Genomic DNA, 141,754 nt, shown 5'->3' on the forward strand with positions numbered 1-141,754 from the left:
CGTCTATAAGCCCAAGAAAACTAGGGGTTGCCTGTAACTTCCAGAAGTTAGAAGAAGCAAAAAAGCCTTCTTCCCTAAAGGCTTCCAAGGGAGAATGGCCTTGCCAACTCCTCGATTTCAGACTTCCAGACTCCTAAACTGTAAGACAATACATTTTTGTTGTTTTAAGCCACGTAGTTTGCGGTACTTTGCAGAGGAGCCCTAGGAAACTAACACAGGGTGTAAACCAGCCCCGACTCCAAGAAACGCAGTATGGCAATATCCAAATGGAAAATACACATGCCCTTTGGTCCCTCCCTCTCGTGCAGGTATACCTATAGGTTCAATTCCACATGCAGGAACACGGCAGTATCGTTTGTAAGAGAAGACATTTGGAAACAGCCGACATGCTCATTGGTAGGGGACTTAGTTAATAAAGCGGGGCACATCTATGTTACAGGGACACCGGAACACCGTGTAAAAGAATGAGAAGATCCTTAAGTACTGATCTGGACTGATGTCCAAGTTATATTGTTAGATGGAAAGGTATAGGGTGCGGAATTCTATGAATACTTTCAAACCGTTTGTGGAAAAAGGAGAATATTGGTGGACGTGGCGTGTGCATGCGTGAAATCCCTGTTGACTGGTTGCCTCGGGGAGGAGACCGGGGACAGGGTGGTGGGGGTAGGACTGGAAGGGAGACCGGCACCGCGTAAGCTTCCACTCCCTTTCACTTTTCAACCACGTAGGACGTACTACACTTTATTTTTATTTATTTATTTTTTAATTTTTTTTTAACGTTTATTTATTTTTGAGACAGAGAGAGACAGAGCATGAACGGGGGAGGGGCAGAGAGGGAGGGAGACACAGAATCGGAAGCAGGCTCCAGGCTCTGAGCCATCAGCCCAGAGCCCGACGTGGGGCTCGAACTCACGGACCGCGAGATCGTGACCTGGCTGAAGTCGGACGCTTAACCGACTGCGCCACCCAGGCGCCCCGTGTACTACACTTTAAAACATGATTACCGGTAGGAGCGCCTGGGGGGCTCAGTCACTGTTTGTGGGTTCGAACCCCACAATGGGCTCTGCGCTGACAGTGTGGAGCCTGCTTGGGATTCTTTCTCTCCCTCTCTCTCTGCCCCTCCCCCGCTGGTGTGCACCTTCTCTCTTTCTCTCTCAAAATAAATACACTTTAAAAAAAAGCATGATTGGGGCGCCTGGGTGGCTCGGTCGGTTAAGCGTCCGACTTCGGCTCAGGTCATGATCTCACGGTCTGTGAGTTCGAGCCCCGCGTCGGGCTCTGTGCTGACGGCTCAGAGCCTGGAGCCTGTTTCCGATTCTGTGTCTCCCTCTCTCTCTGCCCCTCCCCTGTTCATGCTCTGTCTCTCTCTGTCTCAAAAATAAATAAACGTTAAAAAAAATTAAAAAATAAAAGCATGATTAATTATAAAATGTAAAAAAAAATATGCATAACGGATTATTGAAAGAATTAGAAAAATCACCCCCAGAGCACCACAGGAAGAATTTCTGCAGGCCAAACCCACTTATGAAAGTTCAAATTAGGGGTGAAACTTTAAAGTGAAAGAGGATATTTGCACGGTCTCTAGCTCCCTCCCCGCACAAGCACGTGTAATTTCTGTGGTGGCTTTAACCTGTCCTCCGATGTCCTCCTCTCCAGGCGGTGAAGCTTGGTTCCCCTCCCCTGGAGCGTGAGTTGCACTTTGCTACCCACAGATCGAATGTAGAAAGGGGAAAAATAAGAGACGTGACAGTGGAGAAATCTGTCAGGCACCACCTGAACCAAAGGATCAGGTTAGCATCCCTGGTAACACGTCTTGTGATAGCATGGCTCCCTGAAATGGTGTGATGGAGACAGGCACTTCACCCTTGGTGTTCTTCCTCCCCAACTTCCATAACTTCAACCTGACCTTGGGAAACCCAAACTGAAACGAAACATCTGGCCAGCACTCTTCGGAAGTGTCGAGGTCACAAAAGACAAAGAAAGACCAAGAGACTGTCGCTGATTGGAGGACAGTGAGGAGAGGCAGCTGAAGGGTATATAGGAACTCTCTGTATTGCCTTCGCCACTCTCCTATAGATCGGAAATTATTTTCAAGTAGAAATAATCATGATGGTAATGATTGTTCTTGTCAAGATGGAGTAACAGAGGGGGCGCCCGGGTTAAGTGGCAGACTTTGCTTCAGGGCCCGTGAGTTCGAGCCCCGAGTGGGGTCGGTGCTGACAGCTGGGGGCCTGGGGTCTGCTTCGGATTCTGTGTCTCCCTCTCTGCCCCTCCCCTGCTCATGCTAGGTCTCTGGCTCCTTCAAAAACAAATAAACATCAAAAAAAAGGAGTAACAGGAATTAGGTTCACCCTCCCATCTGAAAAAGACCAGGAAACGAGTGAGTGAGAAGAGCCCCCCCCCCCCCCCCGCCCCAGTTGCCCCAGGGCACTTCCCTGGGAGCTTCCAGGCTGTGGCGCGGATTTGAATCCTCTCAATAAATGAGGAGACAAGTAGACAGCAAATCAGTAATTTGGACAACACTGTCCCCCAGCTTGACCTAATTGACATGTAGAGGGTGCTCCCCCCACCCCAAGAGCCGAACACAACAGGGCCTTGGGCTTTGGTGGCTCCTGGAGACCCAAGGGGCGCTTGGGGTACAGAAGAGACACAGAGCACATAGCTGCCTCGGGCGCCCTCTGGTGTTCCTTCAAGGTGGTGGCGGCTCAGCAGGTTGACAGCTTCTCCCCTACATCCGAGGGAAGCCCCTCTTCCTTTAGCCCGCGTTCCCTGCTCTCTGAGGTGGGGAGACCTGAGCTGGAGAGGGACTGACGGGCTGGTGGGGGAGGTTCACCTTCTGCCTCACCCCCTTTTATTCCAGAGCCTGAGCACCCAACCCACATCACCCCAGGGGCTACCCTCCCTTCTGTTGAGTCCTGTATACCCTCCCCACCCCTATGGTCCCGGGGACAAGGTTACTTCTCAAGCCCAGTTCCAGGGGAGCTCCTCCACCTCACCCCCAACTGGATCTAAGAAGAGGTGATCTGAGGCCACTGTCTGGCCTCTGGGGGCGCTGTGCCAGGGCAGGGAGATGCCCCAGGGTGAGACAAACAAAGCGATATTGACAGAGATGGGGAAGGTATTCCTGGGAGGTGGAGGGAGAGAGCCAGCTGTGAGGCAGACTATCAGCGACATTCCTGCCCCAACTCTTTGTCCCAAATCTTATATTGAGGGCAGGCTGACAGGGGGACAGTCGGCCAGGGTTCAAGTCCCTGTGTCAGTCGAGGCAATTCCCTAACCCTTCTGAGTCTCAGTTTCTTTTCCTCTAAAATAGGGGACAACAAGGGATGGTGGGTTGAGCGTCCAGCTCTTGATTTTGGCTCAGATCATGATCTCAAGGTTCGTGAGTTTGGGCCCCAGTGGGGCTCTGTGCTGACAGCTCAGAGCCTGGAGCCTGCTTTGGATTCTGTGTCTCCCACTCTCTCTCTGCCCCTCCCTGCTCAGGCTCAAAAATAAATACACATTAAAAAAATTTTTTTAATTCTTTTTAAGGTTTATTTGTTATTGAGAGACAGAGAGAGACAGAGCATGAGCATGGGAGGGGCAGAGAGAGGGGGAGACACAGAATCCGAAGCAGGCTCCAGGCTCCGAGCTGTCAGCACAGAGCCTGACATGGGGCTCCAACTCACAAACCATGAGACCATGACCTGAGCTGAAGTCTGAGACTTAACTGACCTAGCCACCCAGGCGCCCCTAAAAAATTTTTTTTTTCAACGTTTATTTATTTTTGGGACAGAGAGAGACAGAGCATGAACGGGGGAGGGGCAGAGAGAGAGGGAGACACAGAATCGGAAACAGTCTCCAGGCTCCGAGCCATCAGCCCAGAGCCTGACGCGGGGCTCGAACCCATGGACTGCGAGATCGTGACCTGGCTGAAGTCAGACACGTAACTGACTGCGCCACCCAGGCGCCCCTAAAAATTTTTTTTTTAATGAGGACAAGAACACCAACCTCTTGAGATACTTGGAAGACCGAATGAGCCTAACACAGAGCTTGGCACGTAGGAGTGCCCGATAAATGTTAGCTATTGTTATGCCAGAGGAGAAATCTGAGGTCCAGATTAGCAGGCAATGTACAAGTTATAATCATGGATGACTCAGACGTGGTCCTGCCCTCCATCACAGTCTGGCGGAAAAGGACATCCCTGCAGACTGACGATGGCAGTAAAATAGAGGAAGGGCCGCAATTGAAGGCCCAGGTGAGGTCACATCACAGAGGACAGACGCGGGGAGATTTAGAGAGAAGCACGTACCGCACCAGTCCGTGCCATGCGGTGCAATTAGTATTTCACACAAACTCTTTTCGCCCTTGTGCCACCATAACGAGGTAACCACTATCTCCAACTCGTAGAAAAGGAACCTGAGCACAGTGCTTAGGCCTCTTGCCCAGGGCTACACAGGTGACATTGAACCCGAACGTCCAGGTTCAAAATGTTCCATAACTCTGGCATCTGTGGATGTAGAAATAACCCCAATGCCCCCCAGAGTGTACCAACTAATCAACCCGATAAAGGATGAGGTCATCTGCATAACCCCTCACCCAGGCCCACACAGACACAGGCAAGCATATGGGTGTTGGGTAGATATCCAGATATCACGTTTACCCAGGTAGACACATTAGTCTGTCCTGCCTGTGACAAGTGCCCAGGGAAGCCTCTGGAACCCCCCGCCCCCCAAGTATGGTGTACATTGTTGGGGAAAAACAATCTGCCCGAATGAATTCACAGACACACGCATCCATGCGCGAATTGGCCGACCCCTGCCCAAGCCCTTGAGTCAGCATGGTGCCTGTGTGGGCGTGTACTGCGACCCATTCGTGCGCACACCAGCCGGCGTGTAAATTATTATAATGGTGTGTTTGTGGGCGCATTGAGACCCTCAAGAGCGTATTTGCCCTGACTCGTATTGCCTTTCTTTAGCAGTTACGTTTATTGAGGATCTGCCGTGTGTAAGTAAAAATAAAGCTCAGAGGGGCGCCTGGGTGGCTCAGTCGGTTAAGCGTCTGACTTCGGCTCAGGTCATGATCTCGCGGTCCGTGAGTTCGAGCCCCGCGTCGGGCTCTGTGCTGATGGCTCAGAGCCTGGAGCCTGCTTCCGGTTCTGTGTCTCCCTCTCTCTCTGCCCCTCCCCCGTTCATGCTCTGTGGTTTGCCCAAGGTCACACGGCTAGTAAACGGCTGGGATTCAAACCCTGGTCCTGTAATACTGGGCAGCGGTGTCTGTGTCTCCACTGCCGAGCAGATGTGTTCAAAAGTGGGCAGCGCCGTGGTTGAATTTCCACATTGACATTCCCTGTGACCTCGGACACATCATGTCCTGTTACAGGCCACGTCTTCACGTGTCTAATCACAGGTGTGCTCCGTGGGCCCGCGTGGTGGGGGGGCCAAGTCTCAGCCTGGGTTGGCATCACCAGGGGCCGTGAGCTTCTTGTCGCAGCCTCACCAAACCTCAAAGCCCATGACTCAAAGCCAAGCCCCGGGCACCAGGCCATCAGGAGTCTGGTGTTGGAAGAACCGATAGGATTTGATAAGCATCTGGCCCAGGACATGCGGTCAAGGCAGGGAGAGGGAGGGAGGAAAACAGGATATTCACCAGATGTGTGTCCAGGCGGGGCCCACGGGCTGAGTTCGGCAGAGGAAGAGTTGCCAGGCCTCAGCATCTAATACCCACTCAGTGGAGACTTGTGTGAGGGAAGGGGAGAGGGCAGAGGGAGGGATCGGGGCTGCACCTTGCCTGATACTGGAGGCCCTGAGGGAGGCGGGGAGGGGGAGCAGGAAGGGTAATAAATAGAAGATGGAAAGAGGAAGGAAGCGAATGTATCTTCTCCACCGATCGTGAGTGCCCGCCCTGGGCTGGGGACTACGGATGCCGGGTGGACTGAGCCCTGCTGTTGCAAAGCTCAGAGCTCACATGACACCAGGCAGGCCAGGCAGCTGGGAGGGCCCAGCCAGTCTGGGCAGTCATCAGTGTGCCTGCAGGGAGAAGAGTGTGCAAGAGGGGTGTGTGTGTGTGTGTGTGTGTGTGTGTGTGCGCACGCACACACAAGCACCTGCACAGCCTGGTGTCTACATGTGTCCTGTGAGCATGAGCGTGGCCTCGTTTTTTCCCCTCCCCAGGCCTCCGCCTGACCCCGTCCTGCCCCTTCCAATCACAGGACAAAGGCTCCCCTCAACTCAGACCACGGAGCCCAGGGGTAAAGGTTTGCATTTATAGAATAAAAAATTCCCAGCAATTCTGAGCTTTTATTATGCTGAGCACTTTCATTCATTCATTCTAGACAATTATTCACTGAACACCCAGTAAGCACCCCCCCCCCCACTCTGTGCTGGATATAAGGATGCAACATTGTTGCTTTCTGGGTTCTTCCTTTCTGGTAGGAGCAGGAGGGACAGATGATACACAATTCACTACACACGTGAGGTCATCTCAAACTTTGGCAAGGGCTGTGAATAAATTAAGACAGGGTTGCGGAATAGAGACAGACCCCAGGGACTGGAGCAGACCGATGCTTCATGAGTGGTCAGGGAGGGCCTCTCTGAGGAGGTGACATTTGACCTGAGACCCAAAGGAGGAGGAGGAAGCGAGGAAGATGTGGAAAAGTTCCAGGCAGATGGAGCAGTAAGGATGAAAACCCTGAGGCAGGAAGAATTTGGTTTGTACAAACTAGAAAAAAGGGAGCGCAGGGTGCCTGGGTGGCTCCGTCGGTTAAGCGGCTGACTTCAGTTTAGGTCATGATCTCATGGTCTGTGGGTTCGAGCCCCGCGTCGGGCTCTGTGCTGACAGCTCAGTGTCTCCCTCTGTGCCTCCCTGTCTCTCTGTTCCTTCCCTCCTCGCACTCTGTCTGTCTGTCTCTCTCTCTCAAACATAAAGATTAAAACATTTTTTTAATTAAAAAAAAAAAGCAGAAGCAAGGGACCTGATGCTCAGAGAGGGCAGTTGACTGTCCCAACAGCATGGCTGGTTAGAGGCTAAGCGAGGATTCGAACTCAGGCCCGGCTAGGCTCCAGACCCAGGCATTTTTTTCCTTGACCGCAGGCTGCCACAGAGATATACCATCCGTGGAACATACACATCAATATACGCACACGGGCACTTACACACTACACGACTCTGCCTGCCTCCCCCCACGACGAGGGGGTGTGGGCTTGACCGTCACTAAGTGTCAGAGTAGCAGAAATAGCCTACGAGTCTATGGCTTTCTCCGTCTTGTGGGGCCAAGTAGAAGGACTAGATGTCACCTTAGCCCAGCATTCCAGAAGCTCTGGGCCAACAAAAGGTCAAATGACAGGAAGAAAGAAGAGGTTTCCTAAGGGAGGGGGCAGGACCCTTGGGGTGGCCTGTGGAGATACAGACACCCTGGACAGCCCACGAAGCACGTCTGGAGGGAGGGGGAGGAGAGAAGGGAGGAAGCAGAGGGAGTTGAAACTGTTCTTAGAAGCCTAGTCCCTGCCAGGCCCACACCTGGCCTCCTCTTACCTCTGCTGGGTCACCTCCCAAGATGGGGTGCTCAACGCCCAGCAAGGCAGGTGCCGGCCCTGAGAAGTTCTTCTTCCCCATCCGTCTTTGTGCCTGTAAAATGGGAAAAGATTCGTCCATCAGAACAAGAGAAACATACGGAAGCTGCGTGAAGACACTTTCGTTTTTCGGAATCAGATTAGTAAAGATCGAAAAACGTTGATAAGGCGCTGTGCTGTCGAAGTTGTGGGCAAACAAGCAGTCACACGCTCTGTTAGCAGGGGGTAGATTGGCACACTCTCGATGGATGATCACCCAGAAAGTTCCATTAAAAGTGCAAATGCCCAAACTTTAAAAAAAATTTTTTTTTAACGTTAACGTTTTATTTATTTTTGAGAGAGAGACAGAGTACGAGCGGGGGAGAGGCAGAGAGAGCAGGAGACAGAATCCACAAAGCAGGCTCCAGGCTCTGAGCTGTCAGCACAGAGCCTGATGCGGGGCTCGAACTCACAAACTGTGAGATCATGACCTGAGCCAAAGTCAGTCGGACGCTTAACCAACTGAGCCACCCAGGCGCCCCCAGGAAGGTTTTTCTGAACTGATGTGAAATAATCCCCAAGACAAATTGTCAAATAGGAAGAAAAAAAGCAATCTGAAGGAGCGAAGGTATGCTCCCATCTGTATTTAAAGGGGAAAATAGGGGCGCCTGGGTGGCTTGGTTGGTTAAGCGACTGACTTCGGCTCAGGTCATGATCTCACGGTCCGTGAGTTCGAGCCCCGCGTCGGGCTCTGTGCTGACAGCTCAGAGCCTGGAGCCTGTTTCCGATTCTGTGTCTCCCTCTCTCTCTGCCCCTCCCCCGTTCATGCTCTGTCTCTCTCTGTCCCAAAAATAAATAAACGTTAAAGAAAAAAAGTTTAAAAAAAAAATAAAGGGGAAATAGTCATCCCTTACGTCTTTAAGGAAACATGAGAAAATTGGTTGCCCCCAGAAAGAGGCGGTAGGCGGCTGGAGATAGGAATGGGAGGGAGACTTTTCAAGTATTACCCCTGGTACCTTTTGAGTTCTGAGCCAAAACAGAAATAAATACAAATATTTAAAAATCTATCCTCCTGGGGCACCTGGCTGGCTCAGTCGGTGGAGCCTGCGTGACCCTTGATCTTAGGGTTGTGAATTTCAGCCCCATGTTGGATGTAGAGATTACTTAAAAAAATAAATTAAATAAATCAAAATCGAAATCTATCCTCTCGCAAGTGCCACATTCCTACACGCTCCTTGCTCCCAGCTAACTTCTGTCCCCTTGGACGGAACACCCTGGAAGAGAAAAAAAGACAAGAGGCCTGAGTGTGAATCTCCGTTCCATCACAGACGCACAGTGCGTCCTGGAGCAAAATGCTTTCCCTCTCTGGTTCGTATTATACGGCACCCAGACCATGCCTCCGGCTCAGGCATTCTGTGTCCTCCTGCTGGACCCAGCACCTAGAAGATGAGCACCAGGTCTCCTTGCATCTTAAATCATCCAATCCACCTAAACGGAATACCTCCTATGTGCCAGATTCCGGGGTCCCCGTTTCTTGCCCTACAAGCCCCCAACTCCAGTGCCCGGGCATAGAAGTTGGTACCCCGTAGAAATTCAGGACAGGTTTCTTAGCTTCCAAGTGACGAATGGATATTGGGATAGATGCATGGTGCATAGCGGATAGTAGATGGCAGCTGAATAGATTCATGGCTGAGTTGCAAGTGGATGGATCTTCAAGACAATGGCCTTCACTTGATCCTACAGCCCTCCCCACAGCTACCATTCATTTTTTTTTAGCCCCCTTTTGGCAGCAAAGGTCTTTGAAAAAGTGTCTATCCTCTCACTGTCTCTAATTCCTCTTCTCTCTTCAATCCACCTCAATCATGTGGCTACCTGCCCACCCCATCCCACACCCGTTGAAACAGCAGTTGTCAAGGGTACCATGATTCAAAATTCAACACTCAATTCTCGGCCTTCATCTTCTCAACTGATCGACAGCTTTTTTTTTTTTTTAATTTTTTTTTTCAACGTTTATTTATTTTTGGGACAGAGAGAGACAGAGCATGAATGGGGGAGGGGCAGAGAGAGAGGGAGACACAGAATCGGAAACAGGCTCCAGGCTCTGAGCCGTCAGCCCAGAGCCCGACGCGGGGCTCGAACTCACGGACCGCGGGATCGTGACCTGGCTGAAGTCGGACGCTTAACCGACTGCGCCACCCAGGCGCCCCTGATCGACAGCTTTTGATAGTTGACCCCTCCCTGCTCCCCGATACACCTCTCTTCGCTTGGTGTCCGGAACGCCACAGTCTGATGGCTGTCCCCCTACTTCCCCGTTCGCTCTTTCCTGCCCGTGGCTCCAGATGTACATCGTCAGCCTAGTCCTCTCCCCTGAACTCCAGTGCACACATCCGATGGCCTGCCCAACATCTCCTTGAAGACGTTGGGACGACATCTCAGACTCAAACTCAAAGCTGACCTTCCGATCCACCACCTTGCCCCGTTCCTCGGATGGCAAATTCACACTTGCAGGTGTTCAGGCCCAGGAACCTCGGAGGCGCCCTTGATAACTCTCGTTTCCTCTCCATATCTGAGACATCAGCGACCCTGCTGTCCCCACCTTTTACATATATCCAGAGTCCAATCTCATCTCACCCCTGCTCTGCTCTGAGCCACCAGCGTTTCCCAACAGAATTATTGCAACATCCGCTCCTTTCTCCCCAGAGTCTTTTCGAAGGCCTTCAAAGCTCCAGATGGTCTAAATCTGTATTAGCGATGACGTCATCTACCACCACCTCCCCTCACCTGTTCCGCTCCAGCCACACTGACCCCCTTTGGCCTCAGCAAACCAGTCGAGCCTTCCCTTGAAAGCTTTGCAGAAGTGATTCCCTGGCCTGAACAACTTGTCCTCCAGATAGTCTCATGGCATCCAGGGGACCACCTTACTGATTAAGATCCTCAGGATCCTCTTTACCCACAATTCTCCCCTAGCACCTAGCACCTTCCAACATGCCCTATCATGTAAGCATTTATCGTGTTAATTATTCCTTGCACATTTTCTTTCTACTGGGAGATAAGCACCGTTTTTGTCTGTTATTTTCACTGAAATATCCCCAGCCTTTCGAACAGGGCCTGACATACAGGTGGGTATTCAATACATATTTGTTGAATGAATGAATGAATATATAAATGGTTTGATTGATGCTGGAAAGATATATAGCTGGTGGATGGATGAATGGATGGATGGATGGATGATGATCAAATGGAGGCTAGATGGAAGGATGGAATAATGGTAGGAGAAAGTTGAATGGATAGATGGTGAGGAATAGGTCATAAATAAATGGTAGATGGACGGTTGAGGGATGTATAGATAGGTGGAGGGATTTAATCCATTTCGCTACAATTTACTGAGCACTTACCAATATGCTGGTGAGCCCAACCAGCAGGTGCCTGCCCTAAAGGAGCTTACAGTTTCATGGGGGAGACAAACATATATATGTAAAATATATATGCAATGGTATCTAATTAATAGATTTAATATTAATATATAATGATTATATATAATTAAATACACGTGAAATTCCAAATTCTATTGTGTGTTATGAGGGGAATACAGGATGTTCTGAGAAAGAATGATGTGGATGAGGGATGGAAAAATGGGCGATAAATGGGTAGCTGGAGGTGGATAGGACTTAGACTGGGCTGCTTTGCCTCAGTGGTCCTGGCCGGCCACACGCACCATCCATCTCCAGACCCTGGGGTCTCCCCACACTTCACCTGCAGCTCTAATCTCGGAGAGCCTGTCCTCTCTCTCCCTGTACTGACACGGCACCTGTCCTAGCCCATCCCCTGTGGCCCTGCTTGACTCCACGTCTTGCCCCCACCCTGCTGAGTCACAGTCTTGGGCTACTCAGAGGACACCTCCATGGAGCTGTGGTTTGTGGTTCAATCCAGCCCTTTGGCCGTCCTCAACCTTGCAGGGGGGCCGGCGGGGGGGGGGGTGCGGGGAGGGGATGTGGCGGTGAGACTGCCAGAAAGGAGGCCAGCAAGTGCCAAGCTCTTTTTTTCTTTTAAGATTGTTTATTTATTTTGAGAGACAGAGTGAGAGTAGGGGAGGGGCAGTGAGAGAGGGGGAGACAGAGTGAATCCTGAGCAGGCTCCAGCCCAATGCGGGGCTCAAACGCATGAGCCGTGAGATCATGACCTGAGCCGAAACCAAGAGCGGGACGCCAACCAACTGAGCCCCCCAGGCACACAAGTGCCAAGCTCTTGACTTCTGGGCCTGAGCACCACTCTTGATTCTTAGACAGACCAGGCCTAGGGCTCCAGTTGGGGGTTTATCTGGGGGCACTGGAGTCAGGGGTAAAGGATTAGAGCTAAGTCTGCCTGGAGGATTGTAACTCAGTCACGAGCAGGAATTGCAATTTAGGTCAAGGGTCAGGATGGGAAAAAGTGGGTGCCTCTTCAGTGACCAAGTCAGTGCTTGGTTTGGGGCCAGGGTTAGGATTTAGCTATGGCTGTCAGCAGTGATGGGGGCTCAGTCTCCGTCCAAGTTTTTAGGTCAGAGTTCAGTAAGAGTGTAAAGTCTGGAACAGGGCTCAGTCTATGACCAGAGTCAAGGATCAGGGCTCAGTCAGTATCCAGGGCACTGGCCTAGTCTTGGCTTTCTCCAGGGACAAAGTGGATGGGTTGGCTCCGGACCAGTCTAAAGTGCCATCATCCAGGTAGATGAGTAGCACCTGCCCCGAACCCTGTCTTCCCTCCCATCACTCCATGCGGGCCAGGCCTGGCTCAGTGTCCCCACAAGGCCTAGTAGTCCTCATTCTGGCACCCAGGAGACCAGGGTTGGTGTAGGGGCTATGGGGCAGGGCTCTGTGCCCGACCTGGGAGGGCACCTTGCGCAAGGCTTTCTGATGCAACTGGTGGCTGGCTGAACACCTCAGTACCCCCTCCTGCTCCCCACCCCTCTCCTCAAGCTTTTCCCAGAAATGGAAGGGCTGGACAGTGGCCTGATTCAAACACACGATCCCTTTCCTTCCTGGCCCTGCCGGCTTCAGAGCCAGCAGGAAGCAGGCAGGGGGGAAGGAAGGCAGGGCAGGGATGGGATGACTCAGCAAAGCCTCCAGTATTGGGAGGATTCGGATCTGGGGCTCCCTCCTCCTCCCAGCGGGAAGGCAAAGAAGAGAATGAGGATCTCTGGAAGGTTCCAGAGCCCCACCTCCAATACACACAAAGCCGTAATTATGTGGCTGAGCCCGGAGAGGGACTGGAGGCTGCCTAAGGTCATCCAACCGGCAGCTGCAAGGTCAGAACTGCAACCCAGCTTTCCTCCTGCCGTCTCTGGCTCCTCCTATCACCAAGTGGGGGAGAGGACCCTTCACCCTTTGAGGGAGGCATGGGACCTCCCCAGGAACTTCTGACTGATCTGGTGGAGGCTCCTGAAACAGCCGACGGCGAGGGCTTTGGAACCATACAGACCTGGGCTCAAACCCCTCTGGCTTGCTGTGTGATCCGGGGCTGGTTACTTCTCCTCTCTGACACCTGGTTTTCTCACTTGTCAAAAGAGCATAAATTCGTCCTTAGCTCACCGGGTTGTGGTCCGGATTGTATGAGAAAGCAGACGAAGGGCACAGCCTTCGTGGAGGCCGGCCACATGGGGGATGCTCAGGAAATGTGTCCCTACCTCTCCCTTCACCCTCAGCTCTCCAAGGGTGTGTGTTGGGGGGGGGGGAGGGGTTAAGAGATGGCATCTTAGGCTTTGTGGAAACTACCACTTTGCGGTAAGTTAGCCACTTACCATCAAGTGCTTACCCTGTGCCAGGAACTCTTCTAAGCACCTTGTATTAACTCATTTAACCCTCCACTGAGTCCAGTAACAGTTCCCAGCTGCAAGATGCTGTTCAACACCCCTCTCAGGAGGATAGATGTCAATTCCATTTTATAGACGAGGGCTCTGGGTCTCAGTGGCTAAATGACTTGCCCAGGGTCATACGGGTAGGGAGAAGGCCAAGGAGAAGGCACAGAGCCGTAGACAAAGGACACCCGGGCTTTGAGCCAGACTGACTGGCTCCTAATCTCACTACCTCCGTAGACTAGTGATGTCACCTCTCCGAGCCCCGGTTTCCTCATCTGCCTCCAGGCATGAAAACAAGAACTGGGTGGGGAAGTTTCAGGGTGCAGTAAGATGATGGAAGGGGAGCATCCACACAGGGCCACGCTCCATCCAAGGGCAAAGAATCACACTCCCAAGCTCAGAGGACAGAGCCAGATGGCCCAGCAGGGCTCTGACTGTCAGTGGACCCCTGCTGGGCTGATGTTGTGCCCAGGCACCCATCTTCCAGCCTTTCCTGGGGTCCGGCCTGAGAGAGATTCAGATGATGAAGGATCTCTGCAAAGCCCCAGAGAAGAAGGAGGTGCCCAGTCGTCTCCTAAGGGCTCCCCCAGCAGAGCTGAGAGCTGCAACCCTTGAATCAGCCACCGTCGTTCCCAAATCCGTTGGCCCAGATCCGTTTACCCATTTGTATTATGGGTTCTGTAAGGTTTTTCTTGCAGTCAGCTCATTTTTAAAAACTTAGGGATGTATGGAAACCAATTTGGCAATAAGTTTCACGTGAAAAACTAAACTAAAAATAAATAAAATAAAAATGGAAAAAAATAAAATAAAAACTTAGGGAAATTTCTTTCAAATGGGAAATTTTAATCACTAACCTCAAATGGAAAGACGCTATCAGTTTCCATAAAGAGAAAGTGACCGTAAAACTGAATATAAGAACAAGCAAGAAGAAGATTCTTAGATTCTAGCTAAGTCCTGTCTCTTGCTGAAGGCTCTGGACAGAGCCTGCTCTCCTTTCCTTAACAAGTGAGGCGTCAAAGACATAGAAGCCGTTACATGAGACTTTCTCCCCAGTAATTGGAGGAACAGGAAGAAAATCAAAAGGAAATGCCTATATTGCGATAGTCAGTGTTATGTCACAGAGTCTTGAGACCCTAAAACCCCATTGGTGTACGTTTTATGTTTTGGAAAACACTGACCTGATCCAACTCTCTTTTCCTATTTCCCAGGGAAGAACAGTAAGACCGCCAAAGGGGATGTGATTTGCCCACCATCTCACGGGATCGGGGTCGGTGGCTTTAGCCAGACCTGGGATCCAGCCAGCGCTCTAAGGCATTTTTCCGCTTCTGTGGGAGGAACTTATCAAGATGGAAGATTTAAGGACGCCTGTGGTGGGATTTCAGGCATGTGGAGGGCACCAGCCAGCTGGGGTGGAAAGGAAGGAGGCCAGCAGCTGCTGTCATTGGCCCTTGGACCCCCACACCTCTTCTCCCTTGGAGCACAGCCTCTGTGTCCCTGCGCCCAGAGCTGAGGGCCAGCAGAATTACAGCAAATAGAAACGCAGCCTCCTTGGGGCGTCTGGGGGGCTCAGTAGGTTGACCATCCGACTCTTGGTTTCAGTTCAGGCCATGATCTCACTGTTGGTGGGATTGAATCCCGTGTCCAGCTCTGTGCTGACAGTGTGGAGCTTGCTTGGGATTCCCTCTCTCTCTCTCTCTCTCTCTCTGCTCCTCCTCAGCTGGTGATCTCTCTCTCCCTCTCAAAATAAATAACAATTAAAAAAACCTTAGAAAAGAAAGAAACACAACCAGCTGGGCTGAGAAACCAGGATAGCGGGATGTTCTAAGCCTGGAGAGAAGGAAATTCACGAAAGCCAAATTCTCTCTCTAGGAAAGTGCCCATGGTTTGCGTTTAACTGGGGAAGGGAGCCGGTCAGCATTTATTTTCTTTACATTTTAACAAATACTTAGACAGCATTTATATTCCAGACACTTCACAGGTATTAAGTCATGTGATTCTCATGACGAACCTATGAAGTAGGTGCTATTATTATCCCCATTTTGTGGATGAGGAACCTGAGGCACAGAGAGCTTAAGTCATTTACCTAAAATCTCATCACTTGGAAGTGGTGAGAGTTGAACCCGGGAAATGGGATCTGACTTGAGGGTGCCTTAGTGCATTTAATCCGGAGGACTACCATGCTAGGAAAGGTGTAATTAATCCCACTTTATAGGTGTGGAAACTGAGGCTCAAGGCTATTTGGCACCTATGCTGTAAACCCAACAGGTCTTAACTTCTTTGCTATTCTCCCTGGATCATGTACCAGGAGTTCTTGCTCTAGGGTGCTACTCAATATGGTAGCCATTTACTACACGAAGCTATTGAGCATTTAAAATATGGCTAAGAGGCTGAAAATTTGCACGTGATTTAACTTTAATTTTAAAGCAAGTAAAACATGTTGTTCCCTAAACACAATTTAATTGTCTTGGTAGAACAGCATTTTACTTTTTTTTTTTTAATTTATTTATTTTTGAGACAGGGAGAGACAGAGCATGAACAGGGGAGGGTCAGAGAGAGGGAGACACAGAATCGGAAACAGGCTCCAGGCTCTGAGCTGTCAGCCCAGAGCCTGACGCGGGGCTCGAACTCACGGACCGCGAGATCATGACCTGAGCCGAAGTCGGCCGCTTAACCGACTGAGCCACCCAGGCGCCCCACAGCATTTTACTTTAAGCCCTCACAATTTAGCTTCTGCTCCGATTTGTTTCCAAAGTATAAAACACTGGATATTGAAGACATTAGCGGGGGAAAAAAAATTTTAGAGTATATCATTAATAATTTCGTAATTATTTGTTGAGAAGATCACATGCTAGATATATTGGATAATTGAATATATTATTAATGTTAGTTTCACCTGTTTTTTTTTTTAAGATTTTTTTTTTTTAAGCAATCTCTACGCCCAACATGAGACTCGAACTTACAACCTTGAGATCAAGAGTCACAAATTCCACTGACTGAGCCATCCGGGTGCCCCTCACCTGTTTCTTTTTATTCTTCTTTAAATTAAAAAAAAATTATTTGAGAGAGAGAGAGAGAGAGAGAGCAGGAAGAGAGGGGCAGAGAAAGAGAGAATCTAAGGAAGGCTCCATTATCAGCTGAGGGAGCTGGAGGTGGGGCTCAAAGCAGGGCTCCTGCGGCAGGGGGAGGGGGGGCCCAATCCCTCCACCCCAGGGATCATGACCTGAGCCAAAATCAAGAGTCAGATGCTTAACAAACAGAACCACCCAGGTGCCCCTCTTTGTATTCTTTAATGCATGACTAGAAAATTTAATCCTACATTATGTGGCTTATATTTTATGTTCCATTGGTCTAGAAAACCAGGATTTGACACCCCCCCCCACCAAATGTGACAAGGCCCTCCTAAACCTGGGGAGTCATTCCCAGGGTGCAGTTCCAGAAGCCATATCCACTGGTCCAGGTGGAGGCTGCCGGGTGGCAAAGCTTGTAAAATGTCCCTGGATGGTATAAGCATTGGCATTAGCTGCCCCAGGTTCAAATTTCAAATCTTCATACCACAGGGTAGGTGCTTTTGGGTAAACCTCTCACCGTCATTCATCTGTAGAATAGAGGTCATAGTGTTCATCTCATGGTTCATTAGGTGCCTCGGGGTCTTTGCGGTTCCTTTTTCTATGTCCCCTCAGATCTTTGCATCCTCAGCCCGTCTCTTCCGTAGGATCTTAGTTTAAACATCACCTTCTTGATGAGCCTTAATGAAAATAGCCACCCCTCAGTCGTCTGTGCTCCAAGACAAATCTATCCTCTTTGTTTATTCAAGAAAACACATGACATTTATCCTGAATTTTAAATGATCTTGGTTATTGATTTTATTTTCTTGATCATGGTCTGTCTTTCCGCTGATTTATAAGAACTGTGAGGGCAGGGATGGGTCACTCTTCTCACTGCTGAGTCCCCAGCACTTAGAACAGGGTCTGACACAGCATGAGCGAAGTAAGGAATGTATGAGCAAACCCAGCAGAGAAAACAACCAATTCCACTTTTCTTTGTCCCTTACTGCTGAGGGATTTTCGACCTGAGTCTAGACTTCCCGGGGGGTAGAAAATGAGTTCACTAGTTCCTCCCTGGCAGGGGAGTCTCCAGGGTTAAATGAGATCCCAGAGTCCCCTGGTGTGCCCTGAAGTTCCTGAAACACAGGTGAGCTGGTCCCTGGGGTTCTGGAACCTGAGCAACAAAGGTAGCTTCACCCACCTTTCCAACGCCATCCAACCTCTTCCTGGAGAAGCTATTTTTTGACACTGGTGCGTTCAGAGACATCAAGACCTAAAAGGGATTTCCAAGAAAGGTACTGGATCCCTGGGGCTGCACGGGGATGCTTCACCAAATAGGAAGGGGCACCAGGGTCTCTCAGGCTTGGGGTGTCAGTCCTGTTATGGGTGACTTCCCCTCCCCGAGCCTCTATTCTATTTATTGAACACTTAGGCTGTGCCATCTAGTTCTAAGCATTTTGTCCAAGCGAAAGCCTTATGAAGTGAGTACTCCTATAAGCCCATTTTACAGAGGAGGAATTTTCGGCTCTAGCGGGGTTTTAAGTAACTTTCCTGAGGTTGCACAGTGCGTCGGCGCAAAGGTGGGGTGCGCTCTTAGGCAGGTTGGGTCTAGGGTGCTGGCTCTTAATCATTAGGCTGCGCTGCCTGTATCCAGTGGACGCTGTGACGCCTGCCCGACCCCAGGCCTCCCCGGGGGACCACATCGGTTCTTCTGAGCCCCGCGACTCAGATCCTAAAGTCTGAGGTCTTTGCAAAACTCCCGGGCTGCTTTCCCACGCCTGGGCCTCGGGCTGGGATGGGGCGAGCGGAGATTCCTGCCTGCCCAGAGTCTTCCTAAAGGTTAATAAAGCATTGGTAGGAAGGTACTTTATAAAACAGGAAAGCACCCGGGGAACTGTCACGGTTTGCTCTTTTTCTCCTCTGCATCCTGAGAAGGAAGGACGTTCTCCCCATTTCGCATATGGGGAGACTGAGGCTCAGAAAAGCAAAATGCTCTTTCCAAGGAAGGAGGGAGAGCCAGTGGCTGGTGTCTGCGCGGGGCAGGTGGAGGAGGGGGTGGAGCCGAGACACCCGTGGGGGGCGGGGCGCGCCGGGGCGGTGACCCCCCGCCTCCTTCCCCAGGGGGCGGAGCGCGCGGGATGTTGCAATCCCCGGCTGGAGCGCATCAGGCGACGGCGGATTAGCGCAGGTTTGCATCACCCGGGCCCGGGCCGGAGCCGGCTCTGGAGCCGGGAGACACTCGCAGCGGAAGCGGCGGCGGCTCCACACGTGTCCGGCTGCGGGGTCCGGGGTCCCGAGCGCAGCCGCGTCGCAGAGGGCCCCCGGCCACGTGGGAGTGCCCTGGAGACTCAGGATCCCGCCGCACGCCCGGGCAAGGTACCCTGCGGGGCCGGAGAGGGGTCGGGCCGGGGGTCGGGGGCGGACGGGTTGGAGGGTGCGGACCCGCGAAGGTAGAGCATATCCTGGGGGCGGAGGGAGCAGGGGACAGAGGTGCGGGCGTGTAGCCCCGGGAGGTGAGCGTGGGGCGGGGGAGGCGTGTGTGTGAGGGGCCCGCGGGGGAGGCTGGGGACCGCGTAGGGTCTGTGTCCCTCTGGGGTGTGTGTGCGGGATCCGCGTGGGCCTGCGGGTTGGAGCGGATGTGTCTCGGCGCACGGTCAGAGCCGCGAGAAGCCGGTGGCAGGTGTGGGCTGTGCTGGGGCCGGGCTCGGGTACCTTGGGGGCAGGTGCAGGGGGAGAGGGAGCGAGGATGCAGCGCGCGGGGTGCGGGACCCCCGGAGCGTGCGGGGCGTCGGCCGCAGGTATGCACCTGGCGCTGCGGCTGCGGGTTGCGGGCTGCACCGTGCGCGCTTGCGTTTTGTCCCTGCAGACTCTGGGGCGTGAGGAGCGAGGAGGGCCCCGGTCCGCCCCTTCTCACAGCCCTGGGGCCCAGCCTCCTTTCCTCGCCTCTCCCCCTCCCGCTGCTCGGTTTCCGCTGAAGCTTCTGCCTCGGGACACCCGCAGCCCGCCGCTTCCGCTCCCACGGGAGGAGCCCGGCGGCGGCAGGCGGGGCGGGGCCGTCTAGGGGGTGGGGCACGTGTCAGACCTTGCCTGTGACCTTACAGGTATCGGTCACTGGTGAGTGGGAGAGTTGGGAGGGCTCTGCGTGTGTATGCCTGCCCACTTGCCCAAGGACGACGAGGTGTGTGTCCCTTAATGATGTGTGTGCCCCTCTCTGCCCTGGATGTGGTGTCGCAGCTGGCCGGCTTGGACAAACTGTGTTTTTGAGGGGCGTGTGTACAGCTGTCTGCTCTGGGTTCTGTGAGTGTGTGTTTGGTATGACCTGCCCTTATTCCGCCAGAGGCGTCAGGGAACAGCAAGAGCTACGTGTTAGGGGCCGCCTCCATTGCCCAGGGCTACCCCTGCCAGGCCGGGTCTGGGCCAGGATTCCAACCTGGGAATGTCCGACTACAGCCACCCGCTGTTGCATTCTTACTACGTTGGGATTATGGCCTTGCACGCCATTTGAGGTCTCCCTGCCTCCCTCCCAAGGCAGCCCACCGCTCGCTCGGACTTGGGAGTAGGTGGTCCTCAGTCTGAGAACTGACTCTGAGTGATGTTTCCCCATTGATCCTGGCTCAGACCTTCGGGAAGGTCTTTACCGGGGCTGAAGTCGATCTCCCTCTAATGTCTTATACCTTGGCTCCGTGTCCCTCATCTGGAGCTGGAATGGGTAGGCAGATAGATCCAGGAGAGAACCTCCCTGCTCTCGCATGCCATTGCCCTCTCCTCCACCCACCACACAGTTATACAGCTGCGTCCCCCTCCCCCCGGAGGGGAGGGGTGGCTTCCTCCATAACTGAATGAATGAATCTTACCGCCTTTGAGAGACATCCCCTCCTTGCCTTACTTCTTACCTGATGGTGAAACTGCACTGTCTATTGTTGACTAACTCTGGACCTGTGATTCTGATAGCTTTGAGTCATCAGGCAATAGTAAAGTTCACATTTGAAAAAACAAAAAAAGAAATACACTCATTTTTGAAATACTCAAGCCATAAATGAGTGCAGGATCTTTATTTTAAAATACTGAACTTGAGGGGCGCCTGGGTGGCTCAGTCGGTGGAGCGTCCGACTTCGGCTCAGGTCATGATCTCGCGGTCCGTGAGTTCGAGCCCGGCGTCGGGCTCTGTGCTGACGGCTCAGAGCCTGGAGCCTGTTTCGGATTCTGTGTCTCCCTCTTTCTCTCGCCTCCCCGGCTCGTGCTCTGTCTCTCTCTTCTCAAAAATAATTATAAATAAATATTTATAATTTATAAATAAAAAAATGTTAAAGAATAAAATAAAAAAAATAATAAATGAATAAATAAAAATAAATAAAAATACTGAAATTGAAAATGCCCTTGCCTTTCTACCAAATCCCTTCCTGTCTTGGGCCTCCCAGGAGGCCAGGAGCTACTGTGGCCGGTTTAGTCTGGGTCCTTCCAAAACTTGTGCATTTACATACCGACCTAGAAGCAAGTATGGAGATATTTTTTTGATATGCTGGTGGCGTTTTTTACATGAATGATATCGTCTCAATCATCTCAGGGTATATCTGTCCTATAGCAGCTTGCTTTGCTTTGTGCACTGGACAACGTATCCATTCCAGAGCCTGCATTCATATGTACATTCATACCTTCCTCATTCATTCATCATCCCTCCCTCCCTGCCCCAGGTAACAGCTCCCTGCACTACACCACTCAGCAGATAGAGTGCAAAGTCTCTCTTCCTGTCACCGCCAAGGCCAATTCTCCACTTTGCTTTTTTTAAATTCCACTTAACCATTCACTCTGGAGGTTTTTCTAATCAGCACATAAGGAGTTTCTCTTTCTTTCTTTTCTTTAGGTTTATTTATTTTATTTTTGAGAAAGAGCGTGAGCACAAGTTGGGGAGGGGCAGAGAGAAAGAGAGAATCCCAAGCAGGCTCTGCACGGTCAGCGCGGAGCCTGATGCGGGGCTCGAACTCACAAACTATGAGATCATGACCTGAGCTGAAATCAAGAGTCGGACACTTAACCGACTGAGCCACCCAGGCACCTCTCTCTCTTCTTTCTTTCTTTCTTTCTTTCTTTCTTTCTTTCTTTCTTTCTTTCTTCCTTTTCTTCCTCTCTTTCTTTCCCTCTTCATTCCTTCCTTCCTTGCTCTTTCTTTCTTTCTTTCTTTCTTTCTTTCTTTCTTTCTTTCTTTCTTTCTTCCTTTTCTTCCTCTCTTTCTTTCCCTCTTCATTCCTTCCTTCCTTGCTCTTTCTTTCTTTCTTTCTTTCTTTCTTTCTTTCTTTCTTTCTTTCTTTTTCTTTCTTTCTTTCTTTTCTTCCTCCCTTCCTTCCTTCCTTCCTCTTTCTTTCTTTCTTTCTTTCTTTCTTTCTTTCTTTCTTTCTTTCTTTCTCTCAGTAAGCTTTTAAAATTTTAGGTCTTGAATTTACGACCCTGAGATCAAGAGTCACATGCAGGACACTTGGGTGGCTTGGTCGGTTAAGCGTCCGAATCTTGGATTTGGTTCAGGTCATGATCTCATGGTTTAGGAGATGGACCCCCATGTTGGCCTCTATACTGACAGCACGGAGCCTGCTTGAGAGTCTCTCTCTTTCTCTCTGCCTCTCTCTCTCTCTCTCTCAAAATAAAGAAATAAACTGAAAGAAAAAAAAAAGTCTCATGCTCTATTGACTGAGCCAGCCAGGTGCCCCTAAAGAGTTTTCTTAATCATAAATGGCTACAGTTTTTTCGTGTACGGATGACATAGAATTGATTTAACCAGTTCCCCAATAATGGACATTTAGTGGTTTCTATCACGTGGGTGCAGGATAACCGTGTACCGACATCATTATATCGGTGTGTACAGGGCTTGCTGGTCCCTTTCCGGGGCTGTATAATATTCCACCGTGTGGCTTGTATCATGACGTTTAACCAGCCCCATACTGCTGGACGCTTGGGGGTGTTTACTGCCTTTTGCTATTGGATGCAAGGCTCTGATGAACAGCCCTTGACATGTTTAATTTTTTGGTGGGCATTTTAATTGGAGGATAAATCCCCAGAAGCGGGACACACAGTCAAGGTTAAGGGCGTTTGTCACTTTGATGCACACTGCCAAGTCCTCCTCCATAAAGGCTAGGGAAGGGGGGGGGCCACCAAACAGCCTCACTTCAGTGCTTTTTCCCTTCTTCGCAGATGCGAGCCACCCCTCTGGCTGCTGCTGCGGGTGCCCCCTCCAGGAGGAAGCGGTGGGAGTTGGACAATGACCTAGACACCGAGTGTCCCATCCGGAAACAAGCGCGAATTGGGCCCCAGCCCAGGCTGCCCTCCTGCCCGCTGCCCCCGAGCCCACTTCCTGCTCCAGCCCATGCCTGTGCTGGGACCACTGCCTCCCGTCTTGGGCCCTATGTCCTCCTAGAGCCTGAGGAGGGTGGCCGGGCCTACTGGGCCCTGCACTGCCCCTCAGGCACCGAGTACACCTGCAAGGTATGTTCCCCCAGGGTCATTCTCCCTCAGCATCACAGGGGGCCTGGAAAGGGCCTTGGCTCTAGAGGATTGCCAGGGCTGAGGGGTCCTTATATTACTTTATTCCTGTGTTTGTTGGGGAAGCAGATAGTGAGCCTCCAGCTTTCCCCATCGCCTAGGCTTTTCTGGTCAGTGTGTAGAAGGATCATCGGCCTGTCTGTAGAGGATCACCTATTCATTCATTCAACAAACCTTCACTGAGCACCCTGCATGCCATGCACCCTGCTGTGGCTCTAACATAGACTGAGTCCTGCTCTCATCAAGCCGATGCTTAAGTGGAGGACATGGACAGTAAACAAGAGAATAAGTAAAATACGTACCAGGGGATCATAAGTGCTTTGGAGAGAAAGCTGGGAGCTGAAAGAGAGGGGGACAGGGATTATGGGGGAGCAGGTGATTTTAGTCCAGGAAGCCCTCTCCGAGGAGGTGACATTCAAGCAGTGACTTACGTGAATGGGGGGGCGGGGGCCAGCCCTGTGGGTCTCTAGGAAAGAGCATTCCAGCGGCACGACAGGCAAGTTCAAATGCGCAGAGGCAGGAATGTTTACCCTGACTTAAAAAAAAGTAGTCTCTGTTTTTTGAATTCTTTCTTCCGTGCCACCCAGCTGTTTGGTTTTCTTTTCTTTTCTTTTTTTTTTTTTAAACATATGCTTACTTTTTTTTTTTTCATGAATTAAATATGTATGCGCTTTATTTATTTTTATTTTCTGTGTGGGCATGGCCAAAATAACATGGGAAGGGTTTAAAGGCAGACAAAGTCAGTATACCAGCTCCGCCTCTGGTCAGCTGTATGGCTTCCGACAGGTGACCTTCCTTCTCTGAACATCAGTTTCACCGTCGGTAAAATGGAACACACCTTTCAGGGCTGTGGGGAGGTTTCCATCTGATGTCCGTAGAGCCCCGAGCACATTTTCCAACACCCTCACCACACTCACCACTGCCCCCTTCCCTCCCCTGCCCCACTCCAGCTGAACTGATCTTGGGCTGGTTTTTCTGAAGTGGCTCAAACACTTTCTTGCCTCAGGACCCTTGCACTGCCCATGTCCCCCACCTGGAAAGCTTATCCCGTGGGCATCTCTGAATCATTCAGGTCACTTCCCCAGAGTCCCTTTTAGACCACACCTTTCCGGGTAGGTGCCCCCTTCCAAAATATTCTCTCCTCCAGCATCTTTCTGGAGGATGCTCATGAGAATTTGTAAATATGTTGTCTGTTGGCTTGTTTCCTTGTCTCCTGTATTGGACCGTGGGCATCAGGAGGGCAGGGGCCACGGCCATCAGCCAGGTTGGATCCCCAAGGCCGGCACAGGCAGCCGCCAGTGTCTCCTTGTGGAGTGAATGAGAGGGCGGGCAGGCAGTGCATCCTAGGGAACGGTATAGCTATGAGCACGGGATGCTATGCGTAAAGTGACTCGTGGGCTATCTACTCTTCTGCATTTCCACGGCCTTGGGCTATTTCCGTTTGGGTTCCCTGTCATTTCCCAGTTGCCTGAAGTTTAAGGGCGTCTAAGGTAGCAGTTGAGGGCACAGACCGTGGAGCACGGATTCAGGTCTCAGGCCTGCCACCCGCTGGCTGTGCGGCCTCTCAGCTTCGTCCGGGTGGAGCGGCTTGCTGGAGCGCGTGGCACAGTGCCGAGCGCACAGTGCCTGAATGGTTGGCCGTGACTGCTTCCAAGGCCAGGCCGGGCTCCGCGGGGCGGCCCCCACCTGCGCTCACGCCCTGCCCCGCCCCGCCCACAGGTGTACCCGGCCCGCGAGGCCCAGGCGGTGCTGGAGCCCTACTCGCGGCTGCCCCCGCGGGGACACGTGGCGCGGCCGGCCGACGTCGTGGCGGGCCCCCACCACCTCTACACCTTTTTCCCACGGCCCCACGGGGACATGCACAGCCTGGTGCGCCGCCGCCGCCGCCTCCCCGAGCCCGAAGCCGCCGCACTCTTCCGCCAGATGGCCGCCGCCCTGGCGCACTGTCACCAGCACGGCCTGGTCCTGCGCGATCTCAAGCTGCGGCGCTTTGTCTTCACCAACGAGGAGAGGTGAGTGTGGGCACAGAGACCCTGCGCACAGACACGCCTGAGAGGTGAGCCATGCTGGGGAAACCGAGGCCCAGGAGGGTAAAGTAACTTACGCAAGGAATGGAGAAGCCTGGACCAGCACCTCCGCCCGGGTCCCAGGAAAAGGTTGACCCAGACCGAATGCGAAGCCCCTGAGGTGGAGCATTGCCTCTGTGACAGTCACAGTAGCCAACGGCGATGAGGAGCTTGGCTGCCCTGTCTGACTTGGCTGGGATCCTTACGAATAGGAGGCAGGGCTAGTATTGCTTCCTCTAGGTCAGGGGACAAAACAGGCCCAGAGAAGTCAAGTAAGGCCCAAGACCCCACAGCTAAATATATAGCAGAGCTGGGAACTGACCCCAGAGGTGACTCCAGAGAGGTCCTAATTCACCTTAAACTTGAGAGGCGGGAGTCTGGCTGGCCTTACCTGCTGACTCTGGGTGACCCGGAGTCTCTGGGCCTCAGTTTCCCCACTGGTAGGGGAAAGGGCCAGGTTGTCAAGATGCTTCCAGGATGTCAGGGCCACAGACAACAAGCCAAAACAGGCCCTGAAGCTCCTCACATGGGAACTATTTCTGTGACGCTGAGGATCAGTGATTTTTGGAGGGAGGGAACAGAAAGGGACCTGGCATTCTGTCCCCTCCCCTAGACTCCCCCGGGGGGTGTGCAGGACGTGTCAGGGAGCATGCCAAGCCAATCAGGTGCATGCAAACATCCATCAGGAGCATGAATTTCATTTCAAGATTTTTTTTGTGGGGGGGGAGTGGGGGGAAGGAGGGTGACCCCATCGTACCCTTTAAACTTTTTGAAATAGTTTTAGACTTGCAGAAAAGTTGCAAAAATAGTGCCAAGAGTTTTCATATTGTTTTCACCCAGTTTCCCCTAATATTAACTTCTCAACCACAGAACAGCCATCAAAACTAAGAAATTAACCTGGGTCTAGTACCTATTCACTGAACCACGGATTGATTTCAATTTCGCTAGTTTCCCACTAATACTCATTTCCTGTCTGGCATCCAGTCCAGAAGCCCAGCTTGCATTCAGTTGTCATACTCCTTAGTCTCCCCCAGTCTGAAACTGTTCCTCAGTCTTTCCTTGTCTTCCTTGACCTTGACACTTTACAAGAGTACCAGTCAGGGGGCTCCTGGGTGGCTCAGTCAGTTAAGTGCCCGACTTCCGCTCAGGTCATGATCTCGCGGTTCGTGAGTTCGAGCCCCGCGTCAGGCTCTGTGCTGACAGCTCAGAGCCTGGAGCCCGCTTCGGATTCTGTGTTTCCCTCCCTCTCTGTCCCTCCTGCGCTCATGCTCTGTCTCTCTCTCGCTCTCCTTCAAAAATAAATAAACATTAAAATAAATAAATAAATAAATAAATAAATAAATATTTAGAAGAGCCTTAAGGCCCCCACCCATCTCAGCCCCCTCTCCAAGGGACTACTGGGAAATGTGCTCCTCTCAGAGTCCTAGTTCGAACTGAATTGCTCTGTGGCCTTGAGAAATGACTAATGTCTCTGAGCCTGGGCTTCCTCATGTGTAAAATGAGGTCGGTCAACCAGCCTCACAGGACTGGCTCAATTCTTTTTTATTTTTATTTATTACTATTATTTTTTTAAATGTATTTATTTTGAGAGTGACAGCATGAGTGGGATAGGGGCAGGGAGGGAGAATCTCAAGCAGGCTCCATGCCATCAGCACAGAGCCCGACGCGGGGCTCAAACTCACGAACCATGAGCTCACAACCTGAACCGAGGTCAAGAGTCGGCCATTTAACCAACTGAGCCACCCGGGCGACCCAAGACTGGCTCAATTCTGCCAAATGCCAGCAGGCACTCAGGAAGTGGGTGCCATTAAGGGTGACGGCGTGGGGGCATGTGGGGGCACGGGGGGCCCAATAGGAGGTGACCCTTCTGTCTCTCCACCTGCCACAGGACTAAGCTGGTGCTGGAGAACCTGGAGGATGCCTGTGTGCTGAACGGGCCCGACGACTCCCTGTGGGACAAACACGCGTGCCCGGCCTACGTGGGACCTGAAATCCTCAGCTCCCGGGCATCCTACTCAGGCAAGGCGGCCGATGTGTGGAGCCTGGGCGTGGCGCTCTTCACCATGCTGGCTGGCCACTACCCCTTCCAAGACTCAGAGCCTGCCCTGCTCTTTGGCAAGATCCGCCGCGGTGCCTTTGCCCTGCCCGAGGGCCTCTCGGCTCCCGCTCGCTGCCTGGTCCGCTGTCTCCTTCGACGGGAGCCAGCCGAACGCCTCACGGCCACGGGCATCCTGCTGCATCCCTGGCTGCGGGAGAAGCCGATCCCCTCAGCTCCACCCCGATCCCACCTCTGGGAGGCCGATCAGGTGGTCCCTGAAGGGCCGGGGTTGGAGGAGGCCGAGGAAGAGGAGGGGGTAAGAGAAGCTGGTCTATATGGCTAGGTAGCCCTAGACTCGCAGCTGCAGCAGTGGAATTGAGTTTGGGGTATCTCCAAGCTCTCTCCTGCCTTTTTTTGTTTTTGCACTGAGCCAAACCTTAGTGCCTTCTAGAAGGGAGAAAGGACGCATGTGTGGAGTGTGCTGTATGCACACCTGTGTGGTTCCGCACACCTGTGCACACAGGCTTGCACATTTAACAAATCCTGGGAGCTCACTGCGCGCCGAGCCCTGTTCTCGGTGCTGGGAGCGCCGCAGTGAACAAAAGACGAAGCTCCTGCGGACGACACATCTCCAGCCCACGGTCAGTGTCCACACTGGGCCCTCTCAGCACAGGTGTCCGCATCCACTCGTGCTGGTGCCCAGGCACTTCCGACCTGGGACAGTGCCTCTCACAAATCCCTGTGCCAAACAAAGGCTGCTGGTCTCTCCCTTGCAACTCAGGACTCCAGAGCCCAGGCCGTGCTGGGAATTGGGCTCCCAGCCGCTCTCTTCTCCGAGCCAAGGACTGGGCTGGAGGAGCCCCGGTTCAGACTATGAGGCTGGTCCTCGCCTAACTCAAGGAGCGGTTTGGAGCGAGGGCCCGCGCCTGTCCACCTCTGGCCTGAGCACCAGAGTTGGGGGATGGAGGGGGCACGGTCGTCTCCCCCTGGCCTCCTGGAACGTCCCAAGCCCTGTTCTGGGTTTTGGATCCATACTATGGGTTTTGGATGCCAGAAGAATCTATTTTTACCTTGTGCCTAATAAAGGAGTGGTGAGATAGTTTAATTTCTCCGGGACATTCCTTCTAGCCTCTCATGGAATGGCGGCACCTGGGTGGTTCAGTTGGTGGAGCGTTGGGCTCTTAACGTCTCGGCTCAGGTCATGATCCAGCCCCGAGTACGTGAGTTCCAGTCGCGAGTCAGGCTCTGCACTGACGGTGGGGAGCCTGTTTGGGATTCTCTTTCTCTCTCTCTCTCTCTCTCTCCCTCTCCTCCTCTCTGCCCCTCCCCCACTCACTCGTGCACATACTCTCTCTCTCTCCCTGTCTCAAAATACATAAACTTCAGGGGCACCTGGGTGGCTCAGTCGGTGGAGCGTCCGACTTCAGCTCAGGTCATGATCTCACAGTCCGTGAGTTCGAGCCCCACGTCGGGCTCTGTGCTGACGGCTCAGAGCCTGGACCCTGTTTCAGATGCTGTGTCTCCCTCTCTCTCTGACCCTGCCCTGTTCATGCTCTGTCTCTCCCTGTCTCAAAAATAAATAAAACGTTAAAAAACAATTTTTAAAAATAAATAAATAAACTTCAAAAAATAAATAAAGGAAGGGAGCACCTGGGGGCTCAGTGGGTTAAGTGTCTCACTTCAGCTCAGGTCCCAATCTTCATGGTTCGTGAGTTCAAGCCCTGCGTTGGGCTCTGTGCTGACAGCTGAGAGCCTGCAGCCTGCTTCGGATTTTGTGTCTCCCTCTCTCTCTGCCCCTCCCCTGCTTATGCTCTGTCTTTCTATCTCTCTCTCAAAAATAAACACAAAAAAATAATAGAAATAAAAGAAGGAAATGTATTTCACACAAAGCGAGAAGTCAGGAGATGGGATGGGCTTCTGGGCTGGTTGATTCAGCTCTCAGAACTGTCAGCAAGGACTCTGGCTTTCCAGGCTCATTCCGTCTCTGCTCTGTTGTCCCTGGTGACTACTGGCACAATGGCCACAGCAAGTCCCAGGTATCACACAAGCGATCCACGACCAGAGGAGGCAGGAGGGTGGCACCGTAGTACCGAACAACTCAGTATTCTGGAGTCAGGTTCCCTGGAATTAAATCCTGGCTCCCGCGCTTGCTGCCTGTTTGACCCTCTGTTTCTTAACCACCCTATTCTATGCCTGAGATGATTCATCTCTGCAATGAGGGCAACAGTGCCTAACTCACGGGAGTTCAATGAGTTATTTCACGTAAAGCACTTAACCCCTCCATAAGAGTTAGCTGTTCCTATGAGCCCCACAGCTCTCTCTCCGGACGGGCAAAGTTTTCCCAGAAGCGTGCCTAACAGACTTTCCCACATAGCTCATTGGCCAGAGCTGGGTCACCTGCCCTTTCCTGACCAATCACCAGCAAGGGAAATGCAATCCCGCTAATAAACCACGCCAATCCCCCAGCTGTAGGTGGGTACAGCCTCCCCGAGGCTCACGCTACACGTGCGAGGGGAGATAGTGGGAGAAAGCACGAGCACTGAGGTCAATAGCCTGCTGGCTGCAGACATGTCATGAAAGCCATCCCGGGATCACCCGGCCACCAGTCCGCAAATGCAGAGATCGGTCAGGCCGATGGAGGCCGGAAGACTTGCTCAGCTGACCCACAGAATCATGAGTTAAAGTGATCGTTGATTTAAGCCTCTGAGTTTTGGGGTGTTTTGTTAGGCGGCGAAAGCTAACTGATAGACTGGGAGACGTCAGCCTCATCTGTGTGCAGCCAGCATTCCCCGGGGCAGGGCCCAGCTGTGTTTCGGGTCTCATGGGGCAGGCAGTCCCCCAAGCTTTCCTCTTTCCCCTCCCGGCTTACACCTAGAGACCCCCTTTAATTCTCAGGACGACCCTGTAAGGTAAATGCGCCGGTCACTTTACAGGTAAGAAAAATGTGGTTTAGAGAGCAGAAGACTCGTCCAAGACGACACAACAGACAAAAAGATTCACCTGGTTTTGCCGCGAAGCAGGAACTTTTCTTTCTTTTTTTTTTATTTTATTCTTTAATTTTTTTTTTTAACGTGTTATTTATTTTTGAGACAGAGAGAGACAGAGCATGAACGGGGGAGGGGCAGAGAGAGGGAGACACAGAATCTGGAACAGGCTCCAGGCTCTGAGCCATCAGCCCAGAGGCCGACACGGGGCTCGAACTCATGGACCTCGAGATCGTGACCTGAGCTGAAGTCGGCCGCTTAACCGACTGAGCCACCCGGGCGCCCCGAAGCAGGAACTTTTCGACAAGGCTGCTCAGTCAACGGACAGGTAAAAATGTAAAATCCACTCTCCCCGAGTAACGCACATGGCCGCGATTACAGAGCACTTCCACGTTCCATTTATACCCAGATAATGATCATCATAAAACTTTTACAGAATCAAACGTAGTGCAAGTATATTCTGAGTATATCGCGAGTGAGGGGCTCTAGGAAATCTAACTGGGGATTTTCTCTATAACTGGGGGCTAAATACAAACGACAGTATTGCGGCCTGCCCTACCATGTATTCGCTCGCTTAGCCCGCCATTCAACCACTCTTATGGATGGTGGCTTAGGCCGGGCATCATGCCAGATGGACTCAGTCTAATGGAGAAGCCAGCTGTGAAACAAGTAACCACACAAATAAAAAACTGCGGTTAGTGAGTTCTTTGTGGCTAAGGTAGGGCGGTGGGCGTCCCAGTCCTTCAAGGGCTCCCCTAGCTGCCCTGCCCCCTTACAATCATGTGACCAGTTCTGACCAATGGGAGGCTGTGCGTGCTTGGAAACGCCCACTGTGAGAGCGCTGAGAGCTGGTGAGCCTCCACCCCTCTTGTCCCTAACGCAGGCCACCTCGAGGCCCCGGTGCCCTTAGCTACAAGTTGGAGGAGGACCACCAGATCCACACTGGATTTTACTGAGCAACACACGAGGCTTCCTGTGTGAGATCTTGGTGATCTCGAGTTTGTCTGTTGGGCAGTTAGTGTTAATGACCGCGACTAAGGACAGTTTGCCCCAAGTGAAGGGAGGAAATTTCCCCCGCGCCCCCCCCCGCCCCACCCCATAACTAGGCTGTAGCAGGTCTTTGCTTCATTGCAAACCCCAAAACTTAATGGTCCCTGATTCTCTGGCTCAGCAGTTTGGGCTGGGCTCAGCTGGCTCACTCGCACTGTGGCAGGCTGTCAATGCTTTTAAAAAACAAACAAACATTTATTTTATTTTGAGAGAGAGAGAGAGCGCAGGGGAGGGGCAGAGAGAGAATCCCAAGCAGGCTCATGCTCAGCGCAGCCTGACATGGGGTTCGATCTCACAATGAGATCATCACCTGAGCCGAAATCAAGAGTCCAACACATAACCAACTGAGCCACCCAGGCGCCCCAGGCAGCTGCTGCTTAGAGGGGCGCCCAGGCTCACTCACAGCCCCGTTGTCTGTCAGTCAGCAGGCTGTAGGGACGCCCACCTGGGTGGGTCACCTCTGCTCCAGGAAGTCTCAGCCTCCAACAGGCTTAGCCCCAGGCCCCCTCCTGTCGTGCTCTTGGGTTTCAAAAAACAAGAGAGGGCAGGGGCCAAGGTGCTTGTGCTTGTGTCGCATCAGCAAATGTCCCATTGGCCAAAGCGTGCCCCGAAGCCAGATTTGGGAGGTGGGAAAATAGATTCTCCCTCTTGCTGGGAGTCCCTGAAAAGAATTTATGGCTATTGATTGATGGATTGATTTAAATACACAACACGGGATATACTTGATCAACTAACTAAGCCGATCGCCGTGTGCTTCAAACTGCCTCTGCAGGCTGTGTGTCCCTGGACAAATTGCTCCGTGTCTCTGGGCTCCAGCCTGTTCCCCTCCTCTCTGTGTGGCTAAGCCCTGCCCCTCCTTGGAGGCTGGACCGTCCTTGGAGCAGGACTGGCCCTGCCCTGCATCACTGACTCACGCAGAACAGTCTCAGAGGTGGTGGGTCAGTCGCCTGCATCGGTCCCCTGGGGTGCTTGTTTACAAGGCAGATCCCCAAACTCTCTCCTGACCTGTGAGTCAGACTGCCTCGGGTGTGCGCCTTAACAAGCTCCCCGGGGCGATGTGACTGAGCAGCCAATTTGGAGAACCTCTGTGTTTGGTGAAATCCTGAACTCCTTGGGGACTCAGAGCTCATTTCGGCTCCTCGCAGAGCTTGTTTGACCCCGGGCCCAGGTATAAAATGGGTCGAAGTCCCACCTGCCTGTGAGGCCAGTCGTCATAGCACTTAGCCCCACATGGCAGGACACTCTATGTCTGGGACTTTCATGAGGCCAGGGGCTATGTTTTGTTCACCGCAGTCTCCCCGGCTCCTAGAACAGTGCCTGGTGCACGGAGCTGCTCAATAAATGTTTGTTGAATGACTAAATGAAAGCGGTTGCTATATGCCCCGAACAAAGCAGGGCACTTGTTAGGGATGGTTAGTGTTTACTGAGGTCACATCACGTGTCAGGCATGGTTCTAAGCGCTTTACCCGCATTATCTCATTTGACATGTGATGGCTGGCCTCCAAGATGGCCTCCTATGATCCTTGACACATGGAATCCTTGCCTTTGTGTAGTGCCCTCCCATCCTGAGCCGGGTCGATAGGTGTAACAAATAGGATATTATGAAAATGAAGGAATGTGGCTTTTTTCTTTTTCTTTTTTTTTTTTTTTTGCTTCCCACAAGAAGTGTATTATGTCTTCAAGACACTACAATGTAGGCTCTTCTCCCAGAGAAGGATCTTTCCGGCCCAGGGAGCCATCACCCAGATGAGTGGCTCGTTTGTCATTCTCATAAGCAGCTGGATTCTTCCGCTTGGCTTTCACAAACTCCTGGGTCCCCCGTGTGTAGACAGGATAAAACACTACAAATGGCGGCACGACATCCAGGATGCATGCCCGAGTGTGGCACCGCATGCTGGGGATGGCCTTGCTGAAGTGGTGCGGGAAGGCGGTGCTCGCAGGGCAACAAGGCTGTAGGTGGTCACGTGCTGCACCCGTGTCAGATCCCGGAACTCGTGGCCCAGGGTTGCGGCAATGCCTCAGTCCCGCACAGGGGTCACTCTGCCCTCCCCGGTCGTGGGGACCACTGTCCGTCTGAAGGAGGGAGGCTGGGCCATAAAACATACCATGGCTCCTGCCTTGCTCTCCAGGATCATCTGCTCTTGGGAAAGCCAGCAGCCATGTTTCAAGGACACTCAAGTAGCCCTTCCGGGAGGTATAGGTGGCAAGGAATGTAGACATCCCGCAAAGCAGCGCCAACCAGGTATAGGAGTAGCTTTCTCGAAGGCTGATCTTCCACCCTGGTCAAGCCTTCAGATGACTGAAGCCTCAGCTAACATCTTCACTAAAACCGCTGAGACTTTGCACCAAAACCACCTAAGAAGCTCCTGAATTCTTAAACCCCGGAAACTGTGTGAGATCTACATGTTTGTTGTTGTTCTGAGCCCCTAAATTTTGGGGTAACTTGTTAGACATCAATAACCAGGAACTGAGACAGATCGTCAAAAGAGCCTTACGAAGGAGGGACCATCATGATCACCATTGTACAGAGGAGGAAGCTAAGGCCCAGAGAGGGGGGATCTTGTCCAGGGTCACGTACATCATGAACAGCGGGGCTGAACCCAGTTTTGAATGATCAAAGAGTCTCCCCACGGGGTTGAAGGATGTCCAAAGTGACTGCCAGCTCTGCCCTTGAAAGCCCAAGGGTAGGACAAGAACACCTGAAAGAAAATATCTGCCCTCAATACACATTTGTGCAGGTAACCTCAGGGCTGAAGGGACCACGACTGTCAAAAACCAGCAATGGTCACCAGAGGAAAACAAGGCAACAGAAGTGAAAATCAGCAGAAACAGACACTCAGAGTTCAGATGGCAATATTACCAGACACAGATCAGGGGCACCTGGGTGGCTCAGTTGGTTAAGCGAAATCAAGAGTCAGCCACTCAACCAAGTGAGGCACCCAGGCACCCCAGTAGTATATGCTTTAGAAAAAAAAAAAAAATGAAGCCAGGAAGGAGGATATAAAATGCTGGAAACGGGAATCTGGGTGGCTCAGTCGGTTAAGTGTCCAACTTCGACTCAGGTCACAATCTTGTGGCTGGTGGGTTCGAGCCCCACATTGGGCTCTGTGCTGACAACTCAGATTCGGATTCTGGAACCTGCTTCGGATTCTGTGTCTCCCTCTCTCTCTGCTCCTCCCCGCTCACACTCTGTCTATCTTTCTGTCTGTCTCTCTCAGGAAATAAACATTAAAAAAATTAAATGCTGGATGTATGTGGGTGTATGAAATTTCAGATAGAGTGAACAGGGAAGAGTTTTGGGTAACGACTAAACTAAAGGGAGAGAGCAAGCCATGACGATACTGGGGTTATGGCACATGCAAAAATCCCGAGGTGGAGTGTGTCTGCCTTATTCTAGGACCTAGGAGGCCAGTGGGTTTGAGTGGAGTGAGCCATGGGTTGAACATTCCTCCCGGAAGTGGAGTGGGGAATCCAGGAAGGGGAGCTCTGACAGATACCACTGCGGAGGTCTATTACGGGAAGAATTGTCAATTACATACCCCAACAGAATCCTCAACAGGAAAGACTCAACTACAAGCCCAACAGGGAAAAGATGTGCATTGGATCTCCTACAAGAAATTCACTACCTCTGTAACTCAGCCAATGAGAAAGTGTCATCACCCTGAACTCTTGCTTTTCTCCAATGGACTTTGGCTCAAAACATGCCTCCCAAATCCCTCCATCTCAGTAATGTTTCTATGCGTTGTTAGATTTGCCCATGGTTTTTCACAGCTTGAATGTCCCAAACTGCAACTCTTGGCTATTCCTGAATAACCACCCCCCCCCTTTTTTTTTTTTTTTGGAAAATAACTGGCTATTTTATTTTTTAGGCTTAAAGTAGTAAGAGGAGGGGAGGCAGTTTGCAGCTGTGGAGAGGATCTCGGTTTTTACTTTGCTATGAGAGTGTTGGGAAGAACCGGGAGTGTTTGGAGGAGTGACGCGGTTTGATTTACACTCTAGGGACTGTCTGGCAGCAGGCAGGGGCCCTGTTGGGGCCAAAAGGAGAAGCAAGGAGCCTAATGCGGATAGAGCCTCGGTTTGTGTTTCCGCAAACGGAGCTGAGGATGGGGCTGACCCTCCTGGGTGCCGGTGAGCATGCAGGGCTGAGCCCCGCCCCCATACCGTCCAATCCCCGCCCCCGGCGGCCACTGCCCCGCCCCTCCCCTCCAGACCCGCCCCCCGCCCCTTCCCGCGGCGGTGCGGGCGCTGCCTGCCGGGTGAGTGAGGGTCGGGGAGTCCCGGATCAGCCCAACGGGGGTCACCGCGGTCAAGGTCCTTGAGCACCACGGACCACCGCGACCCCGGCGCAGGGCGGGCGCCGCCGGGGACTGCGTAGGTGCCAGTCGCCGCCGGGTGTGCCGGGCGGTTGGGGGGGAGGGTGTCCGGATGTCCCGACAGTCTGCTGCCCCACTTCCGGGGCCTCCACTTTCACTTTCCCTTTCGCCGTAGCTGCTCCCCTCCCCTCCCGACTGTCTGGGGCCGCCCCGCAGGGGAGGGAGTGTGGCTGCAATCCCCGGCGCCAGGGGTGTTCCCAGAAGCGAGAAGTTGGGGGGAGGGCCCTCCCCAGGGACTAACAGCGCCCGGCTGTGCGGCGTCACCCTCATCCCTGCACCAGGTCTGTCCCGCTTCCTCTGTCGCCCATTGTGGGCTTGGCTCGGTGCCCTTTGCCCTTTCACCTCCCACGCAGGGTCCCAGCCCGTTCCTATACCCGGTCTCGGGTGCTTGTGATGTTACCCGATCCCATCCGGGGACACCAAGGCATAAAGAGGGTTCGGGCCGGGCCGGAGGCCACCGGCCGGGACTGAATTACTTGTGGTCATCCGCCCTCTCCCAGGTGACCCAGGGATAGCATTTCTCCGGAGCTGCTGCCCCCGCCTGGGGGCATGGGCGCAACCACGCCAGATGGACGAGAAGACCAAGAAAGGTGGGCACAGCCTGGAAGCGGCTGGGAAACTTCCTTTAGGCGGTGGGCCCCGGCAGGACCTGGCCTCCCCTGCCCTGAAGGGTGGGAAAGGTGGCTTTAACTGCACCCTCCCTCTATCCACCTGCCCCTCAGTTTCCTTCTTTGGGGCCTGGTTGCTTCTAGGGGCTAGTCCTTCAACTATGGCGTGTCCCTGAGGCCACCACGAGCCAGCACTGTGTTGTGATGGGGGTGGAGAGCTCCCAGAGAACACAGGAGATCTCTCAGGCTGGTGCAGGAGACAGATCTCAGTTGACCTAAATACCAGGGGTCCTTGCGCCCCCTCTTGCCCCCTCCACCCAGCATTGTAGAACATGTCAGGTCATGTCATCACCCTGCTCAAAACCCACCCCGTGTCCCTCTGTGTTCTTAGGCCAGAGCCCTCGGTTAGCCCACAGTTCCCTTCTGGCTTCACTGACCTCACAGTCTTACCCCGTTCACCCCCTTGGTCATTCTGATGGAGCCCCACTGGCTTCTTTCTGTTCCCATCCAATCATTTCTGGCTCAAGACCTTTGCCCTGACCTTTCTCTCCACCTGGAATACTCTTCCCTAACTGGATTTGGACACATCTAGCTTCTCCTGGTCTCAGCTTCAGTGTCCCCTCCTCCTAGAGGCCTTCCCTGATCTCCTTATGTTGTTTATTTCCTTGCCAGCGTGGATCACAACCTGAATTTTTTTCTGTTGTCTATCTCCTTGCTGGGCCGGGAGGTCCGTCAGCACAGGGACCCGTTTATCTTATTCACTGCCGAATCCCAGTTTCTGGGACAGTGGCTGGTACACAGTAGGAGCTCAGTAAATCCTTGTCACATAAATGAATGGAAGTTTGGGGGCCTGGGAGTCTGAAGGACAAATAGAACTACATGAACAGGGAGGGGGAATGGGGAGTATCAGAGAAAGGGACTTTTAAGCTGGGTGCTGAAGGATATGTAGGAGTTCACCAGGGAGACAGAGGAAGCAGTAGGTGCAAGGGACCACCACCTCCCTCTCCCCCAGCTCCTGGAAAATAAACCGTGTGCTAACCTGCTTCCATTGTACTGGATTTCAGCCGAGGAGATGGCCCTGAGACTCACCCGAGCAGTGGCAGGCGGGGATGAACACGTGGCAGTGCAGTGTGCCATCTGGCTGGCAGAGCAACGGGTGCCCCTGAGTGTGCAACTGAAGCCTGAGGTCTCCCCAACACAGGACATCAGGTGAGGAGGGCACGACTGGCCTAAGTCTTAGGGCTTCCTGGAACCCAGTGGGCCGCAGTATATTCTTGCCGGTTATTCTCCTTTTAAAAATTTTTTTAATGTTTATTCATCTTTGAGAGACAGAGCATGAGCGGGGGAGGGGCAGAGAGAGGGAGACACAGAATCTGAAACGGGCTCCAGGCTCCCAGCTGTCACCACAGAGCCCGACGCGGGGCTTGAACTCACGGACCACAAGATCATGACCTGAGCCGAAGTCGGACGCTCCACCGACTGAGCCACCCAGGTGCCCCTCTCGCCAGTTATTCTTAATGGCAGGTTCTGGTGTCAGGAGACCTAGCTTCAAACCCGAGCTCTGTCTGTCATCCACTGTGAGATCTATAGCAAGTCACTTCACCTCTCAGAATTTTCAGAGGTTTTTTGATTTTAAAAATGAGGCAATAATAGCCATCTCATAGGATTGTTAGAAGGTGTATTAGAATGTTAGTCCTCGGGGCGCCCGGGTGGCTCAGTCGGTTAAGTGTCCGACTTCGGCTCAGGTCACGATCTCCTGGTTTGCGAGTTCGAGCCCGGTGTTGGGTTCTGTGCTGACAGCTCAGAGCCTGGAGCCTGCTGGGTATTCTGTGTCTCCCTCTCTCTCTGCCCTTCCCCTGCTCGTGCTCTGTCTCTCTCTCTTTTTCCAAAAATAAGTAAACATTAAAAAAAAAAACAACACATATAGAATGTTAGTCCTCATATAACAGAAAAAACATAGTAACGGTGGCAGAAATAAATTTGATGGCAGGCAGTCTGTATGTGGGGGCTGTGCTTCCTGTAAGTCCCCGGAGACTCAGGCTTCTGTCTTGTTGCTCTGCCATTCATGGGCTCCATTCTGCGGTTCGCTTCATGGTCTAAAATGGCTGTTCCAGCTCCGGCCATCCCATCAGCGTTCTTGCCGGTAGGGAGGAAGGTGTGGTGTCTCCCAGCCAGATGGGGGCCCCCAAATGTGGGGCGACCCAATTGGGTAGAAGCTGGCTGTGCAGGCGCAGAACAAAAGAGATAGAACTGTATTGAAGACACCACCAGGGAGCGGTGGGCAGGACAGCAAGCAGGGACTGTCTGTGGGGGCTAGAGCTACAGGGGAGAATGAGAGAATATGGGGACGTTTGGAGTTTCCCCTTTTTTGGCCACTGTGCCTGGTGTGAGTGACCCCTTTGTCAGCGGGGGCTTAGGGATATTTCGAGGTGGGTCGCTTAATGAGCCTGTTTGCATTCAGCGCGGTGATGGCCGCTGTGGCCCCTTCTGTCTGTCTCACTCAAGTTGCCGTTCAAGCCTGTTGGCCAAAAGCGGCCTCTGCAGAAGGGAAGAGGGACCCCCGCTCCCACCCTTGAGGGCACAGCTCAGAGAGTTGCACACACTTCTTCCAATCAATTCCTGTGGACCAGAAGGTATTCTCACAGCCATGCTCGGCTTGAAGGGAGGCTGCGAAACACGACCAGGCATCCAACTAGAACTCAGGCTTTCTGTTAGCAAGTAGAGGCAAGGGAGAACGGAGGCTGGTCATCTTTCCCCAGGAGACTGAATTGCTCTCGGAATGCTTAGCACAATGCCTGGCACATGTCACTCACTCAGTGAATCATGGTGTTTATCTTCCCGCCCCCCCCCCACCCCTGCTTTTTCATTGCTGCCTAGTAACTTTCTATCGCCTTGTAAAGGACCCCGGTCCGTGCTTTTATTTGTAGTCTCTGCTCATCTCCCTCCCTTTCCCCAACCCCAGCCTTAGGCAGCCACGAATCTACTTTTATCTCCAGGGACTTGCCTCGTCTGGACATTTCGCAGAAATGGAATCATACCGCATGTGGCCTCTTGTGTCCGGCTCCTTTCACTTAGCCTCATGTTTTCTCGATTCATCCGTGTGGTGGCGCGTATCAGAACTTGATTCCTTTCTGTTGCTCGATGATAATCTATTGTACGAATATACCACATTTTCTCTGTTGATCATTTGATGGACATTTGGGGTTTTCCCGCTTGGGGGCTAACGTGAATAATGATGCTGTGAACATTCGTGCCCAATCTTCTTTTTGAGTTTTACCGAGCTGTAATGGACACAGGACATTGTATTAGTTTAAGGTGTTGTGATCTTGTGATTTATAATAAGGAATATTTTCTTGGTCTTTGTCCTTTCCTGGCACAGACCTCCTTGGAACTTCTTATGTTGTTCGAGTGGTAAAGGTGCCTTTTGTTGTGCAAATGAGGTGACTTTTGGAACCTCCCTAGATCACCTAAGGATGGGGGCCGCTGCTCACCAGAGAAACCAGCCAGTGTGATTAGAGGGTTGGAGTGTTCAGTCCCATCCCCCTGACCTCCTGGAAGGGGACGGGGACTGGAGGTAGAATCAGTCCCCAGTGGCAGTGGTCTCATCAGTCACGCCTATGTAATGAGATTTTCATAAAAACTGAAAACAGAGCTTCTGGGTTAGTGAACACGTGGAGATCTGGGGACGCTAGAGCACTCCAGAGGGCAGGGAAGCTACCACCCTTTCCCGGATGGTGTGCCTCGCACTGTGCATCTCTTCCAGATTCTTCCATCGGGCTGTCCCCGAATTGTGTCCTTCCATAACAAACCAGTGGTCTCGTAAGCAAAATGTTTGAGTTCCGTGAACTGCTCTAGCAGATTAATGGAATCCCAGGAGTGGGCTGTTGGAACTCCCGATTCTGTATCCGATGACTCAGTACCGGCTTACGACTGCCATTTGAGAGGGGGCGGTCTCGTAGGACTGAGCCCTCAAGCTGCGGACACTGCTGCTGTTTCTGGGTAGATCGGGTCAGAATTGAGTTGAAATGGAGGACGCCCTGCTGGTGCCTGAGAATTGCAGGAGCCTCCCTCTTCCCATCCACACGTTGGAAATCGAGTCTCGGAACCAGTTTAGATGCACGACATAATGACTTGGTACATGTATGTAATTGTGCAGTGATGAACACAGCAAGTTAACATCCATTGCCTCACATACTTACGTATTATTTTTTTAAGTATTCTCTATACCCCACATGGGGTTTGAACTCACCACCCTGGGATCGAGAGTCACATGCTTTACCAATGGAGCCGGCCAGCCGCCCTTATTATTATTTTTTTTTGCAATGAGAGCTTTTAGTGTTTATTGCCTGCAGTATTCAGATACATGAGGCAGAAATGTTAACGATAGTCACCATGCCTGTACATTACCTCCCTGTGACTTGCTTATTAACCTCAATACCATTATCACATCTAAAAAATTAAGAATAATCCCTTAAAATCCCCTAATACAGTTTATAGTATAATTTCCCTGATTATCTCATTGACAGTTTTTATAGTTGGGTTATTCCAATTAGGAGCCAGAGAAGATCTACACGGGTCCTTTCTTTCTTTTTTTTTTTTTTTAAACATTTATTTATTTTTGAGAGACAGAGCATGAGCAGGGGAGGGGGAGAGAGAGAGGGAGACACAGAATCCGCAGCGGGCTCCAGGCTCTGAGCTATTCGTTAGCACAGAGCCCAATGCGGGGCTCGAACTCATGAACTGCGAGACCATGACCTGAGCCGGAATTGGACGCTCAACCGACTGAGCCACCCAGGCGCCCCGACATGTATCCTTTCTTAATCTTGTCTTTTTAATTCCTCCTCTTTATTTTTATGCCATTAATTTAAGAACCTTGGTCTTGGACCTCCAGGATTCCCCCACATGCTGGATTTATTAACTGCCACCTCGGGGTGTCATTTAGTATCTCCAGTTTTTCTTGTGAACTTGTAGTTGGATCTAAAGGTTAGGTTAGTCCGGAGTCACTTTGTACATTTCCAGGAACTCGTCCTCATTTACTGATTATTTCTTGCTGTTCTTGTTCTGTGCTCTGATGTGTCTGTGTCCTTTGGGATCCAGTTCTGGTTTTTTATTTCGTAGCCCTTCCCTTTCGTGCTTTTGATCTTCCAGAGATGTTGAAGGGTCCTTCCTTGAGAAAGCTGGTGTTTCTCTGGAATAACACTGGGTTGAAGTCCTGCCTCTCACAGTCTCAGTGATACTTGGTAGCCTCAGAGTAACCTGTCCGTGCCTTGTGTTTTTATCTGTAAAACAGCAGTGACAACAGTATCTGCCTCCTGGGTTTGTGGAGAGGATTAAACGGGCTAAAACATACTAAGTGCTGGGGCGCCTGGGTGGCTCAGTCGGTTAAGCGTCCGACTTCGACTCAGGTCACGATCTCGCGGTTTGTGCGTTCAAGCCCCCCATCGGGTTCTGTGCTGACAGCTCAGAGCCCGGAGCCTGCTTCGGATTCTGTGTCTCCTCCTCTCTCTGCCCCTCCCCTGCTCATGCTCTGTCTCTCAATAATAAATAAATGTTTAAAAAAATTAAAAAAAAGAAACATATTAAGTGCTTTGAAGCATCGTGGCATATAGTAAATAACAACGATCGGTGGTTTGGCTAAAGAGCAAAGGAGGGAATGACAGGAGGCTGGAGAGTAGGAGGGGCCCGGATCATGGAGGCCCTCGTGTGCCGCAGTGAGTCCGGATTGGATTCTCAGAAGAGCGCGGAGCCACCGCAGGGGTTTAAGCAGCGGGTTCTGATTCAGGAGGAAGCACAGGGCTGCGGGAATCCAGGAAAGGCCCCCTAACCCAGACTGGGCGTCTGTGGGCGCGTGCGCGTGTATATGTACACGTGCAGCTGCGTGCACAAGCGTGCAGACAGGTACGTGCCAGCAGCTGGTGGCTGAGGTTGGACCTGTGACCTTCTCCGCAGGCTGTGGGTGAGTGTGGAGGATGCTCAGATGCACACAGTCACCATCTGGCTCACAGTGCGTCCGGACATGACAGTGGCTTCCCTCAAGGACATGGTGAGTTGGGGGGAGGGGGGGTGCAGGCGGAAGTGGAGGGGGTACACGAAAGGGAAACATCAGGGCAGACGCTTCCCATTTTACGTCCACTTCTCTTTACTCTGGTCCTCCCTTTCCCCTCTCCCTCTCTCCATGTCCCCGCCAGGTATTCCTGGACTACGGCTTTCCACCCGTCCTACAGCAGTGGGTCATTGGGCAGCGGCTGGCCCGGGACCAGGAAACCCTGCACTCCCATGGGGTGCGGCGGAATGGGGACAGCGCCTACCTCTACCTGCTGTCAGCCTGCAACACCTCACTTAACCCTCAGGAGCTGCAGCGGGAGAGGCAGTTGCGGATGCTGGAAGGTGAGACTCTGCCTCTGAGTGGCACGGGACTCATCTGAGGTCGCAGGGCAAGAGGGAGCAGAGTCCGTGGACTTTTGGTCAGGAACTCTCACCAGGAGGACCTTATCCATAGTGCACAAAGGACACCCCCCCCCGGAGGGAGCCATTTCTGGAGCCGGTGGTCTGGGGGAGAGGGGCTGAGTCCAGCCCCCGGCCCCAGCATTTATCAGCTGTGTGACCTTGGGCCAGTCCCTTCCTGTCTCCACTCCTCAGTTTCTAAATCTGTAAATTGGATACCATGATAATAATAGCATTTATTCTCAATTTTTAAAATTTTTATCTGGAAATAGTTCAGACAGACAGAAAAGTTGCAAAGTTGTACAAAGAATTGCATAACAAATTCCCAAGGACCTTTCGCGTGTATTCCCCCAAATATTAACATTTCACCACAACTGCTTTGCTTTATCATTCTCTATACACAACTGTTTTTATATGCATAAATACTTCTGTTTTCTGAACGGTTCTGAAGTGCAAACATGATGTATCCCTCTCCCCTAAAAATTTCAGTGTGCATTTTCTTTAAAATAGGGTCATTTTCTTACATTACCACATACAGCTACCAAATTTAGGAAACCAACAATGATAAAGTACTGTTATCTAATCCACACATGTTACCCAGATTTGACCAGTTGTCTCACTAATGTCCTTTATAGCAGGAGACCTGGCCATGGCGTCGTGTCTCCCAGGGTCTTTCAGTCTTTGGTGCCCTAGTCTTCCGGTGACTGTCCTGATACTTGAAGACTCCAGCCAGTTTTTTTGTTTTTGTTTTTCCCACTTTTCTGTCCGATGGCCCTTCATGAACGGTTGCAGATTCAGGATTTGGCAGGAGCAGGACAGAAGTGTTTGTCCCTCTAGGTGCATAACTTGAGCATAGGAGGCCTGTCTTTAGGCGGAGGGGTTTTAAGCCGGGAGCACGCGGGAGCATTCACGGGTGGAGGAGGGACTCTGACTTTGTGGGAGCCCGACACTCAGCCAGGTCTGGGCTCACCTGGGGAACCGAGCTGGAGACTCCCCCAGGGAGGAGGGAGAAGACGAAGGAGCGGAGCTGTGCGGGGCGCGCGGCTGACAGAAGGTGCGCCAAGTGGGATGCGTGGATCTGCCACCCCCTAAATCCTCCTCCCTAGATCTGGGCTTCAAGGACCTCACGCTTCAGCCCCGGGGCCCCCTGGAGCCAGCCCCCACCAAGCCCGGAGCCCCCCAGGAGCCGGGGCGGGGCCAGCCCGAAGCCGCGCCCGAACCCCCGCCGGTAAGCCGCCCCCACCTCCGCGCGCGACCTTGACCGCGCGCCCCGCCCCCGACTCCGCCTCCACGCTCCCGGACCCCTCCCCGCGCGGTGCTCAGCCCCACACCCTCCGACTCTGCCCCCAGGTGGGCTGGCAGTGCCCCGGCTGCACCTTCATTAACAAGCCCACGAGGCCTGGCTGCGAGATGTGCTGCCGGGCGCGGCCTGAGGCCTACCAGGTTCCCGCCTCGTACCAGCCGGACGAGGAGGAGAGAGCGCGCCTGGCGGGCGAGGAGGAGGCGCTGCGCCAGTACCAGCAGGTGGGCGCGGCGGCCTCGGACCAAACACCTGTGGACCGGGCGGGGAGGCGTACGGTGGGACGGGAGGCACCTCCGCATTGCCGCTCCAACCCCGTGGCTGCCTTGCCCCCTCCTGACCCCCCCGCTGCTGTTGACCCCGCACTTGACTGTGGCCCGCCCTCTCCTGGAGGTCTTAAGTGCTGAGACCCTGCTCCCAGGCTGTGATCACATGCCCCGCCCCCACTTCGGCTGTGGCTCCGCCCCTAGCTTTGACACACACCCACTGTGCACACGACTGCCCCAGGCTGTGACTCCCGCACCCTGTTTCCGACCACGCTCGTATCCACCTTCCCCTTATCCACCTGTGACAGTTACTGCTCCACTTAGACATGACCTCACCCTGGACCCTGCTACTCCCGACCCCCTCCCTCCCCGTTGGGGTTCACCCCTGACTTCCTAGGAGCCTGGACCGTGCCCTTCACTGCTCCCTGTAAGATTGGCCCCGCCCTCTGTCCTGCCCCTTCCGTAGTTATGCCCCCCCCCCCCCGATCCTGACACAAGCCCTGATTACACAGATGCCAGACCCTGAGTGTCCCCCATTCTGATTGGATGCCCCCCACCTGCTTTCTCCTCGGACCCAGTGCTGCCCTTGCCCCACCCCAGCCATGACCTCATTCGTGGTCTTACCTACAACCTTGGCCCAGACCCCGTCCTCTCTCCGGTCTTGCTTTGCTCTCTAGCTTTATCACCACCCCCATACCCCTGACCCACTCTGTGACCTTGACGGGCTCCGACTCCACCACCCCCCGCCCTGCTTCTGGGCGGGGATGTGAACCCTCTTAAGACCCCCAGACTACCCCCTCAGACTCCTTCCCTTCACTATTGCCATCACTCCCTCTCGTGGCTTGACCCCTGGTTGCAGCTCCAACCTGCCTCTGCCTGGCCCGCCTCCTGTCATTGGCTTCCCCGCCTCCCCTCCTGCCCTGGCCCCATCCTTCCCATCATCTCGTCTCCCGCCCACTGCCAGGCCACCTCCACCCCCACCCAGGGATCCTGACTCTCCCCCAGCTTTGCCCCGCCTCCGGGGTCTGACCTGGCCCCCTGGTCCTGCCCCCTTCCTGGTCTGACCCTCCCCCGAGACCCTGACCCGCCCCGCGGCCCCGCCCCGTGTGCCCAGCGGAAGCAGCAGCAGCAGGAGGGAAACTACCTGCAACACGTCCAGCTGGATCAGAGGAGCCTGGTGCTGAACACCGAGCCCACCGAGTGCCCCGTGTGCTACTTGGTGCTGGCGCCCGGCGATGCCGTGGTGCTGCGTGAGTGTCTGCACGCCTTCTGCAGGTGCGGCCCCCAACCCCACCCCCAGCAACGCAGCGTTTGTCGCAGCCGCCGATTACCGGAGGGCTGAGAGTGGGTGGGGCCTGTGCGCTTACATCTCATTGGACGCTCACAAAAACCTGCGAGGTAGGCGCTGTCTCCCCATTTTGCAGAGGGGGAATGTGAGGTTCGGAGGCCAGCCGCTTGCTCAAGGCCACACTGCTCAGGCATTCTGGTTCCAGAGCCTGCGCCCTTTGCCGCTCTTTGCGGCAGGCCCAGCTAAGGGCACTGAGGCCCTAGCGCCGGCAGACTGAGCCAGCCCCGCTCTCCGCCTGGCTGGTGGGCAGACCGTCCTCTGAGGCTCCGCCAGGCCACCGGTCCTGGGCTGTGCAGACCATGTCCGCCTTCACCACAGCGGACGTTCGCACGGCCCCTGGGTGCCAGGGACTGTGCCAGGCCTGGGGATCCAGGAGGGAACAAAGAAGCTCAGTTCCTGCCTCCTTGGAGCTTACGTTCCGGTGGAGAGAGTCTGATATTAATCGAATAATCGCTGATGGAATTGTAAATTGTGTCAAATGCTAAGCACCAGCGGATTGTGATTAGTGGATTCTGATCAAAGAACAGGGGCCCTGCTCCAGGAGCGGGTCAGGAGAGCCCCTAAGGGGGTAGCATTTGAGCAGAGACCCGAGGGTCTGCTGCAGCGGTGTGCCTGGCCTGTCTGTGGCCAAGCAGGCGTCAGTGTGGCTGGAGCAGAGATGGACCGAGAGATTAGTTAGAGAGGGCAAGTCCTCAGGGCTCTTGTGAGCCGTAGTGAGGCGAGCAGGTTTGTTCTGGGCGGATCCGGATGGGGGGCTGCTGGGGACTGTGAGGCCAGTGTGTTGGGAATGGTGTCGGAGGGCGAGGTGGGCCCAGGGAACCGGGGAAGGATGCTTCTGCTCTGCTCCAGGCAAGGAGTGATGGGGGCTTGGACCAGAGCAATGGGGGGGGGGGGTGGCTGTGGGGTGCACAGAAGTGGACGCTTTGGAGATGGGTGTATGGGAGGGATATGAAGGAAGAGGGGAATTGAAGAGAAGCCCACCTGGGGTCAGGCCTCACTACGTGAGGGGTGGAATCCAGGTGGATGGGGTTCAGATGACCCTAACCTCCCCCTCCCGCCCTTCACCCCCTCCAGGGAGTGTCTGCAGGGCACCATCCGCAACAGCCAGGAGGCCGAGGTCTCCTGCCCCTTCATTGACAACACGTACTCGTGCTCGGGCAAGCTGCTGGAGAGGGAGATCCGGGCGGTAAGGCCAGGGGCGGAGGGCGCACCCTGAGCTGGCAGGTGGGGATGGGGTTGGGGGCACCGGTCTCAGCACACATTTATCCGGAGCCTTCTGTGTGGGCTGCTGAGGGCCAAGCAGTGAACAGGACGGGACTTGGGGGAAGTAGGCGGTAAAGAAAGCACTCTTGGGAAGGAAAGACAGCAGAGCCCTTAAGAATGGGGAAATTCTGGGGCCATTGGCCTGGGTGACGTCCGGTCAGATCCTCACCCCGTGCCTTGGTTTTCTCATCTCAGCTAGGGTCGCAGTTATCCTCTTCGAAGGTTGCGAAGAATATAGTAGAGTGTGTGTGTAAAAGACTTCAGAGTAATGGGTGAGCCCTCGCATCCGTTTGCTTTTGCCGCCTGACAAGTTATCCCAGACGTAGTGTCTTCAAACAACCACTGTTTATTTAGTTCACGAATCTGCAAGTGAGTCATCGGGGTTGGACTTAGCCAGATGATTCTTCTAGCTCCAGCTGGGCCTGGCTGGTCCCAGGTGGGTTTAGCCGGTGGATCAGCTGTCACGGGCTGATTTATGATGGCCTTATTTGCAATGGCGGGGCGGCTGGGCCTGTTTCCGCTTTGCTCTGTCACCCACCGGCAGGCTGGTCAAGGCCTGCTCCCGGGCTGGTGGCCTCCAGGGTCCCGGAGCAGCCAGCAGGGAGCTCCAGTGCAAGAGTCCTTGCCACGCGTCTGCTCTTTTTGCTGCCATCCCAGTGAGCATGCTCGAGCCCATAGTCCCCGCGAGGGCACCATCCAAGGGTGTGGAGTCAGGGAGACATGAATAAATCGGGGCCCTTTCTCCAGCAATCCATTCCGGTGTTGCACACGTCTGCACGAGTGTGTTCGCTGTTACTATTATTATTATCATCAAGATCCCACCCTTCTTGGAGTCTCCATTTCCCCCCCTGGAAAATCGACTGCTGGGCCTGATTCGTGGTTTTTAAACTGCTCGGGACTGGCCTTCTCAGAATTGGGCATCTTGGGGTTCCCAGACCAAAACATGGAGGCAGGGTCAAAGTGGCTGAGGTCCAAATGGGAGACCCCCCTCCCCCCAACAGGCACATCCGCGAGACCTCTGTACCTCCTGCCTCTCCCTTAGGATCCTGCTTCCGAGAACGTCCCTGACTGCACCAAATATTTCCTGGAGCCCAAGGGGTCTACCTCTGCTCCAAAAGGGGAGGCAGAAAGGGTAGAACTTGGGGAACTTCTCCCCACATCCAAGAACAGCCTCGTTTTTATCTGTTGTCTGTGGGGCACCGGGGAAGGGCGGCTCTGGGTGGTTGCTGAGGCCTTCTCACTCGGGCCTGGAAAGGCCCCCAGACATAGAGTCCTTCCAGATGTCCCGGCACCCATCGTCATCATCCAGGGGTTTTTCCCTTGAGGTCCACCCCTGCCAAGGGCATTGTGATGGGGCCAGAGCTCCTTCCAGGGGGCCGCAGGGCCCCGTGCTTCCCCAGAGGCCTTGGGAGTTGACCCAAGACTCAGAATGCTCAGGTGTGGCAGAGGGAGAAAGGGGCAGAGATCAGCAGGGTGACGCAGTGGAGTTTATCTTTACAAAAAACGTGCCTAAACCACATAGAACCGGAACAGAAATCAACGAGAAAAGTCACCCACAACCCCCACATCTCAGAAAATCCCCGGATACATTTTTTCCGTTTCCCTTGGTGTCTGTGGGCAGACATGATTTTATTCCTTTTTAAATCAGCTTTACTAAGGTGAACTTTGCAGGCAATAAAAAGCACCCATTGTAAGCATGCAGTTGGGTGAATTTTGACAGACGTAACTCTCGTAATCAGCCCCCAATCAACATGGGGAATGTAGGCATGATTTTTACTTGTGACCAGCATAGATACACCTTTTGCTATGTTGCTATAGAACTTTTCTGAGGGTTATTATAAATCTCTATGGCATGTATCCTGCTTGTATCTCTTCTCTTAATAATTCCAGTTTCTCAATTTGTAACGAATGCTTCAAGAACTTTTTGAATGGTGTCTCTTCTTGTACATTCTTGGGGTGAACCTGTAGATGGGGAGTGAGTCCTAAAGGGTCAGAGAAGTTTTGTTGAAACATAATTGCCACACGGCTGTCTCCCAGTGTGATGTACCAGGATACTAGTTTAACCACATCTTCGCCAGCATTGCTGGTTATTATTTTTGTTTATTTTTCCTTTTTTTTTAAATTGTAGAATATACATAACAGAATTTCCCATTTTTACCATTTTTCTTTTCTTTTTTCCCCCCATTTTTACCATGGTAAGTGTACAGGTCTGTGGCATTAAGTACACTCACATTGTGCACCTATCACCACCGTCCATCTCCAGAACTTCTAATCCACTTTTTGAATGAGAGTTTTTATTTAAAAAAAAAATTTTTTTTTCTAATGCTTTTATTTTTGAGAGAGAAAGAGACAGAGTGCCAGCAGGGGAAGGGCAGAGAGAGAGAGAGGGAGACACAGAATCCGAAGCAGGCTCCAGGCTCTGAGCTGTCAGCACAGAGCCCGATGCAGGGCTCAAACCCACGAACCGTGAGATCATGACCCAAGCCAAAGTTGGATGTTTAACCAACTGAGCCACCCAGGCGCCCCTTGAATGGAGTTTTTAAACACTGAGCAGGGCTGGGTTGGACTTCATGGGTCGAGGGCTTCCTGGAGGATATTTGGTGGCTGGGCGGGCCCTCGTCAGCTGTTCTGAACCCCGAGCAAACAAGGTTGTGGCCTCTCGGCAGCTGCTGCCCCCCGAGGATTACCAGCGATTTCTGGACCTGGGCGTCTCCATCGCGGAAAACCGCAGTGCCTTCAGCTACCACTGCAAGACCCCGGACTGTAAGGGATGGTGCTTCTTTGAGGATGATGTCAACGAGTTTACCTGCCCAGTGTGCTTCCGCATCAACTGCCTGCTGTGTAAGGTGGGGACAGGGGCCCACGCTGTCCAGTCACCCTAGTCCTGCCCGGAGCTCACTGCACCTCGGTGCATGTTCTCCTGGCAAGGGAGCTGTGACCCCAGCCTGGTCGTTTCACCACGGACAGCCGCATGTCGGTGGTGGGGCCTGGTCTGGGCCCCAAACTGAGCCTGACCCTTGGACCGAGCCCTGGCTCTCGATGGAACCTCAGCCTAGCCTGAGCCTCGGCCCAAAACTGAGCCCTGACCCTGGCCTCCTAGTCACACACCAGCCCGCCCCTGGCCCCAGACTGATGCTCAACCCCTGTCCTGAATTGAGCCCGGACCCCAAACCCAGACTGAGTCTTGCCGGACCCTGACCTCAGGCCGCTCCCCGCCCTCATCGTCTCAGTGGTTGACCCCTAATGAGACTGGTCTCGAGACCAGACGAGACGATGCCCGTCTCTGGTCTCTCCAGACTGGTCTGGAGCCTTCTCACATTGAGCCCCTCGCCCGCCACAGGCCATCCACGAGCAGATGAACTGCAAGGAGTACCAGGACGACCTGGCCCTGCGGGCTCAGAACGATGTGGCCGCCAGGCAGACAACAGAGATGCTCAGGGTGAGGCAGGGTCAAGGCTGAGGCCTGGGGATTTGGGTTCTGGGAGGGTTCGGTCCGCAGGCTGGGGGCTTCTCAGTTCTCAGAAAGGGCTGGTCACGACGGCCATCCAGAAGCGGGACTGGTTAACAAGCGGTCACGGGGTGAGCAGCGGGGAGCGCGTCTACAAAAGGCGGAAGAGCGTAGGAGAGTGACCCCACACCCCCAGAGGGCCAGCCGGTTTGTCCCTGCGGTGGGCCAGGGGTCAGAGAGGGCTCCGGCCGGCAGCCGCCCCAGCCCGGCTGAAGGCTGGCACCTGCCGTGCCCCAGTCCATGCTGCAGCAGGGCGAGGCCATGCACTGCCCACAGTGCCGCATCGTGGTGCAGAAGAAGGACGGCTGTGACTGGATCCGCTGCACCGTCTGCCACACCGAAATCTGCTGGGTCACCAAGGGCCCACGCTGGGGGCCTGGGGTGAGTCTTGGGGGCGCGTGGGGGGAAGCAGAGGCTGGGGAGCATGACGGGGAGGTGCCCGTGGGCCTCCCCCCAGAGTGGGGAACAGCCCCTGGGCCAAATCCAACTCCCTGCCTGGATCCGTCCAGTGTGTAAAGTGAGGACTGTTTTTACGTTTTTTAAACGGTTGAAAAGTATCGAGAAAAGAAGTTGTTTGGTGTGACACGTGAAAATGATGCGAGACGCGAGTTTCACGTCCACAAGCAGCGTGTTCTGGGAGCACAGCCACGTGCATTCGCATTCGTTGTGTACCGTCCGTGGCCGCTTTTGCACTACAAAGGCCGAGACCCGATGGCCCCAGACACCTGATGGAAGCGGCACTTTGCAGAAAAAGTTTGCTGACCGCACCCTAGAGGGCAGTGAGTGAGGATTCAGTCTGGGCCCGGAGGCAGAGCGGGTCCCCGGCTCTGGTGCACGCCGGCTGTGTGGTTAGGCTGTTCTGAGCCTCAGTTTCTTCATCTGTGAAATGGAGATGATGGCAGGCGTCTTGCAGGCTTGTCCTCAAAACCAAATGAAAGCGTGCAAGGGAAGGGCTCCGCCAAAGGCAGCTGTGTTTATCAGGGCTGACTTCCTGGGGTCGGGGGCTCGTAGTTGTATCCGGGTGGACCCCGGGACGGACGGAGGCAGAGGGAGCGTCTCTCAAGCTGCCAATGTGCTGACCCACCCAGGATTTGCAGACAGCCATCACGTCCCTTGCCTGCTCTGGGTCTAGGGGAGCACAGACTGGGACCCTGTAATTAGGGGTGCTGCGGGAGCCCAGAAAGATCTTAACTGACTGCCTCCGCCAGGTAGCTGAGGCCAAGAAAGCCATTCGTGGCAGGCGGCCCTGCCCGAGCGAAGGGCCGGAGTGGGGGTGTGCAGGGCTTTGAGGGTGTGATGGAGCAGCGGGGCGGGCCGGGGGCGGGGCACTGTTTTCACTGCCATGACCTTCTCTCCTCCCCATCCTCTAGGGCCCAGGAGACACCAGTGGGGGCTGCCGTTGCCGGGTGAATGGGATTCCTTGCCACCCCAGCTGTCAGAACTGCCACTAGCTGAGGATGGTCCGGTCCCCATGCTGACCCAGCCCCCCATCCATCCCCATGCTGCTGTGGGACAGGGCTGGTGCTTTGGCTCTCATTTGTGGCCTGGGAGATGCCCGTTGTGCTTGGCTGAGACGGAGGCCTTGTGGAGACCAAGGCCCCTGAGCTACGTGGATGGCTTTGTTTGCAAGGGATGTTGCAGCCTGAGCTCCCAGTGCGTGTTGTCCCTGGCTGCATCTGCCCCAGTGCCTTTGCCCTCCCTCTGGGGCTTGCTGGCCAGACCTCTCAGCTCTTCTCTGTGGCTCTTTGGAACTCTGCCTGACCCAGACTTAAACACGGCCCTGGCCAGAGGTCTTGCAGGATGGAATCTCTGAGAGCCTCGTGTGAGTCCACACTCGCTTCCACCACCCTCGTCTGCTGAACACGTGTAGCCCACCGCTTCGCCAGCAGCGTTGCGGGGCCGGCTTTTCCCTGCATTTGCGGTCAGAGGCCTGGGGCCTCTTATAGAACTGCTGCTAGTCCTGTTCAGAGCCCCGAGAGAGACCTGGCGGTTTCTAAAGCACAGCCCATCAGGTTCATCGTCCACGGCTCCCTCTTTGCTGCTGTGTAAGCTAATTAAAATGGCTTTTCAGGAAGGGATGAGTATGATGTCGTGAGAGGGAGTGAAAGGGCGGTGGGCTGGGACCCTACGCGCAGGCGGGATCCCCAGCCATCTGGGAATTGCAGCGGGAAATTGATAGGTTGGCCTCTGTCAGTGGTGGAGTGAAGGCGTGATGGAGCATTGGGGTCCTCGCTCCGTCTAGGCGCCCCTGTGCCCACCTTGAGGGGCAGGATGCTCTTGGGCCAATCGCAGCTGGACAGGCAGTTTGCAGGGTGGCAAGGGTGCACAGAGCAGAGTCTGACTGCAGCCAAGCAGAGAGGGTCAGGAGTACAAACGGAGGGGTGCGGGGCTGGCCCAGGTTCTGGCCTCCAGCACCTTCCGTGCCAGCGGGTGAAGGATCCTAGATGGGCAGGCTGCACGTGCTCCCTACTGTGGGTCAAGTGCAGATGCCTCTACTCCCAAGGGGACAGCCCATTTCCGGGGGCCCTGACCACAGACAGCCCCGTGCCAGCTCACCAGGGCGGACTTGCAACCAAACCCCATGGGCTTTGGACTCGAGCCACCTGCCCGAGGAAGCAGCAGGAGGCCCCGTGGACTTGTGGGACAGCCTGTCTCTCCCAGAGCAGGGGAAGACGAGAGGAAGCCCGCTGCTAAGAGCAGCTGCTGCTGGTATGGGCAGGAAGCGGAGGATGGGCTTCACAGCCCCTGCCAGAGGCGACACATCTTCCTTGAGGGTCTGGGGCGGGCATCAAAGCCACTCGCTTAAAAGGCAGGAAGCTGGAGGCAAGCCCACAGGCCTGCTGGCTCACAAAGGCTGCTGGGCAGATCCCAGCACATGGAAGTCTGGAGAAAAGACTCCGAGCAACTGGAGGGCCTTTGTAAGGACAGGAATGAAGGCTGCAGGAGAAGGCGGGGCAGGGAAAGAAGATAAAGCCAGGCTGAGCCTCAGGCCCCATGGTCTCTTGGTCGGATTTGGCAAAAGCCTCCGGCCTGTTCTTCCCTGCAGGCACCGCCCGCTCCCTGGGTGAACTTGGGGGTCCTAGCTCCGGGCTGGCTAAAGGCGTTTATGGATCAATAAACGTTCACCCCCACCCACCGAATTAAAACACTCCCAGCGCCTCACAGTTCGTACATTTCCACAAAGCTCGTCTCATTAAACCGCCCATGTGGGATGGGACTATCCCTATTTTACTGTTCTTGACATTGAGTCTCAGGGACGGTGCAACTCAGAGCAGCTCACACTGCCAGGAAGTGACACACCAGCCATCATGCCACCATTAGCTCTCTCACACCCAGTCCCAGCTCCCTTCTCTGGGGCTCAGAGCTGTCCCTGGCCTGAACCCCAAGTCCCCTTCCACTGGCATGACCTACTTCATCTCTATAAAACCACCACACTTTTCCCCAGTAAGCTCTACACCCGATGTGGGGCTCCAACTCACGACCCCTGAGATCAAGAGACGCACGTCCTCCAGCGGAGTCAGCCAGGCACCCCCCACCCACACTTTAGTCGGCTGTTGTTTTTACACTATTTCCCCCTCTGCTCGCCTATCACGTGGCATTTTCTGACCGCTTCTCCAGTTCTCCAACACCAACTGGCCCAACAATACAACTCAATTCTGACACTACCTGGAGACCTCACAGGTTAACTCGGTCCCACTTCAGATGCAGCCGCACATGGGGCGCCCAGGCTGCCCACACTTCTCTCCGGTCAACCACAAACTCAAGGGTTTCTACAACACCCCCTCGGGTTCAATACTTTGCTAGAAGGGCTCACAGAACACTTTACTTACATTTACCGACTATAAAGGATACAACTCCCCAAACTAAAATGGAAGAGACGCAGGGGGCAAGGCTTAGGGGAGGGAGGTGCAGTGTCCCCAAACCCTCTGGGTGCATCGCCTCCTGGCACTGTGAGGTGTTCATCCAGAAGTTTTCCGAATCTCTGAATCTGGAGCTGGTATAGCCATGGCTCCCCAGCTACCCCCCCCTCCCCCCGCTGCCCCCCCCCCCCGCCCCCGCCAGTCCCCTCACCTCCTTGGAAGTCAGTGGGAAGGGTAAAAGTCCCACCCTCCAAACCTGTCCATTCTGGAAACTCTAGTGATCCCATCTCGTCACCTCATTAGCAGAAACTCACAGGGAATCAAACGGAATCACTGTGAACAAAAGACGCTCCTATCGGGAAATTCCAAGGCTTTTAGGGGACAAAACGCGGTTATTTCTTCTTATGCCACACATACGCTTCCTTCAATGTTGGAAGGACCAAAATTCTCCTCTTTATATTTAACCATCAACTCTGATGAAACGGACACCAAATCTGCCTCTCAAAACAAGTTGCTTGTTCAATGTAGCGGTCTGGTGCCTGAGCTCCCACAGGCGGGGCGGTTCCCAGCCAGCCCGTGCTCGTGCTCGGCATCGCGTCGGGTCAAGGGGCAGCTGGCCCGCGGTGGTGGGGCAAGGTCCAAGAGCTGAGCGGTGCCTGCTCCGTCTCGGGTGCCCCTCCCCTCTGGGCCAGGGAAACGCTAACGAGCATCCCAGACAACTCAGATGCTTCCTCCAGGATGGCCCCATCCTCAAGGTGGAGGCCACAGGCACCTAGCACTGCCCTGGGCCCCCACTACCCAACGGCTGGGAGTGTTGAGGATGTTGGAGGAGCTTGGCAAGAATAGCTCTCGATGGCTCCTCTGTGGCTGGAAATCACATGTGGAAATAAAGTTACATTCACATCACTCCGATGAAGGTCCCAAACCAAATGTCAGCCTTGCCTTTAGAGCCAAAGGCATCTCCAGAAATATGTGAATAGGCAAGACGACCCCAGACTAATACCCCACGTGGCCTGCGCTGCTCAGCGGTGACCAGTACCCCCAGGCAGCACCTGGTGTGCGGCTGAAAGAGAAACGGCGGCAGGTAATCCCCAAGCTCCCCAGGCAAGTCAAGGCCAACCAAGAGTCTGCAGACTACAGCGCAGTCCCAGGCCCGAGGTGGAAGAGGGGGGCGCCCCAAGGCCAGGTGCGTAAGGCCAGAGTCTACTCCCCACAAGTGGTATGCAGGACACCATGTCAGGAGACTGATTAGTAACCACGTATGGCTATTTATTTTATACAGGGCTCTGTACAAAATATTTACATGTATTCTTTACAGAACAGTAAACCACCTGAAGGTAAAGGATAATGCTTTCCTCTCATTGGCAGGGGGAACCCTGATGTCAGCAAAGCCACAAAACAAACGAACCCCCTCCTTAGGCCACGGCGGGAGCATATGACACTTGCTTCCTGGCATCTGAAGGCCGTGGCCCTGGGACCCTGATCACATGCCCTCCTTCCCTCTTCCCCATCAATTCCTTCCAGGCCCCAGTGCCGGGGCAGGAGGCGCCCGTGCTGCCATCTGTCCGTAAAGATGACAGGGGACAAACTTGCTGGGGGGAGAAGACTGGGACTATCTGTCACATCACCACCTCAGGGTCCTGGAAGAATTTCCTTGGTCTTCACGAATCCCCCGCTGTCTAGATTAACCCACCCACAGTACACTCACCCCAAGTGGGGCTCCTGCTACAGAGAATGACCCATCACTTTGACCTTCTGTTTTAAAGTGCTTAGTGTCACTTCACGTGACTTGGCGTAGACACCACTCCCCACTGCTCTGGGCCCGCTGGCTGCCTGGCACACTAAATGCCCTCCACTCTGTGGTCTGGGTACGCCAAGGGAGAGGACTTCTGGCATGTTCACGTTAAGAAAACACCTGCCAAGAGAACAGTGCCCCAGAGACCAGGGAAATGAAAGGACATTGCTGCTTCATACCATACGCCTCAACTCTTCAGAGCAGCAGAAGGCACTTTTGTTTTCAAGCCAGAGTTAATCTCAAAGAAACTTGGCTTCGCTTACGGGAAAAGCCGTCCAGGAAGGACCGAACGATCCATCTTGTCCCTTAAGTCCTGGAGGGTCCCCAAGAAGCTCAGGGCGGGAGCTGGCTGCTCTCGGCTTCCCCCAACCTCTGCAGGCTGCAGTGTGTCCCTTTCTGGTGGCTGACGAGTTTCCGGTGACATCTCCAACCAGGAAGGAGAGACCAGCAGTCGAGGGCATAAACTGAACCCCCCCAAAAGAAGCCAGCGTGGTGAGCGGGTGCCTACATGGGAGCAGGAAAGTGGTCTGAGGGAAACAGGAAGGAAGGAAAGCTGGGCACGTGGGCACTCCGGAGGAGCGGGGCTGTTAGCACACAGCAACTCGAGCTCAAGTGAGGTGTCAAATAACTGGGGAGAAAGGAAGTTCAGGGTCTTAGAAGCTCATCCTTCTGATGAGAACTATTTTTCCCATGAAGGAACTATCATTTTTAAAGTGAGGGCACCTTACACGTTGGGTATGTGTAATTCTAAAAACAGTAATAAAAGTGTCTTTTAAAAGCAACATCATGTGGCGTGTGCAAGAGAACAGACAGGAAAAAAAGAAACCAGGCAGGCAAAACCAGTTTGTATCTGGGCCCTACAACTTGACGTCCCTTCCTGTTCGACTGGAGATGCCCAAGTGCCTTCTAGGTTGAAAACAGGCAGGATTTACCTAGGAACCTAGTTCACGCCTGTCTGATCTCTGACCAGCTCCGCCAGCTAGCAGAGCCGTTCTTGAGAGGGGCCGGTCTTGGTCCCGGCCGGCAGCCTCTGTCCTCGCCTTTGCTCCAAGGTCCGACTTCCTCAGCAGTGGCTCCCTCCGTGTCTGACCGGCCGCCGCAGACAGAACCGGAGGAGCCGCGAGGCGGGCGCTCGGTGGCCCAGCTTATTTACCACTGGGCAGCCGAGAGGGTCCCCAGGCACCAGGCCCAGCGGGTTCCCACAGCCGTGGGCAGCTCAAGAAACCCAGTTCCTCCAACACGAGAGGTGGCAGCGGGGGGGGGGGGGGGGGGGTGGGAGGGGTGGGGGCGGACGCTAAGTAACCCCCCCCCCCGGAAGGAGAGGAGTCCGCAGCCAGGCCTCCAAGTGCCGGCGCCAGATGCCAGGCGGGCTCCCCTCTCGGCCTCTGAAGCAAAGGCAAACCACAGGCAGGGAGGGAGGGCCGGCAGGAAGAGAAAACCCTTGACAGAAACCCTTTTAATAAAGGAAATTCCACCCCCTCCCAATCCTTCCACGGAAGGGTGAGACCTTAATGTCACGGAAGAGGAAGCGTCCTCTCTGGCGTCTAGGGGAAGAGCTGCAGTTGAAACTTCGGGGCCCACTCCAGGGCGCTCTTCACTACGGCCAGGGCGGCCGCTCCGAGCGCCACCGTCAGCCCCATCACCGCCAGTTTCACAAAGTGGTTGGTCCTTGGTTTGGTCAGGACGTCTTTCGTTCGCTCCTCAGGCCGCAGAAGGCCCCGAAACCGCTGCCGCAGCACCGTGTCAGGCCTCTGCTGGGCCGACGCCAGCTCGAAGTCTTTGAAGGTAGAGGCTGCCGTCCTGCAGAGGGAAGGAGACGGAAAGAACGAGATGGCTCGAAAGAAGACAAGGAAAGAAAAACTGGATTATGAAAGAGGCTGAGGGCAGAGCCACCCACTGCTTCGAAGGCTCTTCTTGATAAAGACTCACGAAGACCAAAGTGGGGGTCCTGCTGGCGTAAGCTTAGATCTCTAGAAACACGGCCCAGCCCTGTCCCCAGCAGACACGGTCTTCACCGCTCCTGCTCACGTACGAACACCCCCGGTTCAACCGGAGCCTTGGCCTCACTCACTTCTCGGCCTGCTGCTGGGCAGCTGCATCCAGAGCCAGCTTGGACGGGGGAAACTGAACGAACAGGTCTCCGGCTCTACTGATCAGTGTCTCGTAGGGCAGGTCCTGAGGGATCTGGGACAACAGGTGGTGGACCGAGGCCATGTCGCAGTCGCAATCCAGGACCTCCTGCTCTCGATGCAACACGATCTGTGGGGAGCAAGGCCTTGCGTCAGAGACCAGAACATACGGGGCCTTCGCCACTGGCACATCATTCTCCTTAGCGATGAATTTAAATTGGTGACAGACTGGGCTGGCCCTGCACCTTCAACAAAGTCTCGTGTCCATCTAGGAAGCAATAACGCACGTATCTGAGTGCTTTTCCCGGTGAGCTCATCTTTCCTACAACTGGCAAACTCCCACCCCAGGATGTGGAAGGCTGACCAATAAAATGAGCGAGGTTCTTTCGGGGGGAAGAAGAGGAAAGGGGTATCGGGGAGATCCCTGGAGCTCTAACACGGAAGAAATGGATCAAAGCAGTAGAAAGAACAGGCTTGCTCCCCTCCCCAAAACAGCGAAGGGTTCCCATGTGCTCCCACTTCCACTCTGACCTCCACGATCCAGGCCCTCCTAACTGGAGCCCCCACCAAGCCACGTCAGTGTCCTCTCGTCATACTGCACCTCGCCTCTTCCGGAGTCTGGAGCTGCGGTCTATACCACTTCCGGAAGACGTCAACAGGAACACTGACCATCCCTAACGCACGCGAGCGTTTTAAAGGTTCAGAGGAGACATGCGGTCAACAGACTGGTTTCACTTGGTCCAACCAAGCATTTATCAAGCCTATTTTACACAGAACCTTCGTTTCCCATGACAGTCCCATTAACAATGCACGGAACGGTGTCCAGGGACGTCAATCTGGGAAATGCTGTTTTTCCCATCTTTCCCTCGTCACCAGGTCTCCCTTGAGGGAAAATGATCATGGATGGTGAACCTAGTTGCCGGCTCACGGCCTGTACTTACCACGGCTGCAAAGTAAATGGGCATCAGCGGGTGGCAGGCGAGGAAGAAGTCGTATAACCGCACAACATGCCTGAAGTCAGACAGGACATGCCCAAACCAGGTGATGAGCCAGCTGAGGGCAAAGATGGTTCCCACCTCGGCACTAGGGGCAAGGAAATCCAGATGTTAGGTTCCCTGCTGGGCTGTCCCTTCCCACTGTCGGGGGTGTCTTTGTCCTCCGCGCTTATGAGAAGAATTTGAGAAAGACACTCTCTGGAAAATTCAGCCACCGAGGAATTCAGCGTCTTCTCACAAAATACAAAGTCCTTAAAACATACCCACCATCATGACACTAATACTATGATAGGGTCCTGGTTGCCTTATCTCACTGGCTGTTTTCTTAATGGCCAAAAAATGTCATATACAGGAAGAAGTAGCTGTTTTCACAATGTACCATCATTTTCCTTCTGAGAAAGTCATATATCCGTCTGGGGGCACAGGCAATATACATATTCTCAGGCTTAAAGACATAATTGTATTAACTGTTCAGTTAAGAGATCACTGAAACACCTTAAGACACAGATACTATTTAAAAAAAAAAAAAGGGTGAGGTGCCGGTCAAAGACACATTGCCAATTACACAGAAGAGAAAAAAGTCCCGTGAGATTTGCAAAGAAATATTTCTTCTCCTTGGTATCTGGTGAGTAAAACAACCCACAGCTGACTTTGTCTTTCATGCCTGGGCATCCCACAGTAGTTATGTACTTCTCTGGTGGCAGTAACCTCAGAGTCTACCTCGGCACGCGGACCTCACCGACCTCTCCTCAGCAGATGTAAAGTCCTCAAGGGCCTGTGCTGTGACATCTCTTGTATCCCCACAGGAGCACGGTACCCCCCAAATGCTCCCAGATTGTACAGAACTGGATTATCCAGGTCGCTGGCAGACAGAAAGGACGACCTGGAAGAACTTAACGCTCATCAACATACGATGATGGGGACACCGAGCCAGACTCGCGGGGGAGACACACAGGCCAGGAGAAAGCCCAAGGGGTGTGTCTGTGCATGCACGGAGGGGCGTATATACCTCTGCATGAAGTCGTGAAGCTCTGGATTCACCTGGTCGATGATGGGCATCAGACAGTTTAATATGTGCTTGGTGTTGTCCATTGTGGGGTCCATGAAATCCCTAGAGGGAGACAATGCACTGAGCTCGGTCCGACCGGACACCCGGATCCGGGCTGAGGGGGCAGAACGGGGCTCCCACGCTGAAAACAATGAGCGGACACTAGGCCGAGGAGTTCTCCCCGGGGGCGTGGCGGGGGGGGCGGGGGGGCGGCTCGAGCAGCGATCGCCTTCCTCCTCTGTTCCTCTGGACCAGTACCTGAGGTGGTGGGTGGACAATTTTTCTACCAGAGACGTCGCCAGCCCCTCGCCGACCACCAGCAGAAACGTGACCACGATGTCATGGTAGCCCTGATAGTAGTGCAGCTGGGGGTTGCGCTCCAAGATGAGCAGGATGATGTCGATCAGCTCCTCCTGCAGCCCCTCCCTCTGTTCCTCTGGCATGCCTGCGGAGGGGGGAGGGGAGATGCACTTGAACACAGCAAGCAGCCTGGTAACCAGGAGGTTAGGACGGGCAGCAAAGGAGTTCCAAAGCGTTTAATTAAAAACAAAAACAAAAACAAAAAACCGAATTAGGAACAATTGGGCAACACGCTGGAATCCACACACCATCGATACCACCTGGCACACGGGAAAGAGCCAGAGAGCAGCCACCTCACGGCGGGCGAGCCCGCAGACGCCTTCCTAACCAGGTCCCCGCAGTGGACACTGCCAGGGGTGTGGCTATGTGACGGCACGAGCCTCCTGATGTGCGCGCCGAGAACACAGGATCGCTTCCGTGGAATTCCCATCGAGAGCGCATAAACCTGGGGTGCCCGGGGGCTCAGTCGACTGAGTGTCCGACCGGCTCGGGCCAGGATCTCAGGGCACGGGAGTTGGAGCCCCGCGTCGGGCCCTGCGCCGACAGCTCGGAGCCTGGAGCCGCCTTCGGATTCTGTGTCTCCCTCTCTGTCCACCCCTCCCCTCACTTGTGCTCTCTCTCAAAAATAAATAAACAACAACAAAAAAAGCACATAAATCTGAATCTAATCATAAGGAAATACTAGACAAGCCCAAACCAAGGGAAATTTTACAAAAATAACTGAGTCATAAAACACAAAGGAACTATTCCAGGTTAAAGAAGGCTAAAGAGAAACAATGACTAAATGGGAAATGAATGCATCTGTATCTCCTTTTCCTGTAAAGGACATTATTGCAGTAAACGGTGAGACCTGAATAAAATATACACGAGAAGCAGTATTTTTCAGTGTGTTACTGATTTTAATAAGTGCACTGTGATTATGTAAGGGCCTTGTTTTAGGAACCACACCTTGAAATATTTAGGGGTAAAGGGGCAGCAGGTCTGTAATTTATTCCTAAATAGTTCAGAAAAAAAAAGTGTGTGTGTGTGTGTGTGTGTGTGTGTAAGAAAGACACAAAGCCATATGAAAACAGATATAGTAAAATGCTAACATATAAGGAAATCTGGGTAAAAGTTATCTGAGGAATCATTTGTCTTCTTTTTGCAACTTTTCTATAGATATGAAACTACATACAAATAAAAAATTTAAGAATTGTGTGTTCCCCTTTAAGCCAACCTAAGCATCACAGGAATCTAACCTTTTTTCTTTTTAAAATTTTTTTTAATGTTTATTTATTTTTGAGACAGAGAGAGACAGAGCATGAATGGGGGAGGGGCAGAGAGAGAGAGGGAGACACAGAATCCGAAGCAGGCTCCAGGCTCCCAGCTGTCAGCACAGAGCCTGACACGGGGCTTGAACTCACAGACCATGAAATCATGACCTGAGCTGAAGTCAGACACTCAACCGACTGAACCACCCAGGCGCCCCTCCCCTTTTTTTTAAAGTTTATTTTTGAGAGAGAGAGAGAGAGAGAGAGAGAGAGAGAGAGAGAGCGCGCGCACGCGCGAACGCATGCATGTGAGGCAGGGAGAGTTAGAGAGAGAGGGAGAAAATCCCAAGCAGGCTCTGCACTGTCGGCACAGAGGCCGACACAGGGCTGGAACTCCTGAACCGTGAGATCATGACCTGAGCTGAAATCAAGAATCACAACACCTGACCAACTTAGCCACTCAGGCACTCCCCCAGGACTATATCTTGATCTAAGATATTCCAGAAACAGGGGCGCCTGCCTCAGGAGATAGTGCAGATAACGCAGCTGGTTCTGGCAGTGGTCAGTATGGCTCCTCTGCTCATGTGACTTTTATTTTTTTATTTTTCGGAAGTTTGTTTATTTATTTTGAGAGAGAGAGAGAGAGAGAGAGAGAGAGAGCTTGCATGAGTTGGGGAGGGGCAGAGAAGGAGGGGGGAGGAGAGAGAATCCCCAAGCAGGCTCCCTGCTGTTAGCTCAGAGTCTGAGTCGGGGCTCAAGAACCATGAGATTGTGACCACAGCCGAAACCAAGAGTCAGACCTTTAACCAACTGAGCCACCCAGGCGCCTCTCATGTGGCTTTTAGTATGAAAATGCCAAAAAAAGCGTCTGGGTAGCAGGGTCGGTTCAGCCTCCAATTTCAGCTCAGGTCATGATCTCGCGGTTCGTGATTTCGAGCCTTGCGTGGGGCTCTGTGCTAACAGCTCAGAGCCTGGAGCCTGCTTCTGGGTCTCCCTCTCTCTCTGGCCCTCCCCTGCTTGCTCTCTCTCTCAAAAATAAACATTAAAAAAAATAAAAAAAAGGAAAGAAAGAAAGAGAGAGAGAAAGGAAGAAAGAAGGAAACTGCCAAAACGTGGCCTTGTGAGCTGCTTTGGAGGAGTGGCCCCAGCACTGCTCTCCCACACCTTTAGCCCTTCCAGTTATGACAGACATTGAGAGAAAACAGTTCATGGAAGCGCCCAAACGACCCTGAACAAAGGGTTTAAGGTAAAAGCAAATTCATCTGTTGCTCGTGTTTGCACCACCTCTTCTCAAAGAGGCATACTGTAAAAGATAAGCCGAAAAGAAAATGGAGCAGACCAGCTACAGTGGTTAGGGAAAGTAATCAAGGCGGAGAGACTAACCTAAACTCTGAAGTTTCAGAGTAAGAGAGGTCGGCTAAGCTCAGAACAACACGGACGCGAGAAGAATATGAAAGCACGTGGAAAGGTCAGCCCGTACAAAGAGCCTCACGCACCATCGGTCCACAAACGGAAGAAGCAGAAAGGGTTCCAAGGAAAAGATTAGCTGGGGGGAAATGGGGCCTGGCCCGTGCGGTCTGATGTGGACTTGTAGCCCAGGGAAAGGGGACTGGGCCACGGGCACACATTCTTAAAAGCTACCGGCCACACAGGGATGGCGAGTGTCACTGTCTTGGAGCAACGCTGCAAGCGGCGAAGAAGGCGCTTTAATGGGCAAAGTCTGAGCCAGAGCACGGTTTTGGAAGAGGGAGGCAATGGGTTTAGAGGCTCGTCCCCTGCAGCCATTCGCCTTCCCCCCGGACCTACGCAAAGGCGAGGCTGCCAGAGGGAGAGGACGGGATCAGAAGCACGGGGTCTGTCGCCCAGCTTCCTCTGTTGCAAAGACAGAGACCAGAGCCGGCCACCGTTCTCCTTCTCCCCAGCGTGGGAAGCAGTTTCTCAAACAGCCCCTTTAACCACGCAGGGAATGGCCTCCCTTCCAGTCCAGGGACCCAACAGAGGCATGTGGGAGAAATCCCTACTTAGAAATCCAATCGGATGAAGGTATGCCTGGCTCTTGTTAGCGCCCACTGGTCAGCCAAGCTGCTCTTTAAAGCCAGACAATGGCTACAGCGGTCCCCACGGAGTCTCTCCCGTGGCTCTGAAGGGGGAAAAACCCCTAGGGTTTTCATCCACCACCTCTAGGCCAAGAGAAAGGACTTCTGGCTCAGACTTTGGCAGTGCGGGGTCTGAAGGTGACCCAGTCGTGAGTACAAGGTCCCCGACCGGGTCCCGCTGGGTGCAGTTGGGGCGGGAGCTCCTGGGGCGGCAAGACCGAGGGAGCACTTGCTTCTCACCGGGCGGGAAGCGCCGTAAGGACCGGCGGACGTCCAGCAGCACTTGCTGGTAGTCCTTGCTCACCTGCCGCAGGTCCTTCCCTGTGGGAGGAAAAGGAACGCGTTACCGCAGCAAAGTCTGAGAAGCCGGAGCGGGGACAAGAACATTCTGCTATGGCACCAAAGGCCGGGAGGGCACACGTAAGCTTTCTCCTCAAGAGGACATATGACACAAGAGACAACATGGGGAGAGGAACCCCCAGGTTAGCTCCAAACCCGCCGTTTCATTCAAGCTAAAGTGACTGTAAGCGGAGGGACGCGGACTGCCCAGGAGGCAACCCTGAGATAGAAGGAGCAGTGCACAAGGAGTCAGGAGGCCAGGGGCCTATTGGAGGCTGCTACCGTGTGTCACCAGGGGACGGCCCTGAACTTCAAGGTCCACGTCTGTAAAATGGGGATATTTCCTTCCACATGCACCTCTCAGGTCACTGCAAGGATCAGTTGAGATCGTGGATGGGGAAACCACAGACTGCTGGAGAAACTCAAACATCTGTACAGCCTAGGGAGCACTAAGCTGCTCAGAAAGGAGTATTAAGATAAACGCACACAAAGAAGTACCTCACCTCTCTTGACCCTGAAATTCTAGGACTGAGTGCAAACAGGAGCGGGTACTTGTGTTCAGCTGCCAATCCAACACTGAAAATACTGCGGCAGCCTCTAGCTGCTGTATATACGCAGCAAGCACACACTTTCCTCAACCGAACCGAGTGTTCTGTAACAAGTGCGCATTTCCATCACAACTACAACCGAAAGCTACCAAGGAGCAGGTGTAACACATCCCCACATACAGACTTCATCTTATAAAGCTCTGGGAAGTTTGCGATCTGAGAGAAGGACATCATCTCAGGAGTTAAGAGTGTGAATACGGTGATGCCTCTTCCTTCCAACCCACAGCTGACTGCTCCGAGGCAGCCGGTTTCAAAGAGACTAACAAGAGGCAACTTAACACCCACCCGGCTGCAGTGTGCACCGTGACACTGTGAGCTTTTGATCAGCAGAGGCTGTTTTAATCATCTCTAGTACCTGGCGCACAACAGGAGCACAAGGACCACCTGCCAAATGACTGGAAGAATCTCCAGCACCTGGACTTCTGCTATACACGGCAGGAAAGCCACCAGTGTTGAATGAATGAATGACAAAGGGGATTCTTTATTTCACAGTACTTTCTTCGTATGTTATGCTATATTCCAAGAAACTCCTTCGACTGCATGGGCCTTGCAAACTAGTTAAGGAACAGCTTTTCATACAGTTACAGAATTTGAGCTTTCAAAAGAATCTTAGTATTTCCCAACAAAAAAGTTTCGTTTGGCCTTGTTTTTCTTAAGGACCGGAGAAATATTCTCTCTCCCCATGGCCTAAAGTTTCTGAAAATGGAGTTCATTTGCACCAGAACCAGCTGGGGTGCTTGTTAAAATACAGATTCCTACAACCCACCTCTAAGTGAACACAGACCAGAATATAAACTCCCCCACTTAGCCGATAAAAGCTACCTATCAACCTCGTAAAAGCTCACTCCATTTTTGAAGAAAAGTCTTATCAGTTTGGCCTTATTTTCAGAGTGGGCCCAATTTTTAGAGTGGGCCCTAAAATGGTTCAGATTTACTCATCTACAACTGGTTTAAAATGAGCATTAAGAATGAAAGATCCTGAAATTCTTTTGTCCTCGCATCTTAGACAAGTTCCCCTCACAAACATTCCCCACCATTACCTGATATAGGAGGTGGGTCATTGGTATTGACATTGAGGAGCTTGGGCCACACTTTCTGCCTGATCTCATCAGTCAGGAGCCCTCCTTCACTGATAGCCATGCGTCTAAGGGCAGCCACATCAGTGGGATCACTGTTCAGAGCCTGGTAAATCTCTGCCACTTTCTTTTTCCTTTTGGCGGTGAAGTCTGCAAAACAAAGGGGAAAAAGGCATTAGGCACGTATTCAGCATGTGTACATTTTCTGCGCAGGGCTCAATCTCCTTATTTGATTTGGGGTACAGGTAGATATTCTTAAAGTCCACCTACAAACATGTAATTAGCACATAATGTGCAAAACACTAAGGAGATATACCATATAAGTAACAAGCAAGGAATTACAATTACAGTAAGTGCTCATTAAACTCAGGCACATCTAACATTTACTGTTAATGTTTTAGGCTAAGATAGAATAGGATAGTATAGTATAAGATAGGATAGGATAGGACAGAATAGAATACAATGCTTGTTCTTTCTTAATCCCAAACTTCACAGAACATATATATCTCTTTATATAATAATTTTTCCTGTTTATATGCATATTGCCAAAATTCAATACTGCATTTTAAAATAAAACCACGAGACAAAAATTTTCCGGTTACATGCTAATACAACTGGTAACATTTCAGAATTACACAGAGACATTTTCTTTCTTTCTTTTTTTCCCCTAAGTTTATTTAAGAGACAGAGAGAGCGAGTAGGGAATGGGCAGAGACAGGGGAAAGAGAGTGCCCCCAAGCATGTTCCACACTGTCAGCGCAGAGCCCGATGTAGGGCTCGAACTCACGAACCATGAGATCATGACCTGAGCTGAAACCAAGAGTCCAATGCTCAACCAATGGAGCCATGCAGGCGCCCCTTTCTTTTTTTTTTAAGCTCCACACTCAATATGGGGCTTGAACTCATGACCCCGAATTCAAGAGTTGCACAGTTTATTAACTGAGCCAGACAGGAGACCCTACATATTTTCAAAAACAGATCAAAGGGTATACTTGGGTCTCCAGCGTGGCTGGTGATAAGACAGGCATGATAGTTGCACACAAAGCAACTGTTTCCTGATGACCATATTAAGTAAGGGTGATGTTCTAAGCATCTTACATCCCTATGTGATAGTTTATTTATACACTGGCATTTTACTGTGTTTAAATTCCTTTTTAGGAAATTGGCTGAGATTTGTGGTTGATGTGTATCATATTATAATTTTTCTATTGAAAATTATGTGGAGGGACACCTGGGTGGCTTAGTGGAAGCATCCGACTTGGGCTCAGGTCATGATCTCACGGTTCATGAGTTCAAGCCCCATGCTGGGCTCTCTGCTGTCAGCACAGAACCCACTTCATATCCTCTGTCTTTCTCTGCTCCTCCCCTGCTGGTGTGTTCTATCTCAACAATAAATACATCAACTTAAAAATAAATAAATAAATAAATAAATAAATAAATAAGCCATCTCCTTAAAAGAAAAAAAAAAAAGGAAAAGAAAATAACGCAGAAAACATGCTTTCACAATTTAATGTGGAATGCCTAACTTTCGGAACTGCGAACTGCAAACGCAAGTTAAACAAGTCAATACCAAAGAGATGTTACAAAGCAGTGTACCATAACTGCCCCAAAAAAGGGATGTGCGGACACCAAGAGCTCAAAGAGACCGTTGTAGGTCAGGCTAACTTGAGAAGGCATTACCGGAGAGTGCAATTTCAAAAGGAAGGGGAGCATTTCAAGAGGCAGGGGGCAGGGTAGAGAGAAGAAAGGCCGAGAGATAAGAAACACAAGTCCCTTCCATCTAACGTAAATCGACTCCTTAAAAAATGTTTACGTAGCAAATACGAGGTGCAAGACACTACACTTAATGTAAGTGGAAGGTAACACTGGAAGGAAGTTTGGGCTTTAGAGAAGATGAACGCTGGAAGTCGGTTAGGCTTTAGAAGGGCCACAAAGCCGCTCTCTCTCCACTATAAACATTAAAATAAAAAAAAAAAGGGGGGGGATGCCTGGGTGGCTTAGTCGGTTAGGCATCCAACTTCGGCTCAGGTCATGATCTCACAGCTCATGAGTTCGAGCCCTGTGTCAGGCTCTGTGCTGACCGCAGGAGCCTGGAGTCTGCTTTGGATTCTGTCTCCCTCTCTCTCTAGCCCTCCTGGCTTGCGGCTTGCGTGCTCTCTCTAATATAAACATTTAAATAAAATAAAAATTAAAACAAAAAAAAGAAGAGCCACAAAGCAACTTTCCTGAGTAGTAGTTTATTCTGAGACAACAGTCCACAAACTGTTTCCAGGACAAAGATGCACATTATTAACACCAATGAAAGGTGGTCCTGGTTACCTACCTACCACAGTTGTGACACACTAACCACATAAACAGGTATCACTGTACTGCGGTCACATGCAACCGGAGGTGCAGCTACAAATGCAACACAGGTGACTCTTCACCCGGGGGAACCTGTCCTCCTGGCTAGACTGTTATTTTCACCTAGTAGGATGACCGTCTGCTCCTGTTTGTCTGAGACATTCTTGGTTTGCGCCTAGAGTCCCAGTATAATCATCCACGTAAATCCCTCCTGCCAGCTGCACTCTCAGAAACGTCCCAGTTTGGATGCTCAGTTAAATGGTTACTCTACCTAGAAATCATGAAAAAACAAGTCCCAATGCCCTCTGTTAGCAGAGCACCTAGCTAGTCAGATGTTTGTTTATAAGGTGCTTCAAGTTCTTGGCTTGAGTGTGTGTCCGTCCGTCCTTCCCTCCTTCCTTCCTCCCTTCTGTCTCCCCAGCCACTCATTAGTCTATCCATCCATGTATCAGTCCATCACCTAATGAGCATCTACTGGTAGTTAAGCACCACACTGGGATAAAAAGATGAATATGACCCCTCAGCCTTTGAGAGGCTCACGTTGGGGAGGAACACAATTATGATAGAACAGAATCATGACGAATTATGAAAATCCAGAGGAAAGAATGCCTACTCCTGGGGCAATCAGGAAAGGCTTCAATGAAAATATATTCTGCCACCTTCTTAAAGCAAATTTTGCACATGGAAGACTGTGCTGGAGAGCATTCCAGGCAGAGGAAAGAGTACGTGCAAAGACCTTATCACATGAAAGAAACACCATGTCCAGAAAACACAGAAAGAGTCTGTGAGGCTCAAGTGTTAGGTAAAGAGAGAAAACAGAACCTGGGAGGACTGCAGGAAATGTGGGTCATAAATGAGTCTGGGTTTTATCCTGCACTCAAGAGGAAGACAAGGAAGGAATTTTAAACTACGGGTCAAAGGGCCATCCTTTGGAGGAGAAGACATGTAGACATGTGGAAGAATAGAAGACTTTTTTTTTTTTTTAAGTTTATGTATTTATTTTGAGAGAGAGAGAGAGAGAGGCTGAACACACAAGCAGGGGAGGGGCAGAGAGAGGGGGAAGAGAGAATCCCAAGCAGGCTCTGCACCACCAGTACAGTGTCCAATTGGGGCTCAGACCCATGAGCTGTGAGATCATGACCTGAGCCGAAGTCAAGAGCCAGACGCTTAACTGACTGAGCCACCCAGGAGCCCCAAGACTGTTTTTTTTAATGTTTATTTATTAAAAAAATTTTAAAAATATTTATTTATTTATTATTATTTTTTAATTTTTTTAACATTTATTTATTTTTGAGACAGAGAGAGAGCATGAACAGGGGAGGGTCAGAGAAAGAGGGAGACACAGAATCTGAAACAGGCTCCAGGCTCCGAGCTGCCAGCACAGAGCCTGATGCGGGGCTCGAACCCACGGACTGTGAGATCATGACCTGAGCTGAAGTCAGCACTTAGCCGACTGAGCCACCCAGGCGCCCCTAAATATTTATTTTTGAGAGAGAGACAGAGACAGAATGTGAGCAGGGGAGGGGCAGAGGGAGAGAGAGAGACACACACACAGAAATCTGAAGCAGGCTTCAGGTTCCCAGATGTCAGCACGGAGCCCGACATGGGGTTCGAACTCACAAACTGTGATCACGACCTAAGCCGAAACCAGATGCTTAACCGACTGAGACACCCAGGTGCCCCGAAAAGAAGACTTTTTATATAACAACATAGGCTGAGACGAAATATGGCAGGGATTGGATTAAGTTGTGGCAGAGAAAGAAAAAGCAGCAGATATTTCATACACATATATATATATATACATATATATATATATATATTCCCCCCCCCCCCAATTTAGAGTGCCCTTGTACTTTCTACACATCACAAACTAAGAACACTTAGAATGATAACACTGAATACTGCTTGAGGTAAGCTGACATTTAGAAATCTTGTTAACCTACTTGTTAAGAGTGTGGAAAGATTTCCTCAATTTGTTTAGATATCTATCCATATCACCCCTCTTCCCAAGTAAGCTGCTTGGCAATCTGAGGGAAAGGAAAACTGTTGCTAGTAACTTGGGGGAAATAACACTGTCTGCAATCAGCCAGATTCCCATTATGCTTTGGCAAATAATCTGCCAGAACTTTAACTAATTCGGAACCACAGCTCCAACACTTATCTCTCCTAACACTCTACTCTGATTTTGTTTTTAATCCTGCATTTCAAAATGCACTCCTGTCTTCTCGGTTTTTGGCACTCTGTGGGGACCCAACAAATATGTGCAGAATAAAATAAATAATTTAGCTCAGCCACTGCTCCTCTGGAAAAACTGGCCTACAGCAAATGACATTCTTTTCCCCCATGCTCCTGTTATGAACGGGCTCACTGCACAACTCTACATAGGTTTCTAGACTCTTTGGCCTTTTTCTAAAGTTACTGGTACTTCCCAGAGTAGGATACTGCTCCAATGTGGACTTTAGCTGCTGTCTGTTCAGGGTCCAATATCAAAGGCACGCCTGTGTGTGCCACTCCCCTCCTTCAACAAATATTTACTGCACCTAATATATAGGCTCTCGTTGTGATGTAAAAAAGGAGAAAAGAGAAAACTCAAGTGAATTGCAGATGGAGAAAGCACAGAGTGATAAGGTCAACTGCTAAGCTACACAACAAGGAAGAAAAGGTTAGTGGTGTCAGCTAAACAGCTAATTTCACCTCAGAGAGAAAAATCATAGTCCTATTCTGGGGATGTGCGGGAAAACACCGAGGTTTAACATCTACGGTCTACTTCAAGAGAAATTTTATGTATGGATTTTGGGGTGAGACACACATTGCTACACTTGAGACATCTGCATATAGGTCATCCAAAGTCCCTTGAATCCTTTCTTCTCCAGTTTCGTTTTGCCCCCACTTAAGAGAGAGATGTATTATATATATATTCCGAAGCGGATACTTTCCAAATTCCTTTACAGTAGAGGTCTTGGCTATCATAACCATGACAGAATGAAGTAACTATCCTACAACTGGCTGCAAAATGTAAGACACTGCTATTAAAAAAAAAAAAAAAAAAAAAAAAGCCTGATATCTGAAAAGTAATTCCCTCAACAAAGGGGGAACAATGATATAAGTACTATTTGACCTGTTCTCCGTGAAAATTATTTTAATAAGAGAATTGAAACAGTGGTTCTTAACAGTTCAGAGAAGGATGGCTGAACCCATTACTTTCTCACACCTCTCTCAACTCTGGCTGCAGAACCCAGGTAAAGATCCTCTGAGCAAGAAGTATCTCCCAAAACCATCTGATATATACAGATGGTATATTAAGATATATCTTAATATACAGGGAAAGGACAATGAGAAAAGGTAAACAAACACTAGCTATGCTTCCTCTAAAAGTTTTTCCGTATCAGCACAATACATACTAGTGACTTAGATGAGGTAAATGATGCTAGACACTTAATAACGAAATCTGTGTGAGAGTACAAAATTCCATACCGATTATTCGGTTTAAGTTTGCATATCAAGAATGCTTTAGTCTTTTTTTTTTCTAAGTAAACTCTACCTCCTCAAACTCACGACTTTGCGATCAAGAGTCTCATGCTCTACCGACTGAGCTAGCCAGGCACCCTGAGAAAGCTTGACAGTTTTTAAACAGAAGTCAAACTCAAATCAAGCAACGCTAGCCTTAATCAAAACAATGGAAGACCCGGCCAGAGGGGATAGAGAGTCCCCCTAAACAGACACGCCCCTGCCCCATCCCTTGAACTCCTAATGTTGACACTGGAAAATAACTTAAAGTTTTATGTTTGAACTTCATATCTGTACCAGATAAAGACAGTGGGAGAGGAACACCTTACCTTACTTGGAGTAAGGTTCCTATTAAAAACAAAAGAAAACAAAGTAGCCTCTGTTTCTGGAAGTCCTAATTAGTTTCAACAAACAGTATCCAAATTAGCAGAGATCCATTAACTACCTGAAACATGAAGACAAGCATGTATTAAGAAAGACTGCTTTACCCTAACAATAAAGAAAAAATATTCTAGAGAGTAAACCACTCTGATCGTAAAGTCTACAAAGGGGGGCTTCCAGTATTCGTAACTTTGCCACCAAGTCTCCAATAGGATTAAAAACAGAACAAAAACATTTAACAAAAACAAAAACTCTCATCTCTAAATTCCTCCCATTCATCCAGAGAAGCAAAACATCAAGGAAACTAGGTCTCACAACCTAGGCACAGCCACACGATATAACAGGTCACAAAACCCATACGACTTGGGGCACTACTACGCCATGAGGACAGATGCCAGTCATACTAAAACACCAGCAAAGGGTTTACAAAGGCCAAAGAGCCCAAAGAAATAATACGAGTGAGCTCCACTTCCATCCAGGATTAGAACAGGAGAAAAAGAAAATAACAGAAAATGAGCCCAGAGAAACAAAGTGTGGACACCAGGTGCTTCACCAAAAATGTGGGTTGACTACGTGGTTGGTTCTATTCTGGGCAGCGCCCATCAGAGGACGGAAAGGTGGGAAAGTTAGCTTAGTCTTAGGGGACAAAGAGATTATTTTACTCGGTACAGAGTAAACGTGAATAATTTTAAGTGCCGTATTTTAACTGTCCGTAAAACATATTCAAAACCAGTGCACAATGAAACCATGGTTTCACAGAAATTACTGCTTGGTATGAAACTATGAAAACTTGGGAGAATCACTTTCTCCTACAAAATTAAGTAACATTCAAATAGGTGGCACAGGACTGAGGCAGAAAGTAGATTAGTGGTTGCCAGGAGCTGTGGAGACTGGGGAATGGGGAGTGATGGATTTCTTTTGGGAATTAGAAACGTCCTGGAATCAGACAGCGGCTATGATTGCACAACACTGTAAATGTGCTAAGAACCAGTGAACTGGACATTTTAAAAGGCTGGATTTTTATGGCAATTCAAACAAATAGGTGGTACACGTACACCGCGTAAATCAAGCGGGTGAGCGATGAATGAAGTTTGGGAAACTTGCCTTACAACTAGGGAGGAGGCACCAGGAGCGTGCGGACGTGGCCGGACAGCCTCGGGCCGGGGGTGGAGGCTTGGCCTCAGTTCTCCGGGAGACCCAATTCTCTCCAGACGTGACGAAGCCGGACCAGATTCCCCCGCCCTTCCTTCGCACAGGGGACGCGAGTCTGCCAGCAGGGTTCCTGTGGTCTCAGCATCCGCTGACTCCCCAGTTCCAGGATCGCTTCCCTTTCAGACGTGACCGGGCCCATCACCCTTTTCCTCTCCCGCCGTCCCGACCCCGGCCCGCGGCGCTGGGCGCACAACGCGCGGTCCCTCGGGCCCCTCCTGGACGCCGCCTGCGCCCGGGGCCGCTCCTCCGACAGCTGTTCCTTGCCTCCCCCCTTCTCCACCCGCAGGGCCGCCCCTGCCCCTCGTGCCGTCCCCGAAGGCCGCTCCTCGGCACCCCCGCCGGCTTCCGTACCTGTCTTCTCGGCGCCGCCGTCCCAGCGGCTGGAGGTGGGGCCGTCGCCTTGCGCACTCCGGAGGGCCATGTCCCGGGGGCCCGGGCCCGCGCCCGAGCCCCGGCTGGTGGCAGAGCCGAGAGAAGACGCGGCTATGGCCGCGGGACCCAGCGCCGGCTCCGCCGGACAGGGTAGGGATCGGTCAGCCCGCGGCGCGCAGGCGTCCGCGCGGGCCCCGCCCCCGCGCCTGCACGTGACCAGCCGCTACGCTAGGCCGACGGCGGTCGGGGGACACGCGCGCGGGCGCCCTAAGCGGCGAAAGGAAGCGCGCGCCCCGGAGTTCTAGCCGAGCTATAGCGCGCGGCCCACTTGAGTAGGTGTGTACGGGACCAGATTTTGTCATTTCTTTTGCTTTTCCTATCTGTAAAATGATAATGATGATAAAAGTACTGTCTTAACCAGGTCTTTGAATATAGAAAATCCCAGAAACCGAGACTCATGATTGAGTGTAGAGCACAGGGACACAGCTCAATTCTTGCCTGCGGGAGTGATGGGACCGAGACAGGCTCTCCTCCCCGGCACAGCTCTAGGGCTAAAGTGTGTGGTCCTAGCAAGGCTTGGGCCAACTTTGATGCTCTGTAAAACAGGGGAGTGGCTGGCTCTCGGGGAAAAGGGAAAGGGAAAAGCTACTGTCAAATGCTCAGCAACTGGAACAAGGTGTCCCAGAGGAGGTAACCAGTTCTTGTCTCAGGCTGGTTCCTCATCTCTGGGCAGCACGTTGTGTAACTACAGTTCATCACCGTGAAGCTCTAAGTGAGAGCAGGACCAGGAATGCCAGCCTCATAATTCCCCATGCCTACTCTTTTTGAAAGGAGCACTAGGTGGTGAACGAGAATGTTTAAAAAGCCTTCCCCGGGCCAATAGAAACCAGCCTGTCGTTTGAACATTGTGATGGCCAATGCCCATTGCCCTGTGGCCTGGGCTTGGAACCTGTAGGTAAGCCAGGGCCTGCTAGGCTGGCCTGCCACGGGGCCCAGGACACCGAGAAGTATGAATATCTTGAAAGACCCTAAATCACAAAATAGAGATGGGACGCATTTCTTTGTCCAACAACTATTCGTGGTCCTTACCCAGACCAGGCCAGTGTTGGGACCCCAAATAACGAAGCTTTGTTTTCTGCTCTCCAGGACAGCTCAAGTTGGTAGGGGAGGTGGACTCAACTTACAAGAGATAACAAGTTCCAGGAAAGGGGGAAAGAAGCTTAGAGGGTTATAGAAGCCCAAGGAGGGGCATCAGCCACACACAGAGGCAGGAGAGGGTGATGAAGAAAAATTTCCTGGGGTGGTGATTTCTGTTTATTTAGATGATGAACAGCAGGATTAAGTCAGTTGATGTAGGGAAGAGCGTTCTAGGCTAAGGAAACAACTAAGCAAACCATAGCCTAGAAATGAAGTGGTTTAATGTTCTTTCTTACAGCATAGTATGATAGGGAAGTGGACTTTGACAGTGGTGAGGGCAGAGAAGTGTGCATGGGGCAAGTCAGTAGGACCTCTTAAACCATACTTGAGTTTGGACTGGATGCAATCAGCAGGGTGGGATGAAAGAATTTTCACAATCAATGTGGTCCTTAAAGCCATCCAGATTAATCCTCATCCCCAGTGTAAGAATCACCTCCACTTATCCATACAAATGTTTATGGAGCCAGGTTGTGAGCTGGGATGTAGAATGACGAATATTCATTCGGTTTTTTAGCTTCTGATGGGGAAGAGAGACAAGTAACCAGGTAATTGTAAAGCCAAGTGAAAAGAGGTCAGACAGGAACCAACCTTGAAGTCTAGTAGAACATGGAAAATTCCAGAAACTGATTCATGACTGAGTGTAAGGCACAAGGGCATCAGGTGTCTGTGGTATGCAGAATTCTAAAGTGGTCCCCAAGATTCCCACTTCATGGTGTACGTGGCTGAATAATCCCTTCCCTTTGAGTGTGGGCAGGACTTGTGGATATGATGGGTTTTTCTCTCATGAATACATAATGTTACACGGCAAAGGTAAAGGGATTATGCAGACATGATGAAGGTTCCAAATCAGTTGACTCTGAAGTAGTCACAAGGGAAATTGGCCTGGGTGGACTTCATCAGAGAAGTCTTTCAAAAGAAGGTGCAGGCCTTCCTGCAGGAGAAAGTCAAAGCAGCAGAGACATTCTCTCGTTCACCTTGAAGACGTAAACTTCCATGCTGCGGAGAGGGACACGTGGCAGGGAGGCGAGCAGCCTCTAGGTAGGGAGGGGCTCCGTTCCACACCACAAGGAACTGAATTTGGCCAACAGTAAGCTTGAAGAGGACCCTGAGCCTCATTTGAGACCAGAGACTTGGTGGACAGCTTGATTTTACACTGGTGAGACCCAGGGCAAAGGACCCAGCTAACCCACACTCGGATGCCGGAGCCGTGGGAAAGAGAATACATTTGTGGTACTTTGTTACACAGCAAGTGACTGAAAATCGCAGCCCAAACAAACTCAGGCCAAAAGCCTGATTGGCTCACAGAACTTAAAGGTTCTTGCCCTTCTGTGTCCTCTCTCCATCTCTCAGCTGCTCGCCCCTTCCTGTTGACTGCACTCACCTACAGGTCTTGGGTCACAACAGGGCTCTGGCAGTGCCTCTGGCAGGGTCTCACGTACTTCTACGTCTGAGTCTGTGAAATAACAGTGGATTTGTCTTTGTCCCAGAATTCCCGAGAACAGCCAGAACATGTGTCATTGGTGCTGCCATCTGCCTGGGCCTGGACCAGTCACTGTGGCCTCTACGTGCTGATTGGTTAGGCCTGAGTCTCCTGCTCCACCACTAAGCCAGGGTGGAACCCTGTACCAAACCCGGGCTGAGAGTGGGAAAGAGATTGAGAGACCAATTTTAGTGATTGACCTCGGATTTACAACACAACTCTTTAACCAGTTTGCCTTCAAAGGATATCCTGCTTCGTGTACAGTGTAAGGCCTTAAAAAAGTGGATTCCCATTTCTTCCCTTCTGTTCTTCATGCTGTGGTCATATACTTTATTCTTTATTACTAAAAAAAATTTTTTTAGTGTTTATTTTTGAGAGAGAGAGAGAGCGTGCGACTGAGCACGAGTGGGGGAGGGGCAGAGAGAAAGAGGGAGACACAGAATCCGAAGCGGGCTCCAGGCTCTGACCTGTCAGCACAGAGCCCGACGTGGGGCCCAAACCCCACGTGGGGCCGCGAGATCATGACCTGAGCTGAAGTCGGCCGCTTAACCGACTGAGCCACCAGGCGCCCCTATTCCTTAAAAAAATAAAATAAAATTATGTTTATTCATTTTCGAAAGACAGAGACGGAGTGCAAGGAGGGGAGGGGCAGAGAGAGAGGGGGACACAGAATCTGAAGCAGGCTCCAGGCTCCCAGCTGTTAGCACAGAGCCCGACGCGGGGCTCAAACTCACGAACCGAGAGATCATGACCGGAGCCGAAGTCGGACGCGCCACTGACTGAGCCACCCAGGTGCTCCTGTTCTTTACTACTTTATTTTTTTTATTTTTATTTTTTAATTTATTTTTGGGACAGAGAGAGACAGAGCATGAATGGGGGAGGGGCAGAGAGAGAGGGAGACACAGAATCGGAAACAGGCTCCAGGCTCTGAGCCATCAGCCCAGAGCCTGACGCAGGGCTCAAACTCACGGACCGCGAGATCGTGACCTGGCTGAAGTCGGACGCTTAACCTAAGACTGCGCCACCCAGGTGCCCCGTTCTTTACTACTTTAAATCCCTTCCTTCTCTTCCCCTTCTCCCACCCCTGGCCCCCACCCTGCACTTGCAGAGAACTACTTAACTACATTCTGTCACTAGAGATTAGTTTGCATTTTCTAGAATTTAACATGGATGAACTCAAACAGTACCTACTTTTGTCTGGCTTTCACTCAGAGTTATTTCAAAACCAATCCATGTTATTGGATAAGGTTATTCCTTTTCTTGCTCAGTATTTCATTGTACAGATATACCACCATTCATGTATACACATTTTTTATTTTTACATATGCTATAAATACACATTCTAAAGGGTGGCCCATGAGCCAAGAATGGCTTTAAAACAATTTTAAAATGATTTGGGGGAAAAAGTCAAAAGCATTAACTTGTAGCCCATAAACATTACATGAAACTCAAATCTCAGAGTCCACAGTTTTATTGAAACACAGCCATGCACATCTACCTATTGTCTAAGACTCATTTCATGCCACAGCGTTAGAGTGCTTACAAGAGGACACGCAAAACCTAAAATATTTACCTGCTCCTTTATAGGCTTGCTGACCTCTTTAGACTTAAGGCAATTCAAAATTTTGAAATTTTGCTTTCATTTATTCCATTTCCGGCACTCTTTATTTCATGGTAGGCTCGCTCACATTTCTGTCTGGTTTCATATTCCTTCTGCCTGAAGAACTTCAATATTTCTTGTAGAAACAGATCTTCTGGCAATGTATTCCTCCAGTTCTTTTTTAGTTAGAAAAGGCTTTATTTGTCCTTTATTTTCAAGGATATTTTCACTGGGTGTGGGACTCTGGGCTGATAGGTTTTCTTCTTTCAGCACTGGTCACTCCATTGTCTTCTGTCTTGCATCATTTGGTAATTTTTGGCTTCCCCGGTATATCATATGTTATTTTCCCTCTGGGCTGGCCTCTAAGATTCTTTGTTTTAGCATTTTCGATATGCTTAGTGTGTGTATAGATTTGTTTGGTGTTCTCTGAACTTCTTGGATCTGTGGCTTGGCGTCTGTCCTTAATACTGGAAAATTCCCAACCTTTATTTCTTCAAGTATTTCTTTGCTTGTATGAATTCATTTGGCCTCTTGTGTTCCAACAACCCACCGTGAGAAGAGCATACCCTGGGTAGCTTCGGCATGGGTCCCAAAAGGAACCACATGGAGCAAACCAGAGTCCAAAAACACAGGAGCCCAGCCCAGCCTTAACCTGAAGCAGAGCTGTTTGGCTGAATCCAGTTTAGATCAGCTGAACTATAGTTATAGTTGACCTAGAGATCTGTGTGAAGAGTTAGTGTTTTTGGTGAAAGGAACAGAGAGCAAAAGAGAGAAAGAAAAAGTTTATAATGATTGGCTAGAAACCTGGACAGAGATTCTTGGCAGTGCAGCTATGGAAAGGCAGTCCAGGAAGAACTGGGCCGGGAGACATGGGGTCTGATCCCAGGTGCAGGCCGTGGTAGCTCAAACTTGCTCAGGCTGAGCCTCTTTCCTAACCAGCTCCAGCAGCCCTACCTCTGGGAAGGCTTCCTTGACTGTTCTCTCTGCCCCAAGTGCCCAGGATTCCTTTCTGCAGATTGAGTTTTTGTGACATTTATCTTAACCTCACCTCCCAGAGGCGACTACAGCTAGTATTTTATTTTCTTCCAATCTTTTTCTTAGGGGCAGTCTGTTTCAGTTACTACCTTGAAAGGCCCTGAGTCTGTCTCCTATCTCCCTGGGGGCATTCAAACCCTACCCCCTAGCCTCTGTGGCCCATCTGTCTCCATGCCTGGGGTCTTGGGGATCACTGTGACTTCCAATATCCACTTACCTTCAGAATGAATGGTCTTCCCTTCTGCCACCCGGGAGTTTCCATTTCTTTCTTTGAAATTGGCTATGTACTTGAAAGTAAAGTGTTATTTCAGTCAGCATCTTCATGTATTTAGAACAAGAGGCAGTTAGCTGGGTCTACTATGTTGATTGGCAATGTGATTTTTCCTGGAAACATTTTCTTTTGAGTACAGGTGCCCCATTTGCACAGTTTTGTTTCCCACTTTTCTGTTTGACAAGAACGCATTTCCCCTTGGGCTTATGTCTCATCTCTTTCAATCTCCACTGTTTGGCACAGGGCCAGGTTCATGAACACCAACTAATGTTTGCTGAAGGGCCTCTCATATAAACACATGACGTCTAGAAAGACCCGTCAATCAGGTGAATGTATAAAGGACACTGGGCTGAGGGGGACGGAGCTGAGTGGGTGAGCAGGGAACGGAAGAAAGTATTTATCAGAGTGTGGAGAGCTGTGGGTATGTAAGCTTCTTTGTAGGAAATTCACCGTGGGGTTCCCAGAACCGTTCATACAGAAAGAAGCAAGGTCCTCCCTTTCTGGGGACGTCTACAAATCTGTAGCTGAGACTGACTCACAGGGTGAGACCAGGAAATCATTTACCAGCTGCTGCTGCTTTTCCTTTTTCTCATTAGAGAAGGCAAGAAAACTCTGTCAAAGCGGGTGATGCAAGAATGAAGTTGACTCAGAAATACCCAATCCCCTCAGGAACTTCTCCAAGAAATGGATTGGCCATTTTATAAACTCCCATCTGGAGACATTATAGCGAGACCACGAAGAATCCCTGGTGATTATCATGGCCACAGGGAGGCAAATCCACACTGAAATTTGCTATACTGCAAGATTATTTAGCTTTCAGAAGATTAATTAAAAATTCAAAGACGACAGAATGATAGTCTTAGAGGGAAATGAGTGAGATGGGGTGGGCGCAGACAAGGTAATGCTGGCCTACATGCTAATTAGAAACGACTTACATTGTTAAAAATCTGCCACATTTAATGCATGGATTTTTTTTTTTTAATGTTTATTTTATTTTGAGAGAGCGAGCGAGCGAGCATGAACAGGGGAGGGGTAGAGAGAGAGAGGGAGACACAGAATCCGAAGCAGGCTCCAGGCTCTGAGCTGTCAGCACAGAGCCCGACGTGGGGCCCGAACCCACAAGCCATGAGATCACGACCTGAGCTGAAGTCTGACACTTAACCGACTGAGCCACCCAGGCGCCCTGGATTTTTTTTTTTTCCTTAAAGAAGACACTTTACAATCATCTACTGTGAAACTGTAGGGATGAATGCACAAATCTATGGCCTCCCTATACATGTGACATTGTCTTTCTGCATACGAATCTGCACAACTGTACAATTCAGAGTGGAAAGGAGCATTGAGTCCGCCTGCAGCGTGTGCCAGGCACTTTCCAAGCACTGACTGTTGAGTCTGAACCACCACCCTATGAAGCAGGTATTTAGACCTCAATTTTACAGATGCAGAAAACGTTAGGACTTCTGGGGCAGAGGGGAAGAGAGGAGGATACGATCAGGAAATAAAGGGCAAAGGGGGCTTCATCTGTATTGGTAATGCAGACCTAACCTGAACGGTAGGCTCACGGGTGTGTTATAGCTTCTTTGTAACTGGCACAGGTCCAAAGTGTTATACGGTAATTTAAATCACTTGTGAAGATTCAGAGATTAACTAACTGACCCCAAACCATACACCCAGACAGAACTCTGTTTAGAACCAGGACACTTAAGTTCTACTAGGTTATTTCTCTGACATTTAGCACAGCACCATAGTAAGGTATAAAATCTAGAAAGTACTTGAATACGTGAAGATTGATTCCAGAACCAGACTATCTTGTGACACCCACTATACATCTATTTTACCCAGAGAACAGCCTGAATTTCCTATTACTATATACAATGGTGGAAAGCAGGACTCTCTTAGCACCCAAGTCTACTAAATTGGTAAGGATCACTGCTTAGTCTTCAGCCACTTACGATTTCACCAAGGCCTCATTAAATAAACATTTTCTTGTCACGTTAGTTCAGTCTGGCCTGTGGCTTATAATTACAGCTGCAAACTTAAGAGCCAGATTCTTCTGATCTGAGATGCCCTTTATGCAGTAGTACTTTCATTACTTACTGTGTGTGCGCGTGCACACACGTGTGGTGGAATGTGTGCATGTGTGTGGGAAGGTGGAAGTGGGAGCCGAGGATGGAATTACCATTTACTGAGCATCTATTATGAGCCTGGTATGGTGCTAAGCATTTTCCTTGTGCTACTCTATTCAATCCTCTTCCATCCTCAGGGATATTGGCATACTTTCTGAAAAGTTTTTATGAGGCTACACAGATTAGTAAGACCTACAAGGTCAGCGGGAGTTTATGTGTAGGCCGAGAGAGACAACAATACAATCAACGGTTCAGGTATAACCAGGCAGAAGGGCAAGGGGATAGTTATGGCAGTGGGGGAAGCAGGCTGAGGGCACTTGAGATAGGGTGGAACATCTGCTCAGATCAAGGTTTTTAGACACGTGTTTTTTGAGGAGGGAACCGGGGACTTCTTTACTTCAAAGTCTTCTGGTTACTAACTTTTTCCTTAAGCAGGAAAAGGCCCCGGGGAGACAGTCTCTCTAACAAGCATGTCACCAGGGACCATCAGCCACAGTCCCTATCGCTTCGGCACAAGGTAGGAGGGGATTACCAGCAGGGGGGGTAGGCAAGGACTGGTGACTGCACAATCACCCAACCCAACCCTAATCTTGGGAGAGAATCTGCCGGTGGGAATCTGCAGGCAGTGGTGAACAGCTAGATTTTTCCAAGAGATGTCCAACGGTCAGTTCTAATTATAACCACACTTGACAACAGGTGAGGCAAGATGAAATTTAAAGACTGAGAGGAAATTAAAATCCCCCAGTCTGTCAACCAATCTCCAGTTTTCTCAACTATTTTAGGACTATGGTAATTAGCCATACTCTGAAGACAATTTTAAAAACTAGATTGCTCTGTCTCTAACGGGCCCACTCCAGCAATTTAGTCTTCCTGTCTCCTGTATAAAATGGAAATAAATTCATGAAATGAAGTTCAGCGAAATAAAATAAAGTTCATGAAAGTTAGACATTTCAGATACAAGGTATTACACAATAGTTCCTTTCACCTAAACCACACGTTTCAACGCCCAATATTAATGACATGTGGATGTCATAAAATAGTATGCAGTGAACATTTAAAGGAAACTAGAAGCTTGGGATAACAGCACTTCCTCTGATTTCAATTTTTTAAAGTTGTGGTTAAACGAGAAAGATCGAATGGCAATTCAAATATGTAATCTTACAGAATTTACTCATTGGGCAGTGGTAAGCAAGTCAACTACATTTCACCTCTTTTACCAGCCCTTTGAGTAGTTTCTGCTTAAGCTGCCAAATATGTTCCTGTAAGCTCACCAGAAACATCTTCATTCCAGGCCCCAAGACTGCAAGTTGCCTCCAGGGCTAAGGTATCTCCAAGGCCGACCTTCCACAGGGCTTACTGCCATTCACTCAACACCGATCTTTTCTGCTAATGAACAAGCTGTCTCCATGGACCTTTTTATTTAAAACATCACTCAAACCTTCTAAAATCAGTGTTAGAGCTGAAAAGGAACTCTGAAGACACCTCACCCAACCTCACCCTGACTGAACACACAGAGGTCCCGGGAGGTCCCAAGGATGGACAGTACTGTGAATCACTTGCAAGGTCAGGACCAAGGACCAATCCTCCATACCAGGGGGCCAGGGAAACTAGGTTTATCAAGGGCGTTAACAGGTGCCAGATACTTGACATTTACTCTCATTCAATCCCAAGGCAGCAGTGGCCCCATTTCATAGATGATGAAACAGATTCAGAAGTAACTTGCCAAGTGGCCAAGTATGTGACAAGGGCAAGAATGAAACCAGTCCTGTTTAGCAACAACATCACGCCCTCTTTACTGAATCTTGATGTCAAAAACTTCCAGACTTCAGTGCTCCTCAACCAATCTTAATCCATCCCATTTCACATCTCCATCAACCCAGTATTAAATTCAAAACACACGAGACCTAAGCCATCTAACAAAGACGGTGTCGGTTTTTGAGAAGCATATTGCTCAGGCTGCAGGGACATTTCATGTTTAAATGTTTTTATTTAAAAAAAAAATTAAAGACCTTCATGGCACAACTTCTTCCCAGCACAGTTATGTTTTAGTTATACCAATTACAATACAATTACAACCAATAAATCAAGGGGACGAGGGGGAGCTTCTGACTTCAAACTTAAAAAAAAAAAAAAAAAAAAGAGGGGGGCACTTCAAACAAAGTTAAAAATTACTTAAAAAACCTTTCAGAGTAATTGCCAACACAACTGTCTTATACTGGCATTGCGTTTCCTGCCATCTAGTCACTGCAGACACAGGCAGCGCTGAGAAATAAAGTGTCCCAGTACAAGGTATACAGATGAGGTAATTTACAACAACACAGAAGTTGTTACTCTGTAAACCCTTGCCCCCCACCCACCCGCCCAACTGGGTCTTCTTTTTTTTCATGCTTCTGCAGTGACTCCTTAAGTAGCATTTTAAAAACTTCTATTTATTTCAAAAGGCCCTTGGGTGGCATTTCAGAGTCCTCTGCATTCACCTTCCGTCTCTTGCAAGGCCTGATGCGTGTTAGGAGGTCCAGCTGTCTGCAGCTCCCCACATCAGCCTCGGCCACAACTAGATTCTCTGAGCTACAAGGGTGGGATGTGAAGTCTCGATTTACAACCCTCCTCCCCACCTCAAAAGAAAGAATTCATTAGTCGTAAGTGTCCTGTTCAAATCACAATCCAGTGCAAACGTAATCACAAATTGCATCTCTGGCACATCCGGTGCTTTTAGCTTCTGCACAAATTCCACGTGGTAACCCCCACAGCATTCTAGGGCATAAAAGGGTCAAGAACAATAAATATCCACTGTAAGTGGCCACAAGAAAGAAAATCACCCTGCCACACTGTCAGAATGTTTTCCCTATGGTCGAGAAGCATTATAAAAGGAGGCTTTAGCTTCCTCTAAAGTTTACCATTATATTCACGAAAGCCACCACCTTGATAAAGTTACTAGAGCCAAGATGGGTTATAAAGTTAGATAAGTTCATTAAATTCAACTCCTGAAACAATTATGTTTGTCTATGGCGCCCAGGCGAGAAAGGCTTATGATCGATAAAGGTAGGAGAAAGGGGAACTAAGACTTTAGGCCTTAAAATATGTTGGAAGAATTTTTCCTAGTTCCCACAAGCAGCTACTGTAATGAAAGAATAGGAGAAAATACAGAGCTGATGGTTTTGCTATTGTGCTTAAAAAACTAGGCTTCCTCAGTGAAGCACCTGATAAACTTAGGTGGTTGGATTACAGTGGAAAATCCACTTTACACACACACAAACACACAAAAACTGGCGACTTTTCCATCCCCAATCCCTGCACTGCTGAGACACAAAATGAATTTTATGGCAAAGGATCCTTAATCCCCAGAGACGCTTTGGCTTGTGGTGCTTTTTTAAGGCCTCTCTGCCCTGCCCGGTACCATGGGTCCAATGAGGGGTGTATAAAAATGGGGGCCTTGGGAAGCCTCCACGGTACAGGGCTGCAGGCCCCTCAGATGTGAACGTGAGACACCCACCCAGCGAGACCTTTACACAGGGAACTTAAATCTAACCTTGATAAATAAAACCAAACGTTTATTTACACCAAAGAATTCCAACACTGGGCCTTTCACATGTGAAGGACAAAGTATTATACACACACACACAGCAAGGGGCGGCAGGGCTGTAACAAGAGAGTGTACAGTTTTCCCACAATCACAGGTCTACCATTTCAGTTTCACTGGAGATAGTGGCTCTGCTCCTACCTCTCAGATACATTTACAAGACTGGGGGGCAGGTCTTCTCACTGGATGGCATGTGAAGGAAGGGGAAGAAAGGAAGAAAAGAAGGCAGGAAGCTTAAAATGAAACTCCGTGTGGCCACATCTTCCATTAGCTCTGAAAGAGCTGCTAGCATGAAACCTATACAGACAATGTTTGTTTCTTTTGCAAAAAGCAGTAAGTTAAGCCCAGTAACTAACTGAATTCAAAATGGCCAAGTCAAAGAAAACTGGAAAAGATTTTGCCTCCCCCTCCCACCAGCTACAGAGCACGTGGGGAGATGAAGGCGGAGAGGACCAAGGTAAGGAGACTGGGAGGGAAGGTATTAACATTTTAAACTAAACTGAAACTAGAAGTCTAAGTGAGTTGCATTTAGGGCTCGGTTAATAAGACATGATTCAGATTGAAGTTTTCAGGACCTATTTGCACTTTGGGTAGGTGATATTCAGCATCTCAATGAAACTAAGACATATTTCCACTAGATTCACCATGACAGCCCCACTGAAGCACTTGGAGTAAAGTGATAAAAGTGACCAGCAGCACAACGCTCTTGTAGGTTGGGTCCTCCCTTCCTTCTTCCTTCCCACCTCCCTTGAAGAAGCTACATTTTTATAATCTCTGGAGAAGAGCATGAGATATAAATCCCCCAAAGTGTGGGATGGTGGGGGAGCAATGATGGACATGGGAAGAGATCTCCACCCAAATGCAGCAGCCGGGATTGAGGCTGGTTCATCTTTGTCCTTTAGTGATGAGAAATTAAATTTAAAAGGGGGGAAAAATTTTGTCCGTGAAATATTCCACCTGCAGGTAATTTTTCAGGGAATCCCCTGAGTTATGAAAAGTTCGAGTTAAAAAAAAAAAAGAAAAGGAAAAAAAAAAAGAAAAAAAAAGAAAATCAGCCTATTATAATTTTTTTTTTTTTATGACTGAACTACTATAAATCCACAAGCAACGGTTCAGACACGGTGCTTCTGAAGTATTTCACCCCTCCCCGCCAGGCGCAAGCTGCATCAAGGAGAGCGTCGACTCCCCCACCTCTGCTTAGGCATCAGGAGACAGAAGGGGCCGTTACTGCTGAGCGCCAGCGGCAGCTGGAACAGGCATCCCAAGGGGGTTGGCAGCAGCAATCACTGGTGAGCCTGCCAGAGGTCCAAGGGGTGAAGGGGTTGGCACTGAAGAAATCCCTAAAAGAAAACAGCTAACAATGAGCCAGACACCAACCATGGAAATCTTAGTCACCGGTTTTTCACAGTACCTGTTTCAAGAGTGACAACAATTATTCTCTTTTTCCCTTTTTTAAGTAATCTCTACACCCAACATGAGGCTTGAACTTATGACCCGGAGATCAAGAGTCACATGTTCTTCTGACCGAGCCAGTCAAGTGCCCCAGTAATTCTTTTTTTTTTCTGAAGGCCTCTACACAGCCAGATTTTTACAAATTAAATCTAATTTCAAGTTACAATTAATTTCTAAGTCAATTGAAGAGACAGGTAAAGAAATCGTAGCTGGGGGAGTTTAAGCAGTTTGTACAAAATACACAGCTGGTAAGTGGCAACTATCCTTGAACTGAAAACTGAGGCCTGTCTCCAGGGCAGCGCTTTCCAACCAAACTTTCTGCTCTGTAACCTCTGTGAATATGGTAGTCACTAGCCACAAGTGGCTAATGAGAACTTGCAATCTGGCTAGTGCAACTAAGGAGCTGTGTTTTCAACTGTATTCAATTTTAACTAATCTAAATAGCCACATGTGGCTAGTCTCGGCTCTACTGAACAGCGCGAGGCTAGAGCCAAAGCTCACGTGTTCTTACATCATGACGCCTAGTTAGCTGGCAGCTTTCCAAATTACCAAAAGTCATTTTCGGTGGAGAAATGCTAAAATGGTGTTTTAGAATTTATTTGGTTTCTTCTACTCATCTAATGACCAGAATTACCAGTTAGATTGCCTTCCTCAACCATCCAGTTAATTTTCAAATTGTTACAGATACACTTCTAGAACGGGTAATAAATTCTCATGGTTCAAAATACCAAAAGTGCAGAAGAGTATGCAGTGAAAAATTTCTCTTACCCTTTTGCTTGGCCAACTTATGGTACCATTTTTGGGGTGTATCCTTCCAGAAATATTTTATGCATATATATGAATATAATTATGTAAGAATGTGCATATAAAAATCACATATAAAAATGTGATTATGTATTCTTGCCACTCCTGGCCTTGGACATGGTGCTGAATCTTGTTTTTATTCCACATGACTATTTTGGAATTAGAGGTAAAAAAGAACATGAAACATTTATTCTTTTCTCTGGTCATATAGCTTTCCACTGAATGGATATCCCATAATTCATTTTATTAGTTCCCTACTGAAAGCTGGAATGTTTTGCTCTTACAAATAAGGCTACAATCAGCAGCCTTGGATTTGGATATATATCATTTTGCCCATAGGCAAGATACCTTGAGGATACCTCAAGATACCTTGAGTTCTAAAAGGTAGCTAGTTCTTTAAAAAAAGAATTGTGACAACAGTTCTTTGAGGGTGTCTGACTAAATGTCCTGACTACAAGTACACCCATATGGATGTTACCTACATGTCGAATTCTCAGGGGATAAGTCTATTGTTTCTTTTACAAAAGTGTGTATTCTACACACAAACTTGCTTTCAATCAAGAAGACTCAACAATAATGAAAAATCATTTCATACAAACCTTTACAATTTGCTAGGCACATGACAGATGCTCTGGGAGAAAACTGGAGAAGCATCCTTGTACACATACAGATCTATACACCTTTACCCCCACCCTCAATTTCTTAATCTTGTTTCTGGGAATCATGCAACTACTGTCACTCTAAACTGTGAGACAAAGATCTCCTTTTACTTTTCATAGTTTACTGGGACTTTCAAGCCTCTCCGTGAGAAATTTTTGGGACTCTGGCCTAGAAGCGACTGTTGATACCCTACTCAAGGCAGTGTCACTAACATAACCAGGTGTCAAAAAAGCATTTGGAAGCCTGGTGAGGAGACCACACAGGTCAGTACTGTCAAGAAGAAGATAAACATTATAGAAAAGAGAAGGGCCATAAGAAATCAGGCCACAAAGAGGGAGCAAAACTAAAAATAACGGATTTCTACTCCCCCCCCCCCCCCCCGAAAGTTAGCAGAGAACTGACCTGACATCATATTGGCGCTGCTGACAGGCGTACTGCCCCCCGGCATGCTAGATGAGCCCATTCGAGCCTGGTCCTTCACAACAGTATCTAGAGAAAACAAAAAGGGTTAAGTTCTGTTACACTTGAAGGTAATGGTCTGGGGCCTTAAAGCAGCCATCCTCATTCTCTGTATGTATTTTATTTATAGTCTATGTTATTCCCAGAAGAACATAAAGTGGCAAGAACCTTCACCATGAATTAAACAACTAACATGAAATAGGATTATCTTTCCTATCAAACTGTGGTAAAGGCCAACTCTTAAACCAAATGGAAGGAAGATGTGGTCATTATCCATAGAAAAGCTAATTTAAAACAAAATGATCCTGTTAGTTTTTTTTTTGGATCTTGTTAGGTTTTAATGAGACAATACAATCTAACCTGGCCAAGACAGTAATATTTTATCAGAGTAGATTGCTTTTATTTCAGTCCGCAGCTCAGCTGGTCAAGCATGGTGCCAAATGGGCAAAAGCTACCGGTTTGTGCAGGTTGATGCTATTACCACAGACCTCACTCTCCACCTCAATCAGCCTGTCCATTTGCGTCAGGCACAGAAGAGTGGGCAAGATTATAATCAGTTCACTATAAAACCATCCCACCAATCCCCAAGGAGTGATCCAACGTTAAGGCTAATGTCACAGTGAGGATGGGGTGGGACTAAGTGGCATTTACATTCAGAACAGCACAGTTAGCTATGCTCACAAACCCAGGTCAAGATGTTCATACAATAAGATACTCAAACCTCCTTGACTCTCTCCAGTGAACGAGTGCCAGACAAGGCCAGATAAAAGGCTGCCGTTCTAATCCAACTAGTCCAGACTAGCCACTGAGAAATATCTCCCACACAGGAAGTAAAGCAGTTTGTTTAGGAGTGATCACGGGTCAAGTAGCCTGTGAAACAACCACGGTCCTCCCAACAATTCTGCAAGACTGTTGCCATTACTGTCCCCCATCTGAAGAAACAGAGGTTCACTGTGAGTCAAGTAACTTGAAGGCAAGCTACAGGCAGTTGGGATTTCAATTGTTGGGCCCAGAGCTTTCTTCACAACATATATTCTCCCCTGCCTTGTACAGTCTCCTGGGTGGGCCTGCACAGGCTCTGTGGACTGGACAGTTAGACTCACAGAAATAGGGGTGCTCCATGGCCTCTCTTGCGGTAAGCCGTGACTGGTGGTCATATCGCAGCAGCTTGTCCAAGAAATCCAAGGCCTCGGGGCTGACAAGGTGCTGGTTTTCACTGTGGACAAAGCGTTCCCATCGCTTACGGGAGTGTCTGTAGAGCCAAAGTGGGAATGAGAAATAGACCGAGGGGCACAGAAGCCCAACATTTCACTCCTACATTTTCTTTAGTGGCTAGGAGCCCAGCCAATAGCAAAGAGAGATCAGAACTCAAGAGAGTAGGTCATGTACCCTCTGCCACTAGGGAGACAACAAAGCTAATTGGAGAGACTGGAAATAGCAGTGTTGCAGAAAAGAGAAATCTGGGTCCTCACGATTCTACAAAACATAATTCAGGTTACTTGATAGGATTAAGGGCTCCTGTCCTGTGTAGCAAAGAGGTCAGGTGGCTGGGTCACCAGGCCTCTTTCCCACCCCCACAGCAATTCCTGGCATCTCTGCCACTTAGCCAGCAGAAGCCTTTTTTCATCAGGCAAGTCCACCTCCTCCAGTTAAGTGGCTAATCGATTCGTATTGTGTCTAATTCCTATTGTCAGCGTTCACGGTTTGCAAATCAGTCTTGAAGCATGCATTTCCTTTTCCTATTTCTCCCTTAGAGAGGGTTTTTGTCATCTGGAGAAACAAGCTAAATCAAGAGATTTTGGTTTTTGACTCTAAACATTTCATTCATTTGACAGGAATCTGTAACCATAATCTCCACACTCAAACTCCTGGTAAGTGAATCTGGGAAATAGGCCATTTGGTGCAATCCTTTTACAACAGACCCGTTCATGCAGCACCTTGCATGGCCAGACCACCGACATACTTGCAGAGAAAAGTGTGTTGGCAAAGAAAATGTAACTATTTTGTTTTAGGACTTACCTGCCCAAGATATCATTGAAACGTGGATCTAATTCAATGTTGTATTTGTCAATATAGTCATATAAATCTTCTGTCCCCAGAACCTTGGCTATCCTCACCAACTAGGATTGAAGAGACACAAAAACCCACACCACAAACACATTACATAATTAAATCAACCGGTTTTAACTGAATTAACAGAAAGGGGTCACCATGACTACAGGTATGAATGCTAACTTCTAACAATGTATTTCAAATTTCTTTGCATGGCAGGAATGGATTTCCATACAAAATTCCCTAAATTATCACTCAATGTGAAGGTGTCAGGAAAAAAGCAAGAAAAAAAATTTTTTTTAACGTTTATTCATTTTTGAGGGATAGAGAGACACAGAGCGTGAACGGGGTAGGAGCAGAGACAGAGGGAGACACAGAATCCGAAGCAGACTCCAGACTCTGAGCTGTTAGCACAGAGCCCGATGTGGGGCTTGAACTCATAAACCATGAGACCACGGCCCGAGCTGAAGTCGGACACTTAACGACTCAGCCACCCAGGCACCCGAACAAATGGTCTTATAACCTGCTTCCTTCCCCTTGAAATGTCTCCTTGATCAAGCACTGTCCTGCCTCACAGCCCAACTGAAGATGTCCCTTCTTCTGGGAAGCTGCTCTTGTACATTCAGACCACTCTCCCACCACAACTGCCTTTTGTACCTGGTCTATGATTCTACTCTGACATTTATGACTGTAACTTATTTCCTTATATGTTCAGTTCCCTTACTGGATAGACTATGAACTATTTGAGAGAAGTGACTGTTCTTTTTTTCTGTATTGCCTGGACTGCATGGTCCTGAGAATAGGGTTACTGATTTTTAACTGAATTCAGGTGGTATTCTTTGACTCATTAAAAATGGTCATTGTGCTCAAATAAGGCAACAGTACCTTCCACAATGCCCTAGAATCATTCCAGGTTCTTCTGAAAGAAAAGGCCCCTTGTTCTTTATGGGGAAGTGAAGCTAGTATAAAAAACATCATCTACAAACATCAACTTAATCCGTATAAAGAGACAAAAGGATCACAGAAACACTACATATAAACCCAACACGTTGGAGGAAACATTCCCAACATGTTGGGGGAAACAACTCTTGAATGAAAGCTTACACTAGGAGATTCTAAGGTAATGTTCTATTTCTTAAACCAGTATTCTTTTAATTGTATATGTTTTATAAAATAATTTTCAGGGGCACCTGGGTGGCTCATTCGGTTAAGCATCTGACTCTTGGTTTCGGCTTAGGTCACAATCTCATGGTTTATGAGTTCGAGTCCTGTGTCGGGCTCTGTGCTGACAGCCTGGAGGCCACTTGGGATTTTCTCTCTCTCTCTCTGCCCCTCCCCTGCTCACACTCTCTCTCAAAATAAGTAAACTTATAAAAATAAAAAAATAAAAAATTTACACGTATATCTTGCAATAAAGCAAGCACTGCAAATTAAGACGACTAAGAGAAAAACTCTGATTTCAAAAGGCTCCCAAAACACCAGTCTGAAAATCAATGTCAGTTTGGCTGAATAAGCAATGAATTGAAAATATTGTAGGGCCCCCCCTTGGAGATTCTGAATTAACAAGTCTCAAGTGGCGGCTGGTCATCTGTACTTTAGCAAGATCCGTAGTAGTTTCTAAATGGGTAGGCAGATCTAGCCATCATTAAGTTAGACCAGTAAGTTCCCTAATAGGAACAAAATTATCACCTGATCATAATTGTCATGTCCATGGAAAAATGGCTCCTTCCGGAAGATCATACTTGCCAGCATACAACCCAAGCTCCACATATCCAAACTATAATCATACATCTGCATTAAAGTAAAAAAAAAAAATTAGTTATCATACATGAAATATCTTGTAATTCAAAAGAAAATACTGTTCTTTACTATTAAAAATATATATCACTCCACTGACCCAAAGTCCAAAAGTCCAAAAACCAGTTAACACCTTTATGTATTTCTTTTCAGTCTTTTTTCTATATACCTGCCCCACCCCCATTTCAAAACAATCTGTGTACTATTTGGAATTTACTCTTTTCACTTACCTAACAAGGTCCCAAACTGTTACAGGCCATGGAAACCTTTTAATGTGTAGCATTATTTTAGTGCATAAATGTTTCAGAATTTAATCTTTAATTTCTCCTATAATTAGATAGTGTTTTGTTTTTCATCACCATTATAAACAATGTTGTGAAGAATATTTTTATGCATAAAATGTGTTTTGGGCTCTGCATTATAGCTTCAAGATCCCAGAAAAGCCATTTCTAGGACAGAGTTTGAACTTCTCAATGTGTCTGATAAAAACACCTGCGAGGAGCGGGCATGAAAGGTACTCCCAAGGATTTTGTTCCTGTGAGGAGAAAGAGGGCTTTTGTTCTTTTTTGGTCAAGGGGAAGGTCTTTAAAATACAATTTAGGAAAATCACAAGAGAACATTTTTGAGTTTATTTTAAGGTTGGTTAAACCTTACAATTCTCAATGTGACTCCAAAAAGTATCTCTGGTGTACCTTCTCTTCAGTTAGGATCAAATGCAGATCTATTCATATTCTCCTGACGTTATGAAAATAAGAAAAAGTTATGATGGATGAACTGAAGTGATTCATGTTTTACATTCATATAAAAGGGACAGCCATGTATGTGCATAAATGGCCTACTCAAATGCACAAAACGACATTTTTACAAATTATGTGCAAAACGCAGGACCGAAATTTTATCCGCCCTTCTCTTCTCACCTGATAGTCTACAAGTAGCTCAGGACCTTTGAAGTATCGGGAAGCAACTCTGACATTGTATTCTTGGCCAGGATGGTAAAACTCAGCCAAACCCCAGTCTATTAGTCGTAGCTGAAATTTAAAAAAAGGGAAGAATAAATCATGAGCAATTTTATCTTTCATGCTACCCCACACACTGCCATCAGAATACTCTTAAAAGGGGCGCCTGCGTGGCTCAGTCGGTTAAGCGTCCGACTTGGTTCAGGTCATAATCTCGCAGTTGGTGGGTTTGAGCCCCATGTTGGGCTCTGTGCTGACAGCTCAGAGCCTGGAGCCAGCTTCGGATTCTATGTCTCCTCCTCTCTCTGGCCCTCCCATGCTCATGCTCTGTCTCTCTCTGTCTCTCAATAATAAATAAACGTTAAATAATAATAATAAATAAATAAATTGGGGGAAAAAAGAATACTCTTAAAAATACCAGCCATGTCACTACTGAAACCTTTCCAGTGACTACCTCTTTACAGCATTTAGAATGAAAATCAAACTTCTTAGCTTGGCATACAGGGTTCTCCATGATCTAGTTCCTGTGCTCCAGTGAGACTTCTAGTTTCCAAAAAACACCATCTATTCTGCATTTCTGCACAATTTCTCAAACTGCTCTTCTGACTAGAATGTCTTCTGCTATCCAACCTAGACTCCTACTGAACATATCCCTATTTTTTGAGATATTTAAGTTAGCCCTTCAATGAAGTCTTTTCTAATTATTCAAGTAGAACTAACCCATGCCTTTAGTCCCCTGAACCCCAAATATATTTCTTTAATAGAACCTACAACTCTTTACTGTATATTCACTTTCTATCTTTCTTTTTCAATATGCACTGTAAGCTCCTTAAGGGAAGAGACTGTGTAATTCATTTCTGCAATTTTTAGAATGCAACATAATGCCCAGTACACAAAAGAAAAATAAAAAATATTTGCTGAGTGAACGAAGTAAGGGAAAAGCCACACAAACAATTCTGACCAAACTGTATCCTCAAAATGGAAAAAGCAGTAGGCAAGCCCAAGAGGCAACCTTATTTGCTCACTGTGCAAAGCATGACCATGATCTCAAGTATAAGCAGTAGGGCCTGAGTAATGCCCGATCACTCTGGCCCTGTCCATGTAAGTTCACTGTTAACTAGGTACAGCGTTTACCTTGTATCAGCAATGAGTGGAAATGTAATAAAAAGTACAAAAGAAAGCATAACCTTTTTACGCTTTTTCTTTTTAACCCCTTAACATTAGTGCCTCAGAGCTCTCCTTGACCTTTTTTTTTTTTTTTTTTTTTTTTTTTTTTAAATCAACAAGTACTTCCAGATGACCATTTCTGGTCTATGGCTTCACACACAGCACCTCAGCCTTTCCCCCCTAGACTCCCCAGCCTGTGCCTCCTGCCAACTGACTCTTTTAGCCACCCAGTAGACATATCAAACAAAACCTCTTGAACACTCCCTGCAAAACCCGCTTCACCCACAGCCTCTCCCCTCTCAGTTAAAAGTAATTCTATTCATCCTGTCGTTCAGGCCAAAAATTTTCACCCTGCGTTCTTGTTTCCCTCACACCTCACAGCAAATCTGACAAATGGCTCTACCATATTCTGACCGTGATCATCACATCCACTGCCACGACCATCTCTTGTTTGACTTCCTGGAACAGTCTCTTTTCCTAACTGGTCTCCTTGCTTTCACTCTTGCCCTGCGCCTCTGTTCTCTACTTTTGAAAGAGCAAAAGCTTTTCATTTAAAAATGATTATGATTCAGGAAGATCTTATTTTTCAGTTTGATATACATGCATTTGTGTGTAGTTCTTGCAATTTTATCACATGTAGATTCATGTAACTTCCAGAAGACATTGACCTGTTTAATCACCACATACATCCCTTGTGCTATCCCTTCCCCTCACTTCCTAACCCCTGGTGCAACCCGTTTTCAAGCTCCAATTCTGTCATTTTGAAAATGGACCCATTAATGTAACTTTTTGTGACTGCTTTTTTTCACTCAGGATGAGATTCACCAAGTTGGTGCATTACCAGTAGTTCTTTCCTTTTTTTAAAAAAGATTTTATTTTTAAATAATCTCTACAACTAACACAGGGCTTAAACTTACAACCCTGAGCCCAAGAGTCACATGCTCCACCAACTAAGCCAGCCCCAGGAGCGCCTAGTTCTTTCCTTTTTAATGCTGAAGAATACTATTTAGTAATACTACCACATAATGCCACAGTTCAATTACCCATTCACCCACTGAAGGACATTTGGGTTTTTCTCCATTTTGAGCTATTACAAATAAAGCTATGTTCATATATAGGTTTTTGGGTGGACCTAAGTTTTTTGTTTCTTTGGGATAAATGCCGTACTCCTGGACTGTTTGGTAGGCATACGTTTAGCTTTTTAAGAAACCAGCAAAGTAGGGGCATCTGGCTGGCTCAGTTGGTTGAGTGGCCGACTTCGGCTCAGGTCATGATCTCGCAGTTTGTGAGTTCAAGACCCACATCAGGCTTGTTGCTGTCAGTGCAGAGCCTGCTTCAGATCCTCTGTCCCCCTCTCTCTGCCCCTCCCCTGCTTGCACTCTTTCAAAAATAAATAAACGTTAAAAAAAAAAAAAAAAAAGAAACCAACAAACTAAGAAACAATAGTCTGATATTTTCCAAAATGGCTGGGCCACTCCATGTTCCTGCTGGCAGTGCATTAGAGATGGAGTTTTTCTGCATCCTTGCCAGCATGTGGTATTGTCACTATTTTTAATTGTTCTAAAAGATGTGTAATGAATTTTTAAAAATTTAAGTGACAGCATGTCAACCCTCTGCTCAAACCCTGCAAAAAAAGCTCTGCATCTTCAGAGAAAAGGCCTGACAACGATCTTTAAGGTTTTACATGATGTGGTTCTCTATCTCTTTGATCTCATTTTGTTTCGCTCCCCCCTGTTCATTCTATCTAGCTCTACCTATCCAACATGCCAGGTACATTCTTGCCTCAGGGCCTTTGCACCTGCCATTTCCTCTATCTGGGACACATTTGTTTTTGAGATTACATGGCTTGTTCCCTCCAAATGTCATTCAAGCGTCACCTTCCCAATGAAACCTTCTCTTTTACAACCTTATTTAAAACCCTAACACCCTTTACGATTCCCTATTTATGATTTCTCTTCCACATCACCACAGAGACCATCAGCAGGGGAGGGGCAGAGAGAGGATCAGAGGAAACAGAGGATCCGAAGCGGTTTCTACATTGACAAGTAGTGAGCCTGAGGCAGGGCTCGAACTCATGAACTAAACCGTGAGATTATGACCTGAGCCAAAGTCAGCACCAGCTGGGCCACCCAGGTGTCCCTCTTCCAGGAACATCACTATTAACTTTCTATCCCACTAGCCTCCTGCAAATGCAAGCTCCCTACAGACAAGAATTTTTTTGTCTATTTGTCTCACACATATATCCCCAGCCTCTAGAACAATACTTATTAAACAGTGTGAGTCTAAATGAATATTAGTTGAATGAATAAATCAACTATGTCCCCAAAGTATACAACAGATAGCTATTACTGCCTATAAAAGGTGAGCTTGGTCACCTTAAGAAACTGATTATAAAGTCATGTGGTCAGTGCAGCTCTCATTAAAAGCATTTGTAAAGTTCAGGGGCCTCATGACACTTGCTAATAAGCAGCAGCATTTTCTGAATATTTTATCTATGTCATAATCGTGTATACTTAACTCTCATAATCGTCTAGTGGCATGCAGAGCAATTATTATTATACCCATTATAAAAGAAAAAGGAGGTAAATGAGTTTCCCAAGAGATTAATTATTTAATAAATGAAACTAGAAGCCAGCTTCCCTGCCCAAAGTTAATGTTTTGCCCACTAATCTGTTGTTGTTTTTCTAATGTTTATTTCTTTTTGAGACATAGAAAGACAGAGTGCAAGCTGGGGAGGGTCAGAGAGAGAGGGAGACACAGAATCCAAAGCAGGCTCCAGGCTCTGAGCTGTCAGCACACAGCCCCATGAGAGGACCAAAACCATGAACCATGAGATTACGACCTGAGCCAAAGTCGGACGTTTAACCGACTGAGCCACCCAGGCGTCCCCCTCCTTTTTTAAAAGTAATCTCTGCACCCAACATGGGGTTTGAACTCACGACCCTGAGATCAAGAACTGCATGCTCCACCTACTGACTCAGCCAGGCGCCCCAAATCTATTTCCTTCTTGATAGTATTCTTAGGAATATGATAGTGGTTTCAACATTATGATTTGTTAATGAGTTCATTCATTTACCAAACATTTATCAAGTGCCTAAACTCTATCATATTGATAAATAAGACTTGTTGGTCTATCGCTTTACCTTTCTGTGCTCGTGATCAATCATGACATTATGGGGCTTCACATCTCTGTGCATAATTCCCATGCTGTGACAATAATCCAGGGCCTGTAGGAGGAACAGATAAGAAAGAAAGAGTTAGCCTGCTTAAGAGTGACTTTCTTAAAGTCGTCTACTTTTTTCACCAGAGGTTTCCTTGTAGCCTCACAAAACCCCTGTGAGTCAAGAACAGGACAATCACTCCCACAGCTCTTCTTCAGAGACTTCCCCAAGATCCCATAGTCAAGAAAACTCAGAGCCTCTGAACTTCAAGTTCTGTCCCTACACTGTTGTTTCAACATCCTTTCTGTTGAAAAACACCAAAAGTATATACCAATTGCAACACTTCCAGTATCTCCCCCTTACCCAAAGGCTGGATCATTTTCAGAAACACAGGCCCCTCAAAACAAGAAAACCAGTCTGTTCTACAAACCTCTCATTCAAAGAACAATAATCTTCTAGCAGCTAAGAGCACACAACAGAGGTTGGCAAATCACAGCCCACGGACCAAATACGGCCTGCTGCCTCTTTTCGTGAATGTTTTATTGGAACACAGCCACACCAATTTGTTTATGTGTCATCTCTAGCTGCTTTTGTGTTACCACAGGGATAGTGTGAGAAAGAACCTATGGCCCACAAAGCCAAAAATTTTATTGTTTGTCCTGTACCTGATTTATTACATCAAATCCGATTTGAAAACCATGTCCAATCTCAAACTAAGGTGAACTGAGTAGCATAACCTTTGGGGTTTGCTAATCCCAGCCTTTAAGCCAGCTGATGTCATTGGCTAAGTTCTTGTCCTTCCTGAAGGGCAACTTCGGTTCCTATGGTTTCCAGGGCTAGACAACTATATCCTTTAACTTTGCGAAGTCACGCTTGTCACAATACTGCAGGAGCCAATGGAGAGATCAAATATCTCTGTTGGGACAGCCTCTTTAGGATACTATTAAAATTCAAATGCAGGCTTTATAGCAACCCTCATTTAGTAAGAATCTTTAGCCACCTCTTCACAATTTTCTCATCTATAGAGATGATCTTAATGCTTACTAGGAGCAAGACAATTGGTGATCTCATGTTAGAAATCAAAGTCCACTCTAAATCAGCAATCTTTGAGCAGAGATTTACATAATCCTTAGGACGATGACCCTTTGAGGGCTGAGTTGGAGTTTACTGTTTTACTTGTAGAATTTTAAGTAAAATAAAGTATACCACAAGCCAGCATATCAGAAGTTATTTTTGTTGAGTTTTGACAATCTAATTGTAACTTTCATAGGAGTACGATGGAGATTACAAGTATTTTTTAAAGGGGCCCCAGCTCACTTCCAAATACCATTTCCAAAGCATTCTAAATTACGTTCCTACTAGACTCTATTCCGTAATGCTTGCATTAGCACAGGGTTCTGATGCTATTAACTAACTAAACACTTACATGAAGAGGCCCCTTCTTTCAACATACTTTCCAAAGTTAATTCACTGGCTTCTCCACAGTTAACTGGACCATTTAACAAAAGGAAGAGCAAACTAAAGATATTTAGTATCCCAGGTTCCCTTACCTTCAGAATCTCATACATGTAAAATCGAATATCATAGTCTGTTAACGTCTGGTACAATTGCTGTTAAAGACAAATGCAACATATAAGCCGTGAAATAATGCTGATAGGAAGGCAATTTCTTATCTTTGTTTGTAGTAATTCAAACCAAGACTTGGCTCGTTTGCTACAGTTCCGGGATGTGTCTGTTCATCAGTCTCTACTTCTCCAACAGAAACTTACTTTTTAAAAGAGATACTTTGGGTATTTAACTCTATATGCAAAAGTGAAGACTTAGTTAAACTTGTATTGCTTAAGCTATAACCCACTGTTGGGAATGTACCAATTTACATATGTAACATGCACTGATACCATACATTTGAAGTTTAGTCTGCTTTGCATTTACCTCCAGACCTTCCAATATAAGGCATTTTGGCAAATACACACCTTCCTTAGTAGGGAACTAACCCACCTTTGATGTATAGAGTTATATAGGCACTATGGGTCACCAGCTGGTATGCAAGATGGCTTCCCGCCAAATCTGTCAATTTGACAGAACTATTCCCATCCCAAGTTGAAAGTAAACTCTGAACTGTTGTGTATCCTTTCCAGGTTCCAAGAAGCTGCAGATTTTTTTTTTTAAATCTATGTATCATTCAGCTGTTAGTGATATCCCGACAGTTTTCCTTGAAGTTATCATTCTGCTTCTAAAATACTTACTTTCCTTTTTTTCATCCTCCCAGCAAAGGGTTCACAGGATTCACCCATTTACTGATACATAACATTCTTACTACAGGACTGTGAAAAGGCAAGTCAAGTACCTTTACACTTGTAACCCAAGAGAGTGCCCACATTCCTCTGCTGTACTCGAATTGAGAACTGTTTGAAATAAGGAGGCTACCAGATGGGCTGGAAGTCAGAGATCTGTTGTAGAGGTCTGTATTACACCAGAGTTTGTACCACGCTTCTCTACCCACCCCCTTTTTAAGATCTATAGCCCAGAATTTCTGAGGGATCCCAAGGTATAAGCAGTCCTTGCTTGTACACACACAATGTATTCCTTCTTGAATACAGTTGTTTTAACGTGAAATGCCCTACAGCCAGATCCTGACTGAACACGTGCTGTGGCTTTTATTAGGTTTGACATCTGTAGAAACTGTCAAATGAATGGTAAAGGTGGTGAGAAGTAAATGTATTGGTAATTAAAAAGAGCACAAAACAAACAAAAGAGTGAAATACCAAGATGTGAAAAGTAGACATTGCTTCTACTTGAGTTTCTCTATCTTAAAATAAGGATAAATTCTCTAAAGTAAGGATGAAAAGCTCTTTTTAAGCATGTTAGAAGGAAGCTCTTCTAATAGTAACATTGCTAAAAGGCTTTCTATGTGGTCTAAAAACCCAACACCTAGAAATGGTTGGTTATATATTATACCTTGAAGTCTGTGTTGTTTACGTGTTCAAAAACCAAGGCAGGGGTTCGTGACTAGGGGAAAGAAAAAGAAAACACACATTAGCAATAGCCCTGGCAGCTTTAGTAGGCACAATGTTCGCAGATACTACGTGGTGAATTTGGTAGTCCTTGCCTCAGTAGTAGGAAACCCTCTATTGCTACGAGCCCTCCCCACTCTGATCACCACCACACTTAGGTCATTTTTGGGATGGATTTCAAACAGAAGACATGGAGCTGAAGTCTCACCAGGCTCTAGGCAGCCCGACAATGCGCCCATCGCCCATCGGCATCGGACCTGAGTTTGCAAAATGGATTAACACATTTCAGTTTCCAGTGCTATCAGTCTCTTAGCCTAGAAGAATAAGAAATAGTCTGTGGGTGGAGGTCTCTTTGAAAGAAAGACCCAAGCTAGTTAAATGGTATAACTGATTAAGCACTTTTAAAGCAGGACTTAACGGTAGAGGGGGAAAATAAAGAGGCCAGTTGTGCTCCAGGTCAAACACCACCTCAGCCCTGGTGGGCCTTGCCAGTGCCTACCATACTCACCACAGGGTCTTTTACAATGTCTGCCAGTGTGATGATATTGGGACCGCCTCGTAAATTCTCCAAAATCTTTATTTCACGCTTGATTTTCTTCTTCTTTACTGGCTGAAAGGGTAAAAGTACATCAGTGAAATTATTTCAGAGTATTTCAACATGCAAATGTAATACATAAATGGCTATTTAGGAGCTCTTTGAAGGAAAGGATATGTGTCCATCTCCTCTCTGAATCCCCTTCTCCTAGCCCTGTGCCAGGGATTCTGCAGGGACTCAGCAAATGTTGAGTTGAAAGAAAAAAGAGTTCATCCCAAAGAGCAAACCTCTGCAGAACTAGCATTTAATTCGTCATCAATCATAGCATGTTAACTTTTTATTATTTTTAATTTAAAAAAAAAAAAATTTTTTTTTAATGTTTTTATTTTATTTTGAGAGAGAGACAGAGTGTGAGCGGGGAAGGGGCAGAGAGAGAGGGAGACACAGAATCTGAAGCAGGTTTCAGGCTCTGAGCTGTCAGCACAGAGCCCGACGCGGGGCTCGAACTCACAAACTGTGAAACCATGACCTGAGCCGAAGTCGGTCGCTCAACCAACTGAACCACCCAGGCGCCCCGCATGTTTACTTTTTAAAACTATACAAACTAGGACTGTAAGTTGCTAGTAATACTAAGACATAGCTTGTAAAAGTCTCTGACAATTAGGATGAAACATGGGCTCTTTCCATTCCTTCCTTTAAGTCTATCGACTTCCCCCACCCTACAGAGAGGAAGTCAGGACCAACAGCAAGGATGACCAAATCATCTTTGTGCAGCATAACTTTGTGGTTAAATGTGGGACTTGGAATCAGACTACGTAACGTGAATCTTACATTCATTGCTGGCTGTGTGACTAGGGGCAAATTACCTAAGTTCTGTAAGCCTTTCATTATGGGTAAAAATGATCGACAAGAGCACATATCTCAGAATATGGCTGGGACACAACCCATAGTATCTGCCTAGCTTTATCACGCATATTCCTATAAATGAGCTGCTGCGTCCATTTTAAAAAGACCACTCTGCAGAGTCCCTTAAGTATATCTCCCATGTGCCTTTGTCCTCACCCATCATTTCTACATCGGTTCCCGTACAGAAATCCTTTTCATTTTTCTGGGGAGGGCTTTGGTCCAACTGCACTTCCTCCACAAAGCCTTCCTTCTAAATAGTCTAAAACAGTGATAGTCCAAAAGGAATACAATACAAGCCACATGTGTATTTTAAATGTTCTAGTACCCACATTAAAAAAGTAAAAAGAAACAGACCACGTTAATTTTAATATATTTAACAAAATATATCCAAAATCTTATCATTTCAACCTGTAAATCAACATAAAAATTCTAATAAATAATTTATATTTTTTTTGTGCTAAACCTCTGGAATCAATTATATTTTATCCTCACAGCATATCTCCATTTGTACTAGCCACATTTCAAATGCTCAAAAGCCACACGTGGCCCGTATCTGCTACACTGGACCACAAGGTTTTTCGCAGGGCATCGGTCACCTCAGACTCTTGATATTCTGCATAGAATTCTTAGAAATTGTTTTAAGTATGTTTTGTCTCTTCATCAACAAGATCAGTGGTTACCAAACTTCATGATCAACAGTCACCTGGATTTTTTTTTTTTTAAGTTTGAGAGAAAGAGAGCAAGAAGAGGAGGGATGGAAAGAGGGAGAAGAATCCCAAGGAGACCCCGCACTGCCAGCACAGAGCCCATTACGGGCCTCGAACTCACAAATGGGGAGATCGTGACCTGAGACGAAATCAAGAGTCAGACTTTTTGGTTTTTTTTAAATTTTCTTTAACGTTTATTTATTTTTGAGACAGAGAGAGACAGAGCATGAACAGGGGAGGGGCAGAGAGAGAGGGAGACACAGAATCGGAAACAGGCTCCAGGCTCTGAGCTGTCAGCACACAGCCCGACGCGGGGCTCGAACCCACGGACCGTGAGATCATGACCTGAGCCGAAGTCGGACGCTTAACCGACCAAGCCACCCAGGCGCCCCAAGAGTCAGACGTTTAACTGACTGAGCCACCCAGGTGTCCCTAATAGTTACCTGCGTTCTTAAATGTACAGATTCCCAGGTCCCACTTAGATCTGCTGAATCAGAATCTTGAGAATGGAGTTAGAGAGCTATTCTTAGATACCTAGGTTGATAATCCAGGTCTAGGAACTACCAAACCATACTGTAAATTAACCTTGTCTTAAGTTCTAAGCAGGAGCTACAGAAACAAGCAAGTCTTGGAAACAGACCATCCTCAAAATCCAGCTTTGTAGTTATGCAGCTTTGGGAAAAGCACTTAAATGTATCTGAATTTTTTTTTTTTAATGTTTATTTACTTCTTGAGAGAGAGAGACAGAGTGCAAGCAGGGGAGGGGCAGAGAGAGAGAGAGAGACAGACAGACAGACACACACACACACACACACACACACACACACACAGATCTGAAGCTGGTTCTAGGCTCCGAGCTGTCAGCACAGAGCCAGCCCACATGGGGCTCGATCCCACGAACCTAGAGATCACGACCTAAGCCAAAGTAGGATGCTTAACCAACTGAGCCACCCAGGCACCCCAAATGTATCTGAATTTATAACTTGCCTTGTAGAACTGTTGTAATGTAAATATCACAGATAGAATAGGGCCCAGTGCAAAGTAGACAATATATGGAAACTGTTACTAATAGAGACTCCCATGGTCTACATTTAATTCAATCCACAGCTTTTAGCCTTGCTTCTGTTAGAACTCAGTACACTGACTGGAAAGCAAGCTGATCAGAAGTTTCCTCTTTTTGCTTCAACTACCAGATCTTTGTGATCTGCTAGAGTATCTGGGAGATCTACTTTCCAGGGACTAACCCATCAATCTATCACCTGTTTTCCACTAAATCACTATTTCCCAACTGCCAGCTATAGCTAAGGCTTATAGCTAAACTTATAGCTAAGGCTACTGGTTAATGAAATTTTTTTCCTACAGAATCCTTAAAATCTGTGAACTTACACAGCTGGTTTGTGATAGACCAGGCGGGTTACTTAAACTCTAATGTGATCAATGCAACTATTTTGTCTTAATAAATAGGTAGGAGAGATCAAAAATTTTAAATAGACTTTATGGACGAACTTCATCTATATTTACAACCATCTTTCTATATAACTACAGTGAAATACACAGTACAGTTAGGAAAAGACTGGAGTACAAAAAAAAAAAATCTTTCCAAACCCCCCTTCACTCAAAATCATCAATGACTCCCAACAACCTAGAAGAGAGAAAAGTCACGTTACCTTTTTTTTTTTTTTTAAAGGAAGAGCGAGAGCATGCACAGGAGCAGAGGAGGAGGCAGAAGGAGAGGCAAAGGGAGAGAGAGAATCCCAAGCAGGCTCCACGGAGCCTGAGGCAGGGCTCAATCCCAAGACCGTGAGATCATGGCCTTAGCGGAAATTAAGAGTCTGAAGCCCAACCTACTGAGCTACCTTTTAAGACTTGAAGGAAATGCAGAGATTATCTTTTCCAGCTGACCACCAATTTAACTTTCCTTTCCAAGTTCACCTTCCATGCATGGTCACTCAACATCTTCCACAGGAAACATTTCTCTCACTTATTTCTTCCTCTTTTCTTATCTTGTGGATTCTTCCCTTCTCTACTCCCACCCATACCTATCCAAATCCTCCCCCCATTCAGAGCCTGAAAACAGCTCCTGGGAGCTTTCCCTAACCACCAGCTTCTTCTGAACTGTGAGACCAACTATTTGTGCCTTTTATGACACTAGATAACACCTCACTTTATTTTACCATATCCCTTTCCACATACATATCATCCTACAATTTACACAGAATTTCAACCTCTAAAGTATATTTCTATATACAAATTTTTTTTTAAGTTTACTTATTTATTTTTGAGACGGGGGGAGGGGCAGAGAGACAGGGGAAGAGAGAATCCCAAGCAGACTCCGCACTGTCAGCAGAGCTCAATGCGGGGCTCAAACGCACAAACCATGAGATCATGACCTGAGCCAAAACCAAGAGTTGGACACTTAACCTACTGAGCCACCCAAGTACCCTCTATATAATTTTTTATTTGATCCCCATAACAACTGAGAAAGACAGAAAGAGCAAGATTATCTCATATGCACAGATGAACAAAACATCTTAGGTTAAAAGGATTACCAAGGTTAATTACTTTTAGAGTTTGGGTTAGAATCCACATGTTCTAATTTCGGGCTTAGTTCTGTTCCTACATGTGACATAAGACAGATAAACTTTCCGGTTCCCAAAAGGTATGCCAAGGCATCCCCCACAAATTCATAGGGGTTCTGTGAGATTTTTAAGTTTTGAGGGAAATACCAATTAATATCCAAATCCGCCAGGGAAGGAGTATACTACCAACCTGAGGTTGTTCTTAGTTTCAACATTAGATTGCACTACATTCCTTTTGATGGTGCATTTTTGCAAAGCTGGGTTTTCAGCCCTTCCTGTGACAAAAAGTAAGTACTACACAAAAACCAATGTTGAAAAGGAAATGAGTCTATTAGTGTCCAAATGATTCCAACATTCGAGAAGCTGTGCAGTGATCAACAGATGTATATATCCCAAAGCTCATCAATTATGGTCATATAAGCATAAAATAAGTTATATTTTCTTTCAATTTCTGTGTATAACTGTTTAGTTTTTAAAATTTTTATGAAGTTATTTATTTACTTACAGAGAAAGCGAGCGAGCGAGCCAGGGTGTGCACATGTGCTTGAGTGAGAGAGAGGGAGAGAATCCCAAGCAGGCTCTGTGCTGTCAGTGCAGAGCCTAACTTGGGGCTTGATCTCATGAACTGTGAAACCATAACCTGAGCCGAAATCAAGAGTTGGACACTTAAATGACTGAACCATCCAGGTGCCCCAGTGTATAACATTTGAAATGGCACCCAAGTTAAACATTTTTTTGTTTTTTGGACTTAACTACTTAAAAGTTACTGACACAATATGGGTGGCTATAAATTGATGAAGTCTGGGAACCTTTGCTTCTCAGTATCAAATATGGGGAAGTTCCTATAGCAAGGAACTATATGCTAAGTTCCTGGCATATGACAGTGCACAGTACAGTCGTAAGTAACCTCCAAGTTGCATGTTGGTAGCCCACTGGCCAAACCTGGCCTACACAGTGTGTGTATGTATGTATTTGTTTATATATTTATTTTAGAATGGAAAAGAGCAAGTGGGGGAGGGGCAGAGAGAGAGGGAGAGAGAGAATAACGAGCAGGCTCAGTGCTGTCAGCTCGACCTCACAGACCAAGAGATCATGACCTGAGCCAATATCAAGAGTCAGATGCTTAACCGACTGAGCCACCCAGGCACTCCTGTAGTGTTTTTAAAAACTCTTGAGCCAACATTTAAAAATCAGGGGAATTCATATATAAATACAAATTTTTACTTTCTTTTTGGAGAAGAGTATCAAGCAACACTGGACCTGCACTACTGCAAGTAATTACCAGCCGGAGCTGGAGCACACACAGCAGTACCCGTCGCAGGCACTTACATCACACTAGCTGCACAGAGGGCAACTGCCTGCCATTTAAAGGCCTGCATTTGGACTCCTTATCCTCACACAGAAAAGGTAACAACTTATTGAAAACAAAAGGATAGAATATAACTGAAAATATAGGAAATCAGTATTAGGCAAGACCTAGGAGAGAGAAGATTGAACCTTTACTCCCTTCCTCTGACACAAACTCGCTGAGCTGTATGAGTTGAGCCAAATTGCTTCTTTTGCTTCAATTTCCTGATCTGTCAAATAAAGACAACCTCTTCTGGGCGCCTGGGTGGCTCAGTTGGTTAAGCACCTGACTTCAGGTCAGGTCATGATCTCACAGTTAGTGAGTTCGAATCCCGCTTTGGGAGAGCCCCACTTCTTTCTCTCCCTCTCTGCCTCTTGCTCACTTGAGCCCTCTTTCACAACAACAACAGATAACCTCGTCTATCAACTTCAGAGAATACAGTATACAAGTGTTAAAGCATTACAAAAACCTTTTCAAACGCTACTTTAAAAAAAAGGTATCACTATTACTTAAAAATCTAAATCCCAAATACTTCTGAAATTATAATCTCTTTCTTCTTATACTCACCTTGAGAATTTTAACAACAACTTTTTCATTATTTGTGATGTTGATGGCTTCAAATACTTCACTGTATTTACCCCGGCCTAATTTTCGAACGAGTTGGTAGTCATCTTGATTACTGTGAACAAAAAAAGTCAAAGTCACAATGATTTTAAAAGTTCAAACTATAAGGCACTAATTAACTTTAAAAACTCTACTACCAGTAGGAGTAAAAGAAATAAAAGGCATTTCAAATAATTCCCAAATTGGTTTCTCTGTATTTTAAAAATCGGGCCATTAATTACAAATGTGTGTTCTAAATCCTAGAATTAGAAAAGTTTAAGCCTTTCAATTATTCTTTCAAATCCCACACTGTTTACATTTCTACTGGCATGCCACACATAGCTACCTTATATTAGGGTTTGTTATGTGTTTATATCCAACAACAGACAGCTTTCCCTTGGAGGATAATTTTTATATATCTCTGTCCTCTCGTGCCTGGCCCGGTGTTGGCACCTAGCAGGAAGTCAATTCATGTTGTAAGAATATTTCAATTCAGCCACACATTAGAAGCAGATTTTTCATGGACCTTTTAGCAGGTAAGTGGCTTTCAAACACATAGGCTTGACTTCCCACTTGCCCTCCAAGGCAAACTCTGAGGACAGTCCATGTAAAAAGTTTGCAAATCACACTACAGATCATGAATCATAGTTAGGGGCCCCTTCCTCTATTTTTACCCATATTCCATGACCACTAGCAACATCAGAGGTAAAAAATAAGGGAAATGCCAACATTTTATCCCTGCCTCTGATTACAATTTAGATGACTTTGCCTTAAAGAGTAAGTCAAAATTCTATTTACTCCTGCTGGGGGCACTGAAAATCCAACATGTAACAAATTAGCCATCCATTGTCCTCAAGCAGCCAAAAAGAAAGTGAAATGAACAGACAAGGCAGATGGTACTAAGGACAAGGGACACTGTATTAAGGCAGGTCTGGGGGAGGAGGCTCTTAATTCTGGTGGAGTTCTCCTGTGGCAGACACAGAAAACAAATGCATGTGAGCCAAGAGTGCCATGCCAAACCTCGGAAGGGCTGTTTAGTGTTATTTAAGCAGAACTAAGTGCAAAGCACTCAATTCAAAGACAGTGGTTCAAATTTTGTTAGCAAAACACAAGTATTCCTAGAATTTGAAGCCTGTGACAAGTGAGGAATTGTTAGGTTATCAATAACAACATTTACTGATATTGTACCACTGGTTCTTGATGGTATCTATGAAGCACACTGTAACTCCTTGTGCACAGGCAATGCATTTACTGTTAAGAATCATGGCCCAAGCAGGATTACATACCCCCTTATGTCAATACTGGGAGACTATCTTTAACCACTTACAGGTTATATACATCACATGTGAATAGATATAAAATGTAGCATGTGGGAGCTACTGCTTTATGCATTTCCAAATTGTTTTCTTTTGCACTGGATGTCAAAATGCTTTTATCACAGTTAGTATGACCTGATCAATTAAATACCTACATGTTGGGACAAGAGATACAAACATCCAAATGAGACTGCAGAGAGAATAGGGGCAAACACAACTACGGAGGTAGACTGCAACTGTTCAAAATGGAATTGGGGCTTAAATCCACGTTACACATGGCTTGCTTCATGGTAAGAGTAAACGCTGATAAGGGTTTAATTTTGTTTCTATCAGAAAGAGGACATCTTTCTGGAGAACTGTTTCATCCTTCAGTATCATCATGGGACAACATTCTCTGACCTCAAAAATACTTTACATAAGAGTATGGTTTTTAAAATCTCTCAAGTATTAATTCTCACCTAACTACAAAGCCCTTAGGTGAGACAAGCTGACATGTAACTCTTTGTTACCAGCCTTTTATCCAGAATATGTAAGTCCAAGAAAAGAATAAGAGACAGAAGTAATTTTTAAATGGTAAGCCCAACAAAACTGTTAATTTGCCAAAGCAATACGTTGCTTCTTCACTGCAGAAGAAAACACAAATCAGGTTTTAATCTTGAGGTTTATAAATGCAGTCAGGAAGGATTCCTAACACAAATTACTCAACAAGTACACAAGAATCAACCCTATGAGTGAGGACAGTGAAGTAAGAGGAAATAATTACCCCCACTCCACCACATGTGACTCATAATCCCAGTACTCTCGGGGTCTGTGCGTATTAACATCTGTGTAAACTCTGGCCCTGCTTGGCACGGGTCCCGACATGTCAGACAGGTTGGCGAATGAAGGTGGACTTGATGTTTGGAGATCTGGCAGTCAATGTGTTCAGAAGCAGCTGGGGGTATGACCTTGTTTCAGACCTGTTTTCTTCAAACTGCAAACACAAAATGCATAAAGTCCAAGGAATTATTTTTAAAAAGCATGTGTGAAGAAAAAAAAAAAACATGTTATAATAATGGCCTCAAATATACCTCTGACTCTGGGAATGCAAGCTGGTGCAGCCACTCTGGAAAACAGTATGGCGGTTCCTCAAAACACTAAAAATAGAACTACCCTACGACCCAGCAATTGCACTACTAGGCATTTATCCATGGGATGTAGGTGTGCTGTTTCGAAGGGACACGTGCACCCCCATGTTTATAGTAGCACTATCAACAATAGCCAAAGTATGGAAAGAGCCCAAATGTCCATTGATGGATGAATGGATAAAGAAGATGCGGTATATATGTGTATGTGTGTGTAACACACACACACACACACACACACACACACACACACACACACACACACACACTGGAGTATTACTCGGCCATCAAAAAGAATGGAACCTTGCCATTTGCAACTACATGGATGGAACTGGAGAATAGGTATTATGCTAAGTGAAATTGGTCAGAGAAAGACAAAAATCATATGACTTCACTCATATAAGGACTTTAAGAGACAAAACAGATGAACATAAGGGGAGGGAAACAAAAATAATATAGAAAAAGAGGGGGACAAAACAGAAGAGACTCATAAATCTGGAGAACAAACTGAGGGTTACGGGAGGGGTTGTGGGAGGGGGGATGGGCTAAATGGTTAAGGGGCACTAAGGGAAACTACGCCTGAAATCATTGCGGCACTATATGCTAATTTGGATGTAAATTAAAAGAAAAATAAAAAATACAACAAGCTAAAATAAAAAAATATATACCTCTGACTCTTCTACCTATTAACCAATGACTAGATCCCAACTGTGTCAACCACAGTGTTTCCTATTACCCAGAAAGTAAAAGAAAAAGAAAAAAAGAGAAAGAAAACAAAAACAAAAACCAAGAAACATACTTAAAACCATGCTGGCCCTAATTCTATTCTGCATCATCTAAAGTTTGGATGCTCTTTATAAGACAGCCTGGAAGGGAAAAATGGCATTGAGGACAGACCTATCAACATTACTACCATTTATACATTCCACAGAAACCATTGGCAAGAGTAGCTTTCCATAGCTCAAGTAGGAGTGCTAAAAGACTAGACAGAACAGTGGCAAAGCCGGGAGTACCAACTGTTAGCCTGACTCTAATGGTTATGAAACCAGGAAGGGAATAAAGACATACATCAAAGTTCAATGTCTTTTTGTAACAATCCAAATCATTCAGGAATCTTGCATAATAATCAGTAGATCCTTAATTATAGATCCTTAATCCTTCAAATTGTGCCATTTGAAAGTCATACCTGATTTCATTAAATTTAAAAACAAATAGGGGCGCCTGCATAGCCCAGTTGGTTGGGTGGCTGACTTCGGCTCAGGTCATGATCTCGCGGTCCGTGAGTTCGAGCCCCATGTCGGGCTCTGTGCTGACAGCTCGGAGACTGGAGCCTGTTTCAGATTCTGTGTCTCCCTCTCTCTGACCCTCCCCCGTTCATGCTCTGTCTCTCTCTGTCTCAAAAATAAATAAACGTTAAAAAAAAATTAAAAAAAAATTTAAAAACAAATAATTTCCTCCTGATTTATTTAATACAGGAGGAAACTTAATAGAAACTGGTAGAAGACAGTAATATATGTTACCTGAACTAATGCAAAATTTGACATAAAGGGAAAAGTGGTAAACATTTAGAAACACGCTTTCTACCAAATCAGTAAACTAAGTCTACATAACAGGTAAACTGTGATGTCTTCCCCTGACCATTCCAATCTATTTATCTTTTCAGAGAATCCTACAGCATTTGCTGATCCCCTTTACTCTGCATTTAATTAAAAATGTATTGAGTCTCCAGATTTTATAACCTGAGAACGTATCACTTATGTAAGTTTCTGGCTAAGGTTGTGTAACCTCAACTTAACTACAAGGAAACATTGGACAAACCGAAAATGAGGAAGCTTCTATTAAAAAGGGGCAGTGAGGGAATGGGGCACCTGGATGGCTCAATTGGTAAAGGGTCAGACTCTTGATTTCAGGGTCATGCGTTCAAGCCCCATGCTGGACGTGAAGCCTACTTTACAAAGGTGGTGGGAGGAACACTTGGGTGGCTCAGTGGGTTAAGCACCTTACTTCCGCTCAGCTCAGGTCATGATCTCACAGTTCATGAGATGGGTTCTTGAGTTTGAGCCCCATGTCAGGCTCTGTACTGACAGCTCAGAACCTGGAGCCTGCTTCGGATTCTGTGTCTCCCTCTCTCTCTGCCCCACCCCTGCTTGCACTCTGTCTCTTTCTCAAAAATAAATATTTAAAAAATTTAAAAAAAGGGGGGGGATACACTATATCCTCAAAAATGTCAATACTATAAAAGAAAAAAAAAAGAAGGCTAAAGAGACATGACTATATACAATGTCCTACCCCTAGACTGTATCCTGTACTGGAGCGGGAGAAATGGTATAAAAAAACAATACTATGAAATCAAATGACAAAAACATTTAGATGGTAGATTACGTGTGCACAAGAGTACAGTCACATAATAAAGCAAATGGGGTAAAAAAATATTACAATAGGTAAATCTGAGTAAAGGGGATACAGATGTTCTTTGTACCACTTTTGTTTTTTGTTGAAATAACGTGATTTATAAAAACTGGTAAAATACACATAACATAAAATTTACCAATTTAACCATGTTTTCTTTAAAAAAAAATACAAGAATTGCAGGAGGTATAGTTAACTCCCAGCCTCAGAGGGCCAATCATGGGTGGACATGACATTACAAAATGAGACCTCATTTTTTTCTCTGGGAAATCACCTGAGTCACGTGGAAAACATTCCCTAGTTCCCATTTACTAGTCCATGTATCTATCAGTCTTATCACCCAGTCTTCCTCTGCTTTCTTAAGGCCTTGGCATTCTCTGTGAAGAGGAGAGCAAGACTACTCACTAATGAAACTCCTGAGATTCTCAAGTACTTGTCTGACCCTTGCAGCTTTGTGCCTCATCAGTTGGGACCTAATTAATGAAACGGCGGACTTGATTCTCCAGTGGGAGGACTGCTTGCAGTTTTGCAACACCGGGAAGAGGTGCTTCACTTTACTATCATGCATACCAAATAATCTGTTGATAGTAAGACAGTCATTCACAGGAATTTCAAATGGTTGGCTTTCATGAACTATATAGGGAGAAGAAAAGAGAGAGTCCTTGAACTGTACCTCAGCAACCTCAGATAAATAAAATGGCACAAAGAGGGACAGAAGATCAGTGACAGGCTGGGGATACAGAGGGGAAGTGAAAAGATAGGAGAGCTCGTTAAAGACAAACATTTTATTTAGAAATAGTATTTCACTTGCAACCTCTGTAAATATGTATGTATGTTCATATACAGCCTAACAAGAAAGAAATAAAGGGACAGCCTAATTTTCTCAATTACTGATTGGTTCTTTCATACATTCCTTCCTTTGTCCATCCCTTAAGTATATGAGCATCAACTATGAAAAAACATCCTGCTAGTCCTTGGAAATAGAATAACAAGCAAGGAAGAACAAGGGTGAGACAAAAATGCCTTTAAGATTTTATCTGCAAACTAAGGATAATGGAAACTCATTGAGGGGTTGTTTTTTAAGTAGGTTACATTCATGCCCAATGCAGGACCTGAACTCAGGACCCCAAGATCAAGACCCAAGCTGAGATCAAGAGTCAGACATTTAACTGACCAAGCCACCCACACACCCCTCACTGTTGAGTTTTAAGCAGAAAAGTGACCCATGTGTACATTTTGAAGAGTTCACTCTGGCTGGATGTGGGACAAGCAGAGGAACAGATTTAGGGAGAAAGAAGACTGTTAACAATGACTTATGCAGGAGCAATGACGAAAGCTTGCCCAATTGTGGTAGCAATGGAGATAAGTGCACAAATTTGAGGAACAAAATTTGTGGTGTAAAATCAATAGTTCAGGGTCGTCTAGATAATGGGGTAAAAAGTGGGAGGTGACTTTTAGATTTCTGTTGATACCACTTATGGAGACAGAAAACATTCTGGAAGAGAGCTCATTCATCAGGTTTTGGACTTAAGGTTAAAATGGAGGAGACATTAAAAAGGATACTGAACAAGCAATTAGATATTCCAAGTCTGGAGCTAAAAGAGCCTCTCAGCTTTAAATATCTAACCCTCCCAGCAATTCTATGAGGCAGGCATTTCTCTCCCTAATCTACAGACAGGAAAACAGCCTAAGTAAGTTTAGTAGCTTGGCCATAAATATCCAGAAGAGTTGGGATTCAAAGCGAAGGTGGCCGACCTACAAGGTTCAAGTGTTTTCATTCCCATAGAACTGGTCACTTCGTATCTCATATACAATAGTCTTCAAACCTTAACTTCCTTGGGGCACCTGGGTGGCTCAGTCGTTTAAGCATCTGACTTTGGCTCAGATCATGATCTCAGAGTTTGTGGGTTTGAGCCCCATGTCAGGCTCTGTGCTGACAGCTCAGAGACTGAAGCCTGCTTCAGATTCTGTGTCTCCCTCGCTCTCTGCTCCTACCTCACTTGAGCTCTCTCTCTTTCAAAAATAAACAAACATTACAAACAAACAAAAAAACCTTAACTTCCTTATTAGACACTTAGCTCTCTGAAGTCAAGATGCATGTCTGATTTATCTTTTGACTTTACAGTAGCCAGTTCAAGGCTCTGCATTTTGTAGGGTGTTCATGAAATATTATTTGTTGACCAAATCAAGGCTGTTTCTTTTCAAAAAATGAAATGTAATGAAAATGAAATTTGCCTCCAAAAGGTAGGGTAGCCCTATTCTGGCTATCTGGTACAAAGCTAGGAGAATCGGGAGACCAACTCAAGGGTTCCTGAGTTGCTGTTCCCTTTACATGCACGTTCTCTCTCTCTCAGTATTATAGTTTCCTCTGTTCATAACAGGGCCACAGTTAAAATTAAGAGAATATTGGAGAAACTTGATGTTAGCAATTTTTACAACAGCTTGTTTAGAAGTTGGTGAAAGTACCTGAGTCCTAGATATCCTGATGATCAATCGTCCTACCTAGTGTTCATAATACAAGCATATCCTAAGAAAATCTGACTTGAAGAAAAAGTATTAACTTTCTTAATAATTCCATTTTAAATGACCTAACTTCATCCTTACTGTCTCATATGATTGCATAAAAGGAGGTGTAATTTTAGCTGATAACAATTTCATAGGACTAAAAAGCCTTCAGAATGACTCTGAATACATGGCTATGTTTTGTTTGTTCATGCTTAGCCTAACAGAAGCCAATTAATCAACTGGAAAATTATCTTGTTGGTAAAATTTTCTCTATTAAAGTCAGACCACACCTACAACCAAAGCCAGTTATATGGCTCTGTTTGACCTATTCTTTAATAAAATGCAAGTCAATGAAAACTCCATCTAACTATGAGGCTAAAACATGTACTGCCAAAATCATAGGTTTATCAACATAAATGGAATATAGAACTAATTAATTTCTATTAAAAACTCCTCTCGCCTTCCTCAATCTCTCCCTCTAATCTCTTCTACTCCATGTGATTTCTGTTTTTCAATCTGGCAACTAAAAAGAAAACTGGAGGCTTAGTAAATGATCCCAAACCAGAAAACTGCATGTCTGATTAATCATCGTACCAATGTTATTTTTATAAATAAATTTCCCAGCAGAACTGGAAAAGATTATTCTGGAACCTTAAATTTAAAAAGTTAAGTCCATTTTCAAACTTCAATACAGTTTCACTAGTTCTTTTAACCCTAATGTTTATGAGGGTCTCCATCTTAAAAACAAAACAAAATAAACCCTCCCAACCCTAGATAAGCCATAGTGAATGAGTAATATCTCATAATCATCTAGACGGCAAAGATTTCTTTGGTAAAAAATGAGGAATGTGCTTATATTGCACTGACTGCATGATTTAAGAATGCTTGTTCAGAAGAAAAGCAGTTGTATAAGGAAAACAACACCTTTTCAGCACTGCTGCAGAGAATCAACTCTTCTTCCTAGCAATCAGGCAGCATACACTGCAAAGAGATGGTTTGTGGAACAAACTCAGGAAGAACACAACTAGATACTTGTGACTTGCAGAAGCAAAGACAAACAGTCATAGAAACTTGCCTTTTCCCCTTTCAAAGTGGCTATGAAATGAACACAAAAAAGCAGGAGTTAATACAACCGGAATTACTTGTTTCGTATGTCTATAGTTCCCCTTAATTTCCCATTCTCTCTTCCTTTCAAATCAAGAGCAGAATGTCCACTCAGCAAGCATTTATTAAACAATTTTTATGTATCAGGAAATGTGTGCCTATTGCTGGGAAGGGATTATTTCTCTAGGCCTTGGAGAATAAAGAGAAACTATCTCTACCCTTGACAAAGAAAACAGACCATCACACTCTCAAGCGATTAGTGCTTGAAAGAATGAAGTCTAAGATGCTCTGCAGGAATTGAAGGGAATTTAAGTCACCCACCAACCCAGTGTCATTCATTCAACAAATAGTTATGGAGTACCTCAAAGTCTGGGGAAAGCTGCCAGGGAAAAAATAACATCTAAGCTTAATTTTGAAGGATGCACAGAAATTACTCAGATGAAAAACAGTAAAACAAGAAATTGAAAAGCCCAAGACTTTAAACAAGTTAAGAATTTTAACGACCTGTAACGTTATACCCTAAAATTACCAAAGGCTGGCATACCTTGTCATTCCCTATAAGAAGCACACCAGATCGGCATTCCTTTTTTTTTTTTAAATTTATTCTGGGGGTGGGGGTGGGGGTGGGAGGGCGAGCGGGGGAAGGGCAGAGAGAGAGAGAGAGAGAGAAAGAAAGAGAGAGAGAAAGAAAGAGAGAGAGAGAAAGAAAGAGAGAGAGAGAAAGAAAGAGAGAAAGAGAGAGAGAGAGAGAGAGAGAGAAAATGAATCTTAAACAAGCTCCACACTCAGCGCAGAGCCCAACACAGCCCAACGCAGGGCTGGATTCCATGACCCTGGGATAGTGATCTGAGCCAAAATCAAGAGTTGGATGCTCAACTGACTGAGCCACCCAGGCACCCCTCAGCAATCCTTTTATATCTGGTTTGAAGAACACTAGAGAACACTCTACTCGACTATTACTATGTGTGCCTTAACAAAAAATTATTAACTCATAACCACTGCAGTTCAGATCTCATTCTCTTCCTTTCTCCACTCATACAAATAAGTTCTAATACAGAGGTCACAAAGCAAAATGCCTAGAAAGGACAAATAAAGAGCTAGCGGGTGTAGATCCACGAAAGTGTAATTGGAGCTTCTCAAAGTAAGAAACCCAGATTTTTGCAGGTAATTTCCCCGTCTTCAGTAATGGTGGGCTAGGTTATTTGGGTCAATCTTTCCACTGAGAACAGCTAAAGAGAACGGATTAAACACACACACAAAACACTCTCTCTCTCTCTCACACACACACATATATATATATACACATCCTTGTTTTCTCTCTCTTAAATAAAACAGATAAACAATTATAGCCTACAGTGAAGAGAAAATGAGAACCCAGAGAAGCAAGCAAGCAAGCCCAAAGGGTCTTTGTTGATCCCTGAAAATTAGAATTTTGTTCTGACAGGAACCAGAGCACAGGGCCCTCAAAGGGTGGAAGTCTAATAGGAGACCTTCATAATAAGCTGACTTCAGAGGATTAAAACTTTAGGGTGAGAGTGAATGAGAAGTGGAAGATCCAGGAAAGAAATACAATTCTATGGAGGGAATATCAGATTAAAAAAATTGTTTTCAGGTGGTTCCTGGACCTGTAATGTCCAGATACCTGACATGAACAAGCTCTCTGTGGGGGGGAAAAAAAGCACCTTGCTATTATAGGCCTCGAATGATTCCTACAAATAATTTTCAAATAGAACACACAGCCTGTGCTCAAAGATAACTAGGTATCGACGGAAAAGACTACAAGGGTAAGACCTGGCAGAAAAAAACCGAGAAAAGACATACAGAGACTTCTGATCTTATCAAACTCAAACCAACCACGTTGATGATCTCACGGTTTGATGATGAGTTTGAGCCCCACATCAGGCTTTGCACTGAACACACAAAGCTTGCTTCAGATTCTCTGCCTCCATCTTGCTTGCGTGTTCTCTCTCTCAAAAATAAACATTAAAAAAAGTTTTTTAAAAATTAAAAAAACATGTTGATTATGCTTATAGAAATATGAGATAAGCTTCAGAATGCTAGCAGGGAACAGGATACTCTAGAAAGTAACAGATTTCAAAAAGTGAAAAGAACAAAACAGAATGTTTAGGAAGAAATAAAAAATAACAAGTGAATTGATTTAAGAGTAACTTCAACAAAGTTGAAGACAAAACTAAGAAATTGGAAAATAGGCCAGTAATTACCCAAAATATAGCAGAAAAGTCAAAACTATGGAAAAGCAAGAAAGGAATAATACTGTGAAATGGTTTAATATACTTTTGATCAGTACCAGAAGAAATTGAGAAAATGGGAGACAGCAAGGGCAATACATATTTGAAAGAGGTGTAACAGCTGAAAATTTCCCAGAAGCAATCAGACACAAACACATTCCAGAAGCCAACAAATTCCAGACAATAAATAAAAAGAAATCCACAACTAAACATACAATAATAAAACAGCAAAGACAAAGGCAAATCTGAAAAGCAAACAGAGACGTTAGATTACATTCAAAGAAGCAACAGCAGAACAGCTGATTTTCCAAAAGCAACAATGAAGCCTAAGACAGTTTAATACCTTCAGCGTGCTAAGGGAAAATATCTGCCAAATTAAAATTCTACATCCAGCAAAGATCTCTAAAGAAAGAAGATAAAAAATAATCCCGGGAAGTCTGCGTGGCTCAGTTGGTTGAGCATCCAACTTCGGCTCAGGTCATGATCTCATAGTTCATGAGTTTGTGCCCTGCGTCGGGCACTGTGTTTACAGCTTGGAGCCTGGAGCCTGCTTTGGATTCTGTGTCTCCCTCTCTCTCTGCCCCTCTCCACTCTCACTCTGCCTCTCTCTCTCAAAATTAAACGTTAAAAAAAAAAAATGGGTATATATAAGTATATATATATGTGTGTGTGTATATATATATATATACATATATATATACACACATACACACACACACACACACACACATACATACATCCCATTTGGAAGGTCTGTGTTGAAGGAGAAAGAGCAAAAAAAGAGAAAAACTATGGAAAAGTTCAAGCAACCTTTGACTATTAATATCAGACTTTGGTCAATTATGGCTCCAAGTTTAATACCTACAATGGTATCTACTCATATAACAAAAATATCATGTATTTCAAAACTAGAAAGAGGGGGGAAATGGAATGATAAAAAGAACCAAAAAAAAAAAAAAAAGGGAAGAAAAAAGAAGAAAAACCCCAGAACATAAACAGAGAAAAGTTAAACTGAAATATGACTAATTATATTCAATATAAATGAAATAAATTATCCAGAAAAAAATAAAGACTGTCAGACTAATAAAAAAAATACATCCAAATGAACTAGAATAACGAAAACAGTTCTGAGAAAGAAAAATAAAGCTGGAGGAATCACACTATTTAAGTTATTTACTACAAAGCTACAGTTATTAAAAGTGTGGTAATGACAAAAGGATAAACCAGTGGAGCAGAATGAAAGTGCAGAAATAAATCCCTACAAATATGGCCAATTGATTTTTGACAATGGTACAAAAGCAGGTCAATGGGAAAAGGGTAATCTTTTCTCTAAAAGGTTTTAGAACATTTTAACATCCATATGCAAAATCATGAACTTGACTCTAAACCTCACACACCTTATACAAAAAACAATTCATAATAAAGGCACCCAGTGGCTCAGTCGGTTGAGCATCGGACTTGGGCTCAGGTGAGCTCCAGGTAGGGCTTCGTGATGATAACGCAGAGCCTGCTTCAGATCCTCTGTCTCCCTCCCTCTCTGCCCCTCCCCTGTTTGTGGGCACTTGCTCACTCTCTCAAAAATAAACATTAAAAATAATTCATAATAGATGGTGGATCTAAATACAAAATGAAACATCTTCAAAACTTTAGAAGAAAATATTGTGATCCAGTGGCCAGGAATTAGGATTAGGCAGAGGTCTTAAAACGTAACAGCAAAACACAACCCATAAAAATAAAAATTGATAAACTGGACTTTATTAACATTAAAGTATTTCTCCTCTGTGAGAAGCACTGTTAATGGAAAAATAAGCCAGATGGGGAAAATACATTTGCAAATCACATATATGATAAAGGACTTATATGCATAATATATAAAGAATTCAACAATAAGAGAACAACCCAATTAACAAACAGGCAAAAGATCTGACCAGACATTTTGCAAAAGAAGATCTACGGATAAGCATATGAAAAGATACACAATATTGTTAGTCATTAGGGAAAGTCAAATTAAAGTAAAAATTAAATACACTACAGACCTACTAAAATGGTTCAAATAAAAAACTGAGCATACCAAAAGCTGGTGAGGATGCAGAATAACAGAAACTAATTCATTCCTGATGGGAACACAACACACTATATAGCCATTTGGGAAAACAGTTTGGTTGTTTCTTATAAAATTAAACACATACCATACATTCTCTTAGGTATTCCCACTCTTAGGTATTTTATTCAAGTGAAAACCAATGTTCACACAAAAACCTACAGGTGAAAAGCTGATAGCAGCTTTATTCATAATTGCGAAAAAATTGAAACAACCAAGATGTCTAACAGGTGAATGGATAAACGAATGGTGGTACAAGCACACAGTGGAAAACAAACTACGATTTAAGCAACATGGATGAATTTTAAATATATGTTTCTATGTGAAGAAGCCATATCCAAAAAGCTACATAATATATATTTCCATTTGTAGGGCATTCTAGAAAAGGCAAGCCATAAAGACAGAGAACAGAGGAGTGATTGCCCCAAGCAACAAAATTATTCTTTGTAATACTGTACAGGTGGATTTATTGCTCTAAGCATTGTCAAAACCCACCGAACTGCACACCACAAAAGAGTGAATACTGAATGCAAATTCCTAGCTCTGTCCACTGACAGCACCTAGAAGCAGTGTCAACAAGTAGCAATGACAATGACTACGCCCAATCTTGGGTTTCTCAATAATTTTCTCCAATAAAAGAAATGACAGCTCCTTGGAGAAATGGCTGATTCAAGAATGGGGCAGGAAAAATACAAGATAGCCTGGCAAATCTTGTAGTCGAAGGGACATGAAAACCAATGTGAAAGAGCATCATTGCCAAAGCTTGAATGATAGAACGATGGAATTCAATCATAACCCTAAAGAGTAAAATAAATATCCACGAGTCCGCCCTATATAAATAATTAAATAAATTTTGAAAATCTTCCCTACATAAGAATTCCAACTTACATATACATTCAGGAAGAAATAGAAAATCACCATTAGGACCAGGAACAGTAATTACTGCGGCCAAGATCCACTGACAGATGCTTAACTTGGGGAGCAAAACTTTTAGGAGAAACAGGATTATCTGCATAGCCTCTAAGTACCTCCTCATTAATCTCTCTGGTGGTTTTAACACAGTCCACAAATATTCCCTCAAAGAACTGGAACTTAATGTTTCTCCCCTGGAAGTTGGGTTGGACTTAGAAAAGACCTTCTAATGAAGAAGTATGTAGAAGGAGAAATAATAACTCTAGAGTAGAGAAACATGGCAGACACGACATAAACATCACTAAAGATAAGTTACGCTGGCATCATGTAACCTTGATGCAATGTGATAAGAAAGACATGCCGTCTCTGTGGTATTCTTAAAAATTCATAACCATAATCTAATCATGAGAAAACATTAGTCAAACCTAGACTGAAGGACATTCTACAATTTTACCAGTCTTTTCCAAAAGTGTCAGTCTTGAAAATCAAGGAAAGACTGAAAAACTGTCACAGACTGGAGAAGACTAAGGAGACATGACAACTAAATGTAATGTGGTATTCTGGATTGGATCCTGGACAGAAAAAGCACATAGCTGGTAAAATCCAAATAAAGTCGTTTAGTTAGTAGTACTGTACTGTAGTTAATTTTTTTAAGTTTATTTATTTGTTTTGAGTGTGCATACACCAGCAAGGGAGGGGCACAGGGAGAGGCAGAGAGAGAATCCCAAAGCACCATGGAGCCTGACACAGGGCTTGATCTCACGAATCATGAGATCATGACCTTAGCCAAAAATCAAGAGTTGGACACTTGCTCAACTGAACCACCCAGGTGCCCCTTGTTAACGTCTTAGTTTTAATAAAGTGTCACAGTTGTGTGAAATGTTAACACTAGGGGGAACTGGCAACTCTTCTGTAAATCTAAAATTATTTCAAAATCAAAAAAGTTAAATACTGGGGTGCCTGGGTGGCTCAGTCGGTTGGGCGTCTGACTTCAGCTCAGGTCATGATCTCGCCTTTTGTGAGTTCAAGCCTCGCATTGGGCTCTGTGCTAACAGCTCAGAGCCTGGAGCCCCCTTCGGCTTCTGTGTCTCCCTCTCTCTGTCCCTCCCCTGCTCATACTCTGTGTGTGTGTTTCTCTCTCTCTCAAAAATAAACATTAAAAAAAAATTTTTTTTTAAGTTAAATACTGACAATACTTGATGTTAGAAAGGAGGTGAAACAACCACTCTCAGAAATGCTGATGGGAATGCAAAATGGTATAGTTGTTCTGGAAAACTATTTGGCAGTTTCTTATCAAGTTAAAATTACATTTTTCAGATGACCCACCAATCCCAATCATAGATATTTACCCTAGATAAATACAAACTTATGGTCATAATAGCCCATACATGTACATTTACAGCAGCTCTATTCATAATCAGCAAGAAATGTTAACTAAATGGATAAACTGTGGTCCATCCATACGATGGAATACTACTACTCAGCAATGGAAAGGAACCATTGATCCAACTTCAATGAAACTCAAAAGCAACAATGTTGTGTAAAAAACAAAAAAATCCAGTTTCAAAATATTATACATTGTTTGATTCCATTTATGTAACATTCCTTTTCTAAATTTTTAAAATAATTTTTACAAATATTTGTTTATTTTTAAGAGAGAGACAGAGCATGAGTGGGGAGGGATAGAGGGAGAAGGAGACACAGAATCTGAAGTAGGCTCCAGGCTCTGAGCAGTTAATACAGAGCCCAACATGGGGCTTGAACTCATGAACCATGAGATCATGACCTGAGCCAAAGTCGGACGCTTAGCCACTGAGCCACACAGGTACATTTATATAACATTCCTGAGAAGATAAAACTATAGTGACTGAGAACAGAATAGTGGCTGCCAGAGAATACAGGGGGGTGGCTGGGAGTGACTACTGAGGGTACGTGACGGAAGTGATAGAACTGCTCTATGTCTTGGTTGTGATGGTGGTTACCTGAATCTCCGTGTGTGTTAAAATCCATCGAAACTGTATGCACAAAAAGGGATCAATTTTACTTATACTGATACTAAAAATAAAAAATTTTAATGGGTAAAATATCATATGCTGTATACTAAAAGAAATTTAACATAGCATTAGTATGAGTAACTTTATGCCAGTAAATTTGAAATTCTAGCGGAAAAAGAGTTACTAAAACTAATACAAGAAGAAACGAAAACCCCAAGCAGTTCCATAACCAGTTTAATCAGTACTGCAACTGTAACTGGTATCAGTTTACAACCTCTGTTCTAACGTCTTTTTTACTATTGTTTAACATTTCTAACACTTTTAAAAAGTTAAAAAAACTTGAGCGCCGACTTCAGCTCAGGTCATGATCTCGCGGTTTGTGAGTTCGAGCCCCGCGTCGGGCTCTGTGCTGACAGCTCAGAGCCTGGAGCCTGCTTCCGATTCTGTGTCTCCCTCTCCCTCTGCCCCTCCCCTGCTCACACTCTGACTCTGTCTTTCAATAATAAATAAACGTTAAAAAAAATTTTTTTTAAGTTAAAAAACTTTAAAAATGTTAAGCAAATGCGTACTGAATATGCTTTTTCCTCCTTCTCTGTGCCTGTAATTTTATGACCTCCAATAATGCCGGCTAGGAGAAACTCTACTCACCCTTCAACAATCAGCCAAGTTTTATATCCACGATGAGGCCTTTCCATGCCTCTCCCAAACAAGCCAAATGTTCCTCTATTGACCAAAGCACCCCCATATACTCATTACATTATCACGTTTTGTTTATGCAATTCCCTCTCCTCAACGAATTATAAAACCAAGAACCTAGACCATAATTTATTTCTCTTGGTATACGCCTTATATTTATCGAAATGCCTAGCATAGTAATGTATTCCATACATGTTTGGCAGACTGAATATAAGGACAGTAACAAACAATATTTTGTCAAAAATCAACTTTGCTTGCGTATGGACCTGTTCATGCTCAAAATCAAGGAAAGAAGTTTGGCTCATCAAATATGATGAGTATCTGATCTACAGCTAATTTTATTTTTTAAATGTTTGTTTATTTATTTTGAGAGAGAGGAAGAGAGAGCATGTGAGTGGGGGAAGGGCAGAGAAAGAGAGAGAGAGAGAGACAGAGAGAGAATATATATATCCCAAGCAGGTCCAAAGCTGTCGGCACACAGCCTGCCATGGGGCTTGATCCCACGAACATCATGACTTGAGCCGAAGAAAAGAGCCAGATACTTAACCGACTGAGCGACCCAGGCACCGCTACAGCTAATTTTAAAGACGCTCTTTAGTCTTACAGAAATCACATCCATCACCAACACCAAAGGTAAAATAGTAATACTATTATTTCCCAATGAGATATGAAACCAGTCAACATGTGTGAGAGATGTTTCTTTGGAACCACAAGCTTTTATGAGCTGTCTGTTACCCATGTGATGAGCACAGTGCCTGACAATCTGTGATGGAGCCATGGAAATAGTTATTACTGAAAGACCCGAACTATGGATTTACAAGGCACCATGAGGTTACAGAAAGAGCGAGAACACTGGAACCACTAAGACTAAATATGACCTTGGATCTATCATTTAACTTACCTAATTTCAGGAAGGAAGGTGCAGAATGTAAGGAAGAACACTGGCTGGCCTCCAACTCTCAAGATATGTGAATGCTGTTTCTTAGAATTTATATTTGTCACTTTTAAACCTAACAAGTCCAAGACCTAGGTAATATCTTCCCCATTTTACAGAAGGCAAGTCAGAATAATCTCTATAAAGTCACAAAGAGATGGGGATTTATTGTCTAGATTCACAGCCTACTCATTCTGTTCTATAGCAAACGATGTCCCATTTGACTCACACACTATTTTTTTCCCCAATTTTAAAAACTGATATAAAATCCACATGACAAACGTCACCATTTTAAAGTGCACAATTCAGTGGTTTTTAGTAAATTCACAATGTGCAACTATCACTACTATCTGATTGCAGAACATTTCTATCACATCAAAAAGAAACCCAATACCCCACAGCAGTCATTCCTGATGCCCACCTCCCAACTAATCTGTTTTCTATCTCTATGGATTTGCCTATCCTGGACATTTCATATAAATGGAATTGATCCTATAATGGGATCTTATGTGTCTGGCTTCTTTCATTTAGTATGTTTCCAAGTTCATCCATGTTGTAGTTTCTGTCATAGTAATTTATTACTTTTTATGGCTAAATCCACCGTATGGAAGCACTACATTTTGTTTATCCATTTATCAGCTAATAGACATTCGGGTTGTTTCCTCTTTTTGGCCACTATGAACAATGCTGCTATGAACATTCATGTAAAGTTTTTCACACAGTGTTTTAAAAAAGCAATTAGCTATCGAGTTTAAGTACGTGTTAAAATTTTTCATTATAAATACTTAAGTGTGACTTGACTGCCAACACACACACACACACACACACACACACACACACACACAAATTAACCTTCAATTTCTCAAAAGAAGGAAGATGAAAAGGTAGATAGATCTGTCTGATAACAATAATCCTGTATTCCCGTGCTGATAAAATCACTTGGCTAGGGACGCTTGGGTGGCTCAGTCGGTTAAGCAGCTGACTTCGGCTTAGGTCGTGATCTCACAGGTGGGTTCAAGTCCCACGTCCGGCTCTGTGCTGACAACTCAGAGCCTGGAGCCTGCTTCAGTTTCTGTCTCTCTCTCTCAAGAAAAATAAAAAATAAAAATAAATAAATAAAATTAAAAATTTTTTTTATTTTAAAAATTTTTAAAAATTAAAAAATAAAATCACTTGCCTCAGCTACATTATCCAACAATGGGATCTAAACCCAACCATTGGAGATGCCACAGGTAAACCTGGACAACTCTATTCATTTATCTTACTGGTCTGATTCCTGTAGGAATTTGAGTTAGCAATCCCTGCTCTATACTAAATACATATATAAGATTAGAAAATTAATTAATACTACGTATTTTACAAAGGTAACGGGGGGGGGGGGATACAGACAAAGAAAACGTTCAGCATTATTACATGCAATGGCAAGCACATTTACTTTCTCAATTTCAGACCATTTAGAATTCCAATTCACGAGACGCTTTTTGCCAATTAAGAAATGCAGAACCAGGGCGCCTGGGTGGCTCAGTTGGTTAAGCACCCAACTTCTGTTCAGGTCATGATCTAACCCCATGTTGGGCTCTGTGCTGGCAGCTCAGAGCCTGGACCCTGCTTCTAATTCTGCGTCTCCCTCCTCTCTGCCCCCCACTTCAAAAATAAACATTAAAAAAAAGAAAAAAAGAAATGCAGAACCAAACATGGATTTGCAGAAAAATTCTAATGGTCGACGCCCTTCCCCTGCACTTCAACAGCACTCTCTGCTTACCCCTTCCATCTAGCATGGTCATCGTACACATCTTTTTAGCTAAACAAAACTCCAAGGGCAGAGAATAGTGCTTCTGTATCCTCAGGAATCTAACACTAAAGCTGACATATGGTCTAGAAATATTTGTTGAAAGAGTAATAGTGTGACAAATGATAAATCAGGTTAATTGGTTACAGTACTAAAAATAATGAATGAAAAGGCAAAACTTATTTGGGCTACATAAATTATGGCCTTGAAAATGGAGTCCATCAATGAGATCAGAGGTAAATGAAACTCCTAAAAGTATATACAAAATAGCATGTGCAGGTATATTTTTGTGAAGAAAAGGTCTGTAGTTTCTATCACAGGCCCAGAGGAATCTGTAAAGCCCAGTAGAATTAATAATTTCTGAGTTAGGGGCCCTGGGTGGCTCAGTGGGTTGAGCGTCCTGACTCCTGATTTCGGCTCAGGTCATGGTCTCACGGTTCATGACATCAAGCTCCATGTAGGGCTCTGTGCTATCAGCTTGGGATCCTCTCTCTCCCTCTTGCTCTGCCCCTCCCCTACTCACTGTCTCTCAAATAAATAAATAAACTTAAAAAAAAAAAATCAGAGACAAAAGGTAATGTCCCCTTTAAACATTGTAAAATATACATTTAAAAAGGTTAACTTGATAATTTTCATAAGTATTAAACCATTAAATTTCTCAAACTGAGTACAATATATTATCCCACTCTTTCCTGAAGGGAGAGAGGAAGACAATGTATCCTAGGCTCCAATTTATGTTCTAGCAGGAGACCTATGCTTGATGAATGATTAACAAACTGTCAGTTTCAGAAAAGATAAGGTGGTATTCAGAGTCAGGTGAGGACAACAGTTCTAAGCAAGGACACTTTAGTTTCGCTTCACTGTATAAAAACTAAGAACCTGAATTTTTTTTTTTTTTTAAATTCTTAATGTTTATTTATTTTTGAGAGACAGAGTGCAATCAGGGGAGGGGCGGAGAGGGAGACACAGAATTCCAAGTAGGCTCCAGGGTCTGAGCTGTAAGCACAGAGTCCAATGTGGGGCTTGAACCCACGAATCGTGAGATCATGATCTGAGCTGAATTCAGTTGGAAGCTTAACCCAGATGCCCCAGAACCTGAATTTCTTTCAAATGTCTAAATTTGAATCGTTTATGGTTGTTCATTTGTTCATTCATTCAGAGAAAGAGAGAGAGAGAGAGAGAGAGAGAGAGAGAGAGAGAGAGAGAAAAGTATGCCAGCAGGAGAGGGAGAGGATCCCAAGCAGGCTATCAGTGCAGAGCCCAAGGTGGGGCCAGAACGCATGGGACACCCGTACCATGAGCTCATGACCTGAGCCAAAACCAGTAACCAGTAGTCAAATGCTTAACAGACGGAGCCACCCAGGAACCCCTAACTTTTAAAAGTGTATCTCTTCAATTGTATGTGGAAAGAGAATTACTTTAGATCTGAGAGATACTTTAAAATAGTCTTTTCTAAATTTAAAGCCAAGATTATCTTAAGATTGGCGGCCTTTTGCGTCTTAAAACTGTTAAAAAACTCAATTACCAAACTTCTAAATCAGTGCTTATTGCCTTTTTAAAATTCAAAACACCAAGAGAAAGTAGTATTTGTATGGCACACTGGGATGAGTGATCAAGACTTTTGGACCTAAAGACATTGGCTTGGATGCCTTGTATGTAGCCTGCACAAATGGCCAGAGGGCTGAGGGGACCAGTTCCTCAGCGCATCTGTTAACTCACGCTAATACAGGCTAATATAGCACATTGGCTGAAAAATCCAAGTTTAAATAACATACAGAGATCACAAGCTGAAACTGTCAGAATCCATGCAGTAAATTGAAAAAAACTATTTCATAACTCCCCTTGTTTCAAGGGATATACATATAATCATCTTTTCCAACCTCTTAATCCAGATATAACCATTAATGAACAATGACTTCTGAGAGACCATCTACTTGTATGTAGGTCATTGGCACAAAAAACAAAAACAAACACAAACTAAACCTCCTAATCTGAGTCACCTGGCTGGATCAGTCAGAAGAGCGTGCAACTCCTGAACTCAGAGTCGTGAGTTTGAGCCCCATTCTGGGTGCAGAGATTAATAAAATAAAATAAAGTAACATAAGCTTCATAACCCTAACTTGGAAGAATAAGCCAAAATAAACAAACAAACAGGTTAATGGTAAACATGAATGTAAGATTAAATGAAGTTACCTTTCCAGCTCCACTTTATAATGATTCTACTTTCTTATCTCAAAGTCATGGACAATATTCTCTCTCATCTATCAAGCTAATGCCATGTAAGTAGTGGTGTTTTGTTTCTTAAATTGGGGGAAATATACACAAGGTTAACAATTAGCTCCTTGACAGTTCCCTTAACCCACTCTGACCTTCAAATCCTAAGACTCCAAGTACACACCGAATAAGCAAGAACTACCCATTCAAAGTCAACAGCCTAAGTTTCTTCTGGCCCTGTTAAGGATCCAAATTTGAAATATAAATATTCACAATAATACTCGATAACTCACATAGTTATTGCTTACATAAACCTGCAGGATATTTAAGACATTACAATCCTAACACAGTATGGGGCCTCCTGTCTTTATTCCCATCTACAAAATTTACAACATTTCTGTTTTAAAAGGCAACACACTCAAGCTTTCCCATAAAGCAAACCAGCAAGTATGAAATAACAAAAAACATTAGCATTTGGGCTCTGTGTGAATTTCATTTCTCTACCTTTAAGCCAGAAAAAGAATCAAAGTGTCAATGTTACATAAATAACATAGCAACAGTGGGAGGTCTTCCAATGAAGGGAAGTATCATAAGAAAACCCAAGCAGTTTGACTTACTTGAATTAAGGCAACTCTACCTCAAACATCTGACATAAATTTGAAGTCCAGTACTGTCTCCAATAATACAGAATAAATGATGGGCAAAGAAGTCTTCATCTGTATATCATTTTACTAGGCAACACAATCAAAATAAAGTCACAATCTGAAACTTTGTTCCACTGGCCACAACCCTCTGGAACCCAAAGACAGAAAACTTCATTTGAGATCTAAAGTATAATCCAGCATTTATGTATGTAATAATAACTACTGCTTTCCATTTGAATGCCTCTTATAAACCAAGCATGGGAGGAAATGTTAACTCCCATTTTAGAAATAAACAGGTTCAGGGGTGCCTGGGTGGCTCAGTCAGTTAAACATCTGACTTCGGCTCAGGTCACCAACTCACAGTTCATGAGTTTGAGCCCCACATCGGGCTCTCTGCTGTCAGCACGGAGCCTGCTTCATATCCTCTGCCCCCCTCCCCTGCCCCTCCCTGCTTGTGCTCTCTCAAAAATAATTAAACACTAAAAAAAAAGAAGAAGAAGAAGAAAGAAAAAAGAAACAGGTTCAGAGGTTATATGACCTGCCAAAGATCAAAGGATTACTAGGTGAAGGAGGTCAGATTTTAATCCTACTCTGTTTAGGATTCAAAGTGTAAATAGGTTATTTTCACTAATTAAACACTATTTCCCTAATTCTGCACACTGATTTAATAACAGCCTACGATACATACTACAACGAAATGCTTTAAATTTGGAGGCAAGGTGAAGGGTGGAGGATGTGAGTTTTAACAATCAGGAGCCTTCATTAATCTCTTATCTGAATGGGATGGTCACCAGGAGACAATGGTATAAAAATCGGGTTTTAAAAGATGGAAGAGGCACCTGGGTGGCTCGGTCAGGTGTCCAATTCTTGATTTGGCTCAGGTCGTGAGATGGAACCTCGGGTCAGGCTCTCCACTGGGTGTGGAGCCCGCTTAAGATCTTAAGGTTCTTTCTCTCCCTCTCTCTGGCTCGAAGATATAAGACCAACTCCAAAGCAGATGGCTATATATATATTCAGTCTATATGGTCATAAATACGTAGAATGATTTATGTACTTTAAAGTACTGATGAAGATAGGTTCCTGCTTTGCCTACCAAGTGTCTGATTGCAAAATTCAGAGCAAACAAGAAAGTTAAGATCATACCTGAGAGAATAGGACATAGAGAAAATGTTAACACGGGAAAAAGTTCTCCAAACATATTCCTAACACATAATACGCAAGTACAAGTAAACTGTGATCAAACCACTGGGGAATAAGACCTCTGATCCAGGTCCACAAGGCTACAGGTGAGCAAACCTTGAACTCTGCCTGAGTATGAGCTAGGCAGATTCACTTCTCTACCTAAAAGAGAACCCTAGATTCACCAAGACCAGATAACCACTCTGGCAATGTATGCTGTACCCGAGCAACCGAGGCAATCTACACTGGGTGTAACTTACATACCCGACCCACCCCTAAATAGCAATTCAGTACCTCACTCACCCAGCAGGACACACCACAAACAGGAAGTACGGGTCAAAAGGCCTCATTAAAAAATAAGAACTCCTGGCAGCAGAAAATGAAAATAAAGAGCAGTAGCACTGCAATGAACACATGGTCTTCACTGACAGCAAAGAGAAAGAACTCACATTAGTCAGGCATCCAGTATTTTATAAAATAACTCTTCATCCTCACAGTAACTCAGAGAAAACATTAGCTGGTACTTTAGTTATTAATCCTCACAAGAACATCTAAGGTAAGTACTACTAACCCCCATTTAAAGATGAAAAAACTGAAGGTTAATAAATGGCTCAAGGTAGCTGCTACCCTAATTGGATAGCAAAATCCAGGTTTGAGAGGTTAAGTAACCTCCAAATACGGTCATCTCACTCCAAAGATGGAGTTCTTTCCAGCTATCCTGTTGCGCCCCCCCACCCCCTCCCGCAGTCTCAGTTAAAGAATTCCATTAAGAATGAGAAATTCTCAATCCCTCCCCCACCCAGATTTCTGTGTCTATACCTAAGACACAAAGCCAGTAGGAGTTTTCACAAGAAAACATTTCAGAAAGGTACTACATTGTGGAATGATATAGGATTACAAAATGTCATTCAACTGTAAGCTTGGGAACAGGGACAATCTAGAAATTCTTAGGGGCACGTGGGTGGCTCAGTCGGTTAAGCATCTGACTTTGGCTCAGGTCATGATCTCACTGTTTGTGGGTTCAAGCCCTACATGGGGCTCTGTGCTGACAGCTTGAAGCCTGGAGCCTACTTGGGATTGTCTCTCCCTCTCTCTCTGCCCCTCCCTTGCTCACACTCTGTCTCTCTCTCAAATATAAATAAAATACTCAAGTTTTTTTTTTTTAATTTTAGAAATCCTTATGATATGTACCTACCAGACATGTAGCAGGCATTCAGGATCTGCTGAACAAGTAACACCTTTTCACTGGTTATAAATTCAATAGCCTAAAATGGCTATTTTATATTTTCTGATATGACATGATTCAATTTTTTAGGAAAATAATTTACCCACTCATTTTTCACAGGGTTGCTTTCTTAAAATTTATAGCACATTAATGAGATAGCTAAACTGAGAAATGCCCATTAGTGCATTAGTCGTAACTTCAGAAAAATTCCAAGTGTTCACTTTTCCAAGCAGATTAAAATGTTTCAGCTAGTAAAAACCTGTCAGAATAATCCACAAGATCAGAAAGTATAAAAGGAAAAGAAAAAAGTAGCCAATACAAGGGCATTTAAGATGTGACACATATAAATTATAAAAGATTATTCTAAATGTATCTTGGTATTTAATGCTAAAACCCTCACTTCAGATAACCCGGTATCTTCTATGAAAGAAAACACTATTACCACTAATGTAAAAAAAAAAGCTTGCCCACCATAGCAACTGTTGCTAAGCAGGCTTCTCATGTCTAAGGCTGAATGACACAGAATTTGTAGAAACCAATGAAATACTGCTCCTAGCAGGGTTCTGTGAATGCTTTCACCTTAAACTTTTAAAAAGACTCAATCCTTGATTTCTATGTGGGAAAAGAAGGGTATCTGGTCAACAACTAGGTCTGTTGAAATCTATCCCAGAGCATATCAAATATTTAAGAAAAACTACCAATTGTCTATAACCCAATACTATACCAAATGTCTATAACCCTATACCCTTTGTTACAATGACAGCAATTCCTTTTCCTTAATCCTGAAGGAATTTCTTTGTTTGAAAAGCTAGCTGGCCCAGATTTCTATTAAAAAATAGCTAAATGATATACCACTTTTGAAATTATCCATCTTAGGAGTTCAAAAAAATTTAGGTGTACAAACACACTAATACTCTTGGGAAACAAACTTGGCCCAGGTCACTCAATGAATTTAACAGACCAAGGATCAAATCCAGTTTCTCATTTCTTTTTTTAAGATTTTATTTATAAGTATGCTACACCCAACGTGGAGCTCCAACTCACAACCCTGAGATGAAGAGTTGCATGCTCTACCGGCTGAGCCAGCCAGGCACCCCAACCAGTTTCTCATTTTAAATCAAGTATCACAAACATTATCATTCCCTTAAAGTGCTAAGACCTTATACCTAATCCAGCGCTAAACTTCACCAGTTCTGTTTCTAAATTTATACAAACTAACGGGATTATGCAGAAGTTGTCATATAGTTGCCAAAACAACTATCATAAACGTTACAACAGTTAACATCCTTGGGGCACTTCATATGGTAGGTACTGTTAAATGTGTTACACTATCTCAATTCTCACAATGACTCCACAAGGAAGGTGAGGCAGAGAGAATCTGTCCAAGGTAAAACCTAGAAAAAGGGCAAGGCAGGGAGTGCACAAGGAATACAGTTCAAAAGCCATGTATCTCCACTGCCTGGACCAGGATTCTAGGCCAGCTCCAGGGCTGATACCAGGTTGAGCTACTTAACCTTCATGTGGCCCAATTTCCTTTACTCTAAACCCAAAAGTCAAATACATAATCTTAAAAAGGCCTTCATACCCTGAAATGTTCTAATTTTGTAATCATCTTTCTATTCAGGTAACTAAATGAAAAGAAGTGGTCTCCTTTCCTCCATCCTCTGAAGTCCCCACTAAAGTTGAGAGTCTACATTTTATGAATCAAATCAGCAGGATACTGCGGCAGGACAGCCTTTCTTAAAAGTTAGAACTCCATACTGCAATTATAATTCCCAAATGTGACTCTTAACCTCAAATGACAAAGACAGGGAGAAAAGACGTTACAACAACTTCGGGTTGGGGTGGGAAGGGTAAAAAGAACAGACTACTGTGTATAGGTGGTTATCAATTCACAAAAAAAGATCACCCATTTCCATCTCCTCTAAAAAGTTAGAAGTAAGTCTTTAAAAGGCTGTCATATAAACTTATTGCTTTATTCAGCCAATAAAAATTAATGAAGAAATTATGTCATTTATTCAAGACATTTATTATAGGCAAGGAAAAGTCATCAATTTATAGAAATCCTACCAAAATGGCCTAGAGCTCTAGAATCCACATTTTTCAATGCTAGTCATCTAGCCAATTCCAATTGTATTTAAGGGCAGTAACAGGATATTTAAACACTAAGGAAAAGGCATAGGTTCTACTCAACACAATTACTCTGTGAAGTCTTCTAGAACTGAATCACTTTGCAGAATAATCTTTGCTACTTGTTCTTTAGAAAATCCCCCTGAAATTTTCTTTTTTTATTTATTTTTTTAATGTTTATTTATTTGTGAGAGAGAAACAGAGCATGAGTGGGGAGGGGCAGAAAGAAAGGGAGACACAGAATTGGAAGCAGGCTCCAGGCTCTGAGATGTCAGCAGAGCCCAAAGTGGGGCTCGAACTCACAACTGTGAGATCGTGACCTGCGTGGAAGTCAGACCCTCAACCAACTGAGCCACCCAGGCACCCCTATCCCCCCGAAAGTTTTAAATAAAATCAGCAAAAGGCCTCTATTCGTTTTCTACTGTTGCTGTACAAATTACCACAAACATAAAACAACACAAATTTATTATCTCACAGTTTCTATAGGCCAGAAATCAGGTGCACTTGGCTGGATCTTCTGCTTAGGGTCTCCCAAGACCAAAAAAAAAAAAACCAAAAAAAAAAAAAACCCCTCAAGATGTCCGCCTTGCTCTGTTCCTTGCTGACACTTGGGGCAGGGACAGGAATCTGCTTCCAAGCTCATTTAGACTGCTGGCTGAGTTCAGTTTCTTGTGGTTGTCATGATGGATGCCCCCATTTCCTTGCTAGCGGTCAGCAAGGGGCTGTCCACATGCTTTCCATGACGCCCCCTCCAGTAATGGCAGGTTGAGTTCCCCTCATGTTTCAAATCTCTAACTTCTGACCCATCTCTCTGACTCCAGCTGGAGAAAGTTCTTTGCCTTCATGTTAGATTGGCCCCACTCAGAAAATCCAGGATAATCTTCCTATCTTAAGATACTTAAACCATAATTACATTTGCAAAGTCCCTTTTGCCATATAATGTTAACATATTCAGATTCCAGGATTAGGGTACAGACACCTTTGGGGGGAGAGGGAAGGCAGGGTGTCATTTCATCTACCACAGCCCACCCTCTGACCTCCATTGATTCATATCTTTCCCAAATGCAAAATACATCCATCCCATCCTAAGGTCTCATTCCATTATAGCATCAACTCAAAATCCCAAAATCTCACCTAAAGGTCATCAATTAAAAAGTCCCAAATCTCATCATCTAAATCAGATGGGGATGAGGCTTTGTGTATAATACAATAAGAACTCCTGGGGCACAATTTCTGAAAACAAAAACCAAGCTACCTGCTTCCAATACACAAGGGTGGGACAGGTATAGGGCAACAGTTATAGAATTCCCAGTCCAAAAAAGGAAAATGGAAGAGAAAACAGATCATTGGTCCAAAGCAGTTTCAAAATCTGGACAAACTCCATTCCATCTCAAAGGCAGGGAAAAACCCTCTGTAGCTTTCAGCTCCACCTCTCTGGGCTCTTGGTTCCAGCTTCTGAGTCACCCACATTTTAACAAAAAGCAGCACACTCACACCTGAGTTTACCAGCCTGTTTCCTGCCTAGACTCTGGGGGGTTTTAACAGACCTCTTTAACTTTCATACTATGTCTTTCAATCCAAGCTGGCATCATTTCTGTCAGTATAAAATCCTCAAGGACCTCATGGACTTTACGTAAATTTCATAGGGGTTCCCTGTTGTTAGTCAGACTCACAGGCACAAATACATCAGGCTCCACCTTCCACACTTTGCTTGGAAATCTCCACTGGATAGCCAGGTTTATGACTTACTAGTTCTCTTTTCCACATAACCACAGGATACAATTCTAAACTTACTTGCCACTAAGTAACAAGGATCCTCTTTCCTCCAGTTTCTAATACCTGCCTCATTTCCCCCTGAGCCCTCACTAGGAGTCAACATCCATATTTCTACCATCTGTTGTAGGTCTTTTCTACCATGCTCCTCAAAAATTTTCTGGCCTTCATCCACTTCCACATTTTTAGGTAACAGTACCCCACTCCAGGTACCAAAAGTCGATACAATGTTCTACTGCCGCCGTAACAAACTGCCACAAACAGGAGTGGCTTCAAACAACAGAAATTTATTATCTCAGGTCACAGAAGTTTCTGTAGGTCAGAAGTTACGCGGGCTCTGGCTAAGTCTTCTGCTTAGGGCACGAGGCCAGAATCAAGGTATATTCCTTGCTGGAAACTCTAGGGGAAGAATCCACTTCCTAGCTCATTCTGGCTGTTGGTCACAATCAGTTTCTGGTGGTTGTAGGACTGAGGTCTCCATTTCCTAGTGCTGGCTGTCAGCTGGGGCTGGTCTTTGCCACTGGAGCCGACCATATTCCTTCTCATGCTTTCCCTGTGGCCCCCTCTAGCAACAGCAAACGGAGTCCTTCTCACGGTCGCAATCTCTGTGTTCACCCTTCTGCCCTCCCTTGACTCCCAGGTGGGGTCAAGTTCTCTGCTTTCAAGGTCTTGTGTCAGTAGATTGGGTCCATCCATGAAATGCAGAATCATCTTCCTATTTTCAGATTCTTGACTCTAAGGAGATCTGCAAAGTCCCTTTTACCACGTAACACATTCACAGATTCTGGGAATTAGAGTATGGACATCTTTGTTGGGGAGGGTATCATTCTGTCTACCCCACACCCAAACCCTAAGGGAAGGCTTTCAACTCAGTTCCTGGAGAAAATTTCCCCTTTCTCCAAAGGAGTATGTGAAGTAAAGGTATCTGTTCAGAGACAGAGACAACAGTAAAATCAAAGACTCAGCCTGTAACAGTGGCTAGGCAACAGCAGAACTAAAAATACACTGTGGAAAAGAAGCTGCCACTTGTTTCATCCCCAAACAGCAAGGCAAGAAACCCATTACACAGAAACTAACCTAACGTTCCCCTTCAACGTGTGCTTCTCTTCGCTACTGTATTCCATACAGGAGGACATAACCGGGCATGTCGGGGTTTTAAAAAAAAAAGAAAGAAAAAAAGTTGCCCCAGGGTGACCTAACTTTGTAATCAGTGGATAAATCAGCCCAAGCAAACTTCAAATCTTTTCTTTCTTCAAGCTGTACACCCTCCCCCAATAGCAAATGAAAATCAAGTATTTCAAAGTCACAGAAGGATGAGGGTGCCCAGGTCAAACAGCAGTTGACGTTTTTTGGTTTTTGGCTTTTTAAATGACACGAGGGAGACCTGCTATTGGCCCTGGTCTTTCAAGGGCCCACCAAGCCAGTTACGCCAAATCGACTTACAACGAAACAAAACACTGCAGCAATTTCCACAAGGGTAATATTCTGAAGTCTCGCCCACCGTTTGGTTCCTGACCACACATTTTCCGTAGAACAGAGGACCCCTAAATATAGCAGCTGGTCCCTTTAACCTATCAAGCGCTTACTACCTGCCAGGTACTGTGGTAAGCACTTGACACAAAGTATCCTTTTTACCGCTCACCGTAAAACGTACGACCTAGGAAATACTACGGCCCCCACTTTACAGATAGGAAAACCAAGGCTTACAGAGATCAGGGCGCACAGCTAAGTAGCAAAGGCACAGACATTTGAGAACCCAGGCCCTCTGGCTCCTTAGCCCTGGCCGACACCGCCACTCCTTAGGTGTAATGCAGCCTCCTAACTCCTGCTGAAATCGTCCCCTTCCCGTTTTCTTTGCACGTCTTCTCCCCGTGCCCCCTTCCCACAGACCTCAGCAGCTTCAAGGCAACCGAGTCCTTCCCAAGTCAATGCACCACCTTCGTTTCGGAACTCTTCCCTCCCCACAATAGCCAAGAGTCAAGAAGCGACTTCTTCCCACCCTGACTTCGCTTTCCGAAAACAAACTACCGAAGCTCCACCCATCACCTGCTTAGACTAGAAACGTTCCGACGCTGCAAAACAACAAACAACAACAACAGCAGCAGCAAAAAAACAAAATAGAAGTCCTACTCTTTCGAAAGGTCACAAACTAGGCTGGACACTGCTGGCCAACCTTCCATTCTACATACTTCTCTCTACCACCCAGGCTCCCAACTAACGCTGAACTCCCAACTCCACCCATTCTGCCCCACTTCGCGATCCCTTCCCCCCTTTCTTCCCAGCGACCTCGCGCGGGGTTCCCTCCTCTTTGCACCCCAGTCTGCAGGTGGGAAGCCCGGCCCGGCCCACAGGGACCCTTGGAAGGCCCCCACTCCAGCTGCTCCGCTTCCCGGGAGGGTTCACCCCACCCTACCCATCCAGCACCACTCCCCTAGGCACCCTCCCCCAGCATCCCCCTGTGGCCCCACCCCTCAAGCTCCCTTCCCCCTCGGGCGACCCCCTCCTCCAAGTTGCCCCCTAGTCCCCGCCCCAGTCCAGCCCTCTCCCCCGCCACAAGCGGGACTCCAGAAAGCCAGTTCCCACCCTCCCATCAGCCTCCGCCCCGCAAGCCTCGCTCGCGGTCCTGAAGGGTGGCCCCAGGCCTCCCCGATGGGCTGCAGGGGCCTCGGCTGGTGTGTGTAAGGGGGGGGGGGGGTGGGCAGGGGAAGGCGATGGGCCGTTTGGGAGTCCGCTGGGAGCGCAAGGGCCGACCGCGACCCGTTGTCCTATCCCGGGCCCACCTCCACACACCAACGACCTCGCCTGGCGGCTCCCACAGTACCTGTGGTGGAAGCGGCAGCGGCGGCGGCCGCTCTCCCCTCTCCTCACACAGACAATATGGCGGCGGCGGAGGAGGAGACACACGGCTCGGCCGCCAGCCGCAGGGACCAGAGCGAGGCTGCAGCCGCCGCTGCCGGAAGCGGAAACCCCCTTCCTACCAGGAGGCGGGGCGGGACCGCTTCCGACTCCGCCCCCCGCAGAATCCGGCTGAGTGCGGCCATGCTGGGATGTGCTAAGGAGTCCCTGCAGGTGCCGTTCCGGACTGGGGGCGCAACATGGGAGAAACTGTCGCCAGAAAGCATACTAATGAGATTTGCAGCGATTAAGCGCGTTTTGTCTCAGCACCTGTTAGGAACTGACGACAGAAAGAAGACGAAACTCCCGTACGTGTACAGTTGGTTTGCCCCAAGCTAAGATGGCGGTCCCTATGTTTCCCGCACTTCACCCAGCTGACGAGTCGCCCCAGTGGACGAGCCAGCCGGCCTTTCCTGAAGCATGCGCGACCTGCAGAGCTGTAAAGCAAAGCATTTTGGGAGTTGAAGTCGGCTGCTCGGACCCCTCGTCTAGGGTTAGGGTTCCAGCAGTGCATTTTGTCTACTCAAACTTTGAGTTCGCGACAAACGAACGGAAGTTGGACCCTCGGGGTGGTGTGATGCAGGAGTGGAGCGAGTGACGATCCAAGCCCTGTAGAGACTGAGACCTTATTCCTGCCTCCTGCAGGAGACCTATTTAGAACTACCTATCTAGAATGAAGTGTATTCTCTCCCTTCAGTCCGCCACCCGTCATCCTCCCCGCCCGCCTGGGCAACTTCCCCCAAAGCAGCTACAGGGCACTTTCTATCTTGCAAGCCTGATCACGGCGTCCTCGTGGATTAAAATCTTCCAGGTCTCTCCTTTGGTGCACCAAAGATAGCCCAAGTTCTCTTGACATCCGAATTCCCGCATAAATTGGACAGCCCCAATTCCCCACCTTTTTTGACACTGCTCCCATTTCTAGCCTCCTATTCTGTGCCTCCACTCTCAGATTTCTGATGCTTCTACCCACGAAAGCTTGCAAACTATTCCTGCAGCTCATCTGTGTTGCCTCTCTCCCTTTGCACTGGCGGTTACTTCTGTTACTGTCACCTCCTGAACTGGCTAATCAAATTAATTCAGGGGTCCTTTTTTCTGGGGATCATCCCTCCCTTGAACGTCCCCAGACGTAGGTGCGGTCACTCTGCAGCCTGACAGGTCCCTAGCCTGCCTCCTCCATCAGACTGTGAGCCCCCAGTGGACAGGGCTGGGTCTGATGATCATTGTCCTCTGCGCAGGCCCTGCTAAAACCTCGTGTGTTACTGAGAGGAATTCAAGTGTTAGCCTCACCTCTAGTGGGGCAGAGGTGTGAGGGCTGGAACAAGGGTGAGGAGACTGGGCTATTTTTGTACCAGCTAGTATCCCTGAGCTGCCTCAGAACAGCTGCCTGGCCCAGGAATGGGCCTTCCCACCCTCTCCAGCCCTCCTTTCACAGTTTGTCAGCTTACTGGCACCTCTGTTCCCAAAGAGACGATCTCCTCCCCTATAGGATGGGGGTGGCCACAGCTTCAGATGTACAGCGATGGCCTCAAGGAGGTGGCTGTGACCTTCTCTGGGCCTCATTTGCCAGACAGGTCTGCAGCATCTGACCCCAGTGGGCTGGGCATCTATGGTAATGACTTTCTGGGTGCTCTCAAGTGGGCCGATCTGTTATCTGGGCCTGTTTCCCCACCTGTGGACTGAGAAGGTTGGAGAAGCTGATCCCAAGATCTTCATGAAGACCTTTTTTAGGAAATGACTGGCTTTCCACTTAGCTCTTGGACCATGGTTTTTGTTTTTTGTTTGTTTGTTGGCTCTCATAGCTCCTTTGTTCACATTTATTCAGTTCACGGCTAGCTATTCATCACTTGTTCTGAGCCAGACAGTGCTGGGGGTGGGGTACGAGCAAGACAGATACCAATTCCTTGTGGAGCCCACTTTCTAGAGTGAAAAACAATACGCGTGTAAGCAAATGAACAAATGTAGTTTCACGCAACAATAATTGCTATGAAGGAAAAAGATAAGTAGCTGTGAAAACGAATAGAAGTGGGAGAGCCATAGCATGAGTGGTTCAGAAATTCCCTCTGAGAGCAGTGAGTACAAAGATCCGCGAGCAGGAAAGAGTTGGATAAGTTTGAGGAAGGAGGAGGCCAGGATGGCTGAAGTGCAGTGAGTGAGGGGGAGAAGGGGAGGGCATACGGCCGGCCGGGAGAGATGGGCGGGGCTTATGCCGTCCAGGGGGAGGAGTCTGAGATTTCACGTTGAGAAGAATGGGGGTATTTCCCAAGGCTTAGCCCTCACACCCTTCCTATGGTCTCAGGCCCTCCTACAGTGTCAGTTCTTGGTTCTTGCACCCAGTTCCAGCCTCCACCCATGACCTCACACAGAGGGCTCACCCAGGCACACACATACAATCCTTGGCACTAAGCAGGGCAGAGATGAGCGCCAACCGCTGCTATCTTCCTGGCCAGCCTGATATAGATCTCTTGTCCCAAATCCCATTCTCCGGTGTTCATCTAGTTATGGAGCCTCCAAAGACCAGCTCAGTTATCTTCGTCACTTATTCTTCCTGGCACCCCACATTGTAACCATTCAGTGTAGACTCCCTGCAAACAACAAAAGCAATAATCACAGTTAAGAGTTGAAGTACTTAAAAAAAAAAAAAAAAAAAAAAAGAGTTGAAGTACTTGCCCTGAGCCTCACAGTGAATGTTCATCATCTCATTGAATCCTCACATCAGCCTGATGAGGTAGGAACTAAAGTATTCCATTCTCAGATGAGGAAACTGAAGTGAAGAGAGGTTATAAGACGTGACAAAAGTCACTTGCATTCCAACATGGGTCGTCCTCTCTGCACTAGACCTAACTGTATCAGCTTTCTGTTGCTGCTTAACAAAGCACCCCAAAACAGAATGGGTTAGACTAATAATTATTTATTTGCTTGTTTATTATAAGAGCAGAGAGAGGGGGAGACACAATATCCGAAACAGGCTCCAGGCTCCGAGCTGTCAGCACAGAGCCTGACGGGGGGCTTGAACTCACAAACTGTGAGATCATGACCTGAGCCGAAGTCAGATGCTCAACCGACTGAGCCATCCAAGTGCCCCTTTACTGAGTGTATTGGCAAGCCGGCTGGCCCAATACAGGCTCATATACATGTCTGACAGTTGACTGGGCCTGTTGGCTTAAGGGCCTTGGTTCTTCTTCATGTGGCTTCTTCAGCAGCTAGCTCAGGCTTCCTCACATGATGGCCTCCAAAAGGGAAAAGAACAAAAAGCAGCAAGGCCCCTTGAGGCCTAGGCTCAGAAGTGCTGGACCGTCACTTTCGCTGCATTTTATTGAGCAAAGCCCATCACGTGGCCAGCTCAGAATCAAGGAGAGTAGAAACAGACTCCATCTGTAGATGACAAATGCACCGAAGTCATATTGCAAAGAGTCATGCGTACCAGGATGGGAGGAATTGTTGTGGCTGTCTCTGCAAACATACCACACTAAGTGACCATATGGGTGGAACTGGTTAAATAAATTATCATGCAGCTAAACATGG

General features: G+C 47.2%; 4 protein-coding genes, 1 long non-coding RNA gene and 1 pseudogene across 13 annotated transcripts; 3 read left to right on the forward strand and 3 right to left on the reverse strand.

The window, feature by feature from the left end:
- The first annotated feature begins 18,527 nt into the window (after positions 1-18,527).
- Positions 18,528-28,138, forward strand: TRIB3 (tribbles pseudokinase 3). The gene is made up of 4 exons (XM_027069780.2): positions 18,528-18,779; positions 22,584-22,874; positions 24,651-24,943; positions 26,886-28,138. Exons 2-4 carry the CDS (start codon positions 22,584-22,586, stop codon positions 27,376-27,378), a joined length of 1,077 nt encoding a protein of 358 aa, XP_026925581.1. The 5' UTR covers positions 18,528-18,779; the 3' UTR covers positions 27,379-28,138.
- Positions 28,139-32,670: 4,532 nt separating this feature from the next.
- Positions 32,671-33,289, reverse strand: LOC113602411 (cytochrome b-c1 complex subunit 8-like; annotated as a pseudogene).
- Positions 33,290-35,276: 1,987 nt separating this feature from the next.
- On the forward strand, positions 35,277-52,257 carry RBCK1 (RANBP2-type and C3HC4-type zinc finger containing 1). Of its 5 annotated transcripts, none has more exons than XM_053200129.1 (13): positions 35,277-35,440; positions 35,943-36,032; positions 37,115-37,259; positions 42,000-42,093; positions 42,239-42,437; positions 43,601-43,722; positions 43,845-44,018; positions 45,175-45,335; positions 46,483-46,594; positions 49,338-49,517; positions 50,012-50,110; positions 50,456-50,560; positions 51,550-52,257. In XM_053200129.1, the coding sequence occupies exons 2-13, from the start codon at positions 36,011-36,013 to the stop codon at positions 51,628-51,630; spliced, it is 1,494 nt and encodes a 497-aa protein (XP_053056104.1). In that variant the 5' UTR covers positions 35,277-35,440; positions 35,943-36,010; the 3' UTR covers positions 51,631-52,257. The 5 variants fall into 5 exon arrangements, with proteins under 5 accessions (XP_053056104.1, XP_053056103.1, XP_026925575.1 ...); XM_053200128.1 differs by having other exon boundaries at positions 35,278-35,444; positions 50,417-50,560; XM_027069774.2 differs by having other exon boundaries at positions 35,278-35,440; positions 50,417-50,560.
- Positions 52,258-55,287: 3,030 nt separating this feature from the next.
- TBC1D20 (TBC1 domain family member 20) lies at positions 55,288-73,732 on the reverse strand. Of its 3 annotated transcripts, XM_027069778.2 has the most exons (9): positions 73,530-73,670; positions 73,071-73,294; positions 65,700-65,885; positions 63,953-64,033; positions 60,265-60,451; positions 59,968-60,069; positions 58,905-59,046; positions 57,906-58,093; positions 55,288-57,634 (listed from the first exon to the last, which is right to left on the reverse strand). In XM_027069778.2, the coding sequence occupies exons 3-9, from the start codon at positions 65,797-65,799 to the stop codon at positions 57,379-57,381; spliced, it is 1,056 nt and encodes a 351-aa protein (XP_026925579.1). In that variant the 5' UTR covers positions 65,800-65,885; positions 73,071-73,294; positions 73,530-73,670; the 3' UTR covers positions 55,288-57,378. The 3 variants fall into 3 exon arrangements, with proteins under 3 accessions (XP_026925579.1, XP_026925577.1, XP_026925580.1); XM_027069776.2 differs by lacking the exon at positions 73,071-73,294 and having other exon boundaries at positions 73,530-73,732; XM_027069779.2 differs by lacking the exons at positions 73,071-73,294; positions 73,530-73,670 and adding an exon at positions 71,915-72,030.
- Positions 73,733-78,831: 5,099 nt separating this feature from the next.
- On the forward strand, positions 78,832-83,427 carry LOC106986008 (uncharacterized). Its single transcript, XR_001432023.3, has 2 exons — positions 78,832-81,776; positions 82,551-83,427. It is a non-coding gene; the product is annotated as an uncharacterized LOC106986008 (long non-coding RNA).
- A 1,362-nt stretch (positions 83,428-84,789) lies between these two features.
- CSNK2A1 (casein kinase 2 alpha 1) lies at positions 84,790-138,297 on the reverse strand. Of its 3 annotated transcripts, XM_027069767.2 has the most exons (13): positions 138,159-138,297; positions 109,119-109,328; positions 107,004-107,115; positions 100,870-100,971; positions 100,306-100,356; positions 98,898-98,957; positions 97,330-97,413; positions 92,981-93,091; positions 91,956-92,057; positions 90,234-90,334; positions 89,318-89,466; positions 88,158-88,244; positions 84,790-86,179 (listed from the first exon to the last, which is right to left on the reverse strand). In XM_027069767.2, exons 2-13 carry the CDS (start codon positions 109,217-109,219, stop codon positions 86,064-86,066), a joined length of 1,176 nt encoding a protein of 391 aa, XP_026925568.1. In that variant the 5' UTR covers positions 109,220-109,328; positions 138,159-138,297; the 3' UTR covers positions 84,790-86,063. The 3 variants fall into 3 exon arrangements, with proteins under 3 accessions (XP_026925568.1, XP_053056106.1, XP_053056105.1); XM_053200131.1 differs by lacking the exon at positions 109,119-109,328 and having other exon boundaries at positions 138,159-138,265; XM_053200130.1 differs by lacking the exons at positions 100,870-100,971; positions 107,004-107,115; positions 109,119-109,328; positions 138,159-138,297 and adding an exon at positions 100,570-100,819.
- Between the last annotated feature and the right edge of the window lie 3,457 nt (positions 138,298-141,754).

The sequence above is a fragment of the Acinonyx jubatus genome, chromosome A3, assembly GCF_027475565.1.
Source record: "Acinonyx jubatus isolate Ajub_Pintada_27869175 chromosome A3, VMU_Ajub_asm_v1.0, whole genome shotgun sequence".
NCBI lineage: Eukaryota > Metazoa > Chordata > Mammalia > Carnivora > Felidae > Acinonyx > Acinonyx jubatus.

Excerpts from the sequence above, each read along its gene's own strand:
- RBCK1 (XM_053200128.1), top strand. The coding sequence starts at position 36,011 with ATGGACGAGAAGACCAAGAAAG. Across the intron at positions 42,438-43,600 it reads GCAGTTGCGGATGCTGGAAG|ATCTGGGCTTCAAGGACCTC; the intron begins GTGAGACTCTGC and ends CCTCCTCCCTAG. Across the intron at positions 50,561-51,549 it reads GCCCACGCTGGGGGCCTGGG|GGCCCAGGAGACACCAGTGG; the intron begins GTGAGTCTTGGG and ends CCCATCCTCTAG.
- TBC1D20 (XM_027069776.2), bottom strand. The coding sequence starts at position 73,599 with ATGGCCCTCCGGAGTGCGCAAGGCGACGGCCCCACCTCCAGCCGCTGG. Across the intron at positions 64,034-65,699 it reads TGACCCACCTCCTATATCAG|GGAAGGACCTGCGGCAGGTG; the intron begins GTAATGGTGGGG and ends TTCCTCCCACAG. Across the intron at positions 59,047-59,967 it reads CTTCACGACTTCATGCAGAG|TGCCGAGGTGGGAACCATCT; the intron begins GTATATACGCCC and ends CCTTGCCCCTAG.
- TRIB3 (XM_027069780.2), top strand. The coding sequence starts at position 22,584 with ATGCGAGCCACCCCTCTGGCTGCTGCTGCGGGTGCCCCCTCCAGGAGG. Across the intron at positions 22,875-24,650 it reads GCACCGAGTACACCTGCAAG|GTGTACCCGGCCCGCGAGGC; the intron begins GTATGTTCCCCC and ends CCCCGCCCACAG. Across the intron at positions 24,944-26,885 it reads GTCTTCACCAACGAGGAGAG|GACTAAGCTGGTGCTGGAGA; the intron begins GTGAGTGTGGGC and ends CACCTGCCACAG.
- CSNK2A1 (XM_027069767.2), bottom strand. The coding sequence starts at position 109,219 with ATGTCGGGACCCGTGCCAAGCAGGGCCAGAGTTTACACAGATGTTAAT. Across the intron at positions 98,958-100,305 it reads TAAACAACACAGACTTCAAG|CAATTGTACCAGACGTTAAC; the intron begins GTATAATATATA and ends TGTCTTTAACAG. Across the intron at positions 90,335-91,955 it reads GACATGACAATTATGATCAG|TTGGTGAGGATAGCCAAGGT; the intron begins GTGATAATTTTG and ends CTTCAATCCTAG.